The sequence below is a fragment of the Podarcis gaigeae genome, assembly GCF_964106915.1.
Source record: "Podarcis gaigeae genome assembly, chromosome: 2".
Lineage (NCBI taxonomy): Eukaryota > Metazoa > Chordata > Lepidosauria > Squamata > Lacertidae > Podarcis > Podarcis gaigeae.
The window spans coordinates 8,455,651-8,558,242 of NC_139679.1; the positions used below are offsets into that span (position 1 = coordinate 8,455,651).

The 102,592-nt window shown below is 47.0% G+C and overlaps 2 protein-coding genes across 2 annotated transcripts; one reads left to right on the forward strand and one right to left on the reverse strand.

Moving 5' to 3' along the window:
* Positions 1-10,513: 10,513 nt before the first annotated feature.
* On the reverse strand, positions 10,514-61,144 carry MARCHF9 (membrane associated ring-CH-type finger 9). The gene is made up of 4 exons (XM_083729481.1): positions 60,151-61,144; positions 29,227-29,382; positions 27,443-27,635; positions 10,514-11,514 (listed from the first exon to the last, which is right to left on the reverse strand). Exons 1-4 carry the CDS (start codon positions 60,538-60,540, stop codon positions 11,186-11,188), a joined length of 1,068 nt encoding a protein of 355 aa, XP_083585607.1. The 5' UTR covers positions 60,541-61,144; the 3' UTR covers positions 10,514-11,185.
* LOC310839563 (uncharacterized protein) lies at positions 60,713-63,697 on the forward strand (the record flags this gene model as incomplete). The annotated part of the gene is made up of 3 exons (XM_083728197.1): positions 60,713-60,823; positions 61,136-61,909; positions 63,099-63,697. The coding sequence occupies 3 exons, from the start codon at positions 60,713-60,715 to the stop codon at positions 63,102-63,104; spliced, it is 891 nt and encodes a 296-aa protein (XP_083584323.1). The 3' UTR covers positions 63,105-63,697.
* Between the last annotated feature and the right edge of the window lie 38,895 nt (positions 63,698-102,592).

Consider the following 102,592-nt stretch of genomic DNA (forward strand, 5'->3'; position numbering starts at 1 on the left):
TCCCTGGTAGAAGAAACAGTCGTGGAGAAAGGCTTGCATTTTGCCCTGCAACAAGGGAACCGGTTTCCTTCTCATGAGCCTAGCTGCTGTTTCAGCACCACGGACAGCACTTGCCGTTTATAGCAGATAATTCCTTCTTTGCCAAGCGCCTCAATCCCTGTTCACATTGGTTAAGAACCCATTGGGCAAAGGATGCACATTGTACATAAAAAATGTCCAAAGACGTTGTTACACTGAAGCCTTGAATGGCCTCAGAGCAGCTTCATGCATCTCTGAATGGAAACATTCTGAAGCCTACCCTTCTGTCTTTTTAAGAGATTTGCAAAAACACAAAGAGAAATAAACCCAATGGGCAGAGGTGAAGAGGGTAATAAAGCGACCCTCAGGCCTTAGATATTAAAAGCCACATGAGATGCAAAAATCCCCTGATGTGTGGGGCTAAGATTAAGGAGAGGAAATTAGGACTTGCCAAAGCCAATCAACTCAATGGTCCAGTTCAGCCCTTGCCTCTTGCTTATCCAAATATTTTCTGAGCACTTTCTCTCTCCAGGCTATCCCACCAGCCAATGGCCTAGCTAGGAACCAGCTCACCAAGACACATGCTGCCAAAAGGCACACACAGTGGCTCCCTGCAAGTCATAAACAAAAAAAATCAGCAATGAGGAAAGCGGGAGAGTTCATTGCGAGGAGCATGGGATGGGGGGGGGGGATGAAAATGGCACAGATTAGGACACTGCTCTTTGCTGGTTTGCAGACTATTTAAAGCAACTGGACAAAGAAAAACATGGTGAACTGGCAATGCAATGGCCATTTCACGCAGCACCAATAGATTCCTATGATGTGACCATTGAAGCCAGTGGCTCTCAAATTTTGCTGCAACATCCAACGAAGCTGAATATTGGAAAGGACTTCTTCACACAATGTAAACTATGGATTTAACTGCTGCAAGAGGCAGCTGCCAACTTGGATGGCTTTAAAAGAGGATTAGGTGAATTTATGGAGAATAGGACTAGCAATGACAAACCTAGACAGCATCTTAAAAAGCAGAGACATCACCTTGCCAACAAAGGTCCGTATAGTTAAAGCCATGGTTTTCCCAGTAGTGATGTATGGAAGTGAGAGCTGGACCATAAAGAAGGCTGATTGCCGAAGAATTGATGCTTTTGAATTATGGTGTTGGAGGAGAGTCCCATGGACTGCAAGAAGATCAAACCTCTCCATTCTGAAGGAAATCAGCCCTGAGTGCTCACTGGAAGGACAGATCCTGAAGCTGAGTCTCCAGTACTTTGGCCGCCCTATGAGAAGAGAAGACTCCCTGGAAAAGACCCTGATGTTGGGAAAGATGGAGGGCACAAGGAGAAGGGGACGACAGAGGACGAGATGCTTGGACAGTGTTCTCAAAACTACAAACATGAGTCTGACCAAACTGCAGGAGGCAGTGGAAGATAGAAGTGCCTGGCGTGCTCTGGTCCATGGGGTCATGAAGAGTCGGACACGACTAAACAACTAAACAACAACAACAACAGGACTATCAATGGCGACTAGCCACGGTGACTATGGTCTACCTCTTGCCAGGGGCAGTATGCTTCCGTATGCCAGTTGCTGGAAACAGCAGGAGTGCTGTTGCACTCAGGTCTTGCTTGTGAGCTTCCCCATAGCTTCTGGACTGGTTGGGCTACTGGCCTGATCCAGCAAGGCCCTTCTTATGCTAATAACAGGTATGATTCCAACTTGATTATTCTTTGAGACTACTACATAGTCTAACCTCACGATCATGAAGATGCTCAAATGTTTCTGAATTCACCCTTGCAAATAACTCACAGGCATCCCTGTAATCCAGTTGCCCACATATGCCAAAGCTAGTGATCTATGGTTTAAAACAACTTTTGGAAAGATTCCATTACAGGGGATTTTTCCTACTCTTCACAAGCAACTAGGCAAATAGCTATTTATAAGTCGGCGCTACTGTGATGAAATGGATCACTCTTTCTTTGCGCATAGATAAAAGGCTAAATTTGTTTTACTTCCATGCTGCATGCCTGGAGAATAATTGCAGCTTGGGGCAGCACCCAGGAGTTGCACACTGAGAAATGGCCCCAATGTGTCACTCCCTCATATCCTTCTTCCGACAGCTCAAGCTCTCTCTCTTGATCCAGCAAAGCACCGTGGCTCTCTGATGCCTCCATTCATTTGATGGGTTGTCAGTGGACACCGCTTTCCTATAGCAGGGATGGGGAAACCTCCAAATGGCTGGAACTACAACTCCCATCATTCCTAATCATTGGCTGCACTGGCTGATGGAAGCTGGAATCCGACAACATCGAGGGGCAAAGGTTCTCTATCTCCGTTGCATAGCACAGGAAAGTTCTGCTCAGCTCCATAGGCTCAACATTTACAAGTGCCCTCTGTGAGCATTTGGGAAAGTCCCGTGCTTCTGAGCATTCTCTCCTTCCTTGTAATACAGTGGTACCTCAGGTTACAGACACTTCAGGTTACATACGCTTCAGGTTACAGACTCCGCTAACCCAGAAATAGTACCTCGGGTTAAGAACTTTGCTTCAGGATGAGAACAGAAATCGTGCTCCGGCGGTGCGGCAGCAGCAGGAGGCCCCATTAGCTAAAGTGGTGCTTCAGGTTAAGAACAGTTTCAGGTTAAGAACAGACCACCAGAACGAATTAAGTTCTTAACCTGAGGTACCACTGTACTGGTGCATGTGTGCTGATGTTGCTGTATATGTGCACATTTTGATATCCTCCTACTCTCCAGAGCTGCAGTCTGGTTTCACCTGTCCTCCACCTGCTTCCTAACAATAGCCGGGACTGAGAACCACCTGGAAATTCCATCAGCTGTCTCTCAAAGCCACTTCCGACCTGGGGAGGAAGTGGTGTTGCGGGCTTCACGCCCCCAACACGCATGCGGAGGCTGGCTTCCAGCCCCCGCGCGATCAAGGGAATCCTTGGGCCTTGTTATCCCCTGGCCAGCTAATCGGCTGGATCAGGGTGTGTGGCTTGCCTCATTTAAGGCAAGCGCAGCCCGGGATCTCCCTTTTTGGTCGCTCAGCTACTTTGGTTACACTGGCCTCCTCCGAAGACTATGGAGGTCAGGGCCTAATGCACGCCCCCGAGCGGTGACCCCAGGAGAGTCCCTAGTTGATGTGCATCAGCAGGGCTGCTCCTGCTGGTGTTAACCCTTCCCGGTCTTCAAGCAAACAGGCTGTAGCCAGATAGTTGGATAGGACCAATGCCTAAGCCAATACCGCTCTTTACCTGTAACCAATAAAGTTGTGGCCAATTTTAGCCCATTAACCTAATATAATTGTGTCACGTGTCTTTATTCCTACTGGTGGGAGGTGGGAACTCGCCACTCAACTAACCACATCCAGGAACAATAGAGGGCTTTAGCTCTTGATAGAAAACCACCACCACACCACCTGAGATGTGGAACCTCCCAGATGTTGTTGGAATCCAACTCCTATCAGTCCCAGCCAGCATGGCCAGGGGTCAGGGATGATGGGAGTTGTAGCCCATAAATATCTGGAAGACCACAGATTCCCCACCCTGGCCCCAAGAAACGAAAGAAGAAAAACTGATTGAGCTGAGCACATTTGGTGCAGAGTCAAGCCACAATCAGGGAAACCCAGGTTCAAATTCCCACTTGGTGGTGAGGTTCTCTGGGCCACACACACATGCACACACATTCTTTCCCACCTTATCCTACCTCATATGGTCATTGTGAGAATAAAATGGAGGAACACAACCTTAAGCTCCCTAGAGGAAAGGTGACAAGTGAATGTAAATAAACAAATAAACACTCTTAAACTGAAAGGTTTACGGGAGGCAGTGGAGGACAGAGGTGCCTGGCGTTCTCTGGTCCATGGGGTCACGAAGAGTCGGACACAACTAAACGACTAAACAACAACAACAAACTGAAAGGTAGGTCAAGAGTGGGGAACCCATAGCCCTTCAGGTGTTGTGGACTCCCAGCTTTCATCAGCCTCAGCAAGCATAGCCAAAGGTCAAGGATGTAGTTCAGAAACATCTGGAGGTCGTCCCCCCCCCCGGTAGGTGGTCTGGTCATAAATTCACAGGAAACAACTGGAAGTTTCACTGGAGAGAGAGGGATTCACATTCAGGAGCACTGCAGATGGTTTTGACTGCTGACCACACCTGCTAAGAATCTTATGTTCTGAATTAGAGAAAAGCTTCTCCCGAGATGCTGCTCGATTTGAAGCATGGCTGCGGATTACAGACAGATTCATGTATCAATAGTTCTGGGCTCATGGCAACATCAGTACAGTAATAGAAAGTCCTGATCTGTGCATGATTGGGCAGATTCGCTCTGCTTTAATTGGAGCCGAATCTTATTGTAAAACTACCCCCCAAGGTGCTGAGAACAAACAAGACCCACACGAGGGAGAAGGTGTGGAAAGCAAAAAAAGCACGGCTGCCTCCTTCATCCTCTGCTGGCCTTCTCCCGCTGGAGCTTCCCTCTGCTACAGAAATACTGCCTCAGCAATTTCAGCCACTCTTGTGTAGTGGTTTGTCCCTAGTGGGAGTATTGACCATTTGCTTCCGTCTGAGAGCTGTGGCTGGTCTGCTCCTCTTTCCTCCCAGCCAATCCTTTGTGGGGGCCTCAGATCATCAGAAGCAGTTTGTAGGGCTCCATTGACATTTCTTAAAAGGGAAGCGTTCAGCATAGGCCAGTCTTTTTAAAGTTCGCTCTCCCCCTCGCTCTCTTTGTCTGTCAATCACAGTGTAGGAATTGAAGCAACGAGAATACTCCGGCTCAAAGGATTCCAAATGGTTGTGTAACAAAGGCAGAGCGATAGGGGCACCTGTCCCACAAGCCCTTGAAAAGGGTACAAAGCAGGCAAAAAAATAAAAAAGCCCAAGCAAGGTAACAACAGCGATTAAAATTGTGTTCGCTCCATGCCATGCTTCCCTTCCAGTTTGGAACCACTTGGCCAGAGGAAAGGCGAGGTCTCCGCTCACTCAGTGGCACCACTGCCACTTCTCATTGGCTCTGTGCTGCCAGCTTGCCACCGTAAAAAAGGTAAAGGACCCCTGGATAGTTAAGTCCGGTCAAAGGCGACTATGGGGTTGAAGCACTCATCTCGCTTTCAGGCCGAGGGAGCCGACCTTTGTCCACAGACAGTTTTCCGGGTCATGTGGCCAGCATGACTAAACCACTACTGGTGCACGGAGGACCACAATGAGTGCGCACAGAAATGCCGTTTACCTTCCCACCGCAGCGGTATCTATTTATCTACTTGCACTGGCATGCTTTCAAACTGCTAGGTAGGCAGGAGCTGGGACCGAGCAACGGGAGCTCACCCCATCACGGGGATTTGAACCGCCAACCTTCCGATCAGCAAGCCCGAGAGGCTCAGTGGTTTAGACCACAGCGCCACCTGCGTCCCTCTACCACAGTAGAGCGCATTCAGCCACCAAGCCAAGATGACCCAAACGCTGCTGATTCAACAGCAGTGGCATTGTTGCCATTGTTTCAGACAACAGCTTCTGGGGATGGGAAATGGGGGCTATCCCTCTGAGCAGGAGGAGATTGGGACTTCAGCAGCAGTGGCCGTAAAAGCTGTCAGCTGTCCATAACTCAGTACTGGTCACTGAGAGCAATGAAGAGATTGATTTTTCCTGAACTCCCCTCGGATCTTACCTGCCCCACCCAAGGGGTGGCCAGTTCATTTGAGTGAGGCGCTTAGCAAAATACCCTCGTACGTTTCCCCTTCCGATGTCAGCCCTGTAATCTTACTGGGTGGCACCACAGCAGAAAGCAGCCGTGCTGCAATGAAGCTGGCATTTTAATTTCCAGTGTCCTGGAGCGACAGTACGTCCAGGGCAATGGGAAAAGTTAAAATGGCAGCTCTCAGACCTAGCAGCCTGGCATTTAATCAGGGCAAAAGGACCAGTTAAGAAGGCCTCTGGCAAGTATGTCAGGTGGGTCAGTGCTGGAGCACTGGGAATATCACATGCTGGCCCCAATCCTGAGTTCAGGGGTGACTGTTGTTTGCTACTGTTGATTTTTTTACCTACTGCTTGGATTTACCCTCCCCCAGCCCGTTTTTAAAATGTGTATGCTATAAAGCAGGGGTCAGCAAACTTTTACAGCAGGGGGCCGGTCCACTGCCCCTCGGACCTTGTGGGGGGGCCAGGCTATATTCTGGGGGGGGGGGTGAACAAATTCCTATGCTCCACAAATAACCCAGAGATGCATTTTAAATAAAAGCACACATTCTACTCATGTAAAAACAGGCAGATTCTCAGACCGTCTGCGGGCCGGATTGAGAAGGAGATTGGGCCAGCCCCGGCCCCTGGGCCTTAGTTTGCCTACCCATGCTATAAGGTCTCATGATGGGGATTGTTGGACTGGGTGCTTACCCCCATGCTTCATGAAGGGGGTTTCTCTCATCTGATTTCTCTCCTCACAACTTCCCAAGAGGATTAATTCTACCTAGACCATCCCTCACACACAATGATCTAGTCAACTTGCTTATGCATTCACTGATGGGGTTTCTGCAAGATCCCTTGCTGTTTGGTTCCACTGCCTGTCTCCCCCTCATCACCCACATTGAGCGAGACTTTTCCCTGATATCCTTAAAACCGAAATCGATGCTTTGGGAACTGCTGCCTGGGGCTACATAGACTCAACTGTTCCATGAACAAACATTTGCATTTGTTTCTGCAGAAGAGTGTCAAAATTCCAGAGGTTCCTACGGATACAGACTTCCTGAAGAAACCTATTGATGGCTACACAATAGTCAAAGATTAGGATCAGCACCTATCTCCAGCTGCAATCTCTGTGTTGGCCCAATAAAAGATAGAAATTCACCTATTTTGTATTTCAGACCAGAGGACGAGATGTGTAAACTGCAGAGACTGTCCTGGGACTAAGAAAATTCACATCACATACACCATCCATTCCTATACTGCAAGGACCTGTATTTTGGGTCATTTTGTGGCTGCTTTCTGGCAGGTTTCAGAAAGAAAGTAGGGTTGTGGCTCTGGGATCGTGTTTATAAAGCCCCACTCCTACTCCATTCTTCCATCGCCTTGGTGTTTCTGTTGCATTGAGAACCCCCAGCCTAATCTTTTATTCAGAAAAGAAACTCCACATTCCATACAGCCAGTCTTAACAATGTCGCAAAAATTTGCATAATATGCTTAATTTGCATAAATGCATTCCGGTTGCAGAATCTTCCTCTTAGTGGCGAATATTCTTTCAGGCGTGCAGATCGGGCTGGATGTTTAGGCTGCGTTTAAAATACTGTATATGCATGATATGCCAATGCAACTCAGAATCACACTCAGAAGAATCAAGTATGCAAGGTTTGCACCCGGGCACTTTGTACAATGGCTCCTAGGTTTTCATATCGTCAAGGCAGCTGTGAGATTCAGACACGCATACAGTAGAGCTCTCTTGGGACCAAACAACTTCAGAATGCAGGGTGTTCCAGCTCTTAAATTGTATGGATGTGTCTGCACTTTTTTTTGTTTAAGGAAACCCTCCCTGAATGTAAAATTCTAAGATATCAGGGAGGTTAGCCTGGAACTCCTCACTAATGTATTATTTCCCCACAAATAGAGTTTTTGACATTGAATACTCCTTATGCAACCCCAACGTTTTGAAGTAGTACTATTTCAGTAGCTGTTTTTACTGAATATGTATATTGCCCCATTTTGATAGATGCAGAAGTGAGAACCACACGGGAATCATAGAATAGAATCATAGAATCATAGAGTTGGAAGAGACCACAAGGGCCATCGAGTCCAACCCCCTGCCAAGCAGGAAACACCATCAGAGCACTCCTGACATATGGTTGTCAAGCCTCTGCTTAAAGACCTCCAAAGAAGGAGACTCCACCACACTCCTTGGCAGCAAATTCCACTGTCGAACAGCTCTTACTGTCAGGAAGTTCTTCCTAATGTTTAGATGGAATCTTCTTTCTTGTAGTTTGGATCCATTGCTCCGTGTCCGCTTCTCTGGAGCAGCAGAAAACAACCTTTCTCCCTCCTCTATGTGACATCCTTTTATATATTTGAACATGGCTATCATATCACCCCTTAACCTACTCTTCTCCAGGCTAAACATGCCCAGCTCCCTTAGCCGTTCCTCATAAGGCATCGTTTCCAGGCCTTTGACCATTTTGGATACAGGGAAAGGCAAGGATTCTGGAAGTATGTTACAGCGAAAGAATGGCAGAGGTGCTGAACTAAGCTAGATTAGTGTTCCCCAACCCCTGGGCCGCGGCCCGGTGCCAGTCTGTGGATCAATCGGCACCGGGCCACCCGAGAAACTTCAAATCATTTCACTGTGGTGGGCGGCTGAGGCGCAGAGCATTGCGCCCTCTCAAGCCCGCCCATTGTGTGACAATAGCGAATGAAAATTCGCTATTGTTACACTGATGCTCCTCCTGGCCAATCAGGGAGCGGGTCCTCCCGCTTACTGATTGGCCGAAAGGCAAACCTCACGCCATTGGCCGAGGAGGAGGCGCCACGGGAGGACTGAGGACTCGAGGTCGGAGACGCGGGGACTGAAGGGAAGCTGCCGTGAGGTAAGTGCACGGAGGTGGGGACTCAGCTCAAAACAAGTGGGCCACGGAAAAATTATCAAACATTTACCGGTCCGCGGCGATAAAAAGGTTGGGGAGCATTGAGCTAGATGACTGTTATATCCATAGCATGCAGGAACACATCTAGGGCGTGTGTTTTCCTTACTTATTTAAAAGTGGGGGTGAGTCCTTACTGGGAAGGTGGAGAGGCTTATCTCATCCCTCTGCAGTGTGACAGGAATGTCATTTGTCCCCCCCTCACAAATATATGAGGGGCTAAGAGTCTTACGAAAAAGTTCCCTTTGACATTAAATTGGACTCACCACTAGCTCCAGGCCATGCATACAAGATTGGTTTTTACCACTTCCAATCCCTCACCATCAAGGGAACATGGCAGCTCACCATGCAATTCCAATTGCACTGGGGAGGGAAGAGATAACCCCCCGTTCTCCATATCTGTAATTGAGTAAACAAAGCTGGATGTGTAGCTGTATGCTATGTACCTTGCAAACATCTAGCTTGGCCCTGATCCCAGCAGCTACAGTAGAAGGGACACTGGACAAGGCACAGAAAGTTCCACTCCAGCCTCTTCCAAATCTCCATTGGGTTTCCCCATAAACAAGACAGCAGACTTTCCTTCTGTAACCGTATGAACTTAAACACACACCCTTTTCAAAAAGCACAGAGCTGAAAATTCCCAGATGCCAACTGCAGCAACAGATCCCATGTTTGCACCGTGACTCCAGGGAACAAAACAACCTGCGTGTACAGAGCGTAAATTCCAAAATGCGGACATGTGATTGAAAGTTCTCTGGGAATTCTTACAGTGGGTCATTTCAAGTTTCTCTTGAACTCTGCCCTGACGCAGTACAGGCAAGAAAGAGGTGAGAGATACCGTATTTTTTGCCCTATAAGATGCACCAGACCACAAGACGCACCTAGTTTTTGGAGGAGGAAAACAAGAAAAAAAATATTCTGAATCTCAGAAGCCAGAACAGCAAGAGGGATCGCTGTGCAGTGAAAGCAGCAATCCCTCTTGCTGTTCTGGCTTCTGGGATAGCTGCGCAGCCTGCATTCGCTCCAAAAGACGCACACACATTTCCCCTTACTTTTTAGGAGGAAAAAGTGAGTCTTATAGAGCAAAAAATGCGGTAGTTGCCTGGGGCTGCCAAGGCTGCAGGTTAGGGTAGGTGTGGTGGGGCAGAACAACGGAAGCGCCCTCCTAACACCAGTTTACCCGGATGGGGCTGAGGTGAAGTAGAGCAGTAGCGAGGTCAGGGCCACACCGATGTGCCAGCAGAGCCAAAGCAGCACTCGCACTGGTGCATCTGTGCCACCCTGAGCTTGCCACTGCCCTGCCCTGCCCCAGGCCATGCAATGAAGTTGAAGTGACGCCAGTCAGCTCTGCCTCAACACACCAGTTGTACTTCCAAGTCAGCAAGATTAGGATTGGGCCATAAATGTGTTTGGGTCCTTAAAACCAAGGCAGCAATGGTCGTTCTTAAGGCTTTAGTTTCTTTCTTGCCAGAACCTTCCGTAAAACAAAGATGAGGCCCTGTGGGTCTGCCATCAGCCCCTGCCAGCATGGCGAACAGTCAAAAATAACAGGAGTTGCAGTTCAGCAACATTTGTAGGGCCACAGACTCCCCATCCCTGTCCTAAAAGTTAACACAAGGATCCCTTCGCTGTATAAACATCCCCATCATCTCCACATGCCCACTAGACGACACATTGCACATACTCTGACCTGACTGGAACAGACTTTTTGAACAGAAAGTGAACAATGCAACTGAAGGACACCTTCATGTATATAAACAATTCTTTATCCTTCCATTGTCAGAGAGAAGGAGAAAAGAAGAGGGGCAGAGGGAGGAAGAGAAAGAGATTTCCATGCATTAAATTAAAGATGAAATGCACAGGTAAATATATCTTATTGCAAGATGCCATTTTGCTTTAAGAAACATGTTTATTGCACCATTATTATTTTGGAGGGATGGGTAAAAGTTCAGAACCTCTCTGGTTGGTGTCTCCCAGTCAGAGAGACCAGTGGGATGGTTCGGAAAGGCAGGATGGGTCTTCTGGCAGGATTTCCTTTGAAAGATGAGGTAAAAATGTTTTCAAATATCTGGATTGGTTGGCGCCAAGACTCGTTCAGAAGGAACCAGGCAGGGGCTGGTTGTTGTTTTTTTGTGTGTTGTTGTTGTTTTGATTTTTTTAAAAATTAAATAAATAAATAAAACCCCCCACCACACTTCCAAGGAGTTTAGTCATAACAAAGGAGGGTTTGGGGGGTTTTTTGGGGGGAGGGAGGGGGGGTTGTCTCTCCTTTCACCACAAGCTGGATGGAGAGAGAAAGAAAAAAAATTCACATTGATGGGAGGGCAGGAAGGTGCAACCAAGTTGAGGCACTCCCCACGCACAACAAGGAAGAGGCGGGTGGGGTCTGCGGCGGCAACACCACGGAACCAGGCAACCTCCTGCGTCGGACAGTATACAGCGTGCGGCCCGCCCCGTAAGGGCTCGGAATGGAGCCTGTGCGGAAGATGAAGGCATCAGCTTCTTCCTTCCATGGGAACCGTGGAGCCTCTCCCTCTTGACAAAGGCCCCGTAGGCTGTTATTATACCGTCGTGACCCTCATGACAACCTCGCGGCTGGAACTGGAGCCCCCGCGATGTTCGTTAGGCCGCAGGTGGCTGAGAATGTGCAGAATTGTATAACCACAGTGATGGTTCAAAATAGTCCTAACCCGCTGGCCCCGCTGGGAGGTCCTCTCACTCCCCGAGGAGGGGTTCGTCCGTGAATTCCGCCCTCCGGGCTTTGTGCTCCCGCCAATTGGTTCCCCTAGGTCCTTGGCTTTGTCGTAGTTCAGCACCTTCCACTGCTGGTTCACCGCTTGCCAACGCTTGAATATTCGATACACCGAGGAGCCTTCGTGGATAATCAAGCCTGTCGAAAGAAGGAAGGAAATATAAGATGGTTGCCTGGGTTCAGGGCTGGGGGAACTCTGAAAATAGGGTCCAATAAGGCACCTCAGTTTCTTTTAGCCTCTCATCATGTTGGCTTGATCTTTGACTCCTCACTCTCCTTTGTTCCCCATATTCAAGCACATCACAAAAATATAGCCCTTCTTTGTCTCTTCTGCTCTTCAGCAAAGACTCAAGAAACTCTGGCCCACACCCTGCTTTTCATCTTCTCTTGCAACCTTCTCCTCTCCACCCTTCTGTGGTTTTACCTACGTCCCTTCACTTTTATCAGGCACTCTGACAAACGCATTCGCCTCACTCCTTGCTCTGACCCATATGTCCGGAAATTGCTACGTTGGCTTCCAGTCTGCTTTGTGGTCGATCTCTTTGTTCATATCATCCCAGCAACAAATCCCTGCCCAAGTCCAGAGCCCCTCCACCGCCACCAGTCACCGCTCTTGCTCCCGCAAGCAATTCCAGTTGCCTTTCTCCCTTGGTGCCCCATAAGCTTGGAACTGCCTCCCAGCACACACCTGTGTGACCCCCTCGCTCTCACTTGCACCAAATCCTATCTCAATCTATCCCTTGGAGCCTTTGGCACAACCCAAGTTCTCTTGCTACACTTTAGGGCACAGTCCTAAGCTTGTCCACCCAGAAGTACTGTATTTTTCACTCCACAAGACGCACTTTTTTCCTCCTAAAAAGTAAGGGGAAATGTCTGTGCGTCTTATGGAGCGAATGCGTCGCCCCTGGAGCCGAATTGCCCAGGGGCAAAAAGCAGATTGTGCTTTTTTTTGTTTGTTTAGAAAGAGGGAAAGGGGGTGTTGTTTTTGTGCTTTTTGTTTGTTTGTTTAGAAAGAGGGAAAGGGGGTGTTGAAACAAAGCCACTGATCAGCTAATCAGCAAGCAATCGGGAGGGGAGATAAGGGACTCTAGCAATAAAGGAGGCTGCCTGGGAGGGGGGGGTAAAAGCACATGGATCCTCAGGATGTTTGCACTGGGTCACCCCAAATTCACCATCAGATCACATAGCATATCCATGGCTACAGCCTGCACCAAAAAATCACGCATCCATTGTTTTGTGGGGCCGCAATGGCACAAATACGTGGTTACAAAGCACGGATCCACATGGATTCTCAGGATTTTTGCATTGGGCTACACCAAACTCACCATCAAATCACATATCATGTCTGTGGCCACAGCATGAACCACAAAAATCATACATCCACTGTTTCATTCAGAATATTTTTTTTTCTGTATGATTCCTCTAAAAACTAAGTGCATCTTATGGAGTGAAAAATACAGTATGTCAATGGGGCTTCCTCACTGGTTAAGCAGGGTTAGGACTGCAGCCTAAGCCTCTAACCAAGGCCAAGCACATGCAATTGGAGTGAGGGTACATTATTTTCCCCACTTGCCACTCCCCCCCTTTCTTCTATCAAACTTCAGATTGGATGCTCCTCAGGGCCTTCTTGGATCACACAGGTTGAGGGTACTACATAAGCAAATGAACAAATGAATACAGTGGTACCTTGGTTCTCAAATGCCTTGGTACTCAAACAATTTGGAACCCAAACACTGCAAACCCGGAAGTGTTCTGGTTTGCCAACTTTTTTCAGAAGCTGAACGTGCTCTGTTTTGAGTGTTACGCTTCCGTTTTGAGTGCCACACTTCCGTTTTGAGTGTTACACTGAGGTCTGTCTGTTTTTGCTATTTATTTTGCATTTTGTTTTTGCGGCTCTTTTTTTTGTTACTGTGTGGAACCCAGTTCAGCTACTGATTGATTGATTGTGTGACTGCAGTACATTGTTTATTGCTTTCATTTCATGGATCAATGGTCTCGCTAGATAGTTAAATTGCTGTTCTAGGAGTTGTTTTCAAAAGTCTGGAATGGATTAATGCATTTTGCTTTACTTTCTGTGGGAAAATGCACTTGGTTTTGGAACGCTTTGGTTTTGGAACGGACTCCTAGAACGGATTAAGTTTGAGAACCAAAGTACCACTGTATATGAATGTTAAGAGGTGAGGTCTGAGTCCATCTGGATTGCACCTCGATCCATTTCCACTTTGCTACAAAGCACCCGTGTCACTCAAATAATTTCTCTTATGCAGCTCTGTGCATGCTCATGCGATTTCCAGCACATATGCGTTTGGACGGGGGAGACTCAGGTACAAGAGTAGACTGTGCCTTGCACAATCATTTACATGGCGAAGTAATTCTCTCTATAGCTAGTCCTCATTATTTGTGAAGGCATATTGGAAAAGTATCCACAGGGCACAGATCATCTGTCTTGCAAGACTTGTCACCTAGCTGTTTCTCCTGGCCTCTAGTTATTAAAGGTAAAGGTAAAGGGACCCCTGACCATTAGGTCCAGTCGTGGCTGACTCTGGGGTTGCGGCGCTCATTTTGCTTTATTGGCCGAGAGAGCCGGCGTACAGCTTCCGGGTCATGTGGCCAGCATGACTTAGCTGCTTCTGGCAAACCAGAGCAGCGCACAGAAACGCCGTTTACCTTCCCGCCGGAGCGGTACCTATTTATCTACTTGCACTTTGATGTGCTTTCGAACTGCTAGGTTGGCAGGAGCAGGGACCGAGCAATGGGAGCTCACCCCATCGTGGGGATTCGAACCGCCGACCTTCTGATCAGCAAGTCCTAGGCTCTGTGGTTTAACCCACAGTGCCACCCGCGTCCCTCCTCTACTTATTAGGCCGCATCTTTTCCTACGCCCCAACCACCTACCCAAAATAAAACCTGCATATTGAGCCGTGTAAGTTAAGCATATTTGCATACATTATATGGTTCTGCATGAATGTATTTCTTGAGCGTGGGGTGTTGAGATTTCCTGGCAGTTCCCTGGGTAGATTTTGGATTAAGTTGTACCGTTTTGCTCCTATTCCCTACCTAGATTAAAAAACAAAAAACATCAGCTTTCATTTTCCATTTTCATGGAACCCAGGCCAAGAATCAATTTTAGTCTGGCACACATGAACTAAGGGCAACAAAAGCTCAAGATGACATAACTGCTTTATGCTACATACTCTCCCCCTCTCACCTCCCTCCCTTCCCTTTCTTTCCCATGTGCTGAAATTTAAATGTTAAAGCCCTTGGGACAGGGACTTGTCTTTTGCTTACCGTATTTTTTGCTCTATAAGACTCACTTTTTCCCTCCTGAAAAGTAAGGGGAAATGTGCGTGCGTCTTATGGAGCGAATGCAGGCTGCGCAGCTATCCCAGAAGCCAGGACAGCAAGAGGGATTGCTGCTTTCACTGCACAGCGATCCCTCTTGCTGTTCTGGCTTCTGAGATTCAGAATATTTTCTTTTCTTGTTTTCCTCCTCCAAAAATTAGGTGCGTCTTGTGGTCTGGTGCGTCTTATAGAGCAAAAAATACGGTAATATCACTCTGTGGCATAACATGTAGCATAGTCAGAAGCGTACCCAGGCTCCCTTGCACCCTTGGCAAGGAGATGTATCTGTGCCCACATCCCTTGTGCCCTTTGCAGACGAGCCTATGCACCTTGCCCAGCCACCCAGAGCAGTGGAGGACTCCCCAAGGAGTGTGCGGACAGGCAGGTGAGCTCCGAGCCACTCCAAGCCAGAGCAGAGAGGTGCAATTTTTGCACCCTCCTGGGCCCCCACTCTTGGCAGAGGCCAACCCCTAGGTATGCCACTGGGCATAGTGGTTAGAGCATCAAATTAGAACCTGGAAGAAAACAGGGTTCAAATCCCCAACTGGCCATGAAACTAACTGTGTGGTTTTGGGCAAGGCTCTACAAATGTACAAATGATGGTGGCAGAGACATAATATTACATGTAAAAAGGACCCTTTCCTACCTATGATAATGCACAGACCAGATTCTTGGTAACAAAAGGGTGTAAATGTATTATTTCATGACATGGAGACTGCCTTTGCGGATCATGCAGACTCAGGAGAGTGAATAAACAAACATCTGGGAAATGTTGGTTTTGTGATTAAGCAAATATGAAATATATTTGGCGGGAGTGTGAAATAATATGAAACCTTTAGAAATAGGTAAATATCATTATTTCGGAGATAATCAAGTAAGTTCCACCTGTCTCCTCTTCCTTGGGGCATGCCAAAATATTATGTTAACGTCATGCTTGGGGAATTGGCATATAAAATAATTCCGCAAGACTGAATGTTGAAGGGAAACTTTCCCAAAATATAGAAAACCTGGCTAAATCTGCATCACAAGTCTTTGTTAACTATGCGTATCAATAAATTAGCAATGTTGATGAAATTACAGCAGCATTGGTGCCCTCGAGTGTTGACCCCCATTAGCAAGGCCCTTGTGTGCTACAACAGTCTCAGCCAGTCAGGCCCTTTCACTGGGGTTAATGACAGCTATAGTCCCAAACATCAGGAAGGCGCAGAGTTTGGGAAGGTTTATTTACAGGAATTTCTGAGGGATGCAGGGTGCATTCATTCCGTGTTTTGGGATAAGGTTGTGACAGAAGTTTGATAGATAATAACATGCATACAGAGGGCGACATGGGGGACGTGGGTAGCGCTGTGGGTTAAACCACAGAGCCTAGGACTTGCCGATCAGAAGGTTGGTGGTTTGAATCCCTGCAACGGGGTGAGCTCCCGTTGCTCAGTCCCTGCTCCTGCCAACCTAGCAGTTCGAAAGCACATCAAAGTGCAAGTAGATAAATAGGTACTGCTCCGGCGGGAAGGTAAACGGCGTTTCTGTGCGCTGCTCTGGTTCGCCAGAAGCGGCTTAGTCATGCTGGCCACATGACCCAGAAGCTGTATGCCAGCTCCCTCGGCCAATAAAATGAGATGAGCGCCGCAACCCCAGAGTCGGCCATGACTGGACCTAATGGTCAGGGGTCCCTTTACCTTTACTTAGAGGGCGATATGTCTGTAACGCCTTTTTTTTTGTTTCCTTATTTCTGTGCCTGTTGAAAAATAATCCCCCCCCCCCCCGGCAACATACTCTGGAACTCCAAGAGATCAGCAAGTTATAAATACCATCTCCCAACTGGATGCCACCCAGTGACAATCAATTGTGCTCCCGCCATCCTCTAACGTGGGTCATTACCATGCGCCACGTGTCCCTGTTGAATCAATGGGAAATGGAAAAGTCATTCATTCATTTCCCAATGACAGCGCACCGCTCACTTCCCACAAGGGGCCTAGCTGTTATCATTCTGTCTCGCCAGAGCTCATCCATCAGTGCCACAAACACGGCTTGGCCTCTTTAGTGAATGTCATTGGCTTCCAATTAAAAAAGGCTTTCTCTCCCTTTGACGGTGCGCGGTGCTGGAGGTAAAATCTCTAGCCATCTGCTGAGGAGCCCAAAGGAAAGGCAGCCACAGGGCGTACCGAGTCCTAATTATGCCGCCCACGCCTTCAACCACGCGCGAGGCCATTGACAAAGGCAGGTGACACAAAAGCTGCCGGCAATCTTCTAATCAGGACACACCTTTGGAGAAAAGGGTAACTGCTGCCCACTGAACAGATTAAACATGCATCTAAATAATATCATGGGTGCCCAGGAGCACAGCGTTTGAACTAGGGACCTTGGCTATGAGAACCTAGTGGCTATTAAGCTCAGTGGCAGAGTGCAAGGCTTTGCATGTCTACCAGCTCCACCTGGTACACAGGCTGAGACCCTACTTGCCCGCGGACTGTCTCACCAGAGTGGTGCATGCTCTAGTTATCTCCCGCTTGGACTACTGCAATGCGCTCTACGTGGGGCAACCTTTGAAGGTCACCCGGAAACTGCAATTAATCCAGAATGCGGCAGCTAGACTGGTGACTGGGAGTGGCCGCCGGGACCACATAACACCGGTCCTGAGAGATCTGCATTGGCTCCCAGTATGTTTCAGAGCACAATTCAAAGTGTTGGTGCTGACCTTTAAAGCCCTAAACGGCCTTGGTCCTGTATACCTGAAGGAGCGTCTCCACCCCCATCGCTCAGCCCGGACACTGAGATCCAGCGCCGAGGGCCTTCTGGCGGTTCCCTCATTGCGAGAAGTGAGGTTACAAGGAACCAGGCAGAGGGCTTTCTCGGTAGTGGCGCCCACCCTGTGGAACACCCTCCCTTCAGATGTGAAGGAAATAAGCAGCTATCCTATTTTTAAAAGACATCTGAAGGCAGCCCTGTTCAGGGAAGTTTTTAATATTTAACACTGTATTGTTTTTAATACTTGATTGGGAGCTGCCCAGAGTGGCTGGGGAAACTCAGCCAGATGGGCGGGGTATAAATAATAAATTAGTAGTAGTTGTTGTAGTAGTAGTAGTAGTATTGCATGCAGAATCCTAGATTCAATCCCTGGTGTATCAAGGTAGGGTTGAGAAAGACCTCTGTCTGAAAACCTGGAGAAGGGTACTTGCCAGGCCTTGTGGACAAGGATGGTAGATTGGGATCTGCTGGTAGATCCCTGGATAATTTGCAGTAGATCAGTGGTTCCCAAACATTTCCCCGCATGGACCACTTGAAAACTGCTGAGGGTCTTGGGAGACCACTTAATGATTTTTTTCCACCTGTTGTAGCTATTATAATGCAATGTACTGTACGGCTTTTAATTGTATTTGTACAACCTCTTTTATTTCTTTCATTTGTATTGTATTGTATCCCATTAAATTCAAACTTTAATATAATAACATACAATATGAGAAAGAAAAGAAGCAATAGAAAGATAATTAAAAATCAATATGAACATTTAATGTGATGGATGTGCCATTTCCCATATTCAGCCACAAATCCACAGACATGACGGGGACCATCTGAATGAAGGCGGAGTAGATCAGCCGATGAGCTGGTTCCCAATTGTCTAACACAAGCAACATCAAAACAACTTCCCCCATCAAATTAGGCTGCTGAAATGAAATAAGGCTGTCCAGGAGCTCAGTTCAGTTCTGATACCGACAACAAACTCCCTGGCTCAGAAAGAACCCTGCCATTTCATTCTAAGTGTATTCCATTAGCACCTGGCTCTCTGGTAAATTTTGAGAGGTTCTAGCTTAAAAAACCCCAACCAAACCAAAACAAAACACCACAACACACACCTGACAGGCTGTGATATCTGCCCTCCCCTGGTGTAGAGAATGCTGATTTGGATGGGCCAATATTTAAATTTTGGGAGGCTTGGCTCATTAGTCTGCAACTAGAGCCTCAACAGTGTCCAGCTGGAATACAGAGTGTCAGGCAGAAAACCTACCTCGTACCAAGTCAGACCATTGGCTGTGCAAGTCTAGACCAGTAACTGGACTCTGGATAGCTGGATGAGGGCCAACAAACTGAGTTTGAAACCACTGGATAGCTCAGTTGGTTACAGCATGGTGCTGATGATACCAAGGTTGCAGGTTCGATTCCCATATGGGACAAAGGCATATTCCTGCATTGCTGGGGGTTGGACTAGATGATCCTCAGGGTCCCTTCCAACTCTATGTTTCCATGAATCCTGGCAAGACAGAGCTCAACCTCTAGTCAATATGCTTAGGATTGCACACATAGTGGATGGAGCCACGTCAGTAGAGGAGGGAATGTGTGGCCCTCCAGATGTTGCCAGCCTTTGAGTCTGCTCTCTGACTTACTTAAGGACTCTTATGAATCCAGATGCTTCCAACTCTTACATAGCAAAACCAGATCAATTGGTATTGACTTGGAACTCTTGTATATAATTCAAGTGAGCAGTATATTTATTGCAATATTCAAACCAGATTAAGGGGCATTGAAAAACAAAACATCGAGTCAGCTGCAAATAAAATTTGCTCCCCCAAGTTCTATGGTTTCAATACAACGGATAACAGGGGCACTTATATCTCAAAATTAATAATTCCAGTCCAATGCAGGGCCTTTATGTTGGCCCGACTGAACGTTTTCCCCTCAAGTTTTGTCAAGGCCAGATATTTAAACATCCCCAGAAACGACAGACATTGCGCATGTTCTTTGAATGTGCTGGACACTGTAGAGCAGGCTTCCTCAACCTCGGCCCTCCAAATGTTTTGAGACTACAATTCCCATCTTCCCTGACCACTGGTCCTGCTAGCTAGGGATCATTTGTTGTAGGCCAAAAACATCTGGCGGGCCGAGGATGAGGAAGCCTGCTGTAGAACATATCCTTTTCTACTGTCCATTGTACAACCAGCTACGCAAACACGTGCTATCCCCTTTTTTGGGTAGCCTAACATCACGGCACAATGAAGAAGAAGAAGAGTTTGGATTTGATATCCCGCCTTTCACTCCCTTTAAGGAGTCTCAAAGCGGCACACATTCTCCTTTCCCTTCCTCCCCCACAACAAACACTCTGTGAGGTGAGTGGGGCTGAGAGACTTCAAGGAAGTGTGACTGGCCCAAGGTCACCCAGCAGCTGCATGTGGAGGAGCGGAGACGCGAACCCAGTTCCCCAGGATTACGAGACTACCGCTCTTAACCACTACACCACACTGAAAATATTAGATTCTACCTGTTTGACATTAACCCAGAAGTAACTGCAAGGGTGGCTGAGTTTTTGTCAGTAGTATCTCTTAGAGTGGCGCATGGCACTATTTAGCGGGAAGAAATCCCACCGAAAATCCTCATCATTATACATTTTACATGGCTGTTTATTTGTATATATTTTAAATTTTTATATACGGATGTTGTATGATGTTTGTAATGCCAAATACAGTGGTACCTTGGTTCTCAAACTTAATCCGTTCCAGAAGTCTGTTCCAAAACCAAAGCATGCTTTCCCATAGAAAGTAATGCAAAACAGATTAATCCGTTCCAGACTTTTAAAAACAACCTCTAAAACAGCAATTTAACATGAATTTTACTCTCTAACGAGACCACTGATCCATAAAATGAAAGCAATAATCAATGTACTGTACTATAAAATAAATAAGACAGTATTGTAGATGAGGAAAATTAAATTATTATTTTTTCCTACTTGCTCTGATGATAGTCATTGTTTGGAGAGGGGGGGGCTTTTATCCATTTCCGCAGTCAATCAATCAATCAATCAATCAGTAGCTGAACTGGGTCCCACACAGTCACAAAAACAAATGAACCGAAAAAGCCTCAAAAACAAAAATGCAAACTAAATAGCAAAACCAAAAGCACCAAACTTAATCCATTCCGGAAGTCCGTTTGACTTCCTAAATGTTCGAAAACCAAGGCACAACTTCTGATTGGTGCAGATGGAAACAATAGCTGACAACTGATTTGGACTTTCGGCTTCCAAAAAATGTTCGAAAAACGGAACCCTTATTTCTGCGTTTTTGGCATTTGAGAACCAAGGCGTTTAAGAACCAAGGCGTTTGAGAACCAAGGTACCAGTGTAAAGGTTTGGCAAACTAAGTTAGCTGTTCTACATGTCCATCAGCCACTGACCATGCTGCCTGCAGCTGATGAGAGTTAAGGGTCCAGCAATGCCTGGATGACCAGTTTCCTCGGACCAGAGCTAAGTTAAATCTAATGTGGAATCAGTAGAAAATAAAGTTATGTAGCCACTGAGGGTTCACTACTGCCCCAGCAAAAATGGATTAAAACACTACCTAAATTCAAGAAAATGGCCAAAAGCATTCCTGTGAGGTAAAACTTAGCCTTCCACTATTTTTATTTTGTCTTCAAATGGTTGTTGACATTAGTCAGGGGTCTTCTCTGTACTATTTTCAATGTCCTGCTAAACCCTGTTTTGTTTACGCAAACCTACCCAGGATCATAAAAGAGATGGGGTGGCGCTGTGGTTTAAACCACAGAGCCTAGGGCTTGCCGATTGGAAGGTTGGCAGTTCGAATCCCCATGATGGGGTGAGCTCCCGTTGCTCTGTCCCAGCTCCTGCCAACCTAACAGTTTGAAAACACGTCGAAGTGCAAGTAAATAGGTACCGCTCCAGTGGGAAGGTAAACGGTGTTTCCGTCCGCTGCTCTGGTTCGCCAGAAGCGGCTTAGTCATGCTGGCCAAATGACCTGGAAAAACTGTCTGCGGACAAACGCCAGCTCCCTCGGCCAGTAAAGTGAGATGAGTGCCGCAACCCCAGAGTCGTCCGTGACTGGACTTAACGGTCAGGGGTCCTTTACCCAGGGACATATAAAGCTGTCATTCATTTTAAGATGTCATTCTATGTTATAATTTACATTATAACCACTGATTTTATTTCTGCTTTGAAATGTTTAGGTCTTGCTTTTAACTCCTGACTCTCATCGATAATGTAAACTGCTTAGGGGTTTTTAAATGTATGACATATTAGTGTATTTTTGGTTTTTGTGGAAGCCGCCCAGAGTGGCTGGGTACAAATAATAAATTATTCTTATTCTTATTCTTAGTTCTCTCATGTCCTGCTTCTGAGCTTCAGTGGAAGAATCTGGGTTGGCACTGTGACAAACAGAATGGCAGACTAAAGTGGACCTTTGGTCTGAATCGGGCAGGCATCCTTCAATTTCCTTAGCTGCTAGCTGAAGGAACATTCTTTCACCTCTGGTGGACTTGCCCTAGAGTGAAGGCCTTCTGGGAAATGATATATAATGAGATGAAAAAGGTATTTATGTATACCTTCCCTAAGAAACCAGAGGCCTTTCTCTTGGGCATTGTCGGCCAGAGTGTGCAAAAGAAGGATCGAACCTTTTTTATGTATGCTACAACAGCAGCAAGGATACTCATTGCTAAATGCTGGAAAACTCAAGATTTGCCCACACTGGAAGATTGGCAGATGCAACTGATGGACTATATGGAACTGGCTGAGATGACTGGCAGAATCCAAGACCTGGGAGAAGAACTGGTGGAGGAGGACTGGAAGAAATTTAAGGATTATCTACAAAAACATTGTAAATTGTATGAATGTTAAGAAAGATGTAAGATTTGTAATAACATGGCTCCAACAAATTAAATTAGTAATAAGGAATACAAATTTGAAGGTAATTGAAAGAAAAGACAAACTTTGGATAAACAGTATTTTATAATTGAGTTCCAATAAGAGAGTCGTTAAATTTCAAAATTTGAGATATTAATAGTGGAAAATTTTATTATATATACTAAATTAAGTTAATAATTTGCTGGCAAAATTTTTATGAGTTTAGAAAGCAGGAACAAGAGGCATGAGGAAGTCCAAGGAAGTGTATGAAATGTGGATATTGGAAAATGTTATGTTACTATGTGTCTTTATTGTTAAACAAAGATTTAATAAACATTATTTTATTTTATTTAAAAAAAAACAATTTCCTTAGCTGCTCACAGCTTTTACTGGGGACAGATTGTGCATGAAAACCTGTAAAATTGGTGTGCTCCGATCGAGGTAGGCAGATTTAGGGGTTTTATGGCACTATGGCAACTAGGCCATATTGAGCCCAATGCGGACGTCTGCTGTAAGCAGTTGTCTCCCATCTCTCCCATGCTGTTGAAGCATAAACTTTATTCTGTCAGCAATCAGGCTTCATTCCCAAGGTATTTTATGAACTATTTCAAAACACAAACACGCAAAACAAACATAAATCTGGCACTTGGATTAATATCTTCGCTCAGAAAGGAAGTCAGGTCCAAACGTCCAGAGATCACAGGAAGACACAATTAAATGAATGTGTGTGCACAGCGCCATTGAATGGTCTGGGACTATCTGATGCTGCAGCCAGCGAGGGCCTGGCCCATCTCCTGAATGGGTGGCCACAGGCAGCCCCACAGAACACCATAGATATTGACCGTATTTTTCGCTCTATAGGGTGCACCAGACCATTGGATGCACCTTGTTTTAGAGGGGGAGAACAGGAAAAAAAAAAATCTCCCCCTCTCTGCGCAGCGCCCCTTCAGCGAAGTGGGAAGAGAAACGGAGCCCCTTTCATTTCTCCTCCCGCTTCACTGAAGGGGCGCTGCGCAGAGAGGGAAAACTGTGCAGCGCCTCTTCAGCGAAGCGAAGCCTGGAGAGCGAGAGGGACCAGTGTGCACCGACCCCTCCAGGTTTCAGGTGGCTATCTGCAAGCCTTCGGAGTGCAGCGGGAACTCCTGCTGCGCTCCGAAGGCTTGCGGATAGCTGCCTGAAGCCCCCGAAGCGCAGCGGGAGTTCCCACTGCGCTCCGGGGGCTTCAGGCGGCTTCAGCGAAAGCAATGCAAAGCCTCCGGAGCGTGGGGGGAGCTCTCCCTCTGTGCTTTGGAGGCTTTGCGTTGCTATCGCTGAAGCCAAGGAGCCTGCATTCGCTCCATAAGACACACACACATTTCCCCTTAATTTTTGGAGGGGAAAATGTGCGTCTTATAGAGCGAAAAATACGGTAAATGGATGCATGCACCACAAAATGAATGTGGCTGTGCCTCCAAGTCTCTGGTTCTGAAAAGCTGTTTGCTATGCTATGCATAGCCTTCGACACATCATCATTACAATGGGTTCAACTGAGTTCCCAATGTCGCCCCACCCAGGGGTTATTGCAGCATTATTTCTCTGCCCCCCCCATCATGTTGAATATTAAAAGTACTGGAATTGTGTTATGTAAATCACCCAGGGATTTAGAGGGGGTGATTGGCTTATTACACTTGATTTACAATAGACAGCTTGGCACGCAAGAGGGGAAACAGAAGTGAGGGGGCAGATGGATCCAGAAGGTTGTGTTGAGGTTGAGAGTGGGGAAGAGGATGAGGCCTGGATGGTTAGTAAACTACACTATGACATGCCAGCCTAGATGACAGGCGGCTCCTTCTTCCTCTGAGGATATTAGCTCCAAGGGTCACTACAGAAACACTGCATGAGTTAGAGGCCTGGGACTAATTTGTATATTACGACATTGGGCAATTGATATAATTTGTGTTACCACTTTGTGTGGTGTGCGTCAAAGCACAATTTGTGGCTTACACCTTAACATTTCTTTCCCCTTTAAATTAAATCCTGCTATTGGCCCTTGAGCTACTTAATGGGTCTGGGCTTCTGCTGTCTCACGGTTTCAGATCCTTCAGCAATTTTTGCCATCCCATTTTCAAGACTCATCTCTGTAGCCATGAGGCCTAGAAACCTTAAGAGAGGAGAGCTGGGTTTCTAAAGCCTGTGGCCTCCTGATGAAGGAATGGGTTTCCCAAACACCAAACTGACTGTGCAGGCAGTTTGAAACTGCACCAAAATCCCTATTTTTCCATTAACTTGAGCTCTGAGTCAATGTATAAACAAAAACCCGGCACCAGTAGAACAGAGAAAGACACATCTGTACCTTATCTTATGTGCTGATCACAAAAGACGCACAGAGTCCGGAACTAGGCCAAAGCGTGTTCTCGGAGATGGCGACCTCTTCCTCCAAGATAAGAGTAGGAAGAGGAAGATCCTTTTATGGTCAGAAGTACAGGAAGGAATCCCCTTTTATGGTTAAGAATACCAGAGCAAGAACATATGTAATGTCAACCTGCGTACATAGGCTGACGTGGTTGGATTTATAAGGGAAGGAGGGAGAGGGTGCTTGGAGGATATATATACTGCATGAAACTTGTCATTTCTTTGGACTTGCTGTGGGCTCACCACGCAAGTGCCTTCCGCTATCCGGAGAGCAGAATAAACTCTTTCTTTGAACCAACCTCGGTGTCATTTGACTTCCTTCCTCCTGTCCCGGAGCAACACAGACCCAATCGGTGAACTCAAATAAGGCTACACTGGGGCTTTTGTTAACGTTTCGTTGCTGGCTGGTTTGTGCCTGTTAAGCCTGCGCTAAGAGGCAATTCCAACATTTTACCCATACGGATCTGTGGAGACCTACGTCTTACAACTTGCTGCCATTTCCCCCTGTGTTCAGAGTGTGGGTGTGTTTTCTCTTTCCTGCTTCCAAATGATTCTCAGAAAATTCTGAGAATTCCAGGTACCTTGGGATGTTTGTGTGTGTGGATAGGCGAGACGTTGCAATGTGCTGTAATCATTCTACGCTTTGACTGACCCTGCCACTTATAGGGGAAAGATGAGGTCACTGACAGAGCATCTCCTCTGCATGTAGGAAGTCCCAGATGCAATCTTTGGCATTTCCAGGCAGGGCTGGGAATGTCTCCTGTGTGAATCCCTGGAGAGCGACTGGCAGGCTGGGGATACAATTGTAGATCGGCCAATGGGCAGACTCAGCATAAAGCCAGCTTCCTACATTCCTGTTCTAGGAAAACAAATGGTTCCCACAGAAGCAGCGGCTAATTTCTAAAATAAAAGGTGCTGGGGCTAACTTCAGCAGGGAAGCCATACTTCCCTCCTCTCAGGTTTTTATTCTTATTCTCAGGCAAGCTGCAACTGGCCATCAGTGGCGAAAGCAAGGTACTCTGCAGAGGCTCAGAAACCACTCTCCAAAATATCATTACCAGGCATGGGGCTGGTCCCAGGCTCTGAATAAAGGTTCTTGGGCTGAGTTTGAAAATTCTGTGTCTAGAATGTATGTATACATTCATTGCCGTTTACAGTGGTACCTCAGGTTACATACGCTTCAGGTTACAGACTCCGCTAACCCAGAAATAGTACCTCGGGTTAAGAACTTTGCTTCAGGATGAGAACAGAAATTGTATGGCGGCGGCAGCAGGAGGCCCCATTAGCTAAAGTGGTGCTTCAGGTTAAGAACAGTTTCAGGTTAAGAACGGACCTCCGGAACGAATTAAGTACTTAACCCGAGGTACCACTGTATAAACTATGCAAATTAAGCACACCTATATAGTTCGTTTTGTATATTTCCCCCTAGGGTAAAGGGACCCCTGACCATTAGGTCCTGTTGCGAACGACTTTGGGGTTGTGGTGCTCATCTCGCTTTACTGGCCGAGGGAGCCGGCGTACAGCTTCCAGGTCATGTGGCCAGCATGACTAAGCCGCTTCTGTAGAACCAGAGCAGCACACAGGAACGCCGTTTATGTTCCCGCCAGAGCGGTACCTATTTATCTACTTGCACTTCATGCTTTTGAACTGCTAGGTTGGCAGGAGCAGGGACTGAGCAAAGGGAGCTCACCCCGTTGTGGGGAGTCGAACCGCGACCTTCTGATTGGCAAGCCCTAGGCCAGGGGTAGGCAACCTAAGGCCCGTGGGCTGAATGCGGCCCAATCGCCTTCTCAATCCGGCCCGCGGATGGTCCGGGAATCAGCATGTTTTTACATGAGTAGAATGTGTCCTTTTATTTAAAATGCATCTCTGGGCTATTTGTGGGGCACAAGAATTCGTTCATATTTTTTTTCAAAATATAGTCCAGCCCACCACATAGTCCGAGGGACGGTGGACCGGCCCACGGCTGAAAAAGGTTGCTGACCCCTGCCCTAGGCTCTGTGGTTTAGCCCACAGCACCACCCGCATCCCATATTTCCCCCCAGCGAGGGGGAAATAGCAAAGCAAAGAACTGGAGCCCACGTCCTTCCCAAAGGAAATCTCATTCAGCCCCTCCCACCTCTGCACCTGGAACCCAATGAGATATTGGTAACTATTTACCATCTCCGCATCCTTAAACTCTCCCTCTCTGTATACAAATTCTCCATCTCTGTTGACAAATTCTGAATGCGATAACAATAGGCTTGCATGATGTCCAGGAATTCAAACAGCTCTGCAGTTTAAAAACGCCAGAGGGGCTGGGGAAGGTGGGTGAAAGAGATTTTAACACACGGTGGCTAATCGTTACAATCTCAAGCAAAAGTAGGATGCAAGAAAACTTGTCTACAGAGAACTGCTTTCTGACCTCAATAGAAGCATACATTCTCCATCCTAATCTCATTTCCTGTGTTACTGTGCTGCCAAGACAATTGCCAGGAGGCACTACTTCAGAACTGGCCTTTCCTAATAGTTAGAAATCTCCTGAAATCTACCATCAAATTCCTTTGCATCGAGTTCCACAAGGGAATCACAGAGCGGACGAAGCATTGATTTTTCCTTTCCCCTGCATCCAGCAAGCTGCAGGGATCATGCTAGCGGAGAGAGAAAAACAGGGGGAAGCCTCCCGTTTGTTTTTCTAAGCAATGAAAGCGGGCTTGGCTGGCTGGACTCACTCACCTATGCAGACGATGTCCATAAAGCCGTACATCCCATAGCAGATCTGGAAGAGCAGGTCCTGCCGCTGCCACTTGGCCGAGGGGCTGAGCGACGACCAGATGAGCCACGAGATGCTGGCGATGAGGAAGAGGGAACCCAGGATGATGGCTGCGATCTGTACCTTTTCGATCACCGTCAGGGAAATCGCCTGCCACTGGGGGCGGGGAGGAAAAACAGCACATGGGAGCGAATGCTGGCAGGGTGCTTTTGCCAAACGATGGGCAGAGCAAGCCAAGAAGGGATTTTCCCATGAGGCCGAGGGGTGCAGAATCTTAGGGTGTCGATGCACAACAAATGCAATACAGAGAGCTTGGGCATTGGCAAAAATCATTCTGCTACAAATATACAAATGTTTAGGGAAGTTTTTAATGTTTGATGTTTTAGTCTGTTTTTAATGTGTTGGGAGCTGCGCAGAGTGGTTGGGGGAACCCAGCCAGATGGGCAGGGTATAAAAAAATACGTCATCATCATCATCATCGTCGTCATTATTTATGACCCGTTCCAAGGGTTGTAGCCAGTGCTAGCCCTGTTCAGAACAGAACCACTGAAACTGATAGGCATGACTAACTTAGACCCATCAATTTTGATGGGTCTACTCTGAGTAGGACTACTCCCCATGCTGCTGCTTCCCATGGCTTCCTTTCCACACCCAGCGACAAAACCAGATAATGGGAATAGAACGGGGGGGGGGGTGATGCCGCAGGACAGTCGTTTTTGGAATGTGCTGCAGGATATATCCTCAGGGTCTTTAAGAACTTACTAATCTCCTTACTGAGGAAGGCTTGAGAACGGCAGACAGGGTTCTCCAATGTGCAATCACAGGGGGCGCACTGAGTACCGTATTTTTCGCTCTATAAGACGCACCAGACCATAAGACACACCTAGTTTTTGGAGGAGAAAAACAAGAAAAAAAATATTCTAAATCTCAGAAGCCAGAACAGCAAGAGGGATCGCTGCGCAGTGAAAGCAGCAATCCCTCTTGCTGTTCTGGCTCCTGGGATAGCTGTGCAGCCTGCATTTGCTCCATAAGATGCACACACATTTCCCCTTACTTTTTAGGAGGGAAAAAGTGAGTCTTATAGAGCAAAAAATACGGTACTTCCAAAGTCATATCCTCAGTTGGTGGAGCAATGCTGAAGTGCAATAAAGGCTTCACCAGGTGAAATGTGCACAGCACAGCACAGCACAGCACAATGGGTGAGGAATTTATGGCCATCAGAATCTTTGTTGAGGTAGTTAAGACGGCTTGGCAGGCCTGTAAGTGTATGTGTGCTCACACACATGGACTTCGTCTGCCATGCTTTGCTGTTGACTCCCCTCCTCCCTGCAACATGTGGCCTGCTGGTAAAAAAATAATTCACCAACCAGGGTTTTAACAGACCCTCCAAATGTTCCTACATTCCAGGGACAGTCCCAGTTTTACAGAAGCCATCTCGGTTTCCGATTTGACCCCAGAATGTCCCGCTTTTCCTTAGGACGTCCCTATTTTCATTGGAGATATGTTGGAGGGTATGGAATTATATGACCCCCGAGCCAAGCAGATAAGTAGCTATACAAAACATCAGAAGGCAGCCCTGTATGGGGACGTTTTTAAAAAAATGTTTAACGTTTTATTGTATTTTTTTTTATGTTCGAAGCCACCCAGAATGGCTGGGGCAGCCCAGTCAGGTGGACAGGATATAAACAGTAAAAAATTTCATCAGAGAAATGTTGTAGGGTATGGCTTTGGCTGTTTCGGTGCTTACCTGCAAGGGATTCTTTGTGCTAATGGCTAAGACCTGGTATTTGAAATAGCACAGCTCACAGCTCCAAGAACCTCTCTCGCTGATCCAGCGAATCAGGCAGGGCTGGTGGGTGCAGCGGACGGACCCGTCACAGCGACATGGGCTTAACAGCTCCCCCTGCAAGGAAAAAAGCATAGGAGAGTCAGGGAGGTCTTCGCTTATTGGCTACAGGCTTCCTGGACCCCGCTGCTGAGACTTCACGGAAGCTACCCATGCCTGTAGGAGTACCAATCATGACAAACCATCACAACCACAACACCAGCCATCTCTAAGCCTAGAGTCCATTAAAAGTAAAGGGACCCCTGACCATTAGGTCCAGTCGTGGCCGACTCTGGGATTGCGGTGCTCATCTCGCTTTATTGGCCAAGGGAGCTGGCGTACAGCTTCCGGGTCATGTGGCCATCAGGACTAAGCTGCTTCTGGCAAACCAGAGCAGTGCACGGAAACGCCATTTACCTTCCTGCTGGAGTGGTACCTATTTATCTACTAGCACTTTGACGTGTTTTCGAACTGCTAGGTTGGCAGGAGCAGGGACCGAGCAACGGGAGCTCACCCTCTCGTGGGGATTCGAACCGCCGACCTTCTGATCAGCAAGTCCTAGGCTCTGCCGATCCATTAGGTCTCCTCTATTTAAGAAACCACCACCGCCACACCACAGAAGCGAGCCTGGTTCGTTAGTGCTACCTGCTTAATGTGCTGGCAAGGAGAGCAATTAGCATCAATATTTCAAGCTCGCTTGCAGGAAGTATTAATGATAGGTTAGGGAGATATGCCTGGACAAGGAAATTGCTGTGGATTCCTGTCAGATGGGGGGTGGGCAGAGCAAGAGGTCACTACTGGGTCTCTGGCCACGTATCCCAAACAGCAGCAGAATCCCGTTGCTAAGAACACAGCAACAAAGGAGGAAAGGGGCAGGCTGCAGAGAGAAAGCAAGCAAGCAGGGTAGCCAATGACTGGATTAGTCAATTGGTAAAGGAAATTAGGAGCAAGCTCTCAGCAGGACGGAGTGGCCCATTGGTGCTTGGCATTACCTTAAACATGCGGGCTTAAGTTGCTAACTTTGAGATTGAAAGGAGGTAGGGAGTCATGTAGGGACGCGGGTGGCGCTGTGGGTTAAACCACAGAGCCTAGGACTTGCTGATCAGAAGGTTGGCGGTTCGAATCCCCGTGACGGGGTGAGCTCCCGTTGCTCGGTCCCTGCTCCTGCCAACCTAGTAGTTCAAAACAACATCAAAGTGCAAGTAGATAAATAGGTACCACTCTGGCAGGAAGGTAAACGGCGTTTCCGTGCGCTGCTCTGGTTCGCCAGAAGCGGCTTAGTCATGCTGGCCACATGACCCGGAAGTTGTATGCCGGCTCCCTCGGCCAATAAAGCGAGATGAGCGACGCAACCCCAGAGTTGGCCACGACTGGACCTAATGGTCAGGGGTCCCTTTATCTTTATGTAGGGAATCATGTGGCTCAAGGCTGGTTTTCCACAGAGAATGACCTGCCCCAGCCCAAAAATGGAAAATGAGCGAGGTCCCAACTAAGAAGAATGGCAACATAAGCTGATGGAATATTCGCTGCTTGCGGACACATAGAACAAGAGAACAAGAAGAGCATATGTTTAGAGAAGATTGGAAAGTGTTTATTGAATATAAGGGGGGAAATTGTGTACACTTAAAAACGTGGGCAGCATATTCAACAGTGTAAATAAGTTTTGATGGATGTAATAATGGAATACTGAGTGGTTTAGTTTATGTAAAGCATGCAGGGATTTTATGATATGCAAAATGAACCATGGAAAGAGAAGAAGGGAAGTCACTGATACTTTAAGGGTGTTTAAACGAGTATTCTAAATTGTGAAACAGAAAATGTGGTAAAAATTATATACAGTATATAAAAAAGAGAATGGCGTGCCCCCAATAGCTGTCGGAGGGTGGGGCTTGGCAAAAACCTGGCACTTGGCCCAAATAAAGAGCAAGACAAGGACCCACACCAGGGCCCCACACAGCTGCTTTCCCTTCCAATTTAAGTGGCAAGCTTAACACATGCCAAGCCACACTGGGCCAACCCAGTGGCCCATCTATTCCAGTATCCTGTTCTCCCGGTGGCTGACCAGAAGGCCACAAAAAGCAGGACATGAGCACAACAGCACCCTCCCTATATCTGTGTCATTTGGCCCTAGCTCGGAGGGCCAGTAGGCAGAGGGTGAGCTTTGTATATGGGAGACCCAAGTTCCAATCTCTCTCTAATGATGACTTTACTGGGGATTGTTTTACAGTTCTGCTTCCCCTGTAGAGGCACTCCCCCCCCCCACCATTAGCTAACAGAAGCGGTCCTCAAATTCTGATGTTGACTCTTGTTTGCATGGGTGGAGGATACAGAGGGGCGTACATGTATAAAAACTAGCCTACTGTAAGGTAAAGGTAAAGGGACCCCTGACCATTAGGTCCAGTCGTGGCCGACTCTGGGGTTGCGGCACTCATCTCGCTTTATTGGCCGAGGGAGCTGGCGTACAGCTTTCGAGTCATGTGGCCAGCACGACTAAGCCGCTTCTGGCGAACCAGAGCAGCACACGGAAACGCCGTTTACCTTCCCGCCGGAGTGGTACCTATTTATCTACTTGCACTTTGACATGCTTTCGAACTGGGCAGAAGGAGGGACCAAGCAACTGGAGCTCACCCCGTCACGGGGAATCGAACTGCTGACCTTCTGATCGGCAAGTCCTAGACTCTGTGGTATAACCCACAGCATCACCCACATCCCAGCCTACTGTACAAAAGGTAAAAATTACATTAGTGACTAGGGCTGGGCGATATCTGGTTTTCAACATTGTGATATATCACCAGCTAAACATTGTGATATGCTGATCTATCACAATGCCTGAAGTAAGGATGGAGCTATGTAGAGGCAACTGGTAGGCTTTGCAGTTTTTCTCAGATTGTGATTTTTGCATAACCCACCCACAATGATTTGTGAATGATTTGTGATGTATTGCGTGGTCAAAAATGCTGAAACCAATATCACGATGTGGACTTCAAACCAGTTTTGGAGGATGATCAGTATGTCACCTAGCCCTATTAAGTGACCCCCCACCTACTTTTGCCCCTGCCCACCAGTGCCATGTGGCCCTCAAAAGGTTTCCTAGAAGGGAATGTGGCCCTTAGGCTGAGAAAAAGTTCCCCAACCCCTGATCTAGCACAGTAACAATAAGCAAGAGAATGAAACAGAAAGATAAGCAAAATTAGAAGAACGTTTCAAACTTTGCGTCAGACCTTTGAGTGGCACAAAACTATTGGGAAGAAAAGCGGCTTTGAATAATTCAATTATGTCTCTATTGTTACAGTCGTGGGCCTCTGCAGAATTATTAAAAATCCAGCCTTCTATTTTCAGTCATTTAAGCAGGAAGATGGGACAAGACAGGAGAAGATTTAAAAAGAGGTAAAGGAGATGGGGATGAGTTTGTGCGCAAGGAGTTAAGAGTGACGGTTCATGGCAGGTGCTGCTATGCTCAAAGCACACCAGAAAGTAACAGGTTAAAAAACACATTGAGTTTTCATGAAATCCTCATGAAACTATACATCATGGTAACATCACAAAGCCTTTTTTCTTGTGTATAGATGCTAGGTAAAGGTGAAGGTAAAGGTAAAGGGACCCCTGACTGTTAGGTCCAGTTGCGGACGACTCTGGGGTTTAACGCTCATCTTGCTTTACAGGCTGAGGGAGCTAGCATGACTAAGCCACTGCTGGCAAACCAGATCAGCGCACGGAAATGTTGTTTACCTTCCCGCCAGAGCGGTACCTATTTATCTACTTGCACTTTGACGTGCTTTTGAACTGCTAAGTTGGCAGGAGCTGGGACCAAGCAATGGGAGCTCACTTCTGATCGGCAAGCCCTAGGCTCTGTGGTTTAGACCACAGTTGGCTATGGCTTCCCACCATGCCTACCACAATGCAACATGTAATATAATACAAATTCCCAGTCTGGATCCTGGGCACTGCTTGCACCTTAAGTTCATCAAGTATATGCCCCTGTTGTCTGAGGCTCAGAGGACAGTTCTGACATCCAGGGCTTTCTCCATAATGGTACCTTTCTCTTGGAAACTCCTTGCCAAAGGAAGCCCATCATAGAAGTTTGTTCCTAAATTTTAGCCACTATATTAGGCCATTAGCAAGGATGAAGGGGTGGCACATCTGTCAAGCTACATGCAAGTTTTGCACCGTTTCCCAGTGTTCTGTGCAAAGAAAGCCTAACACATGGACCAGCTCAAAGCAGCCTTAGGAAAATCACCATTACTCAACAGAGCCTGCTTTCTACTGCTTTGTGCTCTACACAATACATTTGTCCTGGACACTGATCCCTATTCTAAGTCTGCATTGCAACTTTGCTCAGGCCACATGGGCACTCATTTCTGATCTTCAAACCACCACCAAAAACATAGAGAGAGGCGGCACAGTCCTTTTCATGCAATCCTGTTGTACCCACGTGATTTCTTCATTGTTTCTAGTGGGGAACCTTCAGCCCATGGGCCAGTCTTGGGCTACTAGGGTTCCAATCTGACCTGCTCAGCCATTTTTGTGAAAGCGCCCCACCTGTCCATCAGGTGACACCATCCTGATGGCAGCTGATGGCTCGGTTCAATGGGTACAGCCAACCTCTGCTTGGTTCAGCTGCTCATGCCAGTTTCCCAGAGGCAACTGGAGCGCACAGCCAATCCCTACAGAAAGCATGATGAACATGAACACACACACAAGCCTCACACAACACCTGATATGTGAGATGGTTCAATCCTCAGTGTTTGCTAAACGCAAATAAAGCAAACATGCTGTGCAGGGGTTGCTAACACTGTGTCTTCCAGATGTTGCTGGACTCCAACTCCCATCAGCCCCGGTCAGCAAGGGATGATGGGAGCTGGGAAACCAACGGCAGAGGGCACCATGTTATAAATCAAAGTCTTGTTCTGAGCAGTGGGAAAGGGGCAGCAGGGTAACTGAGTAGACATTCTCCATCGTTCTGCCCGGACACTGAGGTCCAGCGCCAAGGGCCTTCTGGCGGTTCTCTCGCTGCAAAGAGCCAAGTTACAGGGAACCAGGCAGAGGGTCTTCTCGGTAGTGGCACCCGCCCTGTGGAACACCCTCCCACCAGATGTCAAAGAGAAAAATAACTACCAAACTTTTAGAAGACATCTGAAGGCAGCCCTCTTTAGAGAAGCTTTTAATGTTTAATAGGTTATTGTATTTTAGTGTTCTGTTGGAAGCCGCCCAGAGTGGCTGGGGAAACCCAGGCAGATGGGCGGGGTATAAATAAAGAATTATTATTATTATTACCTTGATCTCATGGGATGCTGCTCTCTTGGCTGCCAGAAAGCGATGCTGGTGATCTAGCAAAGAATGTGGGCAACAAAGGACTCCTCTCAGTAGGTGATTTAAACAGTGCCCCCCCCAAGGGAGGGGGCTCCCCCTGTGCAGTTGCTTATTTCTACACCCTCCCAGGTTCTAGGGCTATATTTTTTTTTTTAAAAAAAGGACTACAAAAGAGAAAAATGGACCCTCCCCACCCCCCAGGTGGTGCAGCTGCTATGTGCCACTGTGCTCACAGCCTGGGTTGACTGAAGCACAATGCAGAATCAAATTGGAGGATTGGGGGGGGGGGGAGGACAGACAGAGTTCCTAAATTGGGTCACTGTATCCAACAAAGGGAAAACAGGAGGGGTGTCTGGCTTTCCTTCTTAATCCGCTGCACACTTAGCTTGTCTGCCCTCCTTGCAACCCAGCCCCCCCACCCCCCCCTCTACAGAACCATAGCTGCAGTTCAGGGCATGCTTAAGCAAGGCCGGAAGCAGCAGGCTGGGGTGGCCATTTGGAGGATGTAATTAACTGAGATTGGGGGGGGGGGGGCGAGGAGAGAGAGAGAAGGGTAGCAAGGCTGCAGGAAGCCATGCACAAGGAGTGGGTTGTGGCTCTGAAGTCACAGGAGAGACACATCTCCCATTGTTTTAGGAAGGGGGAGGAATATAGCTGTCAACTTTCAGATTTGAAAAGAAGGGATCAGCAGCCTCAATAATAATAATAATAATAATAATAATAATAATAATAATAATAATTTATATCCCACCCTCCCCAGCCGAAGCCAGGCTCAGGGTGGCTAACAACAATAAAATAATACAACATTCTAAAATCATTTCATTATAAAATTAATTCAAATCAAATTGATGGCAACCATTGGGCTAGAGTTCTGCGAAGATTGCCAAAGGAGGGAGTCGGGCTGTGCCCTGGCCAAAGGCCTGGCGGAACAGCTCTGTCTTGCAGGCCCTGCGGAAAGATGTCAAGTCCCGCAGGGCCCTAGTCTCTTGGGTCAGAGCGTTCCACCAGATCGGGGCCACAGCCGAAAAAGTCCTGGCTCTAGTCGAGGCCAGCATAACCTCTCTGTGGCCTGGGACCTCCAAGATGTTTTTGTTTGAAGACCGTAAGTTCCTCTGTGGGACATACCAGGAAAGGCAGTCTCGTAGGTACGAGGGTCCTAGGCCGTATAGGGCTTTAAAGGTTAAAACCAGCACCTTAAACCTGATCCTGTACTCCACTGGGAGCCAGTGCAGCTGGTATAGCACCGGGCGAATGTGATCTTGCAGAGAGGACCCTGTAAGGAGTCTCGCCGCGGCATTCTGCACCCGCTGGAGTTTCTGGGTCAGTCTCAAGGGCAGCCCCACGTAGAGCAAGTTACAATAATCCAGTCTAGTGGATCAGCAACCTCACCTGTCCTAGGGAGCCTCAAAAATAAGGGATCAGCAGCCTCACCTATCCCAGGGACAGTCTATGGGATATCTAACAATCTGGGGTAGCAGTGGGAAACGGCGCTGGAATAAGGGAATTTCCTGCAAAAACCGGGAAGGTTGACAGCTATAGGGAGGAAGCAGGCTCTGCTCACAGAGGCATTTGATGTTGCCCGCAGCCTCCCACCTCCCGACATTCCCTGGACTTTATTTGTGGATGCCATGGATGGGAGCACATTCCAGAGAAGCCTTCACTTCAAAAGAAAAGAACAGGTTCCTAGTCCTTATGGATGAGATGACAAGCTTTGACAGGTGAAAGGAGTGTCGGTGATAGGCCAGGAGAGAGAATGTGGGAGCAGCCTCCAGTGAAAATAACAACAGCCCTGTAGCAAGGGGAGCCAGCACAAAAGATAAAGGCAGGCCCTCTCTGGACCAGTTTCAATGGGGGCGCTGTCACCAATTCTCTGTTCCCTGCACCCCCCGGGGCCAGATGGTGGAAGATGAAACTGCAGGCAGGTTGACAAGAGAGGACTGCCCACAAATCCTCTTGGTTCTGGGATGCAAGTGATTCCAAGAGCCAATTCCCTGGTATGAGCTGCTATAAAGCTTTCAGGTCCGTAGCATGCAGGCCTGACTTGTCACTAAGATGGTCAAGTTGTGTCTGAACCTCACAAGATGGAACACACGAACACACACAGACACACACACACAGACACAGACACACACACACACACACACACACACACACCTTCCATCACATACCTACACAATGGCACCTCAGGTTAAGTATTTAATTTGTTCCGGAGGTCTGTTCTTAACCTGAAACTGTTCTTAACCTGAAGCAACACTTTAGCTAATGGAGCCTCCTGCTGCTGCCGCACCGCCGGAGCCCGATTTCCATTCTTATCCTGAAGCAAAGTTCTTAACCCGAGGTACTATTTCTGGGTGAGCGGAGTGTGTAACCTGAAGCGTATGTAACCTGAAGCATATGTAACCTGAGGTACCACTGTAGTATCTCTGGGTAAGAGTTAGTCTTGACCCCTTTTCTCTAACCGCATGTTTTCTATAGGCAGTGAATGTCTTCTTCCTGGAGATCTTGGTGCCTTCTGCTTCAAAAACATGTGTCTTGCTACAGAATTATGACCCTTTCCTTCATATGTTCAGTTTTAATGGTAATATGTTTTACAATGGGGGGGGGGAGCAATGATACGAGCCAACAATATTGAGCACTGCTATATTCTTGAGGCCCCGGGGTGGTGGTGGAATGCAGATCTTCCTGACTATAACTCACTATGAAGATACAAAAGAAACTCACATTTCGCACAGCAAAGGCTGAGTCGTCTTGTTTTGTGCTTCCCCCTTCCCCCCCCCCCCCCAAGCAATGGAGAAAACTCAAGGCTGCCTTTGCGCCAAATGTTTCCTTTGGAGGAGGAGAGCAACTTATGGTGTCTCCATAGGTTGGGCAGTCATTCTAGGGGCACAGAAGCAAGCACACAGGCAGGCAGGAAGGCAGGCAGGCATTGCTAAGGATACAAGGAGAGTCCAGCTGGATCACACACAAGTTCCCATCTTTTTTGTTTGTTTTGTTTTTATTGTTAAAATAATTCAGCATTAATACACACATATTGCAAATATACAAGCATACAAACATACATTTTATACAAGCCTTAAAAATATTCAAACATACCTACACTCAATCCCACAGATAATTCCTTTTCCCACCACCACCCCTCACCCTTTGTGTTAGACTTCCAATCTACTGAATTGCAATTTCTTTCCACTTCTATTACTTTCTTTCACACACCTTTAACCTAATTTCATGCTCCTTTTTCTACTACACATTGTAATCCATCTTATTTAGTATTTCAGTATTTAAAACGGAACTTGTTTATTCTAATAGGAGATTTTTCAATATGGTTTTGCAAGTATCCTTCCAATTTCTCCCATTGTTTTAGATATATTTGGAGTATTGGAGCAAAAGTTCCCATCTAATTTCAGCATTCTGTTTACACACTGCCCACCCAGATGATTCCTGCAAGGCCCACCACCAGGATATGGGCGCAATAGCACATGGGAACTGGTATTCACATTGCTGCTGGTACTGGAAGGAGCAAACAGCCATCCTGACTAGGAGCTGCCGATAGTCTTGTCCTTATTGCCTATTCCAGTAAACAGGGCTAGAAACTTGGGTACAGAAAAAAAGGCGCCCAATAGCACCTTAAATCTAAGTTGGGATGGCCACAACTGAATGTCTTTTCACCAGGGGCTTGGACTAAAGGACAGGGTCTCTTCCAATGCTACAAATCTATGATTCCGTTGCTTAACTCCTACAACAATTCCCTTGTCCCAGTTCAAGAAAAAACCCCACAAACAGTGGAACTGGAAATGGTATTAACGATATGGAGGTTATTAACAGTAGACTAAGAGGTTTTTGAACTGTGGTTGCCAACCTGGCTGGCGCTCAGAAATTTCCACGTAGTTGCAGTTGCCAAATGCGCCTGGCTAATTTCAAACAGGGCAGTGAAACATAAAAAGTAAAAGGTAAAGGGACCCCTGACCATTAGGTCCAGTTGTGGCCGACTCTGGGGTTGCAGCGCTCATCTCGCTTTATTGGTTGAGGGAGCCGGCGTACAGCTTCTGGGTCATGTGGCTGGCATGACTAAGCCGCTTCTGGCGAACCAGAGCAGTGCACGGAAACGCCGTTTACCTTCCTGCCGGAGCAGTACTTATTTATCTACTTGCACTTTGACGTGCTTTCGAACTGCTAGGTTGGCAGGAGCAGGGACCGAGCAACGGGAGCTCACCCCATCGTGGGGATTCGAACCGCCGACCTTCTGATCAGCAAGTCCTAGGCTCTGTGGTTTAACCCACATATGTATGTATAATTTTTATTACGTTTTCCATTTCTATATCTGAAAATAAACATTTTACATACTGTTAAATATCCAACGACATCCCACCTTCTCTTTCCTTGTTTCGTTTTCTTAATCTTTCATTCCTGCATATTTTGCTATAACTATATTAATCAGTTATCTACTTTTACATCACTCAGGCGTTAATTACACTGTTGACTTTATCTTAATGCTGCCAGCGTTTTCAGCTGTGTACAGCTATTTTCCATATACTCAATAAATATTTTCCAGTCTTCTTTGAATGTGTGTTCTTCTTGCTCTTTTATTCTATATGTTAAGCCTGCAAGATCTGCATATTCTGCCGTCTTAACTTGGCAGTCCTCTTTGCCTGGGACCTCCCTCACTTTCCATTTTTGGGCTAACAAAACTCGGGCCGCCATTGTTGCATACATAAATAAATTTTGGATTATTCGCAACAAAAAAGATTCCAGTCTTTTTGGGAAAGGTATTTTAAACATTTTTTTCAGCTCATTATAGATCATTTCCCAATATTCTTTTACCTTTTACAAGGCCAACAACATACGAAAAAACGTTCTCTTCATTTCTTTACATTTCCAACACATATCAGATTCTGCTCTATACCTCTTAGCCAACCTACTCGGAGTTAAATACCACCTGTGTATCATTTTCACATAATTCTCCGGTCAGCTATTACTATCCACTGCCTGCCGTCAATGACTAGGACAGGCCAAACGTAAGGAAAGGGCGGTTAACTTGACTCACAACAGCAAATTCAGAAGTACTATTTCACAGAACACTCGCTTTTCAATTAGTTCTAACCAGGCCATAGGGAACAGGAAATAAAGATTTCTCCCTTTCCTCCAAACATATATGGATCTGAGCTTTAAAATAACAACAACAGCCATGTAATCAGCAGGCAGTGGCTGTCGATGGGGAAAATGTTAGTCTGTGATGCATTCATTACAATACGAAAGAGCCATCAATTGTTCATCTAAATCAATTCTCCGCTGTATGATTATTACCATGTGATAACCACATTGCTTGGCTTCTCTTGATTTTAGATGACGTAGGACCTTCTGGTATAATGGGATCTGTTTCACACTACAGGAAAAATACTGGATATTAGAAAAAGGAGAATGCAGAGAAGCAGAACGAATTCTCTGCATCTGTCTCCACTGTGGAAGAAGTAGGGCAGATTCCGATGGCTGAAATAAGTTCCATAGGTAAGGAGTCAGAGGAACTGAGATAAACAGGGGTGACAAGAGACAAGTTTGAAGTCTTATTGACAAGTTTAAAAGGTAAAGGGACCCCTGACCATTAGGTCCAGTCGTGACCGACTCTGGGGTTGCGGCGCTCATCTTGCTTTATTGGCCGAGGGAGCCGGCGTTTGTCCACAGACAGCTTCCGGGTCATGTGGCCAGCATGACTAAGCCGCTTCTGGCGAACCAGGGCAGTGCACGGAAATGCCATTTACCTTCTCGCTGGAGTGGTACCTATTTATCTACTTGCACTTTGAGGTGCTTTCGAACTGCTAGGTTGGCAGGAGCAGGGATCGAGCAATGGGAGCTCACCCCGTAGTGGGGATTCGAACTGCTGACCTTCTGATCAGCAAGCCCTAGGCTCTGTGGTAACCCACAGCACCACCTGCGTCCCATTGACAAGTTTAAAAAGGACAAATCACTAGGTCTGTATGGCATCCGTCTGAGAGTTCGTAAAAGAAGTTAAATTGCTGATCTTTTAACAGAAAGCTATAACTTGTCCCGAAGAACAATCTCCATAACCAAGGACAGGGAAATGATTAACATAACACCAATTGTGAAAAAGGGATGGAGGTGGGATCTGGGAAATTTCAGGTCAGTTCTAGGAAAACTGGTAGAAAGGATTATTAAAGGTAGAATTGCCAAGTGTATAGAAGTCTTGCTGAGCAGAAAACAGCATGGCTTACGCAAGGGTAAGACTTTAAGGTGCTTCGTAAAGGTAAAGGGACCCCTGACCATTAGGTCCAGTCGTGACCGACTCTGTGGTTGCAGCGCTCATCTCGCTTTATTGGCTGAGGGAGCCAGCGTACAGCTTCTGGGTCATATGGCCAGCATGACTAAGCCACTTCTGGCGAACCAGAGCAGCACACGGAAACGCCGTTTACCTTCCCACCGGAGCGGTACCTATTTATCTACTTGCAATTTGATGTGCTTTCGAACTGCTAGGTTGGCAGGAGCTGGGACCGAGCAACAGGAGCTCACCCTGTTGCGGGGATTCGAACCGCCGACCTTCTGATCAGCAAGCCTTAGGCTCTGTGGTTTAACCCACAGCGCCACCCGCATCTTCTAGGTGCTTCTAGGTGGATATTTATTGTGGGATGAGTGTTCCTCATGCATGCCACGTTCTTGCAGTAGCATCAAAATGACAGTCCCTATTCCTGTCCCTAACCCCCACCCTTCATTTGATCCAGATTCACTCTTCCTGGGGGAAATCCAGTAAGTTTAAAAACAAACAAACAACTGGTGCCAACAACCTGTTTGTGATAGATGAATGAACCAGTTATAATATTAAGCCCCCTCTGATAACACCCCAACTAGCCTTTTAAAGCTCTTTCAGAGTGTCAAATGTGGGTGGGAGGAAGGTAGGGTGTGAATACAGTAGCCCCTGTGTACTCAAGACTTTCAATAAGTTTTCAATAAAGTCATAGTATCATAGCATTGAGGGACACGGGTGGAGCTGTGGGTTAAACCACAGAGCCCAGGACTTGCCGATCAAAAGGTCGGCAATTTGAATCCCCACGATGTGGTGAGCTCCCGTTGCTCGGTCCCACCTAGGTCCAACCTAGCAGCTCAAAAGCACGTCAAAGTGCAAATCGATAAATAGGTACCACTCCAGCGGGAAGGTAAACGGCGTTTCCGTGCGCTGCTCTGGTTCGCCAGAAGCGGCTTATACATGCTGGCCACATGACCCGGAAGCTGTACGCCGGCTCCCTCGGCCAATAAAGCGAGATGAGCGACGCAACCCCAGAGTCGGCCACGACTGGACCTAATGGTCAGGGGTCCCTTTACCTTTACCTTATCATAGCATTGTAAAGCTGGAAGGGACCAAAGGGTCATCTAGTCCAACCCCCTGCAAGGCAAGTCTCTTGCAAAGACTTCTGAGTACGCTTAGCAGTCATGATATAAGAGAGCAGGTCCTCTTTTGGATCAGTAACTGGGTAAAGAACAGGAAGCAACCCATAAGAATAAACTGACATTTCCTACAATGGAAGGAGGCAAGAAATGTGTGTCTATGTCCCTCTCCTAAGTGTTGAATGCTGGAAGGTTCAGGGTGGACAAAAGGACCGCTTCGTACAGCACACAGTTCAACTATGGAATTCAAAATGTACTCATGGCCACCAACCGAGACAGCTTTAAAAAGGGTTTAGCTGAATTCAAGGAGGATTTCTTTATTTAACAAAAGGTCTATGATCGCTTGATTGCAATAAAACCTCTAAGTGGCTGGCAAAAAGAGTAAGACATTAAAATTATCCATAAAAGACAGTTAAAAACAGGATTTTAAATTAAAGTAGTATAAGGGGTATCAATGGCAGCTATCTATGATGGCCATGTGTCACCTCCAGCAGCAGATGGGAGGGCGTCTCTATATACAGTTGTACCTTGGTTGTCGAACGGCTTAGTTGCTGAACAAATTGGCTCCCAAGCACCGCAAACCCAGAAGTGAGTGTTCCGGTTTGCGAACGTTTTTTTGGAAGCTGGACATCCAACGCGGCTTTGATGGCTTCCGATTGAGTGCCTTTGTTTTTGAACTGTTCTGGGAGTCGAATAGACTCCCAGAATGGGTTAAGTTTAACAACCAAGGTACCACTGTACTAGTTTCTAGCTATTGCAAGGGGACAGGAGGGCAGTTGCACTCAGATCTTCCTTGCCCCTGTGAGAAAGCTACAGGGAACCAGGCAGAGGGCCTGCTCGGTAGTGGCGCCCGCCCTGTGGAATGCCCTCCCATCAGATGTCAAAGCGATAAACAACTACCTGACATTCAGAAGACATCTTAAGGCAGCCCTGTTCAGGGAAGTTTTTAATGTGTGATATTTTAGTGTATTTTTGGTTTCTGTGGAAGCCGCCTGGAGTGGCTGGGGAAACCCAGCCAGATGGGCGGGGTACAAATAATAAATTATTATTATTATTATTATTATTATTATTATTATTATTATTATTATTCTGGGCTTTTGGTCTGATCCAGCACAGCTCTCACGGGTCATTTCCACCGCTCTTCTGCTTATTAGCTTTCTTTCTGAAGATCAGCATACCTGCGCATTCCCACACAACTCCCTCTCTCCATTGAGTGCCAAACGGCATTCATCCTCTTCCCTCCCGCTGGTGAGCAGGAAGCCCCCAAACCTCACAGCCCTCCTCTGAACCCACTGCTGCATGCAACAGTGTCTCTTCCCTGAAAAGGTGTGCTGGGGACTCATCTGCCAGCTCAGGCCAGGAACATACCATTGGCTCAGCCGGCTATTGTAATCGGCAATTTCACGGCTGGCTAATTCCCTTTGCTGCTGCCTTGCTTACACTCACTCGCGCACTCTCTCTCTCTTTCTCTCTCACACACACACAAAACTCACCCGCAGAGCTGCAGGGCTGCCGATAGCACATGGGATGTGGGAGGCAACAGTGGAAACATTTCAGGGGCTCGCAGCATGGCGCATAGACCTGCTGGCTCTGTTCAGTTCCGCTCCTCACCTCAAACTACCTGCTGCTGTTGCCGCCACACGTAGGGCAAAAGGGAGCTTGATCTAAGGCCTATCTAGACTACTGATGTCGCTCTGGAGCAGCTAATTTGCATGGGGAAGGTACCAGTTTCCATCCCTGGCACCTCCACGTTGACCCAGGAAAGGCCCTCCTTTCTGCACCCACTTGATACCACTCTTTATCTCCCTGGGCAATAGGGAGGCTAGGATCAGGCCAAGAAGAAAGTGTGGGACAGCAAGCAGGGGCTGCTCCCTGCCACTTTTATAAAATTTTAGGGTGCATACACATAGCAGAAAAACAACCCTTCAGAATTTAGGAAATATTCCCTGAGAAAATCACACTTTATTTTAGCACACAGAACAATCCCAAATGCTATCTTGGCTCTCCAAATGACTCTTAAATATTCCCTCTGCAGAAGGAAATCTCTAGGGGAAACCTTTCCCAATCATTCTTCTGTTTACAAATCCTTCAATTCCTGTCTTCAAGGCATATTTTGTGTGTGAATCGGGTAGGTCTGTGACCCGGATTCAAGAACTAAGGCATTTACCATCTCAAAGGAATGTCAGCAAGCATTATCTTGACAAACAGGAGACAAGCCACACTCTCAGATTTCTGTTGTAGACCGCCTCTTTCTGTGAAATACGTATGATTCTTTTTGAGTGGTCTCGGCTAAGGGGCTGGGCAATTTCAAAAGTTTTTGAAGGTTCTTGAACACCTTTGTTCTGGGTCCTCACCTCCTCGCAAAGGGTGGGGGTGGGGACTCTGCTGCAACAGGAAAATTAATATATTCCTTGCTTTCCTTCTACTAGTTCCTGCCTCCAGCCATTGTCCTCTGACCAGTCATGGGCTTAGGGGACCCAGAGTCCTTTGGGGAGCTGGGCTGCAAAAGTGAACCCCATTTTATTTTTTTTACAACTTCCAAAGAGCAGATACAGAGAAGAGGGGCCCACCCACACAACTGAGCCCAAACCCACCAATGGGTCCTCTTGCCAATTCTGGTGTTTGTGGTGTCTTGATGGCAGCTAGACATGGATTGGTATTAGTGCGCCCTTTTGAGGTGCTGGATCTCGACAGCTATGCAGTTTGCACCAACTAAATGCCAGCCCTGGGATGCGGGTGGCGCTGTGGGTTAAACCAAAGAGCCTAGGACTTGCCAATCAGATGGTCGGCGGTTTGAATCCCCGTGATGGGGTGAGCTCCCGTTGCTCGGTCCCAGCTCCTGCCAACCTAGCAGTTCGAAAGCACGTCAAAGTGCAAGTAGATAAATAAGTACCGCTCCAGTGGGAAGGTAAACGGCATTTCCGTGCGGTGCTCTGGTTCGCCAGAAGCAGCTTAGTCATGCTGGCCACATGACCCAGAAGCTGTACGCCGGCTCCCTTGGCCAATAAAGCGTGATGAGTGCCGCAACACCAGAGTCGGTCACAACTGGACCTAATGGTCAGGGGTCCCTTTACCTTTACTTTTTTAAATGCCAGCCCTGTCTGGCCAACCAGGAGGGCTCATAACCTCTGCCAATCTCAGGCCTAAAAGTTGCATGCTTCCTGCATAACTGAAGAGGGCTCAGGAACCCGAGCCACATGCAAGATCTAAGGTAGCTTTGCTGTGCTCAGTCCCAGTTCAAAACTGCCATGATGGCTCATCAATACTATGAATTAACGCCCCCAACAAGACGCCATTTTCCCATGCTACTAAGCTCTTTCCAGATGTTACAACAACCACACTGCCAACAGCAGGAACTCCAGAGCAGTTTGGGCACTGGGCAGGGTGTCAGTCATGACAGGAGGGGAAATTGCTATGTATGGATTCAGAGGCACAGGAATGCCCATTTTCCTCCCTTTCGTTTTGCTTCTCTTGCAGAGAAGAGGAGGATCAAAAAGTTATCTGTGGCCCACAAGCGCTATCTGCTTGAAATCCTGCCCGGTTCCTCTTCTGGCTTCTGAAATTTCACTTGGCGTTGCACAAACACACAAACACGTGCACACAGCACTGCCAAGGCCATTAATTAATTAAATGTAGAAACAATACAGTAAATAAAAAATCACTCTGCACCCAGACTTCTAAGGCACAGCTTTAAGATCCAGGGACATTTAAAAAATAAGTTCTCAGGATGCTGAATTCTGCGCCCAGCAAAATGACTCATTCCCTGCAATGAGTCTATTGTCTGCAAAGCTTCTGTTGACTCTCGTCTATGCAAGCCAGTTTTCCACTTGAATGGCGTAACTGCAGAACAAATAAACACCGTTCTCCCTAGGATGGCACTGAGTTCTGTGGCATTCTTTAAGCGAGCAATGTGCTTTGGGTGTGTGGGGTGTGAGAAAGTTGATCAGGAACTACCAGTGATTTGCAGTAGATCTGCAAGGGTTTCCATCTCTCAACAACAAGACAACCAATGCCACCTATATTAGGCTGCTGAAATAGCTAGCCAGGAGTGGATTTCTGTGTGAAAGGCGAATTGCATTGGGTGTCCAAAGGCCAGCACCCTGTTCACGTGCCAATAGTGGCGGTGCATAAATGCCAGTGTGCTAGCACTGCACACAAATCACTGGTGGACTTGCATGCCCCATTAAATGTGACCGGTGTCTGAAATTAGCCAGGCGCTAGCCACATTTTGCACTGAGCTATTGACCACTTGTAACCAAGTGAATATGCTGGGCTCCAGTATGGGGATCATTGGATCTTGAGTGTTTTCACACACTAATGCCCCACCTGGTAAAATTCTATCCGTTATGTTTTATCTGCACATTCAGAATTAATTTCTGGAACCAAAATAATATTTCTGTGCAGCCTGAGCAGGAGCAGTGAGCAACGTTCTAGTTAATGGTCATAGCTTGTCTTCGCTCACCCCACCCCACTGCCCTGCTCACAGTTGTGAAGAATATCCTTACGGTATGAATGGCTTGACTGTGTCACCATTAAGAAAAAGAGGTCGGAATAGGCCAATAGATATAAGGACGGTCCCTGGATAAATGGACTTTTCTTCTTTAAGTTTTCAAAGTTCTTAACCTAGCTCAAAGGTTGTCATCTGAGCCAGCCAGATGTTTAACTGATAATCGCATCCATCATTTGAAAAATGAGACCTTAGAGCTGTCTTGCCCCAAAATGGCAGCTAGACATTCCATTTGGGCGACTGTAACTTTGGTTTCAGGAGCCATTTGGTGCCTACCTTATATACCTGAGTTTCTAACACTGCCCACTCCCCCATCGTACTGATACAGGTTGGGCGACAACTGCAGCACAGCAATAATGTGGGACTGTGGGGCAGGTTAGCCCCAGATGCGGAAGGTTCCCTCTCCCCCTGTTGTGTGCTTTTCCAACAGCAACTACACCATAGTGACAGCGCAGAATCAGACCACTGTTTTTGGACCACTCGACAGCAAGGCCTCACCAACACTTTGAGTAGCAGTATGCATACAACTTTAAGGCTGTCAGTCCCTCAGGCAAAGAACTGTCACTTCAATGTTCTGTACAACTTCTGGCAAACTGTTGGCACTAAATACATGTTAAATGGTAGTAAAGCAAGCCCTCACGCAGAGGTTGTAGTTATGTCCTCCAAGCAACAGTAGAAGTTGTGGGTCGGCCATTTTGGTTCTCCAGAGAGGAAAAGCCAAGAAGTTTTGGGAACCCTGTTCTTAAGGCAATGCTGTCTTTTTGCCCACCAGGTCCACCCCCAATTGTCTTTCGATCTGCAAACGGAATGACATACCCTCCAACATCTCTCTGATGAAAATAGGGACATCCCTTTCCACAATGATAATTTTACTATTTATACCCCAACCATCTTACTGGGCTGGCCCAGCCACTCTGGGCAGATTCCAACATATATAAAAACATAATAAAACATTGAAGAACTTCCCTATACAGGATTACTTTCAGACGGCTTGGGGGGCAGATAACTCCATACCCTCCAACATTTCTCCAGTGGAAATAAGGACATCCTAAGGAAAAGTGGGACATTCCAGGATCAAATCAGAAACTGGGAAGGCTTCTCTAAATCAGGGGCGTCCCTGGAAAATAGGGATACTTGGAGGGTCTGGAATTACCAGCCACCGGACTAAAAGAAAATAGTACAGAAGGTTTGGATTTAAGCTGCCAGAGTGCTACTTGACTAGGCAAGGTAAAGGGACCCCTGACCATTAGGTCCAGTCGCGGATGACTCTGGGGTTGCGGCGCTCATCTCACTTTATTGGCGTACAGCTTCCGGGTCATGTGGCCAGCATGACTAAGCTGCTTCTGGCGAACCAGAGCAGCGCACGGAAACGCCGTTTACCTTCCCGCCGGAGCGGTACCTATTTATCTACTTGCACTTTGACGTGTTTTTGAACTGCTAGGTGAGCAGAAGCAGGGACTGAGCAACGGGAGCTCACCCCGTCGCGGGGATTCGAACCACCGACCTTCTGATCGGAAAGCCCTAGGCTCTGTGGTTTAACCCACAGCGCCACCCGCGTCCCTGTCACTTTACTACTTGGCCTAAAATACAAATATTCCACTGGCTTGTGGATTAACTGGGTTTCAACCCTCCCTGGGAATGGGTTTTATTTTCCCTACTGCTGCCCCTTTGCGACCACTTATTTCTACGCCACCATCTGGCTATAAAAATCCACTTCCTGGCTGAAAAAGCCACCTCTCATCCCAAGATGGCTAGGGACATGGGAAGCTGTCATCCCATTCAGTTCTGTCTACACTGATTGGCTGGGCTCTCCAGGGTTTCAGACATGGGTAATTCTTCCCTGGGTCCAGGGAAGCTTGGACCCAGAATCCTTTCCCCAAATACACAAATACCAAATACACCAATGCAGAATTTGAGCTAATCATTTGCAGGCATTAGTGATATAATTAATATACAGGAAGAGGAAGGAGAATTAACATTGCAAATCTTCTCAGTATTTACCCTGAGACACTGGGGTACTCAGGTTCACAATGAAACTATGGAAATAGGAGCACTGGTCCATTGATCTTTTTGTAAGCACTTCTTGGGCTTGAATGCAGGAAAAAAAGATTTTGTATTTATTGTTGCATGATGTTTTATTGATTTATTTTTTTTGGGGGGGGGGAAATATTGTGAGCCACTTCCTGATGAAAGGAATGTGGGACATGAATTATTAAAAATAAAAATAAAATTTAATACATTCAACTCCAGGTTGGGCAAAAGCCTTTGGAGTGGCAGTGGGACATTAATATGTATTCATTTCATCATTATTAATATTCCCTCAATTAACACTTGCCTCCAGGCGTCCCCTAACTCAGTTGCTCAGCACTGCCAGCTTGCAGAACAAGTTCAGCCAGGACTGCTCCAGGAGGAAAAGGTGAGTGCATAGGACTTCCCCATAAGCAATGAAATTGTGGGCTCTGGGAATGCAAAGCAGGAAGTGACATCAGAACGATGGGACAGAGAGAACCCTTGTCTGGATTCTTCAAGGGCTAATCTTTCATCATCTTAAAAAGAAGAGACATTACTTTGGCCACCTCATGAGAAGAGGGAAAGACCCTGATGTTGGGAAAGATGGAGGGCACAAGGAGAAGGGGACGACAGAGGACGAGATGGTTGGACAGTGTTCTCGAAGCTACAAACATGAGTTTGACCAAGCTGCGGGAGGCAGTGGAAGACAGGAGTGCCTGGCGTGCTCTGGTCATGGGGTCACGAAGAGTCGGACACGACTAAATGACTAAACAACAACAACATTTCATCCAGCCTTCACCAGCAAGACCATGTGCCATTGGACTCCAACTCCCATCATCCCCCTGCCAGCACAGCTAGGAAGGGTTGGGGAAGATGGGGTGTTGGAGTCCAACAACACATGGCGGGTACCAGGCTGGTGGAGACCACTTTGCCCTTCTCTTCACCCCTGAAGCTCCTCCCTGGCCATTCTCCCTCCACAATCTCTTCTCTCTCTGGTTGCCCTGTCTCATCTTTCCCTTCTTCGCCTGACCCACTCCCTTTCCCCAGCTCTCCTTTATCAGCAGCCTACCATTCCACAGCTACTAGAGGAGAACACAGATGGGTGGCAGAGCACATCCTTTGCAGGCAGGAAAGTTCCTGGCGCAATTCCAGGCATCTCCAGGCAGGGCTAGGAAAGACTCTCCTGCCCCAAAACCCTCGCCAGGCAGTGTGGACAATACTGAGCTGGATGGATCAGTGATTAGATTATGTAACAAACCTAGACAGCATCTTAAAAAGCAGAGACATCACCTTGCCAACAAAGGTCCATATAGCAAAAGCTATGGTTTTCCCGGTAGTGATGTATGGAAGTGAGAGCTGGACCATAAAGAAGGCTGATCGCCGAAGAATTGATGCTTTTGAATTATGGCGCTGGAGGAGACTCTTGAGAGTCCCATGGACTGCAAGAAGATCAAACCTCTCCATTCTGAAGGAAATCAGCCCTGAGTGCTCACTGGAAGGACAGATCCTGAAGCTGAGGCTCCAAGACTTTGGCCACCTCATGAGAAGAGAAGACTCCCTGGAAGAGACCCTGATGTTGGGAAAGATGGAGGGCAGAAGGAGAAGGGGACAACAGAGGACGAGATGGCTGGACAGTGTTCTTGAAGCTAAGAACATGAGTTTGACCAAACTGCGGGAGGCAGTGGAAGACAGGAGCAGTGGCGTAGCGTGGGTTGTCAGCACCCGGGGCAAGGCAAGTAATTTGCGCCCCCTAACCCGTGGATTTGCGCCCCCTAACCTGTGGATTTGCGCCCCCTAACCCTACCCCCCAGATGTTGCGCCCGGTGCGGCCGGCCCCTCCTGCACCCCCCACGCTACGCCACTGGAGAGGAGTGCCTGGCGTGCTCTGGTCCATGGGGTCACGAAGAGTCGGACACGACTGAACAACTAAACAACAACAAAACAGTTTCTAATACTGCTCTACCCCACTGGGGGCATCCCAGAAATGCTGGTGTTGGTTACATGGCACTCTGCACATGCTCAAAGGCATGGCCTCCTTTTTCCGAGGTGGAACCCAGGCAGCCAGAATGTACACTGATTCCGCTTTAGCCTTGCCTGCTGATTGGCTAACCAAACCTCCCACAGGGACAGCTCTACGTGGGATGGAAAACGTTTTGCCCGCTGCCCCGAAGCCGGGATGGTAAGTCAAGCCTACAATTAAAGTGACATCTCAGTGTGCATTGTGCCTCACCAATGACTCATTCCTCCGCTGGACGCCACTTCCTGCAAAGCTTCTGGGGACTGTAGCCTATGGAAGCCGGTGAACGGAGGAAAAGGCCTCCCTTTGGCCACGCAGCTGCTCTACACATCACCGGCTGGGCCAAAATGCCTAGATCCAAGTCCTACCCACCGCCAACAAGCCTCAACAGCAGAAAAAAGTTATTTGAATAGCCTGCATGAAATAATATTAATTTTAAAAACTGCAAAGCAATTGGGAGGATGGAATGCTGGGTGCACACTTGTTTGAGTTGGATAACGTAAACATTTAAATATTTCAACAGTGTTTGAAAAGGTAAGGAGTGCATAGCATCGTGTGAGCTTTTACATTTTTTATTTATTCGTTATAAAACAAATCCCCTAGGCGTTGTATATAGACCCTCCCAAAAATAATCAGAATAAAAATGTAATCATAAAGCCATACTTCCATAAAAGCACAATAAACTTGAGAAGCAACCACATTAAAAAACCAACAGCAGCAGCAGCAACAACACAACATATGATGAACAGCGCAAAACTAAAAAAAGCCACCAGACACTAAAACCACCAACCAAACCAGAGGGACTTAAAGGCAGATTGTAAAAGGCCTGAACAACAACAGACAAGTCTTAACTTGATGCTGCAAAGATAGCAATGCAGGCACCAGGCGAGTTTCATTAGGGAGAGCTTCCAAAACTGGGATCCCACCTATTAAAGAGGCCCCGAATTACCAGCATAGTTGGTTACTTCCATTTCAGCCTTCAGTCTTCGGTGGAAGCACCGTAATATTCCTTATCAATAATTTGTGCATCACAGTAAAGCAACAGGTCAGGATTTAAGTTGGCAACCTGGGCAACTCTGCTCCATCCCTCGAGTGCATGGAGGAAACAAACCACAGTCCTTGACTAACTGTCCTGTCCAAACCATAGCTGTCCACGTTTCCCGTTTTTTTTAAGGGAAATCCCCTTATTCCGAATAGGATTCCTTGCAAGAAAAGGGAAAAGTTGACAGCTATGTGTCTAAACTAGTGCTTGTGGTTTCTTTCACTGCAACAAGCCCCGGCTACAGATCATGGTTTGCTTGTCACGTGACAGTGAATTCCATACACTAATAACCACTATCGAGAAGTATCTGTAGGCATTAAGTTGCTCAGTGTCTAATTGGCTCTGCAAAATGGCAGCAGTAGAAAGCTTGCTGACATCTCCCACCTAACTGCTTGGGCACTCTGAAGATTCAATTCTGGCACCCAAACATCCAAAACATTATTTCAACCCATCCCTACTGCCAAAAAGCAGAGCCCATGAGACCTGAAACTTTGCTTTTTGTTGCATTCCAGAGAGACTTTTCTCTTCTATACGCACTACAGAAGAAAACATCAGACACTAAATCCAGACTTCCAAGGCCCAGCTGGAATCTCTGTTTATATGTGAGGCTGATGAGTTAGGAGGAAAATGACAGTCGACTCTATGTTGGTAACGGGTAGCCCAGGTGTGGGAAATCTTTGTCCCTGAATTACAACACCCATCGTCCCCAGCAAGCATGACCAACAACCACAGATTCCCCACACTTGGGGTAGCCACCACAACCAGGATGTGATCTTGGTCTACATGCCTATATGTTTCCTAGACCTTTCTGCAAAAGTGCAGAATACAAGTGCAATAAATAAATAAATAAATGGATCCAATGTTGTTCATTGTTGCCATCATGGTCTGCAGCGATTCATGGTTCTGATTTCTAGCCTAAACCCATAATCCAGTCAGGCATGCTTAGAGGGCCGGATTTATGATCTAAATCTATTTGCTATCCATTTTGGGGTGTGTTATATCTTGTACTCACAGCTTTCTTGCCCCTTTTGATCTATCTGTAGAAAATGCTCTTACGCATCCTTCTCTCAGACACAACATATTCACATTTAATCTTTCCTCACGAGGGAAATTGTTTGTTGCTCTAATCGTTCTTGTCGCTCTTCTCCAAAACTCTTCCGACTCAAAGTGAGGGGCCTGAAGAAAACAACACTTCCCAATGCCAGGCTGGGAGACATGGGTTCAAATCATTCCGACCTTAACTGCTGCAGGATAATGTCAAATAGCTCAGAGCTGCTCAGTCGGTTGAGCATGAGACTCTTAATCGCAGTGTTGTGGGTCTGAGCCCCACTTTGGTCAAAAGATTCTTGCATTGCAGGGAGCTGGCCTAGATGACCCTTCTGGTGCCTTGCAGCTCTGTGATTAAATGATTCTAAGGTGGCAGACATTAGATCTGGCAACTGGATAGGCACAGTGGAAGCTACTGTCACTAAGGCCTGCCTGACCCAGAACATTTTATAGTCCTTTCAGGTGAAAGAACCAATGGCAAGTGAGAGTAGGCAGGTCACACCACGGCACAGAACTACTGTATTTTTCGCTCCAAAAGACGCACCCGACCATAAGAGGCACCCAGTTTTTAGAGGAGGAAAACAAGATATTCTGAATCAAATGTTGTTGAAGAGGCTTTGTGCGGCTATCCCTGAAGCTAGAACAGCAAGAGGGATTGCTGCGCAGCCTGCATTCGCTCCATAAGATGCACACACATCCCCCCTTACTTTTTGGGAGGGGAAAGGTGCATCTTATAGAGCGAAAAATACGGTATTTCATTATCCAGAGAACCCTCTTACCTGCAGATTGAGAGTGGCTTGCTATGTGGGGTTAGTTGTAGAAACCCTGAAGATTCCCAATCCGAGCCTTAGGACAGGAATGGAGAGCCTGTGGACTCCAGATCTTGTTGGATTCCAGATCCTATCAGCCCCAGGCGGCAGTTGCTAAGCAGTCCCTAATTCATTCATAATATTCCTAAATAATCAGATGCTATACAAAACTTAAAGACGTGGGTGGCGCTGTGGTCTAAACCACTGAGCCTAGGGCTTGCCGACTGGAAGATTGGCGGTTCAAATCCCCGCGACAGGGTGAGCTCCCGTTGCTCGGTTCCAGCTCCTGCCAACGTAGCAGTTTGAAGTGCAAGTAAATAAATAGGTACCATTCCGGCAGAAAGTTAAATGCCGTTGCTCTGAAGCGGCTTAGTCCTGCTGGCCACATGACACGGAAAAACTGTCTGCGGACAAACATCGGCTCCCTCGGCCAGTAAAGCGAGATGAGTGCCACAACCCCAGAGTTGTTCGCGACTGGACCTAACTGTCGGGGTCCTTTATACAAAACTTAAGCACTTTGTTTTGCAGGTCAGCCCAACTAGCTAAGGTCCCAGCCTTCCCAGGATGTATCCTCTGAACTTTGCAGCAAGGAATATTCATTTGTTCATTCGTAAGCATCAAGTTCCAATTAATTTTCCCACAATCCTGCCACTTGCTGTTCAGAATACATGCTCTCCTTCTGCCCCTCCCATGAAGCCAGCAACCCTTTCCTATTTCAGGCTGCTGTCCTGAGCCAATCACAGTCAATTCGATAGTTCAGGGCAGGCCTTTCAACCTTTAATTTATCCTCATTGTTAAGCGGAGTGCTTTTTCATACATTATGCAGAGGGAAACCTAGGTCGGTCACTGAGTGTGCACTCAGCAGGGAGCCTGCAGCCCATCGCAGGTCCGACTAGCATGCCTCCACAATATGCATGTTTGCAAAAGACCTGCTTGTTGCAGCTGCATGCATTCATACACAAACATACATCTAAACAATGCAATATGCCATGGGTAGACAAACTAAGGCCCGGGGGCCGGATCTGGCCCAATCGCCTTTTAAATCCGCTCCACGGACGGTCTGGGAATCAGCGTATTTTTACATGAGTAGAATGTGTCCTTTTATTTAAAATGCATCTCTGGGGTATTTGTGGGGCCTGCCTGGTGTTTTACATGAGTAGAATGTGTGCTTTTATTTAAAATGCATCTCTAGGTTATTTGTGGGGCATAGGAATTTGTCCATTTTTTTTCTTCCAAAATATAGTCCGGCCCCCCACAAGGTCTGAGGGACAGTGGACCGGCCCCCTGCTGAAAAAGTTTGCTGACCCCTGCAGTATGTGACACGGCCCCAGTAGGCACCACCCTAAGGCATAGAGAGGTAGACTGAATGCCATTAAGGGCCAAACCAACCTAGCAGTTCGAAAGCACGTCAAAGTGCAAGTAGATAAATAGGTACCGCTCTGGCGGGAAGGTAAATGGCGTTTCCGTGCGCTGCTCTGGTTCGCCAGAAGTGGCTTAGTCATGCTGGCCACGTGACCCGGAAGCTGTTTGCCGGCTCCCTCAGCCGATAAAGCGAAATGAGCGCCGCAACCCCAGAGTCAGTCACGACTGGACCTAACGGTCAGGGGTCCCTTTACCTTTAGATCTCACATGAGTTAGCCCTGGCATGGATGATGCACTTAAAATAAAGAGTTGGTACAGGGCTTGTGCGGAGGAGAAAAGCCAAACTGGAGGCTCCCACACCTGCTTTTTCGCAATGGGATGAAAGCCCCCAATAGTAACAAGTGTCAAGTCCAAAGCCTGTTATGCTATGCATGCTTACTGGGGTGGGAACCCAACTGAATACAGTGGGGCTTACTAGAGAGTAAAAAGAGACACAGGATAAGGCTGTAAGGGAGGCAGAGCAGATGCTAGTGTGTCACGTGCCAACAGGGAAGTTCTCCTGCACAAGCTCCACTGAAACAAAGGGAACTGCACAAGCGTGCTAACTGGGTTCCACCTCAAGTTAATTATTGGAGGGCGGGGTGCCACTTGGTTCTTGTCTACAGTCACCCAAATGTCTTCAGCTGACCATGTATTATTTCATTACTTTGAAAGGGCCGAGACTTGGCACTACTAACAGGTCCCAGGGGCTAAATGCCAGCAAATCCTGGCTCAAATTAAGCCGCAGAGACATCATCCAGGTCATGGCAGGCCAAGAGCAAAAGAAAACGGAACTCACATCATTTACAATAAGTGCACATTCATGCTAATAAATGGCCACATGGAGGTGTGATTATATGGATACAGAACAAAAGCCAATTGACTGTATATGTGCATATACTCAAAGAAAATCCCCACATCTAGACTCTTCTTCCACCCCGAAATCAGGCCCATTTTTACAAATGCACTATGTGTGAAATATGCACACACATATATATTTGGAAATGTGAATTCAACTACACACACACACACACACAGCTACCAATGCAGGAAGTGAGCACAGATACACACAGGAGCTTCTTCACGAGCACATACACAGATGTGGAAATCTTCAAGTATTTTCCAAATCTGAATGTACAGACAAAGGGAAATGTATAATTATTATTCCTGCCCTTCAAATTAGAACAGACGTGTGCATAGCCACAGAAACATAAAACCAACCACACCGGACACACACACACACCAGCACAGCCACCTGGGTTTCCTTCGTTCACAATCATTCAGTATAATGATGGAAGCAAACAAAGTGTCCATCCTTTGAACAACAGATTCCTTTCTTCAAAGGTATGCAAGATGGGGGATCTGAAAATGGACTTTCTGCATGGGCTACCGACACTCCCAACTTATCCCTGTGCCTTCATGTCAGCTGAGAATTATAAACAACTCATCCACAGAAGGTTCAGCTGCCTCTCTCCAGCTCACACTACCAAACTCTTCGCCTACGGGGCTTCATCTTCCTCTCTTGTACACACACACACACATGCCACTTAACACAGATGAGAAACTCCTTGGCACACTTCAACTTTCCTATTTTTGAGGGGGCTATACTAAGTGGATAGGGACACGGGTGGCACTGTGGGTAAAACCTCAGCGCCTAGGACCTGCCGATCGCATGGTCGGCGGTTCGAATCCCCGCGGCTGGGTGCGCTCCCGTCGTTCGGTCCCAGCACCTGCCAACCTAGCAGTTCGAAAGCACCCCCGGGTGCAAATAGATAAATAGGGACCACTTACCAGCAGGAAGGTAAATGGCGTTCCATGTGCTGCGCTGGCTCGCCAGATGCAGCTTGTCACGCTGGCCATGTGACCTGGAAGTGTCTACGGACAGCGCTGGCTCCCAGCCTCTAGAGTGAGATGAGCGCACAACCCTAGAGTCTGGCAAGACTGGCCTGTACGGGCAGGGGTACCTTTACCTTTTATACTAAGTGGATGAGCACAAACTTTGCTCCAGTTCATCGCCACTGAAAATGATCAGGGAGCAAGGGACAGGTAAGACTCCTACCTGAGATCGTGGGCAGCCACTGCCAGTCTGAGGAGACAGCACTGGGTGAAGAAGAACCAACAGCCTCATCTAGTCTTTAAGACCGTTAGGTCCAGTCGTGGTCGACTCTGGGGTTGCGACACTCATCTTGCTTTATTGGCCGAGGGAGCCGGTGTACAGCTTCTGGGTCATGTGGCCAGCATGCTTAAGCCGCTTCTGGTGAACCAGAACAGTGCACGGAAACGCTGTTTACCTTCCCGCCGGAGGGGTACCTATTTATCTACTTGCACTTTGATGTGCTTTCAAACTGCTAGGTTGGCAGGAGCAGGGACCGAGCAATGGGAGCTCACCCCGTCGTGGGGATTCGAACCGCCGACCTTCTGATTGGCACGTCCTAGGCTCTGTGGTTTAACCCACAGCGCCACCCGCGTCCCACTAGTCTTACACACACATAAATCAACTCTTTCAAAGTGATTCGGAGCTATAACAGCAATAACAAAGCATGGAAACAGAGTGCTGGTCATTCCAGGTTAACTTTTGAAAAGGTGCAATTCTATTGGGCTCCGAAACCTTTTTAAACCATTCCTAAAAGTGACCGACTTCCCCCAGTATAACCTTCAATGTTGCCATTGGTATGGTGTTTTCCTCCAGGGCCCTTCACAAACATGACACTTCCTCCAACATGACTGTTCTCTCCTCACTGTGCTCAAAGCTGCTCGCTTCTGCCCCCCCCCTTGCCAAAAAAGGCCTTCACCTGCAAGCTCTGGCATCAAGAGCTTGAGACAAGACTCCCCAGACCGAACTTCTCCAAGTGCATCAGTGCGAGCACATTCTGAATACACCCTTCCTTGTCCTAGACAACCCACATGGGGGAATTGTCAATATTAAATACTGTGGCTGCCTGATCTCTGAGAACATGATTAATTACGGGTTCTACCACACACACACAAAATTAATCTTCACTCCAGTTTCTGTCTGTATTTAAATGAGTTCCCATGAGGGAAGGATGAAGCAGCCCAGAGTAAGGATAGGGCCCTGCCTCACACATCTTCCAGCATCCCCAAGGATTTCAAAGGTAAACAATGGCCACCTTCCTTTTATCCTCCAGAAAATGCTACAAGCTATGTCAACTTCCTACATTCTAGCTCCTCTTAACTAGGGCATTGAGACCCTTAGGAAGATGCTCCCATTGTCTACAGCACGGTTTCTCATGCACAACAGCGGGGGGGGGGGGGAGGGAGAGAAAGACACAGAGATGCACACACAGTCAGTCTCCCTTTGCAAACTGGTGCTCTCCTCCTCTGTGTGCGTTTCAAAAGCTTCAGCCCAGGCTGCTGGTGTGACCATTGCTGAAATGTCTGAAATAGAAAACACCTCTTTGCTGCAAGAGGTGGCAACAGAGATCAATCGGAGGCATGCCTCCGAGCCAACCAGACTATTCCTGGAGGTGTGGTCTTCTTCCCAGGTTCAGCTTTTAAACACCCCTGCCGCTTGCTGTCTGCCGGAATTCCAAAATTCTCCATCATACACTGTTCCAGCAGCTAATTACAGTCTTCTTGTCTTCTTGAAACAGCTCTCCCCCCCCGCCCCCACCCCAGCCACCCCTCCGCCTTTGCACTATTGAAAGAAGAAGCCTCTTTCTTTGTCTTACAGAGTAGAAAACCATCTCTCTGCACTCCTTAAGGCAGCTGTTTTGGGGGAGGAGAAATTCCTGGAGATAAGAAAACAGGGTGCATTCCAAGGTCCATGCAAGCAAAAGGGATTCGTGTTGCGATCCATTGCATGTTTACTCCAAATCTCACTATGTATACTCAGTGGGCATTACTCCTTGGTAAATCTGCTAAGGATAGCAGATTCAAGTTCTGGTCCTCCCTGCTTAGAGAAATGCAGCCTTTTCAAGCATCCCAAACACCACACACCTTTTGGTCCATGCAAAGAGGGGCCTTGTTTATAGTTTCAAAGTACTCTCCAGTCCCCAAATGCCAATGCAACCCATATCTACAGGTGACGCCCTCCCACAAACTGCTAGCTACCTATATGACCATGAGGACAGGCAGGTGATCATGTCTCAGCTTAAGCGAGCCCAGGTTCCACATCCTATACATCAGAGTTTCCCAAAACTTTGGGTCTCCAGCTGTTCTTGGGACTACAGTTCTCATCATCCTTGACCACTGGTCCTGCTAGCTGGGGATGGTGGGAGTTGTAGTACAACAACAGCTGGAGACAGCAGTTTGGGAAACCCTGCTCTACATTTATGCTGTTTCCCCATATACCCAGTTCCCAAGAACCATAGCCACCTGGGCATAGAACAAGCAAAGGGAAGCTGTGGTCCTCCAGATGTTGTTGCACTACAACTCCACTAATCTGGGGCTCATGGGAGCTGGACTCCATTAACATCTGGTCCCCCTTCCTGATGTACAACATTTCCTAAAAGGGTGTACAGTGGTACCTCGGATTAAGAACTTAATTCGTTCTGGAGGTCCGTTCTTAACCTGAAACTGTTCTTAACCTGAGGTACCACTTTAGCCAATGGGAGCCTCCCACCGCCATGCAATTTCTGTTCTCATCCTGAAGCAAAGTTCTTAATCTGAGGTACTATTTCTGGGTTAGCGGAGTCTGTAACCTGAAGCGTCTGTAACCTGAGGTACCACTATAATGCCACGAACTTGGCCAACATTGCTGTAGCATCACTAAGTCTCTTCCATATGAACCCCACAACACACACCCCAGTCTGTGCTCCTATATATCCAATCAGCTGGCATCCTGGAAGCTAAGTCACAAGTCAATGGTCTGGCCCACCCACTGGCCAGACCATCCTCCTCCCTTGGGTCACGTCTCTCATACCCAGATCATCTGGAGCCTTGACAGCCACTTCCTAAGTGAAGAACCTGGTCCACACTTTGGGAACTTTGTTGATAAGGTGCCAACCGACACCCTTGGCCCATCTTGGCCTTGTAGAAGTGTGTGTGCGTGTTTTTCATTTGAGCCCAGATCATCTGAAACCATGCCCCTGTTTTTAAAGGCCAGGTAAGCAATACAGGCCACACCTGAGGTGGGGAACCTGTGGCCTCTCTGATGCTGCTGGACTCAAGGGATGATGGAAGTCCAGCAAAATCTGGCAGGCCACAGGCTCCCGGTCCCGGGCTACACGGGGTTTGCTCACCCTCCTCTCTGGTGGGGGGCAGGGGGTCTTCCCCATATCCAGCTGCACCCCACACTCAGCCCGCTGCAACCCCCCACCACTAACCCCCCCCCCCGCACTTCTGCCCCACTGACCTGCTCTGGTCCCTGGAAGCAAATCCGGCACTGCGGGGTCCTCATGCCACTATCCAAGCTGCTGCTAAGCGACACCGAGTCCAAAGCTCCCCCCGCCCCGCCGGCCGCGGGCTGCTGGCCGGGCTGTTGCCCGGGGGGTTGGGGTCGGGGGTCCTTCTCCTCCAGGGCCAGGCTCCGCGGCCGGGTCTCGGCCCCTCCGCCGCCGTAGTATTCGGCCTCATCGTCCTGCCGGGCCGAGCAGTCGGCGAAGGGGGGCCAGCCGCAGCCGCTGCCGCCCAGCGCCCCGCGGCTTCCCCCGGCTCCCGGCTCGGGCTCCGGGCGGCCCCGCCGCATCAACACCAGCAGCTTCAGCTCGTTGAAGAACATGCGGATCCGGTACTTGAACATCATTTACCTCCCCCGGTGGCGGCGGCAGCAGCAGCAGCAACGACGACGGCGGCAGCGTTTAGCTTTCTTGGGGGGCGGCAGGCGGGGGGACGAAAAGGGTAAGGGGCCAAGGGCGCCTAGCTGTGCCCCTGCCCCGCAACGGGGGCCGGGGAAGAAGCGGAGGGGAGGAGCGGCAATGGGGAGCACCGGGGGCCGCAGGGGGGCGAGCGGGGGGCCAGCCTGGGGACCCACATCTCGGGCACAAAAGGCGCCGGCGCTGGGAGAAAGGAAGGCTGCGCGTTTACAGGTGTGTGCAGGGTACCCGGGGTGACGGGGTGCAGGGAAGGAACGAAGGGGCGCAGCCGGGGGCGAGGAGAAGAAAGGCCTTCCAGAGGGGGGTGGCAAGGGGGTTAATCCTGGGACGGGGGAGTCTGTTGCTGGGGGTCTGGGATAAGGGCAGGGGGGTGAGGAGGGGGTACGACGGGTGGGCCTGGCCAGAGGCGCAGGGGATGCGCTGGGGCGAAGGCGGAGGCGCAAAGGCGGCCCCGGTGGGCGAGCGGCGCGCTCCGCTCCCTCCCGGGGCGGGTCTGCTTCCCCTAGGACGCGGCGCGCTCCGTAGGTCCCTCTCGGACCCCTCTCGGACAGCCCGCGCCCGGATTCCCGGGGGCCATGGCTGGCAGCGCGAGAGAATCGCTTTCCCGGCGTCCGGGGCCTGCGAGCGGCTCCTCGGAGGAGCGCGGAACGGGGGCCGGGTGGGTGGAGGCGGCCGAGGCTCCGGCAGCCAGCGCGCCGCGATCGCTCCTTCTCCTCTCCGCTCTTCCGCTGCTGCCGGGCGCGGACGAGGCGCCTCTTACTCTCCGGGACGTGGAGTGCGTCTAGCCGCCGCCAGGCCCTTGTCCGCCGCCGCCTCCTCCCCTCGGGGGGCCGGCTGGGCAGCTGCAATCGCAGGCGGCTCTTTTGTCTGCAGAGCTACGGGCATGTCCGCTCCCTCCTGCAGCCGCAGCCGCGCCAGCGGGCCTGGAGAAGCCGCATCCCGGCTCCGCTCGAGCCGATCTCCCGCAGGAAGGCAGGCAGGCAGGCAGGCGGGCGGCGTTCGGCCCCAAGCTTGGCTCGTCTGGATCGGGCGTCGGCGTCGGCGCGGGGCGCGCGGCTCCGGTTCTGCGGCGGCCCCTGGCGAAGCCGCGGCTCTTTATACGGCCGCCCCCCGGCATGCAACAGGGCTTCGTCCCCGGGCGCCCCCCACCGCGCGGGGTTGCCAGCGGCCCCTACGCAGCCTCCTGCAGCCGCCCCCGAGGTCCGGGGGCTGGGGCGCGCGGCAGCCCGGATGGCAACGGTGGCAGCGGCGGTGGCGGTGGCGGCGGCTCAAGGCTGGGGAATATGGCTTCTCCTTCCGGTACAGCATGTTAAATAAAACATTTCGGGAGGAGAGCGAGCGAGAGCGCGGAGCGGGTGGCTGGATGGATGGATGTCTGCGCGGGGAGGGGACTCCGGGGCTCAGAGGCGGGCCGGCGGCGGCCCCAAACCGAGGGGCTGGTGCGTAACCGCTGCGCCACCGACCTCGACCACGTGGAGGGGGGAGAAAAATGAGTCCCCGGGAAATGTGAAAAGTGCCCGGGCAGACATCCTCCTCCCCTTTCCCCCCCTCCAGACACATCTGAGAGATTCCTAGATAGAGGCAGGGGAGGGGTTTCGGGGTGGGGGAGAGAAAGAAGCCATTTTATTTTATGTTACATTTTTATTTTATTTTATTTTTTAAGAAAACCGGCTTGCCATATCCATCTGGCTGATAAAATCACATCTCGAAATTCGACCGTTTGGAGAGATGGTTGGAATCCGCGGAAAAACCGCACTAGAAACCAGCAACGTACCTTTCCCTTCCCCAGGAGGAAGGAGACTCGCAGTATTTGCGCCCTGACCGAGTTTGCACCTTGGCCAATCCTGTGTGTAGGATTCCAGTTCTACTGAACTATCGGAATAGGAATTTGCCTCCACCTGCTAAAGCTCCAATTATGCCTCACTATGCATATGGAGCTCAGGGTGTGGTGTTTAAGAACAAAGGGACTTAAGATATCCACAATGACACAGATTTTTATTTGGGGTGGGGGTGCCAAAAGAGAGGCATATGGCATCCTGTCTTCAGCCTCACCTGTATTACAATACACCTGCTTTAGAGCTGAAACATGAAGTTTGGCAAGCGTGTCAGATTCAAAATTTGACAAGGATCCTTCCCAAAACAATGTCAGCATCAGTTACAAGGCTGAATTGCTCTCCCAATCACATGACAAAAAACGAATGACAGCTGTCTTCTATGTTAGAGTAGAGGTTTTGGTAATCCAGAGAAACCTGCTTTAAGTCAGGGGTGCAATTTAACTCAGTAATTCTGGGCGCCCACAGATGACACCAGGCATGTACAATTCTAGTTTCTCACAGGCCATCAAACTCTTGACATTAAATACCCAGCCCCCCAAATGTATTCTTTTAAAAAACGGAGGAATAATGGAGCCTGCTGTAAATGGGGCTGGGTGTGTGTCTAAACCGATGGTTAATTTTCTAACTATTTCTATTGTTTTCTGTTTACCCAGGGGTAGCCAACATGTTGCCGTCCAGATGTTGCTGGCTTGCAGCTTCCTTCAGCTGCAGCCAACATGGCCAGTGCCCAGGGACGGGGGAAAATTACAGTCCAAAACATATGGAGAGTCCTGTAAAAGGTTAAGTATCAAGACCCCAATATAGAAATAACAAGGTAGTTTAGGCCCAACTGAGGCCCTCTGCACCAAATTCCATGCCTAGTTTAAGTCCCACTGAAATGTGTTCATTCTTATTTATCCAAAGCATTTATTCCCTGCTCTCAGGGCAGCTGTCAATGAGGCACGTTATTTGCAACTAAGGCTGCAATCCTAAACACACTACGGCATGGACACATTCCACCAAACTCAGCAGGAATAGTTTTGGGTAAAGGAGTTTAGGATTGCAGTGTATGTCCCACCCATTTGAGTAGGACTTAACCAGAACAAACATTTCCTGCTATTTTTGAGATCGCAGAAATTTGCTATTTACAACCCTGTCCTCAATTCCACTGAGTTCCCAGATATAGTAGGTGTGTATAAAATCACTGCCTTAATTATTAAGTATTTTGGCTAAGCTTGAATCTCGTAATGCAAATCTCAACACAGGCACATGGATTTAGAGCTGAGTCCAGGGACCTGGGATACAGATTTAGAGCTCAGTGAGGGACCTGGGATACAGATACCTGCTATGTATTTATTATTAAATTTCTGTCCCAGCTTTCCTCCATTCATGGCACTCCCTCATTGCAGTCCTGGGACATGGATGCTCGCAAGCGGGGATGGGGAGACTGGATGAGAATGCAGCTTTACATGCATGTGTGCTTGTGTAAGCCTTTTAAAAATGTATTTTATTTATTACTGTACTAGCAGCCTTGTACCTGTCGTTGCTTGGGAATTCTAAGAAACCAAAAAACCAGTGCAGTTTGATAGTTCATTCTGCCATCTTGATTCAAAACGGTGTCCAATTGTATCCAAACAGAGATGGAAACCACCTCTTTTCTTTCTGGAACCATCCTGCCAAATTTGGTTATGGTATCTTAAGAGGTTGGGACGTGGGTGGCGCTGTGGGTTAAATATGGGTTAAACCACAGAGCCTAGGACGTGCCGATCAGAAGGTTGGCGGTTCGAATCCCTGCGACGGGGTGAGCTCCCATTGCTCGGTCGCTGCTCCTGCCAACCTAGCAGTTCGAAAGCACGTCAAACTGCAAGTAGATCAATAGGTACCGCTCCGGTGGGAAGGTAAATGGCGTTTCCCTGCACTGCTCTGGTTTGCCAGAAGTGGCTTAGTCCTGCTGGCCACATGACCCGGAAGCTGTACGCCGGCTCCCTTGGCCAATAAAGCGAGATGAGCGCCGCAACTCCAGAGTCGGTCACGACTGGACTTAATCGTCAGGGGTCCCTTTACCTTTACTTTATCTTAAGAGGTGCCCCAAATGCATAGGCAGACAACTTTCCAAAATATACCATAGATTACATTACAACATATTCGGACTCCTATCTCCGCGGCGTCTACACTGCCTTGGTCATGTACACAGGAGGAAAATGGCAGAAGGACGTGCTCTGTAGGAGCTGGTTTCAGGTACCAGGCCTGTTGGCAGACCAAGACTGCCTTACGAGTAAATATGTCTGCAAACATGACATGAAGACTGGCAACATGAATCCCACCGTGTGGGAATCCCTTGCCGACAACTGCAGCACCTGGAGGCAGATAGGCTATGTATCCACAACAATGACCAGAGGAGGAATGACGGCTGGGAGGAGTGCGGAGGGAAGAGATACTATGGTGTACTTCTAGGAGCAAAACTGGACGCCTTTATCTGCCCACCTGCAATAAAACATGTCTCTCCCATATCGGTCTCTATAGCCACAGCAGCTGCTGTAAAGCTCCTTTGGTTTGACTTCAGCCCTAAAGGCGTACTGACGGATGCCAGCAACAACATGTATTTTACACTTCCTTCAAGAAGCTCCAGGCGCTGCACATGGCTGTGCTGCCTCATCTTATCTGCACAACAACCCTGCGGGGTATATTAGGCTGACCGGGGGGGGGGGGGAGAGAGAGATTGGTCATTCATGGCTAAGTGGAGATATGAATGAACCTTTGTCTCCCCAGTCCCAGCCTAACATTCTAACCATTACACCACCCTGAGAATACAGAAGTCTCTGTTGTGTTAGATGGAAAAGACAGAAGTAGAGGGAGAGCTTAAGGCAGTGGTTTTTAACCAGTATGCTGTGCCACCCTGGGGTGCCTTGAATGCTGGCCAGGGAGGCCACGGGCAACACTGGCCTCAGTCCCTTTTCCCCTTCCCTCCCTTCTCTGATGACCTCTTGTGTCTCTGCCTCCCAAATCTTGCACAGCTGTTTGTTGCAGCAGCCCTGGCTACAAGCTCCCCAGGTGAATGGTGCCTCTGGGGCTGGCCAGAGGGTGCTGGTTGCCAGGAGCTGAGGCGGCCTCTGAGTAAGAAAACAAGTGGGTGAGGGAGCCCAGCCAGCTGGTCCACCAGCCCTTGCTGTTGGGAATGGAGTATGGACAGACAAAACCACTGCAATGTGCTCTACATGGGGTAACCTTTGAAGGTGACCCGGAAACTACAAGTAATCCAGAATGCAGCAGCTAGACTGGTGACTGGGAGTGGCCGCCGAGACCATATAACACTGGTCCTGAAAGACCTACATTGGCTTCCAGTACGTTTCCGAGCACAATTCAAAGTATTGGTGCTGACCTTTAAAGCCCTAAATGGCCTCGGCCCAGTATACCTGAAGGAGCGTCTCCACCCCCATTGTTCTGCCTGGACACTGAGGTCCAGCACCGAGGGCTTTCTGGCGGTTCCCTCACTGCAAGAAGCAAAGCTACAGGGAACCAGGCAGAGGGCCTTCTTGGTAGTGGCACCTGCCCTGTGGAACGCCCTCCCGTCAGATGTCCAAGAGATAAACAACTACCTGACATTTAGAAGACATCTGAAGGTAGTCCTGTTCAGGGAAGTTTTTAATGTGTGACATTTTCATGTATTTTTAATCTTTGTTGGAAGCTGCCCAAAGTGGCTGGGGAAACCCAGCCAGATGGACGGGGTACAAATAATAAATTATTACAGGGGTGGCGGCAGCGGCTGCCCAGAGGACTCCCAAGGAGAGGGGAGAAGAGGCTGAGGGAACACTCCACAAGGGAGGGTGTTTGAGAAAGGGTGAGAGGCTGCCAGCTCTGCAGGCAAGGGGGGACCTGACTGGGCTCCCAAGCCCCACAGGGGAGCCTCAGAAAGAATGTAGTTGGTCGAGGGAGCCGTGAAGGGTTTGACAAGTAAATGGGAAAGGGCAATGTGTGGCGGGAAGAGAGTGGAGAGTTAGGTAAAGTGGGCTAGGGAAAACTGCAGGTCTGGGGAGGGACTTGGAAGAAGGAGCAGGAGGTGGCAGATATAGAGGGGGCGGCTTTTCTAGGCATCATCACCAGCCTGGAGGGAGGCAGAGAGGTTGGAGTGGGAGGAGGCAGTTGATGCCAGATGAACCTGTTCAGCAACACCATGGAGTGAAGAAGGGAGTGATCCACAAATACAGACACACATGACGAGGGTGGGTTGGGTGTGGAGGAGAATCATCGCCATTCTGGTTAGCATCTTCCTTGCCAGAGTGCTCTCAGTGTGCCTGCTTTATGGAGCAAGATGTTCCCAGGAAGGCTATGAAGAAGACAGTACTCTTCCCCCAAGGATCTTACAGTCAAAAGTGTTGACAGCAGTGGAGAAGGGGAAAGGGAACAAGGAGAGCTGAATGTGAGCAAATGCAACGGCCCACACTTGGCAAAAGCCTCTGCTAAAGGCAGGTTTTCAGAGGGGTTAGAAGGAAGCGGAAGAGGGGGGGCCATGCAGGTGTTCTGGGAAAGGGCTGCAAGCATGGGAGAAAGGGTGGAGTAAGCAGGACACTGACAAACCTAGACAGCATCTTAAAAAGTAGAGACATCACCTTGCCAACAAAGGTCCATATAGTAAAAGCTATGGTTTTCCCAGTAGTGATGTATGGAAGTGAAAGCTGAACCATAAAGAAGGCTGATCGCCGAAGAATTGATGCTTTTGAATTATGGTGCTGGAGGAGACTCTTGAGAGTCCCATGGACTGAAAGAAGATCAAACCTCTCCATTCTGAAGGAAATCAGCCCTGAGTGCTCACTGGAAGGACAGATCCTGAAGCTGAGGCTCCAGTACTTTGGCCACCTCATGAGAAGAGAAGACTCCCTGGAAAAGACCCTGATGTTGGGAAAGATGGAGGGCACAAGGAGAAGGGGACAACAGAGATGGTTGGACAGTGTTGTCGAAGCTACCAGCATGAGTTTGACCAAACTGCGGGAGGCAGTGGAAGACAGGAGTGCCTGGTGTGCTCTGGTCCAGGGGGTCACGAAGAGTCGGACACGACTAAACAACTAAACAACAACAACAACAACAAGCAGGACACTTCTGGGTGACTTAAGGATGAAACTAGAGAGCATAAATAGGCAGCAAAGGTTACAACAATCTGGTAACTTATAGGTGACATTAATGTGTCCAAAGGATAATTTATTCTCTTCCAACCTGATGCTCCATAATCATGCTCTAGTGCGCCCCAGTGGTTAAAATTATGTCGTCTGGACAATAGGAGCTATTGCATTATAACCATTTAGGAGATCTTCAGGCGTTCAGTCTTTTACGGAAAGACCATACCTCAGTGACAGAGCTTCTGCCCTCCATGCAGAATGTCTCAGATTTAATCCCTCGTGTCTCCAGGTGCTGCCAGCAAAAAAATACTCAACTAGATTGACCCATGGGTGTGATGGGATCTTGACGGCTTCCTGTGTTCCTGTGGATTTTAACTGGATTTAAGAAGAGTCTTTTTAACTATCTTTTTAAAGAATTGTTTTAATTTATTTTGACTATGGCAGACCAACACGGCTACCTACTTGCATCTGGATTTAACTGTTATCTTAAAGTGACGTTACCATTTATTTATATGCTGTCCAAAAATGTCCCGCAAGGCAGCTCGCAAAGAAACGACACGCAAGCGCCAATACCAACCAATGAAAATGAAAAAAGATCTGAACGCTTCCTAAAGAGGGGGGGACAAAATGCATCTGTGTGCCAGAAAGGCAAAGGACATTCCCCATGCAAAGATAAAATGTTCAGAGCAAGAGTAAATATGGTTCCTGTGGAGACTTCCAGCAGTTTCTCCTCTGCTAATCATCATCAAATTTTTATTTATACCCCGCCCTTCCTGGTTCAAAAACTGGGCTCAGGGCGGCTAACAACAAATTTAAAACACTTATAAAGGCAGCATAAAATACAGTATAAAAACATGAATAACAATAAAATTCAAAAATCAATTTAGGGGAAATAAGCACTGGATAATCCCCAGGACTAGCTGGCTGAATTGGTCCTACTTGAGCCAACGAGGAGGCTAGGAGAGAATTAGCTGTGGGGTCTCAGAGCAGATGATCTTCATAAAAGAAGAAGAAGAAGAGTTTGGATTTGATATCCTGCCTTTCACTCCCCTTCAGGAGTCTCAAAGCGGCTAACAACCTCCTTTCCCTTCCTCCCCCACAACAAACACTCTGTGAGGTGAGTGGGGCTGAGAGACTTCACAGAAGTGCGACTGGCCCAAGGTCACCCAGCAGCTGCATGTGGAGGAGCGGAGACACGAACCCGGTTCCCCAGATTATGTGACTGCCGCTCTTAACCACTACACCACACTGGGTAGGGGTAGGGAAGAGAAGGGAAATAAAAGATTAGGCTGAATTCAGATTAAAGGCCAGGTGGAATAGCTCTGTTTTACAGGCCCAACGGAAGGAGGTTAAATCCTGAAGGGCCCTAGTCTAGGCAGAAGCTCCTTCTCAGGGTCTCAGGCAAGAGGATGGGGCAAGGCAGGTGCAAAAGGCTGCCCCTAATGGTTCCAGCAGCCTGAAATCTATCCTTCTATCTGTCCGTCTATCCTTATTTTGGGGGCAGGGGTGCTCCTCTTCCGTGGGCCCAGCCTCTACAACAGTGCAGCTCCTGTTCACAGCCAATCCATTCACAGAGTTCCTGTCATGGTCCGGTCTACGGGCAATCGAAATACCGGCTGAGGACGTCAGGACCGGGGCCAAGATGGCGGGGTGGGAGCAGGAGCGAGAGTCCAGCAGCCAGGGGTCCGAGGGTCAGGAAGCAGGGAGCCACAAAGTCAAGGGTCCGAGGGTCAAGAAGCAAGGAGTCATGAAGTCAAGGGTTGAAAAGCAAGGAGTCATGAAGTCAAGAGGCCAAGGGTCAAGAAGCAAGGAGTCAAGAAGCCGAGGTCTGAGGACCAAGAAGCCAAACACAGCAAGGCAGGAAACGTATTGTTGTGGCAAAGAGCTGAAGGGAGATGCTGGCCTTATATCCCTTCCTGGCTCTTGCCACCAGGTGCAGTGAGTTACCGAGCAGCCTCACCTGTGCAGCTGTGCCTTGCCTCTCCAGAAGAAATTTAGGAAGGCCCCAGTCCTGCGAAGCCCTACTGGTCACAGGGCCTGGCTTCTGCACGCACTCCTGACAGTTCCTTCATCTCTCTTTTAATAAAAAACAAACCAAGGGATTCATGTTGTAGTTTTCCTAAGTTGGTCCATCTTGCATTGCATTATAATCACTTGATAAATTCTGCAGCTTCCCTGGGATTTCACCACATTGAACATCCTTGACGATTGTGCTCCTTTACATACACATGTTAACTGGCCCTTGGATGGCTTATCCGTTGCCCTGTGTGTGTGTGTGTGTGTGTGTGTGCTCTGCTTTGCATTTGACAATGCTGGGGTCCGCTGCATTGTTGCTGTGCTGCGCTGCACTGCCTCACGCACGTTACGGTTGTTGTGTGAGGACCGTTCACCTTGGAAGTTGTGTTTCGATGCAACATGCAACAGACCTTGGGAGCGTGCACATTCTCATTTGTCCCACGTTGAAAGCTCGTTGGCTTTTGTTTGCCTTCCTTGCTAGGCGTTTGGAAATTTACATTCTGTCCTACAGCAGGAAGATCATGCAGGGCACGATTTGCATGGAAATCCAATAGACTAATTTGCCAGAGAAAACACCGTTGGCTCCTTTGACGTGGGGGGCTGTGTCTGGAATTTTTACATGGGCTACAAACAAAAGGAATTGTAAAGAGAGTTCAGGGAGACCCATGTCAACATTTCCACTTATATGATAGAATTATAGAATAACAGAGTTAGAAAAGATCCTGGGGGTCTTCTAGTCCAACCCCCTGCCCACAGCCTGGTCCAACCCTGGGTGGGCTGGAACCACCAGCCTTCTGATTTACAGCCAGATGCACTGACCTATTGTGCCACAGAAGTCTTGACCGATAGCTCAACGAAAACATGAATCTAGTATGCAGAAGAAGAAAAAAAAGAAGTATACTTGAGAGGATTGGGAAACAAATTAGAAAATGCAACTGCTGGCATCACAGAAGTTGTTCTCCATCTCTAGAACTTGGGATCATCCAAGCTAAAGGTTGGGAGATTCAGGGTAGAGAAGAGTAAGCACTTTTTCACACATTGGACATAAAACTATGGAATTCGCTAGCACACGACACAGCGATGGCTGCCAACTCGGACCAGCTTTCAAAGAGGAGTAGGCTAATTTGTGGAGGAGAAAAGCCATCATTGGCTACTTGTCGCAATAGCTATATATGCCACTATCAGAGGCTGTTGGTGGAGATCATGAGCAGGAAAAGTGCAATCTGTACCGCATTGTGTGAGGCAGTTCAGTACACACTGTCGTGCAATGATATGTTACAACATTATGATATCAATCCTGTGCACATTTATTTTATTTTGGGGTGGGGAACCTGTGGTCAGGTGTTGCTGGCCTACAACTCCCATCATGCCTGGTCACGCTGAAAGGGGTTGATGGGAATTGTAGTCCAGTGACATCCGAAAGTCCACAAGTTCCCACCTCCGTTTTATATATTTATGCACCTTTTTTCTTCATGGCACATAAATGGGGTTCCAAAGCAGTTTCCCATCCATGTACTGACCAGGCCCAGGCCTGCTTAGCTCCACACTGCGTGCCTTCAGCTCATATCCTTGGATTCCTTTCCAGGAACAAGTGCTATTGAATATACAGAGACATCTGTCCAAATAAACATGTGTGGAATGGAACCATAAGATACAGCGCCCTGATAGTTTTGTGTTGTGCAGATTACGTTTCATTGGGTTTCACACTGTGCCGCTTGAATAGTGTACTGTGATAATAAAACAGATTTGTATGGCATGAATACATATAGGTTTCTTGGAGGTATTCCATAACGTACAGATTTGTCTTGCTTGTCTTTGTCAGCAAAGCTGACATTCCAGTGAAGGTTCAAAATTTGATAAATAAAGACAGTCCGAGAATGTTGACAGCTCAATATGAATTTTTGCAAATGGCCCAAAACCCGAGAGATACACCGGTGAGCGTTGACAGTTGCCTAAATGTGATGTTCATTATTCACTGGTGGATGTCCAGCAAGTGGAAAGATGTATGTTTATTTTCAGGCATAAATAATTAGATATGAGATGATGTGTGTTCTGCACCATTAGACTCCTCCAGGCCACTGGCATCCTCTGAGGGATTATGAAGCATGCCTATCTATGTGCTGGATTGTGGCCAAAGTGTCCAGCTAAAACACTGTTATATTTGCAGGTCATTAATTCCACACTTCCTAGGTATTATGGCAAGATAATATCCATACTAGGTCACCTGTTATGACTTCATTGTAAACCTGGCCCACATTATTTCATTGCATTTATAGCAGGAAGCTGAAGTAGTGTAAACCTCTATAAAGGATAAGTGTGCCATCTGTCATGGATACTTCAGCTAAGATTTCTGCATTGCGGCGGGTTGGACTAGATGACCCTATGGATCCCTTCCAACTCTGCAATTCGGTGACTCTAGGACAATATACTTGCTTGCTTTTCCTTTGATGAATGAGATTGCACAGTTTGAAGGCTCACTAGCTGAATTACTTTGAGATCTTTGGTTCATTTGGAGAAAAAACAAAACAATGAATAAACAAACAAACAAAATCAATGAGGCCAGTTTGCAATGATATCATTCCCCAAGTTTCTGCTACCGTACTTATGTATTAAATATGGAATAAATTACTAGCTGAGCCCATATGCTTCAAAATCTTGGTTGGGTGGATGTTTACCTGGGGCTTGTTCCCTTTCTCATGTGCTTTGAAATTTTGTTTACTGGGCTGTATGTTCTTTGGTGGCAGCTATCCCATATTCTCTAGTCTGTTCCTGGCATTCAAAAAACCAGAAATAAATATTTTAAGATCCTGTAAAGCAAAACTCCTGCTGTGTCTTGGAGGAAGGAACTGTGGCCACCAGACAAATTTTATTTGGAGGGAAGACATAAGGAAAGGATGGGGGCGGGGGGACGACGACACACACAAGCAGAAGCCTTAGTGTGTAAGTGCAACAATTTCTCCTTATAAATGTCATAGTGTCAAGCCGATTGCTCTCTGCTAGAGTGAGCAAGGCCAGAGAATGCAAAGCTCTGTCCGTGGTGCTGAAATCTTGCCACAAGGGCAATTCCCTGAAATGCCGTGCCAAAGGCACGAAGCCAGTGGGAGGCACACGGCTTTGTACAGAGCAAAAGCAAAAATACAGAAATGAATACAAAGCCATGTCATCAACCGATGACACAGATATATTGCAACAAATTGTTCTGTCTGTCTGTCTTTCATTTTTTCTGTCTTCCTTTTGCACCCCTAAACATCTTCAGGCTGATTTTCAGGTGAAACTCGGAAAATTAGAATATCGTGGAAAAGTTCATTTATTTCAGTAATGCAACTTAAAAGGTGAAACTAATATATGAGACAGACTAATGACATGCAAAGCGAGTTATGTCAAGCCTTTATTTGTTATAATTGTGATATTATAGCGTACAGCTGGTGAAAACCCCAAATTAACAATCTCAGAAAATTAGAATATTAAATGAAATCAGCAAAACAAGGATTGCAAATAGAGCAATATTGGACCTCTGAGAAGTAGAAGCATGCATATGTACTCAGTACTTGGTTTGGGCCCCTTTTGCATCAATTACTGCCTCAATGTGGCGTGGCATGGATGCTATCAGCCTGTGGCACTGCTGAGGTGTTATGGAAGACCAGGATGCTTCAACAGCAGCCTTCAGCTCTTTTGCATTGCTCGGTCTCATGTCTCTCATCTTTCTCTTGGCAATGGCCCATAGATTCTCTATGGGGTTCAGGTCAGGCGAGTTTGCTGGCCAATCAAGCACAGTAATCCCATGGGCATTGAACCAGGATTTGGTACTTTTGGCAGTGTGGGCAGGTGCCAAAGTCCTGCTGGAAAATGAAGTAAGCATCCCCATAAAGCTCATTTGCGGAAGGAAGCATGAAGTGCTCCAAAATCTCCTGGTAGACGGCTGCATTGACCCTGGACTTAATGAAGCACAGTGGACCAACACCAACTGGTGACATGGCCCCCCAAATCTCTTTTCTGATGAGAGCAGTTTTTGCATCTCATTTGGAAACCAAGGACCCGGTGTCTGGAGGAAGAATAGGGAGGAACACAATGCCAGATGCTTGAAGTCCAGTGGGACGTTTCCACAGTCTGTGTTGATTTGGGGAGCCATGTCATGAACTTTCCCACGATATTCTAATTTTCTGAGTTTCACCTGTAAGCATGTTGTATGGATGGTTTTTTCTCCATTCTTTCAATGAGCATTTGAAATGAGAGATTGTCATAATCCCCTTTAATGATCATGCATCTCAGCTCCTTACAATGAAGTAAGGGCTCATCCATACTATCACTTCCTGTACCTCCATTAATTCTCAGTTGTCAGTATGGTGCTTTCCTCCAAATCACTGCCTTTTCAGAGTACAGTGGTACCTTGGTTCTCAAACTTAATCTGTTCTGTAAGTCTGTTCCAAAACCAAAGTGTTCCAAAACCAAAGCGTGCTTTCCCATAGAAAGTAATGCAAAATGGATTAATCAGTTCCAGACTTTTAAAAACAACCCCTAAAACAGCAATTTAACATGATTTTTACTATCTAACGAGACCATTAATCCATAAAATGAAATAAATAATCAATGTACTGTACTATAAAATAAATAAGACAGTATTGTAGATGATAAAAATTATAATTAATTTTTTTTCTTAGCTGCACTGATGATAGTCATTGTTTGGATGGGGGGCTTTCGTCCATTTCTGCAGTCACACAATCAGTCAATCAATCAATCAGTAGCTGAACTGGGTTCCACACAGTCACAAAAACAAAAACCAAAAAAGCCTCAAAAACAAAAATGCAAAATAAATAGCAAAACCAAAAACACCAAACTTAATCCATTCCAGAAGTCCGTTTGATTTCCTAAATGTTTGAAAACCAAGGCACAGCTTCTGATTGGTGCAGGTGCCCCGGAAACAATAGCCTGACATTCGGCTTCCAAAAAACGTTCAAAAACCGGAACACTTATTTCTGGGTTTTCGATGTTTGGGAACCAAGGCATTTGAGTACCAAGGTACCACTGTATCCCTAGCATATTTACCTGAGACAGTGAACTCAGTGAGGCTTAACTCTGGATAGATATTTACTCTGAGTGGCTATTTACATACCTGTTCTAACACAGAAAGCTAATTTCAGGTCATTTCATGCCGTTGTCTTATAGCAGGACTAGACAAAAGGCCTTCTGCACTCTCCCAGTGATCCATTGGGTTAATTTCTAGTAGACTACTCAGCCCTTGCTGGGATTTTCTCAAAGACAAGCTGGACTAGGTGGATTTGAGCCAGCCTGCAAGGTAGACAAATTGTTAATTTAATTTTAGCTGATAAGTGATCCTAAATACACACTTGAGCTTTATACATTTAAAACATATTGGTGGACGATGAAGATTATAGTGGGGAAAAAGGTAGACCATACAAGGTGAACTCAGATCACCCCTAATCTACAAGATCAAAGGTTAGATGAAAATGCTTTTTTAAAAAATCCAGAGTCATACAAGATCAACAACCCCTCAACCCAGCACTCTCTTATCCTGCTAATGTATATTACAGTAGGGGATGAGTTCATAGTTCAATAAATAAGCAAAGTAACCTTCATCTGAAATTCCCTGGAGTTTCTGAACATAGGCAAAGAGAAGAGTTGGAGGATAATGTTATGCATCCGACCCGCTAAATGATGAATGGTATGTTATAAGAAGACTTGTAGCTGAACACTTGCTTAATTCTCAACCTGAATGGCATGCTGTAGGGATGTATAATGCTAAATTGGCCAGAAACCCAATTAAATTATGCACAAGGAAAATCCATATTTGGCACTTCAGAAAAAATTAGACAGAATAGTTTTATTTTATCCATTAAATTTCCAGTGAGGTTTTAAAACTGTCTTCTAAATTCAATGTATGGCTTTTTGTTTGCGAAAGGCAACACAGCTCTGCCTCCTGAATGCTAGGACCATGAGGGCTTTAAACATGCTGAGATCTACTAAACCCTGACTCAAGTTATATTGCTTATTGATGGCATCTAACATCCTGTTCCTGTTTCCTTTTTTCAACGGAAAACCTTAAGGCGGCCAACAGTAATCTGCTTGCTTTCCTTTTGCTTTCGTCTCTATTTGTTTTCTGTGTCTTTTTTCCTTTCCATAAAGTGAGACTGTGGCACTAACCGTCCAACCTACTGTAGATCATTGAACTGTGGAGTTCTATGATCCAAATTTTCCCAGTAGTGATGTATGGAAGTGAAAGCTGGACCATAAAGAAGGCTGATCGCCGAAGAATTGATGCTTTTGAATTATGGTGCTGGAGGAGACTCTTGAGAGTCCCGTGGACTGCAAGAAGATCAAACCTCTCCATTCTTAAGGAAACCAGCCCTGAGTGCTCACTAGAAGGACAGATCCTGAAGCTGAGGCTCCAATACTTTGGCCACCTCATGAGAAGAGAAGAGTCCCTGGAAAAGACCCTAATACTGGGAAAGATTGAGGGCACAAGGAGAAGGGGACGACAGAGGACGAGATGGTTGGATAGTGTTCGCGAAGCTACCATCCTGAATTTGACCATACTGCGGGAGGCAGTGGAGCACAGAAGTGCCTGGCATGCTCTGGTCCATGGGGTCACAAAGAGTCGGATTCGACTAAACGACTAAACAACAACAAAAATGATCCCAAAGTTCATATAGTCCAACCCTATGCAATGCTGCAATCACAGCTAAAGAATCCATGACAGATCGCCATCCAACATCTGTTTAGAAATCTCCAATCAAGGAGAGTCCACCGCTTTTTAAGGGAGACCATTCCACCCTCAAATGGCTCTCACCCTCAGAACATCATTCATAATATCAGCATCTCCTTTCTTGTCCTCTGAATCCATTGGTTTGGGATCTGTCCTCAAGCAGCAGAAGACAAGCTTGCTCCATCTTCCATGTGACAGATGGCCGGCATATCATTTTTCTGGTTTCTTCAGGCTAGACACAACCAACTCCTTCAACCATTCCTCATAAGGTCATTCATTCAATCACAACCCAGCTGTGGATGTAAGCCTGTTAAAGAAAATTATATATCCCAAAGAGCAGAGCCTTTTCGATAGTGGCATCAACTGGGTGGCATCAAACCTTTACTGGCTGAGGGAGGTGGCGTACAGCTTCCGGGTCATGTGGCCAGCATGACTAAGCCGCTTCTGGTGAAACCAGAGCAGCACACAGAAACACCATTTACCTTCCTGCCAGAGCAGTACCTATTTATCTACTTGCACTTTGTGCTTTCGAACTGCTAAGTAGGCAGGAGCAGGGACCGAGCAACAGGAGCTTACCCCATCACAGGGATTCGAACCGCTGATCTTCTGATCGGCAAGTCCTAGGCTCTGTGGTTTATTTCTATCCTACCTTTTGAAAAAAAAAGTAGCCCCATCTCTCAAAAGAAGAAACAATGCCGACCACAGAAGAATGGCAAACCAAGTTGATAGACTATGCTGAAATGGCAAAATTAACTGGAAAGCTCGGGAACCAAGAACTTTATAAAAAAAATTGGGGGGGGGGGGTTATAATTTATTTAGGAGACCATTGTAAGCAGATGAAATCATTAGCAGGATTTTTATCACACTTGTAAAGTAGTAAAAACTATGGACAATTTGGATGGATAAAAAAAATCTGGATAATGCACTGATAGGCAGTTGTAAATATTGACATTAGGACCCAGGGAGGAGATGGGGGGAGGCCTCGAGATTCAGAGCAATCTCTGAATTTTTAATTGACTTTGTTATAAGTTTATATTTTCTAAAATCAAATAAAAATTATTATTTAAAAAGTATTTTAAAAAAGTAGCCCCATCTCTCCCAGCAGCTAGGAGCATATCTGGCTATTTTATATTGACCTAGACAACACTGAGCAAGATGCTGCAATGATGCCATGTGTCCCAGAAAAAATGGGACATCCCATTTTTTTATCGCAAGTGAACGGCAGCTGTTTTGGTTGTCGTGATCTCACGGAATTTCACAACACAATCCCCTGGCCGTGATCTTGTGCGATGCCCCCAAATGCACATTTCGGGCATCGTGCAAAAAATAAATAAATGCTCTTTCGTGGCGGATCTCAGAGCGAAATCACATGAGATCATGGCAACCAAAGCGGCTGCCATTCTCTCGTGATAATGGGGAGATAAATGGGGAGGAGGTGTCTGGGAAGATGGCAGATGGAAGATTAGGGCTTCAAAGTGTATGGTCTGACACGTTGCGTGGCAATTCCCGCCCCATCCCCAAGATGAAGTAAATAAAGACACCGGACACCAAATTTATGTTAATGGGAGAAAATGGCCACAACTTTATTGATTACAGGAAAGAGCGGTATTGGCTTCAGGCATTGGCCCTACCAGACTATCCGGTCTAACCGGGAAGGGTTAAGCACCAACTGGGGAGCCCACGAGATGCACATCCCTGGGCACTCCCCAGGGGGTTACCACTTGGGGGTGCGCTTTAGGCCCTAGCCTCCGTAGGTTTCGGACGAGGCGACGCCCCCCGGAGTCCTTTAACGAACTACCCTTCAAGCTTGGGGGGAGGTGATGGCGTTCCTTCCCCCCGACCTCATTTTCCTGACAATACCCCTGCCAATGCCTAACCGCCAAAACCAGGAGTTGTGACGTTTTGCTACGAGGTAGGCGAAAAAACCAAGTGGCTAAAAAAATACAGCCAATTGAGCCAAATGGAAAAACTCCTACCCAGCCCCGTGCGGCGACCAGCCGAAGCCCATAGCAAAGTCCAAATGCAAGCCTAGAGGGCGGGTGGGTGGGAAACCGCTACTGCTGAGGGAACGAAAAGGGGCGAGCCAGGGCTGCCCCAACCTTAAGTGATCCCGGGAGGCCCGCCCCTTGCGGCAGCCGATTGGCTGCCACTGTGGGCGGTGAATATTAATGAGCTGGGGGGAATGCCTGCTATTAGATGTTATTAGACAGCTTCCTATGTTCCTAAGTTCGGATGTGAGCACCAAAAGGCTGAGGAAGCCCAATGTGGGTCCCCAGCCCCCAAGAGCATACAGTCCAAAGGAAAAGGATGCTTTTCCTCTTCATGCATTCTAGGTGCCCAGATCAATTGCCCTGACATCACAAGACATATTTCAGACAACCCTTCCTGAAGTAGCCTGTCCGGTCCTATCCAATTCATGTCTCGTTGACATGGTTGCCTAGAGAAAAAGCATTGGGCTAGAAAAACTGCGAGCTTTAACTAATGCTGCAAAGCCAGAGTTTCAGCTGAAGGGAAGATCTTGAAGGAGACAGCTGAGGCCTTATTGCCTGTCTTTCAAGGAGAGCCCCCGATTAGATTTTCTTTTCTTTTTGGCCCAGGCCTTCGTAGTACTTGATAGCACATTCAGAAGACAATCAAGGTAATGGACAAGGAAGTTGTGTGGTCAGAGCTGCAATCGAAGTCATTTCCCCGGGGTGGAAGAAGATCCTTGAGTCTTTAACCCTTTCCAGAAGAGGCAGGGAAAGTCTCTGCGCCAAGGAACGTTTAATTAGTTCCATCTGGGATTCTCTCTAGTCCTCGAAGCCTTTTAATATGTTCCTCTTAATCGCCTCTGAGCCTACGGGGAGATCGAACAGCGCTTTTTAATTTTAGCTTGATGGCACAGGGTGGGGACTGAGATGCCATGCTAAGTGCCTTGCTGCAGGTCGCTCAGGACATTGGTGAGCTAACCTGGGACTTGTGCACTAAATACAATGAAATCATTTTTGTTTGTTTACGTGTATTACTGCGGTGGTGATATGACACAGATGGTGCTCTGTGTTAATAATAATAATAATTTATTATTTATACCCCGCCCATCTGGCTGAGTTTCCCCAGCCACTCTGGGCGGCTCCCAATCAGTGTTAAAAACAGTATAGCATTACATATTAAAAACTTCCCTGAACAGGGCTGCCTTAAGATGTCTTCTGAATGTCAGGTAATTTTTTATCTCTTTGACATCTAATGGGAGGGCGTTCCACAGGGCGGGCGCCACTACCGAGAAGGCCCTCTGTCTGGTTCCCTGTAGCCTCACTTCTCGCAATGAGGGAACCGCCAGAAGGCCCTCAGCGCTGGATCTCAGTGTCCGGGCTGAACGATGGGGGTGGAGACGCTCCTTCAGGTATACAGGACCGAGGCTGAGTTAGTTTTCTGAGTTCTCGTGACCAAGGCACAGCCATTCTCGAAGTATTAGATGTGCTTGAAGGTTACCGGGCCTCCTTATCTTATATTCAGTTTATACAGGTGATGTGAATATATCCCACATCCATTCATTTATTCCCCAGTTTACATGTGCGGATGATTTCCTTTCTCCCCAAGGGGCTCTAGAACTGTTTTGGAGAAGGGTGTTCCCTCTCCATCCCAACTTCTCCAATTCAACGTGCTCCCTCTGCAAATAGGGCATCTGATGAATCAAAACATGCCATTTCCTTGAAGCCTCCTTTCTCAACCACGTGGCTTCCCCATAACATTGTAAAGTGGACGCTCGTGTTGAGAACGTGATCTGTGCGGAAGGCACGTTCGCAACCTGCAGCATTCACAACCCGCAGCGCTGCATCTGCAGACATGTAGGTTGCAATTTGGCGCTTCTGCACATGCACAAAGCTCGATTTAGCGCTTCTGCGCATGCGCGACCGCCAAAACCCGGAAGTAACCCGTTCCAGTACTTCCGGGTTTCGGCGGGTCCGTAACCTGAAAAAATGCAGCTTGAAGCGTCTGTAACCCAAGGTATGACTGTATTTTAAGAACATAAGAAGAGTTCTGCTGGATCAGGCATCCTCTTGTCACTGTGGCCGACAACATGCCTACGGAAAGCCCACAAGGCAGGCAGGACCTGAGTGAATTCCAGCATCTGGTATTCAAAGGCTTCTTCTTCTTCTTTGGCAATCACTCATAGCCGAGTAGAGACAGGCAGAAAAGATTGGGGAAGGAAACTGGAGTGCAGAATGGCTTTGCCAAATTGGAGCACTTCTACAGCTTTGCTATGGAACCGAGATTTCGGTTGCTGTGCAAAGGTCAGAGGCTGTGAAGGAGTGATAAAAAGGCAGCTTTCTGTTTAAAAACCGCCCTCCCTTGCCCTGGATTTGTCTAGTGGATAAGCTCGCAAAGATCTTCATGAGCTCGAGGCACCTGCAGCTAGAAAGCCGCTTCTGCAGGCCTGGAGATGTGTCTAGCTTCAGAAGCAGGGGGCAATTCTTGCTACCCAGAGTTCAAGCCTGTCTGGAGGCACTGAGAAAGGCAGTCAAATGCAGACTTTCAGGAAATGGCAGTAGCAGCTGACAATATTTCCATATCAGATTTTTGTGTGTGAAGCCAGGCCTTCTGACTCAACTCAGCTCCTGCTGTTGGGTGCTCATTCCACGAGTCCATTTGCAGTCCAATATCCACCTTCCAAGAAGGGACGTGGGTGGCTCCCTCGGCCAATAAAGCAAGATGAGCTCCGCAACCCCAGAGTTGGTCACGACTGGACCTAATGGTCAGGGGTCCCTTTACCTTTACTTTATCCACCTTCCAAATATGTTTGCCTCTCATTGAAGGGGGAAAGGTGCCTTCTGGATTCAAATCATCAAAGGTATCGGGCTATAAGGATGTCAGGTGAGATCTATGACTACAGAAGTAAGGAACCTCAAATGTGGTCCTCCAGACCTCTCTCTTTCTCTTTCTCTGCTTCATTATCACCATGTGCAAACTGAGTTCGTACCCTGGAACATATTCAGGACTCCCATTGCATTACTTTTTTTACCATTTTTGTGTCATTACAATAACATTCTCTCAGAAAGAAAAAACAATACAATTCCCCAACTCTCCCACCCCACCCCCACGTCTTCCCTCAACTACCTCTTCCGGTTCCTTACTCAGTAACTTCTCCTGCTTGTTTTATTATACAGTTCGCTGTGGGTTAAACCACAGAGCCTAGGACTTGCCGATCAGAAGGTCAGTGGTTCGAATCCCCGCAATGGGGTGAACTCCCATTGCTCAGTCCCTGCTCCTGCCAACCTAACAGTTTGAAAGCATGTCAAAGTGCAAGTAGATAAATAGGTACCGCTCCAGTGGGAAGGTAAACAGCGTTTCCATGCCCTGCTCTGGTTCACCACATGACCCAGAAGCTGTACGCCAGCTCCCTCGGCCAATAAAGCGAGATGAGCGCCACAACCCCAGAGCCGGTCATGACTGGACCTAATGGTCAGGGGTCCCTTTACCTTTTACCTTAATATTACGTTCTTTAAATTAAATATTTTTGTATTCTTGTCATTTTTATTCCATAATTGTTTTCAAATTGCCTCTTGTTTTTCAATTATTATGTCTTATTTACTCAAACCCTGCTAGTGAGTCCACTTCTTTACAATGTTTCTGTAAATACAACATGAATAGTTCCCAGTCTTTTTTAAAGTCTCTATTGTCTTTATCTCTAAGTTTTCCAGTTAGCTTTGCCATTTTGGCATACTCCATAATTTTTTATTGCCATTCTTCATAAGTTGGTATTCTGCTGAAATTCCATTTTGGGGCTAGTCATATCCTAGCCGCAGTTGTAGCATACATAAATAATTTATTCTGTTCTTTTGACAAGTCTTGACCTATAATGCCTAATAAAATGCTTCTGGTCTCTTAACAAAGGTTATCTTAAACATTCATTTCATTTCATTATAAATCATTTCCCTTTATTAAAATTGTTTTACAGTTCCACCGCATATGAAAAAATGTGCCTTCTTTTTCTTTTTCTGTTGGAACCTGTTCTGCACATTTTTGCCATTTTTACAGGTGTGATATACCATCGATACATCATTTTCATAGAATTAATTTCACTTTCCATGGTTTTCCCCAGTCTTCCATTTGTATATTATGTCCTATGTCTTGTGCCTGCTCCCATTGCGTTACTGATCCTCTCTCCAAGAACACTGAATATTTATCTCTAGAAATCTCAGGTTTTCTGGTAAGTTTTTGATGTCAAAACGTGTGTTTTACCCACTTTCTGTTAATGGACCATGTTGTGTGTGTACAGGCTATATGAGCTATGAATAGCAACAGGAATCTTGGATTCAGATCTGGGAGAGGTGACCATGGAATGGACCTTTTCTGACGTGTGACCATGTGCCAGGCATCACCAACATGAGGTGGCCGAAGAGTGTCGTGGGAAGAAGGAAGCAGTGACATTAAAGGTAAAGGGGGGGGAGCTCACCCCGTCGCGGGGATTTGAACCGCCGACCTTCTGATCGGCAAGTCCTAGCTCTGTGGTTTAACCCACAGCGCCACTGCTGGCAAATCTGTTGGAAAAATGCCCGGGAATGGCTGCCAACTTCCCAAGTCTTCAGAAAGTCTCTCCGGTGGTCCTCTTTGGCTATAAATCTCCCTCAGTCCAGGGAGACCGGTAATAGGCGACCCTCCTCTCCTGAAAAGAGCACTCCAGTCTTCTGGCATATCATAGCAAAATAAAGACTCAATCGCAGTTCTAAACTACTTTATTTACCGTCTATATACAGAGACTCTATCAGTACGTCTGTGCTCTCTGAACACCAGAACAGAAAACCTGCCACACACACAGAAGTGAAACTAACTTCCAATAGTACTCAGGAAGGATGAGATAATACGGACGTCCTTTCTCACACTCTCTCAGACACTCACTTGATGTATACAGTCATAGTACCATAGTACCACTCGCTGGAGCAGCTCGGATAGATAAAAATCCTAACAAAATCTGCCCAACTTGGATGGTGAAGAGAGGATAGCCAGCCTTGTGTTTACTCTCTCAATGCAGACAACAATTTGGCACATAAAACATCATGGGAATGCACATTTTAATAAGAATATATAGCGCTTGATACTTGACCAATTCCTAAGCAGATTCAGCTATATGCTGTATTTCAGAATGCAAACATACGAAGCTGTCTTATGTTTGTATTGGTCTCTCTAGCAATACTGTCTATTGTGCCCTGTAATGATTCTCTGGGCAAGATTCCCAGACAGAGAGAGGTCTTTGCAACCCTGCTAACAGGACCACTTTCTCATGTACTTCCTCCATTTTTAAAAGGTCCAAATATTAGAAGAAGTCTGGTGCATATTCCCAAAAGGTAATAGCATTTTTAACTGGAGGCACTAAGGGTTCTTTCCAGCTAAAGCTTTACTCAGAGTGTTGTTGTTTAGTCGTTTAGTCGTGTGCGACTCTTCGTGACCCCCTGGACAAGAGCACACCAGGCACTCCTGTTTTCCACTGCCTCCCGCCGTTTGGTCAAACTCATGCTGGTAGCTTCGACAACACTGTCCAACCATCTCGTCCTCTGTTGTCCCCTTCTCCTTGTGCCCTCCATCTTTCCCAACATCAGGGTCTTTTCAGGGGAGTCTTCTCTTCTCATGAGGTGGCCAAAGTATTGGAGCCTCAGCTTCAGGATCTGTCCTTCCAGTGAGCACTCAGGGCTGATTTCCCTAAGAATGGATAGGTTTGATCTTCTTGCAGTCCATGGGACTCTCAAGAGTCTCCTCCAGCACCATAATTCAAAAGCATCAATTCTTCGGCGACCAGCCTTCTTTATGGTCCAGCTCTCACTTCCATACATCACTACTGGGAAAACCATAGCTTTGACTATACGGACCTTTGTCAGCAAGGTGATGTCTCTGCTTTTTAGATGCTGTCTAGGTTTGTCATTGCTTTTCTCCCAAGAAGCAGGCGTCTTTTAATTTCGTGGCTGCTGTCACCATCTGCAGTGATCATGGAGCCCAAGAAAGAGTAGACCCAATCAATAGACCTAAATTTGTTATGTCTGTTAATTTTAATGCATCTACTGTGAACATGGGTAATGTTGGCCACAACCCCAGAGATTTAACTTCAGGTGTTCTGCATGCAGAGCAAATGCTTTAACCACCAAATTATGAGCAATGGATGCCAGGATTCAAAAGTGACTTAACTGTGATGTCTGACCTGAATTCTGATCTGCTTTTTCAAAAAAAGAACACCTAATGTTATTATGTGTTATGATTTGATCCCATCACTTCATGATTCATTTTTTTCTCTCCAGACTGTGGGGATTCACATCCTCCTCAAAATCTGTGTCCCCCTCACACCCACATTTTAATTGACAAGTTGCAGACATGACTTCTTTCCTTGAGGGCTTCCTTATTCCATGAAGAACCCCAAAACTGAACCTTTACTCTTCGTGGCAGCACGCTCAACAGCCCCACTGATCAATAGGAAACAGTATTTAAGGGTGAAGAATTCTTTAAGTCAAAGCTGCAAAACCTCATACCCTCCAACATTTCTCTAATGAAAATAAGGACGTCCTAGTCAATAATAAAAATAATAGTAACTATACCCCAGCTATCTGTCTGTCCGAGCCAAGGGGATAAATAAATATACAACCTTTAAAATACATCTGAAGGCAGCCCTGTATAAGGAAGTTCTTTTAGTGTTTAATGTTGTTGTTGTTATTATTATTATTATTATTATTATTATTATTATTATTATTATTATTATTTTATATGTTGGAAACCACACAGGGTGGCTGGGGCAACTCAGTCAGATGGGTGGGATATAAATAATTAAATGATGATGATGATTGAATAAGATGTCCCTAGGCGCTGTGGGTTAAACCAACTTGCCAACCAGAAGGTTGGCGGTTCGAATCCCCACAACAGGGTGAGCTCCTGTTGTTCGGTCCCTGCTCCTGCCAACCTAGCATTTCGAAAGCACCTCAAAGTGCAAGTAGATAAATAGGTACCGCTCCGGCGGGAAGGTAAACGGCATTTCTGTGCGCTGCTCTGGTTTGCCAGAAGCGGCTTAGTCATGCTGGCCACATGACTCAGAAGCTGTACGCCGGCTCCCTCGGCCAATAAAGCGAGATGAGAGCCGCAACCCCAGAGTCGGTGATGACTGGACCTAGTGGCCAGGGGTCCCTTTACCTTTAATTTCATCGGAGAAATGCTGGAGGGTATGCCAGGGGAGTTGGTGCTTCTGCCAAGTGGCAAAGAGGATAGTTTGCTTTTAATATACAGCTGTACCTTCGATCCCGAATGCCTTGCGACTCAAACGTTTTGGCTCCCGAACGCTTGCAAACCCAGAGGTGAGTGTTCCGGTTTGCGAATGTTCTTTGAAACATCCGACACTGCTTCCGTGGTTCCGACTGAGCGCAGGAAGGTCCTGCAGCCAATCAGAAGGGGCGCCTTGGTTGTCAAATGTTTTTGGAAGTCGAACGGACTTCCGGAATGGATTCCGTTTGACAACCAAGGTACAACTGGAGAGAGAGAGATTCTTAGTGTAAAATGGCTAGTGATTAAGACACTTTAAAAAATAAGCTTAAACCCTAAAATCATTTCAATTTATTCAGTTTACTTATACTCCCCCTGCTGCTGCTGCTGCTGCTGCTGCTGCTGCTGCTGCTGCTGCTGCTGCTGCCGCCGCCACCCCAAGGATGACTGCCTTTCCTCAGAAATAGGTTAAGATCCTTGGCCTTGATCATTTCCTCTGGAGGTAAGTTTCACTGTCGAATTAGGCGCTCTGTGAAGAAGTATCCCTCCTTCGTGCCTGAGGCCTTTCAAGTTGCGCTGAGCATCTCCTTGCCCTTGGCGTGTGAATCAAGGAGAGCAGCAGCGTTCTGGGCTCGGTTCTCAATCCAGTCCATTCATCTGTGATTTGAACATCTGCCAAAAATAAGTCAGAAAGACTTTAAATTTGCTACGATAGTACAAGGGCAATGATTACATTCCCTAGTCCTCTGGCTCTCCTGGAGCACAACGTCCATCATTTCAGGTGACAGAATACTTTGGCGAGGTGGGTGGATTCATGCTTTTCTATAGTGCCTTCCTAGGACAAACACGGTGACAGCATCCTTCTATTTCAACTGACAAGCCCCAAAATGGCCCCTAAATATCTGTGGCAGTTTACTAATACGACAAGCAGCAGGGATATGCAGGAGTTGCAGCCACTTCTGGGAGGGAACTCGGTCGCTGCTTAACAGCTGTATGGAAACACTACAAAAACAATTGTGCCTTGCTTGTGCTCATGAGGAATGATTGAGGGAGTTGGGTATGTTTCGCCTGGGAAAGAGGAGACTGACAGGAGATACGACAGCCATCTTCAAACATCTCAAGGGCTGTCACACGGAAGATGGAGCCAGCTTGTTTTCTCCTGCTCCAGAGGGTGGTGTGATGGCCTGGGACGCAAGCTTGGAACCGGAGGAGTCTCAGTCCGCACCTGTTATGTACTGAGTTGAATAGGATCCAGAATGCAGCAGTCTGATTGGCCCTAGAACAATAGGATGCAGAATGCAGCAGCCTGATTGGTCCACAGGAGCCACCCAATCCAGCTCCAGGTGGAAGTGAATCCGCAACCTGATTGGCCTACAGGAGAATCCCAGAATTAGCCAATCACGTGGGGCCCATTGTGTAAATAATGTATATAAAGCAGATATTCTGAGGGAACTTCCATTCCTCCTCACCACTGTGAACTGAATACAGAGCATGAAATCCACTCTCGACTCCAAGTATATTTCAGCACCAGATCCTCTGCCTTAGGTGGCATCTGAACTGAGTCTGGGCCCTGATTCTGAAGATCCCCAGTCTGCACAGATTCCCCTGCAACAAGCACCAGCTGGGCCGAGTCAGGGGGCCTGAGCCTGCCCTGGCTCCACATGCGGGGATGACCTCGTTGCCTCCAGCTGGGCAATCACTTACAGCTGCCCCACTACCAGTTGGGTCAGGAGAGGCTGAGGCAGCCTCTGGGTCTAGTAACCGATCGACATCTCCTGAGCTGCAGAGACTGAGGTCTGAGAGAAGGAGAGACCTGAGTACTCGCAGGGGTTACTAGATTCTGGGGTTGCAGCGCTCATCTCGCTTTATTGGCCGAGGGAGCCGGTGTACAGCTTCCTGGCCATGTGACCAGCATGACTAAGCCGCTTCTGGCGAACCAGAGCAGCGCACGGAAATGCCGTTTACCTTCCCGCCGGAGCGGTACCTATTTATCTACTTGCACTTTGACGTGCTTTCAAACTGCTAGGTTGGCAGGAGCAGGGACCGAGCAACGGGAACTCACCCCGTCGCGGGGATTCGAACCACCAACCTTCTGATCAGCAAGTCCTAGGCTCTGTGGTTTAACCCACAACGCCCCCACGTCCCTATTAGACCACTTACACATTGTCAAATCACTCCCCACCCCAAATTACAAAAGTGGCAGTGGATTTGTGCAAAAGGTTCACATGCTCATTTTTATCAACAGATGCAAATTTAAAAATACTGACCATAGTTTAAATAGAAATACCACGCAAGGGACGTGGGTGGCGCTGTTGTATTGGGGGTGCCAAATGGATCAGAGCAGCAGCAGCAGGGTCAGGGAAAAGATGTGTTTCGTCATTCCACCCCCCGTGTCATTTCTCAAATAAAAATCCCGCCACGGCTACTCTTCGTCCCATAAGGGAAGTATCCCCTTTCCCCAGGCCACAGACAAACAGCAGCTGGGGGATCAATTCTGAACAGGAAAAAGGCATGAAGGAAAACAGAGAGAAATAAAATTACCTCCTACTCTGCTCCAATCAAACTTGCAGCCCCCCCAACTGCTCAATTTCATTAAAAAAAAGAAAATGTGTGTGATCCAGTCATGTGCAGCTTAGCCTTTATTATCTACATAACTGACAGAAATCAACCTGTGAAGCTTTCCCTCTCGTGGCAATGCTGTGATAAAACCTTTCTGGCTTTGTTTTTGTTTGTTTTTAACTTGTTGCACAGCTATTAAAGCACAGGACTAGAGTTGGTGAGAATCCTAAAACGGCTAATCTCGCCGTTCTCAGATAGGGACTGAGCTGCTCTGGGCGTTTTCGTACCCAAACATTAATTAAATAAGCTGTGCCTGGAGACAGGCAATGAATGGTTTTGAAGACAGTTGAATACAGTGGGATGGAGCCATCCGCTCCTATGTTGGACACACATACTGCTTTTCTGGCGCATTATCATCGTGGAGCAAAGAGGTTTCACAGGTTTATGTAAAAAATAAAATAAAATTGAAACATGTTTGCCCAAAGATGCAAGGGGTATAGAAATAACGAATGTGAACACCACAGGTAGCCGTGACGGTATCACATCCCCTTCAACAATCTGGCAAGGCAGTTTTCTGTCTCTAGCCTGAATCTCTCAGCTCCTCGTGTGTGTGTGTGTGTGTGTGTGTGTGTGTGTGTGTTAATCTAAGGCAGGAGGCTCTGGCCTTTCAAAATTTAGGCTCTCCCCCTGGCTCACCACCCACCAATCCACCACGCAGCACAAAACCTTCAGGTAAAAACCTGGCAAGCCAAAGGCTAATACCGCCTAGCAGACTTCTACAAAAATAACAAACCCAGGTCGACACAAGAAATACAAGACAAACTAGAAGACACCCAATCTCAGTGGCTAACACACCACCAATTACACACCTTCTTAAACAATCCAGTAGTAAAATCAGCAGCAGCTAGGCCCCTGACAACCTTCGGAAACCTCCTCCTAAGAACAAAGGGACACGGCAAGGGGATGGTATCCACAATATACAAAATACTGCTCCAAAAATCCCACAAACCCCCTCGACGTAATAAAAACAAAAACAAAGGGAGGACAACATAGGCTATGAAATTAACCCCACCCAATACAGGCATGTCCAACAGGTAGATCATGATCTACTGGTAGATCGTGGAGTGTTCCTGGTAGATCCCGGTTGACCTCTGACCCCTCAGTGATCTCCTTACAAAGAAACCAAAAAAACCCAACTTTGGCTTCCTAAAAAAAGCTCAAGGCTCAAGCTCCACAACTTCGACTTCCTAAAAAAAGCTCCACAACTTTTGGTAGATCACTGCCAGTCTTCTTACGACTGTTGTGTATTGAGTCAAAGGATTTTATATCTGTATTATTATTGTCTGTATTGCATTAGGGTAAAGTAACTGCCTTTTGGTTCCAGAGGGTACAGCTACTATTGGTTCATTTAAGCTGCTGTATTTGGATCCTCTGTCTTATTGGTTTCCTCCAAAAGGCAGGACTGTGATTGCCTGATATTGTTCCCTCCAAAATGTATCCTTTCTAGCTTGTTCCCTGTCCCTATAAATGTAGCTCTCCCCTCCTCAAGTCTCAGTCTTGTTTGCTTTAATAAAGAAGTGTTACTAGAGAACTGTCTCCAGCATATTATGTCAAGAGAGCTGAAATCACAAACCCCACGTCACAACAACGACAATGGGTAGATAACTGCCAGTTTTTTTATACTGTGAGTAGATCGCAGTCTATTGGGAGTTGGACATCCCTGAATGTGGTCTAAACCTCCCTTTAAATCCATCTCATCTAAAAGAAAAGAACTCATTCTGAAACTCACCTGCAGGTGATACCTAACACCACAGAAACTAGTGCTGATATGCCCAGGAGCCTCACCAAAATGCTGGAGAGGATGAACCTCCGCAGGCACGTACCTCCACATGTGGTGGGAATGTCCCAAAATCCAACTCTTCTGGACATCTGTCATACAAGAAATGGGCAAAATAACTAAGCAATTATTAGAAGTGACCCCAGAACTGGCCCTACTGAACATCTTCCAAGATAATAATGCCCACTCACATTATAAAGAGCTCATAACCCACCTAATCTCAAAAGCCAGAAGCATCATAGCCAGACACTGGAGAGACCTGTCAGGAGTAAACATGGACCAATGGTATCAAATAGTATGGGAAACAGCCTTAGTAGAAAAGCTAACCAATAAACAGAAACAGACACGAGGACAAATAGAAGAAGATGCCTTCAGCCCGGAATGGTTCCCCTTTATCACTTACACAGCCCAACAAGACAACAACAAGACAAACAGCAGACAAATCAGTATGGCTAACCTGACCCCACTCCCCACAGAAACAAATCTCACTACAGCCAACCAAAGACAACCAACCACACCCTAGGCCACCACCCAACCTCTCTCACCACCAAGGAAATGCACCAATCAAACAGAAAGAGAACCCACAGAAGTGATGCTGACACAAACCCCACACATACACTAAGTAGAAGAAGAGAAGCATTGCTACCCCACCCCACTCACCATTCCCTCTCCCTCTTTTATTCCCAACCTAATACAATGGTACCTCTGGTTACAAACTTAATTCGTTCCGGAGGTCCGTTCTTAATCTGAAACCATTCTTAACCTGAAGCACCACTTTAGCTAATGGGGCCTTCCGCTGCCGCCGTGCCACCACTGCACAATTTCTGTTCTCATCCTGAGGTAAAGTTCTTAACCTGAGGTACTACTTCTGGGTTAGCGGAGTCTGTAACCCAAAGTGTTTGTAACCTGAGGTGTTTGTAACCCGAGGTACGACTGTACTGCATGTCTCGCAACAAATAAAAGTGTTCTGTAGAATTTTTGGGCCAAAAATGGAAACAAGAGGAACTACCGACTCTGGAAGAGTGGAGAATGAAACTTATGGACTATGCAGAATTGGATAAAATGACTGGGAAAATTAGATACCAAAAAGATCACAAGTTCATCGAGGACTGGGGAAAGTTTACGAATTATCTGGAAAACATATGTGATGAACAGACAACGCTAGTCGGTTTTAAAGAGGCTTTGTGATGTCAAAGAGTATTGTAAAAAGAAAGAGAGATGAAAGGATATTATTAACTGGCAATATAATATATTGAAAATGCGTAACAAATAGAAAATATGGATGATTGATGGAGGAGCTGGTGGAAGTTCAAAAATTGGAAATTTGAGAATATGGTCGTGTTGTCTAATTTGTAAAAGAAAATTTAATAAAAAATTATTATAAAAAAGTGTTCTGTAGAAAACACAGCTTGAAAAAAGAGACAATGCACGTATTTTTGTAAACAAATAAATCTTTAATAATTTTATATATATATAAAACAATAACAATTTAGGCTCCCCACCCCAAGCTTCCACAAGTCCACTCCTTGCTCTGATTGACTGCTCTGTGTTCAGTGGCCTAGCTGAGTACAAGGGGGACATCTTGAGCTGTGAAATATCTGTTTGACCTCAGGCACATCAGGTGAGATGAAAGATTTTAAAGGCTGCGTGGCTAATAATCGAGATCCATCTTTCCCATAGGGCTTAGTGGTGCGTTGCACCAGGGCGCCAGCCTCCCAGGGGCGCCCCAGCAAGTAGGGGAGCTGCGCGGCTTTGCCGGCAGCCTCCCCTTTCCCTGCACGCCCGCTAGCTGCGCCCCGCCAACCATAAGGCTGGCGAAGGTGCAGCTTCCCTCCCAAGCCTCTGTGAGGATCGCTCTCCCGCAGTGGCATGGGGGAAAGTTGCGGGGGGCACCCCCCATGGCTGGCATTGCACAGCTATAGCCACCCCAATATGAGCTGTAGTAATTTGGGAGCGCTGGGCGGATATTTGCACCCCGGTGCCGCATCGGCTAAAGACGGCCCTGGTCCCAGGTAGGATTCAGAGAGGGGGGAAAGTATTTGATCCCCTGCTAATTAGGTGCTTCTAATCTCAGCTCGTTACCTACAGTGAAGATACCAGGTAGCCTGACATCTGGCTGGTTGATAGGGGATCAAATACTTATTTCACTCATAGGTAAAGGTAAAGGGACCCCTGACCATTAGGTCCAGTCATGACCGACTCTGGGGTTGTGGCGCTCATCTTGCTTTATTGGCCGAGGGAGCCGGTGTAAAGTTTCTGAGTCATGTGGCCAGCATGACTAAACCGCTTCTGGCGAACCAGAGCAGCGCACGGAAATGCCGTTTACCTTCCCGCCGGAGTGGTACCTATTTATCTACTTGCACTTTGATGTGCTTTCGAACTGCTAGGTTGGCAGGATCTGGGACAGAGCAACGGGAGCTCACCCCGTCATGGGGATCCGAACCGCCAAGCTTCTGATCGGCAAGCCCTAGGCTCTGTGGTTTAACCCATACTGCCCCATCTGCATCACAAGAAGACAGAGTGGAATATGTGGCATTGCTGGCATTATGCATCCATCTCGTCCATCCATACTCACAGCAACTTGTGACCTGTTGCCAGTGATATCCAGGACCAGCCGACCTAAAGAGAAGGAAGACCTTTTGACCTGTTCTTTTTGCCTATGGCCAGCTGTATACAGCGCAGGTTTGCTCATATACAGCAGTGGTTCCACAGGTGCACAAACCTCTTAAGGTAAAGGTAAAGGTACCCCTGCCCGTACGGGCCAGTCTTACCAGACTCTGGGGTTGGTGCGCCCATCTCACTCAAGAGGCCGGGGGCCAGCGCTGTCCGGAGACACTTCCGGGTCACGTGGCCAGCGTGACATCGCTGCTCTGGCGAGCCAGAGCCGCACACGGAAACGCCGTTTACCTTCCCGCTGGTAAGCGGTCCCTATTTATCTACTTGCACCCGGAGGTGCTTTCGAACTGCTAGGTTGGCAGGCGCTGGGACCGAACAACGGGAGCGCACCCCGCCGCAGGGATTCGAACCACCGACCTTTCGATCGGCAAGCCCTAGGCGCTGAGGCTTTTACCCACAGCGCCACCTGCGTCCCACAGGTGCACAAACCTCTTACCTGCAAGCAAACTGATTGCTTTGGACAGCTGTCTGGGATAACTTGGTCAGTAGAGCAGAGACTTTTAATATCAAGGTCATGGGTTCGAGACCCAATAAGGGCAAAAGATTCTTGCGTTGCAGGGGGTTAGACTAGATCAGTGTTTCCCAACCCTGGGTCTCCACCTGTTTTCAGACAACAATTCCCATCAACCCTGACCACTGGTCTTGCTAGCTAGGGATGATGGGAGTTGTAGTCCAAAAACAGCTGGAGAACTAAGGTTGGGAAACACTGGACTAGATGACCCTTGGGATACCCTTCTAACTCTACTATCTAGTGATTCTATGATTCTCTCTTTACAAGACTTTGAACTGCTGTCCTAATATTCTTCTGGAAGCAAATTGCTGCCACTGGAACTTGCTTGTGTAAGTATGCTTAGGACTATAATATATAGATAATCCTATTATAATCAGGATTATGTAACTCTGTGTGTGTGTGTGTATCACACTATATAATCAGGGACCATTGGCATGATTCTGCGGGAGCACAGGAAAAAATAATGTGAGCATTGCATTCAGAATTTGCTATCCTGAAAATACTAGTTTTCACTTAAGAAAATGTTTTAGTCCCTATGGTTCCAAAGATCTGGTTGGAGCCATTTTCTGCTGAAATCTTTCAAATCGGTGAATTGGCTGATTTCACACTGTCAGAGAACAACAACAAGAAGAGTTTGGATTTGATATCCCGCCTTTTACTCCTTTTAAGGAGTCTCAAAGCGGCTAACATTCTCCTTTCCCTTCCTCCCCCACCACAAACATTCTGTGAGGTGAGTGGGGCTGAGAGACTTCAGAGAAGTGTGACTAGCCCAAGGTCACCCAGCAGCTGCATGTGGAGGAGCAGGGAAGCGAACCCGGTTCACCAGATTACGAGACTACCGCTCTTAACCACTACACCACACTGGCTCCCAACTTCTGTGCCCTTCCTTTCAACTAGCAAAGAAAGAAAGAAAGAAAGAAAGAAAGAAAGAAAGAAAGAGTAAAATAGTAAGGAAAAAATTGTAAATTTGCTCCATGTTCCGGAATGTATACATGCGTTTCCAAATTCAGCTGTATCTGATCCAGAATTTGGTTTCTTGAGATGCAGACTTCTCTTTAAGAGAAAAAGACAAGGAAGAAAGCACAATATACAAGTAAGACTAACTAAAACGTACGGCTTCAGTCTATGTAGCTCAGTAGTGACACTGGCTTGCAGGAGTTTTTCCCCAGTCTCACCTGAAGACACCAGGGATTGATGCTCTGCCATTGGGCTACAGCCCTTGTTCTAAACATAAAGATATTTTAATTTGCATAATTCCTTAGTTTGATCCGTGCTCCCCTTTTACTGTCTTTTCTTATAGAAAATTGTTATTTTATTGTATCAAGCTTTCAATAATCTATTCTTTATATCATCGTACACTGTCCTAGAATCTGATCTGATGAAGGGCGGTATTTTATTTTTTATTTTACCTAAACCGACAAACAAACTGAGTAATATATTTTCACTTTGCTCCAGCCCATCTCTCCCTTGCCTTCGCATAGCTCCCGAGTCTGTCACCGTCATTGCAGCAAGGAAAAAATGAAAAAAATTCTACGCAGAATTGGCTGCTTGCATATCATCAATCAAGTGGCGTCTCTCCAATAAACACCTCTCTGAAATTTATTTGGGGAAGTTGGGGGATGTCGTCGGATCTCTGTGTCTGAAAACGTTGAAAAACGCAACAGACGCCAAATGGTTTTGAAAGTAAAATCTCGGCTTGCAGGCCTCTCCCTTCAACAACTTCCCTCCTGCCTTATCTGGGAGAGACGCCTATTCCCAGAAGCCTGGCAGAGCTCAGATTATCTCCCACAGAAACATGCACTGCTGAGTCAGGCCCGCTGGGGTTTCAGCTTCTGGTTGAAAGAACTGGAGGGGACCTCAAAGCAGATGCACCAACTAGTAAGCCACCCCCGTTAGCAGGTTGGGATCTTGGACGGAGACCAGGCACCTGGAATGAACTGATCGTGCTGGTGTCTGTTCCAGGGGGTGGGAAGGCAAGAGCAGAAGCCGTCATGAGCGCAGCACCGAGAGCGGCAGACCACACGCTTTGCAAAAAGGAGGTCTCATGTTCAGTCCCCCAGTATCCCTAGGTAAGGGCTGAACAAAACTCCTTCCCCTCTGGAGCCTGAGAGAGGTACCTGCTGCCAGACAGCGTGAGATTGATGGATCTCTGGTCTCACTTGGTGTTTTCCCAACATTCCAAAAGCATTTCTTGAAACTGGAATTTCATTCTCCCTGGAAGCTGCCTGGCTCTCTAGGTTAATGCTGGACCAATAGAAGAAGAAGAAGAAGGAGAAGGAGAAGAAGAAGAAGAAGAGGAGGAGGAGGAGGAGGAGGAGGAGGAGGAGGAAGAGTTTGGATTTGATATCCCACTTTATCACTACCCTAAGGAGTCTCAAAGTGGCTAACATTCCCTTCCTCCCCCACAACAAACACTCTGTGAGGTGAGTGGGGCTGAGAGACTTCAGAGAAGTATGACTGGCCCAAGGTCACCCAGCAGCTGCATGTGGAGGAGCGGGGAAGCGAACCCGGTTCCCCAGATTACGAGACTACCGCTCTTAACCACTACACCACACTGGCTCTTGTTAAACCTTAATTCTAATTGCATGGGGTATGCAATTTTTCCAATGAAAATAGGGAAAGCAGGATATTCTGGGATCAAATCAGAAACTGGGACAGCTTCGGTAAATTCAGGACTGTCCCTGGAAAATAGGGACACTAAGAGGGTAATTGTTTGGGGTAGTTTTTACATTAAAATCACAGGTACTGGAAATGTAATACAGTGGTACCTCGGGTTACATACGCTTCAGGTTACAGACTCCGCTAACCCAGAAATAGTGCTTCAGGTTAAGAACTTTGCTTCAGGGTGAAAACAGAAATCGTGCTACAGCGGCAGCGGGAGGCCCCATTAGCTAAAGTGGTGCTTCAGGTTAAGAACAGTTTCAGGTTAAGAACGGACCTCTGGAATGAATTAAGTTCTTAACCCTGAGGTACCACTGTAATAATTACAATTATAATTATAATTATAACTATACCCCACCCATCCGGCTGGGTTTCCCCAGCCACTCTGGGCAGCTCCCAACAGATTGAAAACAGAATGAAACATCAAACATTAAAAACTTCCTTACAGGGCTGCCTTCAGATATCTTCTAAAAATCAATTTATTTCCTTGACATTTCCTTCCCTCTGCCTGGTTCCCTGTAACCTCACTTGCAGTGAGGTAACCGCCAGAAGGCCCTCGGAGCTGGACCTCAGTGTCCGGGCAGAACAATGGGGGGTGAAGACACTGCCTGTGAAAAGTAATACTGTTTAGAGCGACTCGCCAATGTTTATAGCAAGAAAGGGGGAAAAGGAAGGTCCCTGCCCCAAAGTATTTACAATATAAGTTCTAAAATTTGACCGTTCAAGAGTCAGCAAAGACAAGAGAAGGGCAGCGAACAGAAACGGTGAGAAGGGGGTGAAAGGGAGAGGCATGGTTAACAAAATGAATGGAAGTACTGGTGCACTTAGGTGCAGTTTGGACTTTGGGCGTAAATATCTTCTGGGGTCTTCATCTTTAGATGGCAATGTGGATTGCTTCCCTTCCAAATGTTAGAAAAATGCAACCTGTGATACTGATAGTATTATGACTCATGCAACACATTGGCGACTAATATACACACAATTATTACCAAAATTGTTATGTACTGAAGTTCTCACCCTGGGCCAGCAGGGGGTTACTGTAGATAGTTATGCAAATGAAGGATCGAAAGTGATGTTCAGTGATTGGATAGTTTTAGAAAGTTGCTACAGTAACGTTGTACTAGAGCTCTATATAAGCAGGCTGACTGAGCCCTTCAGTTCAGTTCTGTTCTGGCCTCTGAATAAACAAGAGCTGTTTGAAGAATCTCTGTGACGTCTGATATGTTCACCCACAACTTAACAAAAATGATTATACATTCTTTATCAATCTTCTGAGAAAAATACAAAACCTTATACAAAGCCACAGAGACTTGCGAACTACCCAACCTAAGATGAACTTATAATGTCTGATTTCAATGGATTCTTCAAGCGCTTAACTCAGTCTTTTGCTTTCTTATCTTTTTAGGTAAGTTCATGAAGATGCCAATAAAGGGTAAGTTTGGTGTTGTTTACAATACCGAGAGATTGTGAAGTTGTAGATGGATGTTAATGAAGTTGTAGACAGGGTGCTGGTATTTTGCACCTGTTTCGCCCTGACAGTCCAATAAATCAAGAGGCCGCTGTTCGCCCCTTTTACTAAGAATACTATTTCTTAGCTTAAGCTTAAGAGACTGATAGTATTCTCTATGAAACTGAATATCAATATACGTATCAAGGCTTTGAGATGTGCTACCCGCGAGCCCCAGTAAAAGGGCCCCATCTTAGGTTGGGTAGTTTGCAAGTCTCTGTGGCTTTGGTTATTTACTGAGTTGAATAGGATTCAGAATGCAGCAGTCTGATTGGTCCTAGAACAATAGGATTCAGAATTCAGCAGTCTGATTGGTCCTAGAACAATAGGATCCAGAATGTAGCAGTCTGATTGGTTCACAGGAGCTACCCAATCCAGCTCCAGGTGGAAGTGAATCTGCAACCTGATTGGCCTACAGGAGAATCCCGGAATTAGCCAATCACGTGGGGCCCATTGTGTAAATAATGTATATAAAGCAGACGTTCTGGGGGAACCTCCATTCCTCCTCACCACTATGAGCTGAATAAAGAGCATGAAATCCACTCTTGACGCCGAGTATATTTCAGCTTTGTACAAGGTTTTGTATTTTTCTCAGAAAACTGGTAAAGAATGTATAATCATTTTGGTAATTATTGTGCGTATATTAGTCGCCAACGTGTTGCATGAGTTGTACCACTTCCAAATGGGGCAAGCCAGCCCTGCTCAATAGGGGCTGCCTCCTCCTTCTGTTGACCGCTGCTGCACAGGCTGTTGACCTGCCCTGACATCACCACTGGATGTACAAATTTTTGCAGCAATGCAAGGGCATTTGGGCTCAGACAAATTTCTCTCAGCCTTAACCTTCAATGTGGGGGATAACATTGCTGAGCTACAGTAAGGGGGTTCTGAAAGAAGAGTTTGGATTTGATATCCCACTTTATCACTACCCAAAGGAGTCTCAAAGCGGCTAACATTCTCCTTTCCCTTCCTCCCCCACAACAAACACTCTGGGAGGTGAGTGGGGCTGAGAGACTTCAAAGAAGTGTGACTGGCCCAAGGTCACCCAGCAGCTGCATGTGGAGGAGTGGAGACGCGAACCCGGTTCCCCAGATTACGAGACTACCGCTCTTAACCACTACACCACACTGGACTGAAAGAAGGTATGCAAGGTATGCAAAGAAGCAGGAACACTTTAAATCAGGCGTAGGCAAACCCAGCCCTCCAGATGTTTTGGGACTACAACTCCCATCATCCCTAGCTAACAGGACCAGTGGTCAGGGATGATGGGATGTGTAGTCTCAAAACATCTGGAGGGCCCAGTTTGCCTATGCCTGCTTTAGATGTTAACTATAAACAAAGAATATTTTTGTGCCCTAAATGCTTAATTGTCTGCAAAATAAGTGCAGTGACCGTTCACAACAGCAGTGATAGGTAATGGCACATTTTGGCTATGGTGAGTCAAATGCTGGTTGTGTTATCACCTGTCACTGGTGTTGTGAAAGGTCCCTGTGTTTATCTGCAGACATCCACGCTCTAAATGAATCATCCCTGTCTACTTTTTGCACTGCATTTCCCTCTAACTTCAAGGCTTACAATCCCTACCTGTAACTAAGGAGGACACTTTGTGAGTATAAGTCTACTTATGTGCCATGATAAATGTTTTAGGCTGCAGTTCCAACCCCATTTATCTGGGATTAAGCTGCATGGAGTTCATAGCTGCCTTTTTTGTTGTTGTTTAGTCGTTTAGTTGTGTCTGACTCTTCGTGACCCCATGGACCAGAGCACGCCAGGCACTCCTGTCTTCCACTGCCTCCCGCAGTTTGGTCAAACTCATGTTCTTAGCTTCAAGAACACTGTCAACCATCTCGTCCTCTGTCGTCCTATTCTCCTTGTGCCCTCCATCTTTCCCAACATCAGGGTCTTTTCCAGGGAGTCTTCTCTTCTCATGAGGTGGCCAAAGTATTGGAGCCTCAGCTTCACAATCTGTCCTTTCAGTGAGCACTCAGGGCTGATTTCCTTAAGAATGGATAGGTTTGGTCTTGCAGTCCATGGGACTCTCAAGAGTCTCCTCCAGCACCATAATTCAAAAGCATCAATTCTTCAGCGATCAGCCTTCTTTATGGTCCAGCTCTCACTTCCATACATCACTACTGGGAAAACCATAGCTTTTACTATACGGACCTTTGTTGGCAAGGTGATGTCTCTGCTTTTTAGATGCTGTCTAGGTTTGTCATTGCTTTTCTCCCAAGAAGCAGGCGTCTTTTAATTTCGTGACTGCTGTCACCCATAGCTGCCTTATACCAAGGCAAATCTAGCTCAGTAGCATCCAAAATGACTGACAGCAGTTCTCCCAGGTTTCGGACGGAGGTTCTCCCAGCCCAGATACCAGGAATTGCACCTACAACCTTCTGAATCCACCACTGAGCTGCAGCCCATTCCCTATTGAGTAGGCCTTACTTCTGAGTAGATGCTAGCATTGCACTGCCAGTCTCTATGGTGCCACAAGACTCTTGTTCTCCCATCTGAAAGTTACTTCTTGTGTTTGTTATTTATATTTCAATGAAATATAATTTTTATCCTGTCTTTTATACGGAATAATTGAAGATACGAAATTCAGGCGTTTGGCCAGTTTGATGTTCTATGGCCTTTTAGATGCGTCTGTGGGAGGTGGGTTATTGGTCTGTTTTGCTTTTTGTTTTATTAGGTATTTGATGTTTTCGTTTTGTATTTTTATCTTGTGAACCGCCCTGTGGTCTTCGGATGAAGGGTGGTATACAAATTTATTAAATAATAAATAAAAATTATTATTATTAATTAAAAAACCCTAGCAATTCACAGGGATAATTCATTGTATTCCTTTACTGTAGTTAAACAAAATTTAACAAGGCTGCTTGATTGCAATAAAGCCTGCAAACAAGAATTAACTACTGTAAATTTAAAAATTCAATTAAAATGTTAAAAATACTATCATCTACATTTAAAATATGCAAGCAATAACAGAAATGATGATAACTTGCTTGAGAAGCAGTTTATGTCCCCCCCCCCCCACTTAACAGACAGCAATCATTTATCAACTGGCCAGGAGGTAAAATTGAAGAGGGTCTCCGAATAGGATCTTCTACAACTACAGCTGTGAAACAGCTGGATTATGGTTAATCAAGAAGTTCAATACCATCAGTCATGGTCAGTGGAAACAAAGCATTTTGTCAACACACTACTTAGATTAATCCACTTACCAATGCCAGGATATCTGTGCTATCTATGACTATTTTTGCATATAAATTCCTGCCCCGCCACAGATGTTAATTTAATCATCTCAACAATGATCACTGCAAAAGGCTAAAGGTTTAACATAGAATCAAGTTCTAATCACCACTGACTGTGATTTTTGCATCTCATTGCCATTCAGCTCCCAGTTTACAATTTTCTCCTTTATATACCTGCCTATCAGGATTTTCCTTTACGCTTCTGACAAAATGGGCTTGCGGCCAGGAAAGCTTATGCCCAATAGGCTATATTTGGCAGACTATAAGGTGCCCAAAGATTCTCTTATTGTTTTTGCTTTTTGTTGTTGTTGTTGTTTAGTTGTTTAGTCATTTAGTCCTGTCCAACTCTTCGTGACCCCATGGACCAGAGCACGCCAGGCACTGCTGTCTTCCACTGCCTCCCGCAGCTTAGTCAAACTCATGCTGGTAGCTTCAAGAACACTGTCCCACCATCTCGTCCTCTGTTGTCCCCTTCTCCTTGTGCCCTCCATCTTTCCCAACATTAGGGTCTTTTCCAGGGAGTCTTCTCTTCTCATGAGGTGGCCAAAGTATTGGAGCCTCAGCTTCAGGATCTGTCCTTCCAGTGAGCACTCAGGGCTGATTTCACCTAAGAGATCTACAGCAAACCTTTTTAGAACTAAAATACCCAACAGATGAAGTTAGACAACAGATCAACAGAGCCAGACTGATACCCAGAGAGAACTTGCTGCAAGACAGACCCAAAAAAGAAAATAACAGAACACCTCTAGTCATCACATACAGCTCCCAAGTTAAAACAGTACAACGTATCATCAGAGATCTACAACCTCTCCTGGACAATGACAGTTCTCTTTCTCAAGCTCTGGGAGGAAGACCTTTCATTGCCTACAGACAGCCACCCAGTCTTAAACAACTCCTAACCCACAATAATACTACAACCAGACCTAACACGGACACTGGCACCAGAGCCTGCAATAAACCCAGATGCCAACATTGCTGCCACATACACCCGGACAACACCATTACTGGCCCCAACAACATCACACATACCATCTCGGGACTATTTAATTGCTCATCGTCTAACATTGTGTATGCCATCAAATGCCAACAGTGTCCTTCAGCTCTCTATATTGGACAAACAGGCCAGACCTTACGCCAAAGAATAAACGGACATAAATCGGACATCAGGAATCACAAGACAGAGAAACCAGTAGGAGAACACTTCAATCTCCCAGGACATTCTATACAAGATCTCAAAGTAGCTGTTTTACTACAAAGGAATTTCAGAAATAGACTGGAAAGAGAAGCTGCTGAATTACAACTTATCACCAAACTTAAAACCATGGAGAAACCTGGCCTGAACAAAGACCTTGGATTCTTATCTCATTATACATGACAAAGCCATTTTTCACCTTTTCACCCCTTGCTTCTCCCTGTAAGACCTATTGCAGTCGTTAAGAGTCGTCAACAGGCTCATCACAGCTATCTGCCAACCACCCATTCCCACCACCCTTCTGAGTAATACCCCTCCCCACCTTCTCACTATATAGAAGGGTCTGGAAACTTCTGTTTCAGTGTATCTGAAGAAGTGTGCATGCACACGAAAGCTCATACCAAGAACTGACTTAGTTGGTCTTTAAGGTGCTACTGGAAGGAATTTTTTTTTTTTGTTCCTTCAGAATGGATAGGTTTGATCTTCTTGCAGTCCATGGGACTCTCAAGAGTCTCCTCTAGCACCAGAATTTAAAAGCATCAATTCTTCGGTGATCAGCCTTCTTTATGGCCCAGCTCTCACTTCCATACATCACTACTGGGAAAACTTTAGCTCTAACTATATGGACCCTTGTCAGCAAGGTGATGTCTCTGCTTTTTAAGATGCTGTCTATGTTTGTCATTCTTTTTGCTACAAGACCCTTAACACAACCACTCCTCTGGAAATGCAGCCTTATCCATCAGGACTTTGGAAGTTGCTCTCATATGCCAATTTAAGCAGACACTTCTGAACACTCTCCCATTCTGAGCAAACAATTATTCTGTGGTTTGATGGTGTCCTCATTGGTGTTGTAACAGTAGTTATAATTTAATTATAGCAGTGCCAACCTTTATGATTGGCCCTGCTCCTCTGCCTTTAACTG

What these genes read in the sequence shown, in the direction of transcription:
- MARCHF9 (XM_083729481.1), bottom strand. Translation starts at nt 60,540, where the DNA reads ATGATGTTCAAGTACCGGATCCGCATGTTCTTCAACGAGCTGAAGCTG. An exon ending in GCTTCCAGGGACCAGAGCAG is followed by an intron (nt 29,383 to 60,150) that starts GTCAGTGGGGCA and finishes TTTTCCTTGCAG; the next exon opens with GGGGAGCTGTTAAGCCCATG. An exon ending in GCACAAAGAATCCCTTGCAG is followed by an intron (nt 27,636 to 29,226) that starts GTAAGCACCGAA and finishes CCCCGCCCCCAG; the next exon opens with TGGCAGGCGATTTCCCTGAC.